Below are 121,896 nucleotides of genomic sequence, written 5' to 3'. Positions count from 1 at the left end.
GCCAGCAGCTGCGGCTGGGCCAGACTTCAGCGCCTCCCTCTCCCACTGCACACGCCTTCACTCGCTCTGTCTTTAGGAGGCCTGCCCTGTTCCCTCCTCCCCCGTAATTATCAGTTGCTCTTTTAGCTTTTTTGGTCCTAATTTTAACTCCTAGCACATCTGCCACCAACCCCCCCCCCCCCCGGTGTCGCACACGTGTAATTTACACGTCAGTGCTGTTATGGTTCCTGTTAGCAGCTTTCGGCAGAGGCATGTGCAAGTGCTTGTCAAAGCCGGAGCAGTCTTAGCATCTGGAGAAACTGAGGCACAGAGCCGTGACGTGACTGCCCCAAAGGCCAAATAAAGACTAGAAACCACGGTGGCTTGACTGCCAGGTCTGTTCTCCCTCCCCAACCAGTAGGCACCACTCCCCTCCCAGAGCTGGGACTCGAACCCAGGAATCCTGGCTTTGTCACCTGCTCTGACCACTAGCCCCAACCCTCCCAGAGTCAGGGGTAGACCCCTGATGCCCCTTCCCGCTCTAACCCACTAGAAACCTGCACCTCTCCTGAGCCTCAGGGATCTAAGAACCCAGGAGTCCTGCCTGCCAGGCCCCTGCTCTGACCCCTAGCGAGAGAGAGCGCGAGAGACCAATGCCTGACTCATAACACTGACACTACGAGTCGATGAAGCGGGCTGCCTTGTGTGAGCTAATGCTGTTCTCCTGGGCCTCCTAGGGTCCCACCCACCCACACAGCAGGGGAGGGGGCGGGCAAGCCGGTCTTATGAACCAGCTAAACCGCCCTAACCCCAGAGCCAGCTGCTCAGATGTTTATGGGCCAGGGCCGCGTGGGTGGAGCTGTGGGGTGGATGGCAGTGAGTGGGAATGTCTTTGCAAGGCCAGCCAGGTGCTGCGTGGCCCCAGCAGGGCCTGAGGCGCATGCAGGGTTGAAGTAAAAGTGCAGGGTGGGGGAGAATGGTGCAGGGATTTATGGGGCGGGAGGGGGGGGAGGGAGAGGAAGCCCTTACATCCCACCCCCAGCACTTACAAGAGCAAGCGGATCAATGTGTATGTTTAATGTAAACAGCTGTGGTGGGGGGGATTTACTGAGCCCAGAGCTGGGGCCGAGGGCGGGTGCCAACAGCAGTCACCTTCCTGACCTCGCTGCGTGGCCCGGCCTGGCTCTCCCGCCCACTCAGGCGGCCGGATGGAGGCGTGCGGCTTTGCCGGCATGCAGCCGGCAACGTGCAGAACCGTGTAGCGACATTCCCGCGCTCTGGAAAAGCTCCGAGCATCCTCGCCCGCCCACGCGCCTGGCTCGCTGGCTGGGAGCTACGGGGGCGGGGGCGTGGAATTCCTGAGTGCAGAGAGCAAGGGTGCCAAGGGGCGGGGGGAGCCCCCCCACCCTGAGTTTCATACAGGGGGTGCAAGCGCCCAGGTGAAGCTGTTAACTAGACCCCTGCATTAGTGTGACATGTAAGTTCTGCAGAGGAGCGGTGCCCCTGGGGCAGGGGGTCAGTATTTTATTTACAAACAGAGGCAGGATGATGACGCTAAGGACAGGCTGGTGATTAGATTCAGGATCTGGAAGTTTAGAGGAATCCCTCTGTGGAGGGGGGTGGGAGGGAGGAGGGGTTGTTTTAGAGCGAACACGGGGGCGGGCCTCAGAAAATATACAGCCAAGCACTGAGCCTAGGTTGCCCCTCGGTGAGGTCGAGCAGCGGTTTTATCCCCATTGTACAGATGGGGCATTGAGGCACACACAGACTAAAGGCCAGATTTTCAAAGGTATTTAGCCACCTCGTGAGATTTTTCAAATGCACTTAGAAGGTTCGGTGCTTTGTAAACCCCATTAGATGCCTCGCTGCAGCTTTGGGTGCCTAAAAACCTTTGAAAATCAGTCCTTAAAGCACTGGCCTGGGGTCAGCGAGGAAGTTCATGAGGGGAGGAGAACCCAGGTCTTGCTCCCGACCCAGTAGACCAGCCTCTGCATGCTGCAAAAAAAAAAAAAGGATTCTGATAGATGGGAGCAAAAACAAGGCAGCCAGTTCTCTGAGACGCCAGCGAACGGTCCCAGGATGGAGGCCATGGCTGACAGCATGAAAAGCAGTGCAGAGATCAGGAAGGCTGGAGAATGAGAGTCAGATGAGAAGAGACGACTTAACTCCCAAGGGGTGGCAGGTTCTGCCCCAGGCTGGGTTGTACAGCAATGGCTGCTGGGCAGTTTTACATTTTAACTGAAAACTATTTTGTTCCGTCATTTCCTGTTCTGAGTTGACAAAAGGAAGCAAGGCGAAAGTGCTGTGTGAGTATCCGGTGTGTGTACACCTGCCATTCTTAAGGCTTCAGCTGCATTCAGGCCAATTCCAGAACAAAGAACAGAAACTGCATCCACAGGGTCCATAAAGTCGACACTTATTGTCATGATTTGCATTATTCACTGGGCACCATCTGTGTGCTCAGCACTGTTCAGAATATGCCAGAAAAGCCAGTCCCTGAGCCAAGGCATAAAAACTGTGTAAGTCTGGAGAAGACGGCTCATATATTTAAGTATGAAGTGTATAGTTACCGACCACACATGTCAGCACATGGTCACTGTGATGTTTATAGCTATGACTGGAGGTACTGACGGCAATAGAAGGTTTAGTTGATTAAGGACTAGAAGATTTGACCCTCCAACTTTCTCTCTAAAGGAAGAGGCACAGGAGCTCTGGGCAGCTGTTTATTTTCCTTTCCTGCCTTCAGTGGCCCTGAGATACCTCAGACGTCTCTGTTTTTTTCTCAACTTTAAAATATAGAATTTTCTTGGTGTTTGATTTAAATATTCTCCTGTGAGAACTGCAACTCGCTCGCTGTCGTGTTGGGTTTAAGAGCCTTCTGGAAAGTAATTAGCCTTTCAACAGCAGTAAAAGCCATGTTGCCAACTCTCATAGTTTTGTCATGAGTCTCATGATTATTGTTTCCATAAAGCCCCAGCTCCTGGAGTCAGGTGGATCTGTGATGATTTCAGCCTTCGTTCTTAAAGAAAAATGAAGTTTCTAGTCCTCGTGGCTGTGGAGAAAGCTTCAGAATGTGACCCCGGTGCACTTAAAGGCTCAAAAAGCAGAAGGTAAATAAGAAGATCCCCAAATCCATCATTTTTAAAGCTAATCTCATGAGTTTTTGAACATTTGGGACTGGCAATATTGTGACAGTGACTTGAAAGTGTCAGTTTCACTCCTGTTGAAGGTCAGTTTCTAGTCTATTATTTGTAGTGAGGTAACACCCCTCAAGCCCCAGGCAGGTGCCCTATAAACTCACGGGGCCTTGCCCTGGTAGGATGTTTCCAAAGTTAAATGATCTATTCCAAGCTTGATGACCTGCAAAAAAGTGATAGAAAGTCATCTAGCTTTTTCTACAATTGTTTCAATTGTTGTATTCAAGCGTTAGTCACAACGAACGTACATTACAATTTTAAACCTAACCAGTGTTCCCTAAGTGACTTGACACAAGACGTGAGATCACGTTAGTATTAGAGTTGAGTGGGTCTAATAGGTATTAAATCCTCTATTTTTATATAGGAATTAGATACAGAGCTCCTGTTAGCTAATTTCTAACACGTGGCCAGATATGGAGCTGTTGGACAGACAGACGTGCAGGGGGATAGGCAAAGACGATGCAGACGCTCCCATAGCATGTGAGCGAAAAGCAATCCTGACGGGGCTATGCAGCCTCTCAAGCACTTAGCCCAGACCCTGGCTCTCGGGAGGCGGCGGGGGCATTGCACCGGCATACCCCCCGCATGCCACGTCAGGGGCCCCGCTACCAGCGGCTGAGAGCACATGTGCTACATGTGAACCAAGCCCTTCCCCGGGGCGCTGCTCAAACAGGGCCACCTTACCCATGGACTGGGCTCATTTGCAACAGCCGCCTTTGCACTCCTGTCCTGCAAGGAGCTGCCAGACAACCCCACCCAGATAGGACGTGCGCTCTGGGCTGGGAGGGGAGGCGCTGGTGGCGGGGGGGATTCACAGAGTTCTCAGGGGCTGGGGGGGGAGCCGGGTCTATTTTTATTATTATTAGCTATAGTTTTTTGGTCGCTAGAGGGGAGATTTTGCTCATTTGCTCCATCTGGCCCGTTGTTTATTTTTAACCCAGCTGACGGAGCCCTGCACCTGGCACATCACGGGAGCGGGGAGGGGAGCCTGGCGCTCAGTGCATTAGCAGCAGCAGATTGAGGCTTTATCCTTAGCAGTTTTTATACAGATTCCCAAAGCACTTTAGGAACACAGGCGCTGCCAGACTGAAGTCCATCTAGCCCTGTCTACTGTCTCCAACTGTGCCCCATGCCGGCGATCTCAGCGGACAAGTGGGTCAGTGTCATCGTTTCCGTTTTACCGATGGGGAAACTGAGGCACAGAGCAGGAACAACATAGTCAGAGGCAGAACCCAGGAGTCCTGCCTCCCAGTTCCCACTTCTAGCCCCCGACCACACTGCCTCCCTCTGCACCAAGATGGCTCCAGGGTTGCGGGTTCTCTGTTTTAGGTCCTGCTGTTCAGGTTGTGTCGGGTATTTGCAAAGGGGCACAGGGGCAGCTCGTCCAGCTTGAGAGGAATGGGGTCTGTAGTGCCTGGCTGCTACTGGACAGGGGTGGTGGGGTAGGAATGGCCACGAACCTCTGAGGGGTAGTGGCTGCTGGCAGTGCAAGACGCCTCATTGCTGTAGCCCTTCCCATGCTGTTTGAAGGGCCCCAGCTAGGAAATGGGGCTGGCCCAAGCCCTGTGATGCCAGGTGCTCAGCGCAGAGCGAGCCAGAAGCCCTGGGCAGAGCTGGTTAGGCTGCAGGGGGACAGAGCAGACAGGAGAGTGGCTGCCTCATGCTGCTGGCAAAGTGTAACCCCTTCTTTGCTGCCCTGTAATTCACAGAGGGCTGGAGGGGTGTGGAGGACACACATACGCCCCCACCCACCCACCCACCACTCCAGGGTCTCCCATGTTACAGTGTCTGGAAGAGGCAGGACTAGGCTGAAATGCCGATAAAAGGGGGATTTACCAGCAGGGCTGCTGGACACAGCCTGACCCTGTGGTTCTCCGGGGTTCTCTAGCTCTCAGCCAGGCGGCCTTATGTCATCACGTGGGACCTTCTTAAACCAGGGCCTGGATCCAGCAGTCGTGGAGGGACCAGCTTGCGGCACCGTGGGGATTTTGGCTTGTTTCTTGCCATGTTACCATGACAACTGCAGGGGAACTGTGGGCTGGAGCTTGGCTCCTGGCGTATTGTGTTTCGGGGGGGGGGGGGCGCTGGTGAAAAGGCAGCCTTAGCGTCCTCCCTCCGCGCAGACATTGATCGCTCGCGTGGGAGGACGTTTTGCTGCACTCAGCATCTATTGCCCAATCTCCGCCACCCCATGCAATGTCTCCGCAGGGAGTGGCGGCACTGAGTCCCATCTGGGCAAGCAGCAAGAGTCTACGGTCAGGAGTACCACCCGAATCCCCTTAGTGCAGGCATAGCCCTCCCCAGCAGGTGGCGATGGCACAAAAGCCCTCTGATTCCTTTACCACCGTTGCTCTCAGAGTGGGCTCAGGTGTAGTGATCCCACTGCTGCCACCAGTTCATGGATTCATAGATACTAAGGTCAGAAGGGACCATTATGATCATCTAGTCCGACCTCCTGCACAACGCAGGCCACGGAATCTCACCCACCCACTCCTGCGAAAAACCTCTCACCTATGTCTGAGATATCAGTGCAATTGGTGGCGGGGAGATCATCCCAATGCTGCCTCGTTAGTGGTAACTTTTTCCTGCCATCTGATGCAGGGTATGGCACCCAGATCCCTCAAATGGAACGTAACCAGAAGCTTAGCAGGATGCCTGTAGCAGGTCCAGGTCTCACACCCATACAACCAGTTTACAGGTTTTTAGCTTGGTTTGAAGCTTAACACCACCTCGCTGCCAGGGTCTGCCTGCTAGGCGGCCGGATGATGAAGTGACTTCGTTGATACGACTCGTCAGCCCCTTGTCTAGGGTGAGTTCCTTTGACAATATACCACAAAGGCAGCAGAAGAGTCTGCACCAGCATTGCGCTGGGTGTTGCTGATTGCGACGTTCGGTTTTGTTTCGGGTGTCCTGGGAGCTGGCTGATACACGACCCTCTGTCTTTCCCAGATTGTCAGCCCGTACGTTTCTGCAGACCCCGCAAATCCGTCCCTAATCAATTGTATCTCGTCGAGAGTCTGTGCCCAGGTATCGGCGAAGGGCAGCTCATGAGCGCCGGCTTCAAAGACCTTCGCGGAAGAGAGCAGCCTGCGCACTTCAAATCATTTTCCAGAGGATTGGAAACGTACCTTGACACCAGCATTCGGGCCTCTTGGAGCATCATGGAACGTTGCTGCTCAGGACTAGGTAGAAGAGATTATACGAGGGTGGACCAGTTACGCAGTCCTGCTTTAGACCGTTAGTGACAGGAAACGGGTCAGACAGGACACGCATAGCCCAAGGTCAGACAGGAAGTCTGTGGCCGAGCAGGGAAGTGAACCTGGATCCCTGGCTAGTGTCCTATCCACTGGACCAGTCTTCCTCTCTAATGTTAACAATGTTCACCTACTTCCCAAGGCCTGCTGCAATGCTTAATCCATGGATGTGGTCGCGGCTTCTATGGTAGGTACTATACAAGGGCAAGTGATGATTTCTCTGTCTCTCTCTCTCTCTCTCACACACACACACCCCATTCCATATGTTCACAAAAGGCATATATATCTGAAGTCCCTTCTGTTGTCTGACAGGCCAAAGTATTCTTCTCTATCTGTTTAAACTCTTGTGTAGCGCTGCTGGACACTGTTAAACAGCTGCTGTGTTTTACCCCAGAGGTGGCTGCATTTCAGCAGTGAGCCAAGACGCTCATAGCGCTAGGAGTTTGTAAAGCACCTGAGGATGAAAGAAATGCTGGAAATACAAGGTCACAGAGGGCAGCAAACTCCCCCAAGGTGATCTGACGCTGCGCTGTCTGGCAGTCTGCAGCCCCAGAGGCCGTGCTCCTCAAAGGCATTTTAGTTCCTAACTTCCATTTAAATCAATGAAAGTTAGGAGCCTACATACCTTTGTGGATCTGGGCCATAGAAACCATGGCAGTGGTTCTGAGAGAGGCGTGAAGTGTCTACTTTCGTGGGTGTTAACTCTGAAGCGTAATGATGACACAACAGCCACCCCTCCCCCCATCCTGCAGACACGTACACAGAAACAGCACGATAGCAGCACACTAGTAGGCATACAGTCCATACGGGAACAAACAGCTGCATGTGGCCTATATTTATTTGTATTATAGCAGACCCCAGCTGAGATGAGGGCCCCATTGTGCTAGGCACTGCACAAAGTGTAAGACGCAGCCCGTAGCCATCTAACAAGGCAACGGCAAGGAAGTATCAGCACCTCCAGTGTATGAATGAAGAACTGAGCAAGAGTCTAAGCGACTTGTCCACCCCACGCGGTGCGCAGGGCAGGGCAGGGCAGGGCAGATAATTGAGCTGCAAGCTGTTGAGTCAGACCAGTGCCTTAGCTACAAGACCAGCCTTTGGCACGGCAGAGCTGTGGCTGCATGCAGTGGTCAAGTCTGCCTTGCCAGCTGCTGCGGTTACTCTCTGCTGCTCCTTCTCCTGGGCCCGCAAGCCTCCACCCCAGCCATTTCCATTCAGTGTCCCACAGGCTGGGCTCAGCAGAAGAATTTCCCAGGGACGAATTTGAATTTCACTCAGGCTACCTCCATTTCCCCAAAGCGCCTCTCGAGACCGGGGCAGAAAAACTGAATCAGACCCCGGCCCCGACACACTGGAGCATCTGATCCCATTTGCCGCGGTTTGTAATTCCGCCCAGGGGGCACTGGCTCTTCCGTACAATATCCAGCGTCGTCCTTGGGGCTTTGCAAACAGGGAATGAGACAAGCCAGGAAATGAAGGGAGTGGAAAACCAGCCCATGACACTGGGGAGTAGAGCCAGGTTGCGATTTATTCTGGGTCCCTCCCAGGGTGTGAAGCCAGATCTGATCAGATCCCAATTCTGGGCCAGCATTAATGTAGCCATATGTCTAACCAGCCTAGCGCTTGGCTATCAGAGAGTGAGACAGGAGTGACAGCTGGATGGGTGTATATGGGGATGTATAGAGGGGGTGTGTGTGTATATATGGGGATAGAGAGACAGCTAGGGGGTGTATGGTAAGAGAGCGATAACACGCAGGATAGATTTTTGTCCTCAGCCAGTGTGGCCTGGATGGGTACCAAAATGAGATGACAAACCCGGAGATCAAAGGGAATTCCAATCGTTCCGGAGTTATTGGCACATGTGAATTTTTTTTAATGCCAGTCAATCCATGAGCACAGCAGCCGCCCCCTCTCTGGCATAGCTGCCCAAGTCCCTCGGTGCAGGCGGGAGAGGGGGAGTGGCGATAGAAATAAAACTAGCTTCAATTCTGTCTGGGGCGAGCTCCCCCGGGCTGCCCTTGGCCCAGTGTTCTCTCCACTTAGAACACGAGCCCTCTGGCCTCCAGTGCCGGCCACTCATGGGACAGGCCCCACTCTGCCAGTTTCCATCAAGTCCCCTATCCTGGGTGGGCGCCGATGACCCAGTCTGACTGTGGGACGCGAGTTTGCATTCGCGTCCCACCTAAGGTCAGCCCCCGAGCCGTGTGGTGGCTGAATGACGTGGGGTGAGCATGGGGGAAGATTATTACTGGGTATCGAGCCCCAACTATTGCTCAGCATTGTAGGAAGTGTGCAGGGCTTTAGTCTCAGTTATACTAAGCCCCTTTATGCCAGTCTGGCAGTGTAAAAGGACCTTACAGGGGTGGGAATGGTGCCCTGAGCATCCACACTGACTGTGGTAGAAGCGGGCTAAGGCCTCTCCTCCCAGGTCCTGGATCAGTGGGGATTGGATTGGAGGCACAGATAAAGTGCCCTACACCTGGTCTATTCTCTGCTTCCCAGGGCCCATAGCATAAGTCAGAGCAGCCCTGAGGCTGCTCTAATTTACACTAGGGTCTAGGCAGGCACCTACACAGCCCCAGAACATAGGAGCACAGAGGCAGCTCAAAGCCAGTTTCACACTCCAGCTGTTGCTGCCCCAAATGTAGGGATGATGCAACTGTGAATCGGGGCCAAAAACGCAGACGGGCCATGAGCCAAAATACATAAAACCTAGGAGATCGACTGGAGGCAATGAGAGACATTTCTCCTGAGAACGGACCCCAGCCTGGTAGGGACTAAACTAATATCATACTAAGCTGCTCTTGCCAATTGGCTTAGCAACAAATACCCCAAAGCTTCAGGCTTGCAAACATATGGATTAACCATCACAGCCCTGACTCTCTGCACTGGAGAAGCCGTGCAAGGACTGCGGGCGGTGCCTGATGGCGTGGGTGGGCACCAACTCGCGTGGCTTTGATCTTGCCTGCTGTATGAGCTGGCTGGCTGGTTGCTAGGTGAGTTTTTTGGCGAGGGAGTGGGGTGCATAGTTATGCGATGCTTCAGCTGGTGGCTGAATTGACTGGATGGCTGGGATAGCAGGTGCCTGTTTGGTGGACTTGTTTGATTAGGTGGCGGAGAGCAAGTTCTTGGCTTTATCACTTAATTGATGATGAGAAGAGGTGTAGCTAATACATCAGATATCAAGGTGGCCAGGAAGCTCTCTGGCCTATAGATATGTAGGTTGAACATTTCAAAAGCAGTCACTGAATCTGGGTGCCTAATTTGAGAGCCCCGAGGCTAGTAGATGCAAGAAGCTCACTCCCTGATTGTTAAGAGGTATTTAGGCATCGCTTTGGTCAGCATTGCAAGGCCTAAGTGATTTAGACACTGACTTTCAATAGGACTCAGTGCCTAAATCACTGCAGAAAATGGGGCTTAGCTTTGCAACACTGAGCGGAGCTACGTCTCACAGCCGGGCCCCAGCTCCCACGTGGGCACCCAAAGGTGCATCTACACCGGGTGCTGCCTCAGCCCGATTTTCAGCAGCGCAAGGCCCAGGGAAGCCAGCGGGAGCTCTGGGGGAGGGGCTCCGCGCTTCTGAAATATCAGGCCCCTGGTGTCTCCCACCATACAACAGCTCAGATCACCCGACTGCCAACCTGACCCCGATTCTACCACCCACCCACCACTCCGGGTACAACTCTGGACAAGAGGGGAGTAACCCGCCGCCCCCACGTCTTCATCTTTCACCTGGTCAAAGGTCAGGGCCAAGGCGATGGAAAAAGAAACATTTCCTAAGCGAACGGGCCAGGTCACGCAGCCGCCCGTGAACATCCTGGAACAGGGAGAGGGTCTGACTCCCGCACCGCAGCTGCCCCACGGCAGCGTGTGAAACTGACAATAGCGGCTGGGGATGGGGAGGCCCCCTGCTAGGCCTGGGAGGGGAAGTGGGGTGCTTTGGGGGGTACCACACAGGGCTGGGAGCTTCCAGCTACACAGAGCGTTAGTGGCACAATCCCCCAACCCCCCGGCTCCCTCCGGAGGGGGAGGGCGAGACACACACAGAGGCTACTTGTTTTGAATGGACTCCGGGTGTGGGGGGGAGGGGGAGGGGGAGGGGATGCTGCGTCCCTCCCCCTCCACAGAACGGTTCTCACCCCTGGTTAAACTGATTAATGGTTTCACACACTGCTTCATGCTTCTCCAACCTCGCAGTTTCCATAGCAACAGCCATCCCCTGCTTTAATTCCTCCCCCCTCCTCCTCAGCCTGCTGCATGTACCCTCCTGGCTCCCCCCCCCCCCCCGGGCTGCTCAGGGCGCCAGGGTCAGTGTCATGGCTTGGGGGCCAGGGTGACAGTAATCCCCCTTCTGCAGAGGCCTCTTAGCGAGGCGAGGCAACTCACCCACCACGGGGGCAGGTGCCTATTCTTCACATCCCCATTTTACAGATGGGGAAACTGAGACCCACGGAGGGGACGCGTAGAGCAAGGAGTCAAAGGGAGGAATCCGGACACCCAGCTCCTTGCTCTAGCTACAAATGCCACGCTGCCACCAGCCCTGGAAATAGACCCAGGAGTCCAGACATCCAGTCCCCTGCTCTGACCCCACTCTGCTCCCGGAGCTGGGAAGAGAACCAGGAGTCCCCTCCCTCCTGCTTTAACCATTAGACCCTACTCCCCTCCCAGCGCTGGGAACAGCACCTGGAGTCCTGATGCCCAGCCCCTGCTCCAACCACCAAATCACACCCACATAGCACTCCGAGCACACAACCCAAGCTGGGGAATCATACACAACATTCTCATTACCCTTTGTCCTCGGGGGACACGTAGCTTCTGCCTTCAGTCCCACCTAGAGCCGACTCCTTCCCTTGGCTGAGGGGAAGGGGCAGGTCATGCAATAAACCACCCGCTCTGCCCCTGGCCTGAGCTCCCTGCTGTTGCTGCTCCAGCCAGAGCTGTGGACCGGAGATTCTCCCCCCCCACCCCAGGAATTATTTTAAGGACATGCTTTGGCCTGCAGTCTACACGAGATCTCGGTGGGCAGTTCTGGCCTGGGGATGTAGGACACTCAGGGCACTACACTGCAAGCAAATATGTGATTGTAACCTGCCTAGGGTAGCTCTAATGTAGTGCTGCGAGACACACAGGGTCCCTTGCAAGGAGCTCCACCCTGCAAGGGGAGTGGATCGATCTCCATTTATTCAAAGTCGAGTTCACCTGTGAACGTGGATGCTTCCCCCTCTCTTTAGCCCCCTTTGGCTGAGGCAGGGAAGGTAATGAAGACAACCTCCTCGGGGCATTGATCAACCCGGACGTTCTTATTAACCCCGAGCGGAGGAGCGCTGCTCCGGCTGCCAAGGGGGTTGGAGCGGACAGGGCTGGAAAGAGCCGAGTGAAGGAGCTGGCACAAGGGACTTGCTCTGTGCTCAGTAAATGGTTTCAACTGAAATGCCAAGAGCCCTTTAAGAGCATCACAGAGCAAGAGCGAATTGAAGGAGACCACAATGAGGGTGTAAAAGGATGGAAGGGGCCAGATTCCTTTGGGCCTGGGCCCTGAGCCATGTCCAATGTTCCTGCTTATGTGGGTAGCGAAGTCTGAGCTGGGAGCATTTCATATCCACTTTCCCCAGGTAATTGCTAAGAGCAAAGGCGTAGGGAAGACAGCCCTCAGACTTCCCCATGTGTGACAGGAATCACACCTGAGCTTTGGCACCTGTGTAATCCACCGGCTTTCGACCCCATCAGCACCATAGACTGGATCAGGGCAAACATTTTAGAACAGCTGTTGCTGGCTGGACTGGGATGAGAGAGACCTCCGGGCTCAATTCCTAGCTACGGCCTGGGCCAAGTCCCTGTGTCTGCCCATTGTGCTTGTGTCCCCTCCCACCATTTAGCTGTCTTGCCCCCACAGATTCTACAGTCAACCCAACAAGGACCATCTCACTCTGTAGATACACACTGGGGCCCTCTTCTTGCCTTGTCTAAGTCTTATTTAGTTGGGGATTGGTCCTGCTTTGAACAGGGGGTAGGACTAGATGACCTGCTGAGGTCCCTTCCAACCCCGATATTCTATGATCGTACAAATAAATGATCAAAAAGTGCCCATAAACCCACCCGTAACCACATGCCACTGCTGATGTAATGACCTTTCCCCCAGCTCCATTTGCTGGCTAGGACACACCTGCAGTAAGACCGCAAACTCCTCACAGGAGGTCTCTCTTTGGGAAGCAACCAGTATATTTTAACAGCCCCCCCGCCAGTAGGATTCACGTCAAGAAACAAATTGGTTTGTTCTTGTAGACACAAAATTTTTGTGAACACTGCAGACAAATCACACCTGCCCTGTGGCTTCCTAAAGCATTTCAAAGGCTGTTGCAGCCTAACTGGGTTGCTCCATGTTGCACTAGTTTATTCTTATGGTTAGTGGCTACAGCCCCCGGAGCCAGACCCCTTTGTGACAGGCCCTGCCGGTGCAAGCGGAATAGAGCCCCTGCCCCCAGAGAGCTCAATCTAGACTCCGGCTGTACTTCAACACAGCAGGTGGAGAGTCAGCCAGGGCTGGGGTGGAGAACAGGAAACAGTAAAACAAAGGGCCCAGTTCTCCTTTAACCTGACCCTCATGCGCCCACTTACAGCAGGGCAAAGTGGGTAGAAAATGCAATCAGCCCAGGATGATAGCAGCATTTACACCCACTTAACCTTGGTGAGAAATGATTACAAGGTGTAGGACAATGGAAAATCCAGCTCTGTGTCAACAAACCATGTTATGACCGAAATGAAGCCCTTGGCAGCATAGAGCATGGATTATCCAGGCTACCTTCCAGGTAGGGGGTGGATCAACTAGCAACAGGGGATGGATCACTTGCTGATTCCCTGTTCTGTTCATTCCCTCTGGGGCACCTGGCACTGGCCACTGTCAGAAGACAGGACACGGGGCTAGACTGACCTTTGATCTGACCCAGTCTGGCCGCTCTTATGTAGGTAGTGGCTGGTCTATACCAGAAAAGTAACATGGCTGCAAACTCCCAATGCCGATGAGCTTCCATTGGTTTAAACCTCACTTCTGTTGATTTAGTTTAAAGCAAGAAGAGACATCTGAGGTCAGCAAAATTAACGAGGTATAAATTAGTTGAAGTCTGCTTGTGGCAGGGGTTTTTTTTCAGCCTGTTTTTAAAAAGAAAAAGGGCCTTGTCTGTACTGGAAAGGAAAACAGGTCTCCCCTGGGCTTCTATTGATAATATGGTAGCGTCCAGCAGAAATCAGGCCACTGCTGTGCTAGGAGTTGTCCAAAGGGTATGTCTACACTCCAATCAGAGGTGTGACTGAAGCACCATACATGTATACACACCCAAAATCGCTTTGATCTAGCTAGTACGAACAATAGCAGCAAAGTTCCAACTGTACAATCCTGTCCATGACCCTGGAGCAGCTAGCCTGGGCCATGGCTTTGGTCCTATTGTTAGTTGTTTGAAGTCACAAGATCAAAGCTGGCTTGCCTTTGTCCATAAATGCTGCATTCACCCCTCTGATTGCACGGCCGACATACCCATAGTGACAATCACAGCCGTGAAACGCTCATAATCGAAAGACAGATCAAGGATGGGTGGGGAAAGAGGCACAGAGCAAGGTGATTTCCCCCAGGTGACAGCAGGTCAGTGACAGAGCCAGGAACAGAACTGAGGTCCCTGCTCCCAGCGCAATACTCCAGATCCAGCTGGGTGCATTCTGCCCTATACACAATGGCTGCAGTTGCTCTGCTGTTGAGTCTGTTCAGAAGTTCACCAGGGAGGTTCCTGTCACCTGAATCCTACTGTCAGACCCTACTGTTGCCAGCTGCGATTTTCAAAGGAGCCCAAGGGATGAGGCCCATCCCCTCGCATGTCTCTCTCTCTCTCCAGTGCTTAAACTCAAAATCCAGACAGCTCATAGCTACATTACAGCATTCCACGGGAATGGGTGAAAGGAGATAGCTGTGGGAGATCCAGATGACTTCTCCAATCCCCTTCCTGTCCCCCTGCCTTTAAGATTCTACAGTAGAACGGCCCTATTAATTCCTTTCTCAAATCATGGCGACTGTTCCTGGAGAACTTGTGGCACCTTAGAGACTAAAATTTATTTGAGCATGAGCTTTCATGAGCTACAGCTCACTTCATCGGATGCATTCAGCCACTGAATGCATCCGATGAAGTGAGTTGTAGCTCACGAAAGCTTATTCTCAATAAATCTGTTAGTCTCTAAGGTGCCACAACTACTCCTGTTCTTCGTTCCTCGAGAGAACTTTTAAAGGGTTTTGTTTTCCCGCACAGAGTCAAGGCTATTGCACATACAGTCCAGTAATTCTCAAGCATCATTGGTCCACACCTTCTTTAAAAATTGACGTTTGAAGTCCCATTTGCAAATTTATTTTAGTACCCAATTATTTTGAGCCTTAATAGGCTTACCTTAAGCATTTCCAGATTGTAAAATAGATGCTGTCAAGGTTCCTTCCCCACTCTGAACTCTAGGGTGGAGATGTGGGGACCTGCAGGAAAAGCCCCCTAAGCTTATTTTTACCAGCTTAGGTTAAAACTTCCCCAAGGTACAAACTATTTTACCTTTTGCCCCCGGACTTTATTTGCTGCCACCACCAAGCAGATATATAACAAATATATAACAGGGAAAGAGCCTGCTTGGAAACGTCTTTCCCCCCCAAAAAAGTCCTCCTAAACCCTACACCCCCTTTCCTGGGGAAGGCTTGATAAAAATCCTCACCAATTTGCATAGGTGAATGCAGACCCAAACCCTTGGATCTTAAGAACAATGAAAAAGCAATCAGGTTCTTAAATGAAGAATTTTAATAGAAGAAAAAGTATCACCTCTGTAAAAATCAGGATGGTAAATACCTTACAGGGTATTCAGATTCAAAACAGAGAATCCCTCCAGGCAAAACCTTAAGTTACAAAAAGACACAAAAACAGGAATATACATTCCATTCAGCACAACTTATTTTATCAACCATTTAAACAAAACAGAATCTAATGCATACTTAACTAGGTTGCTTTACAGGAGTTCTGACCTGCATTCCTGCTCTGGTCCCGGCAAAGGCAACACACAGACAGAGAGAGAGACCCTTTGTTTCTCCCCCGCTCCAGCTTTGAAAGTATCTTGTCTCCTCATTGGTCATTTTGGTCAGATGCCAGCGAGGTTATCCTAGCTTTTTAAGCCTTTACAGGTGAAAGGGTTTTTCCTCTGGCCAGGAGGGATTTAAAGGTGTTTACCCTTCCCTTTATATTTATGACAGTTGCTTAAGGACGCCTAAAATGTTTGATTTTGAGCATCTCCGGTTTCTTGTAAAAGGAACAATGAAACAACCATTGCTACTACTCAGGTCTTTTGTTGTACACAATTGTTTCTTGTAATTTGACTGTGCCATAAATGACGTCAGTATATTTCAGTGGGTGCGGCTGAACTACGTCAATGGCTTGACTTTTTACCTTCAATTTAAATTCAGCATTGCTGCTAATTGTATCTCGCTTACTGCTGAACATGAGCCAGGATCTTGACTAGAAGGGTGGAGACTTTACCTGGGCAGCCAGCAGCTTCAGATCCATGAGCCCTCTTGCTCCTTCAGTAGCTCTGGACCCTTGGATACTGGCCCTCCAGTGCTGGGCAAGCCACATTGGGGCTGACCCAGCTGGAAAGGGGTTTAAATTCCAGCAAGTGAGATTTCCTTAGTTTGTAGGCAGGCTTTTATCCAGCATTGCCAACTGGCCACTCCAGCATTGCCAACTGTCATGAATCTTGTGACTTTTGGTATGTTTCTTAAAGGCCCAGCTCCTGGAATCAAGAAATTTGCAGGAGGATCTCAGCTTTCATTAAGGAAGTGTGTTTCTAGCTCTCAGGGTTACAGAAAAAGCTTGAAAACGTGAATTAGGGCACATGAAAGGCTCAGAAACCAAAGAAAAAAACAATTTTAACAATCTCATGATTAATAACCAATAATGATAATTAATCATGATTTTTGGGGGCCTGATTCCTGATTTTTGAATGCTCCAGGTTGGCAATACAGCAAACCTACTCCCCAACAGAGACAGGAGGGAGTTCCCTATGTCCCTCCTGGCTCCCAATCGTCCAAAGGCCAGGATTCAGCCTCTGCAGGAAAGGGAGCGGAGGGGGAGCTCCTGCTCTGCAACAACTTCCTACATGGATGTAGGTGTATGCTTCATTTCAGAGCTCCCTGCAGCTGCAGGTTTTACAGCCACTCTGAACTAGCCCTGAACACACGTGCCTTGGTGCTCAGGTGACGCGATATGGAACTTAGAAGCCAGCCTCAGTACTTGGAGTCACAAGGCGGCAGCAGCTCACCTTGAATGGGGTGACAGGTTCGGGGCTGGGAAAGTGCACTGAGGAGCCCACTTCTGTACAATGGGCAGCAGCCCCTGCTCTGTAAGGGAAACAGCCCTCCCTCCATCCCTGGTTACGTGGCTCCACCCAGCCCAGCTCCAGCCTCTACCTCCCGGCACCCCCACTCCTCCAGCTGAGGGGTCCCGTCTACCTCATGTCACACGCTCCCTAGGTACAGTGGACATACAGCAGGGGCAGACCCCACAATATTGCTACTGTGAGGCTGTCAGTCCCTATTGCTCCCCACCCAGTTTGCGTGGTGCAGCTCAGTACAAACACCTAGCAGAACACTACCCACCTGCGCAGCCCCCAGCACTAAACACATCACTACACAGAACGACTACACCGGCATGTTTGGACGTTCTGCACCACACACACACTTTCCTCTCCTCTATTTCTGATATTTGAAATCAACATGTGTTTTCGTTAACTCCCCTTCCTCAGGGGCCCAGCTTCACAGTTGTCAACCCAGGAATGTTCAATTGCTCCTGCCAAGCCAGGCAGGAGCAGGTCTTTTTTAAAAGCAGTTTCTTAAAGATCCCTGGTGTACTAAGACGTGGATTTTTTTTAGGTCTCAAAGAACAGTGGATTAAAAACAATCCAGCTGTTTAGAATCCTGCATCCTAAAATCATAGACATTGAGATGGAAGAGACTTACTGATCCAGTTCAACTCCCGGTATAGAATTAAATAAGACTGTTGGAAGGGTCATGGAGGAAAGTATCATTTTTGAACTAATCTGGCAAATACATTGGAATATAATCATTTTTAAAAAGTTCTCTGACCTCACTATCAGAAGATTTTTATAGCCTGCACAATAATAAGCCTGTACTGAAAGGTTAACACTGGAAATCTAGCCTATGCTATCAATTAGCATCCTTAGTTCTTTAAAACCAGCAGGAAAGGAGAGACTACAGGGCCAAAAGACAACCCAATCAAAGACTGAACCAAGAGATAAGGGGTTTGTGGCAGGAAAGGCAGAGGTGGAAGACTAACAGTAACAGATAATCCAGCGCCACTTCTACGCATTTAGAAATGGGGGGGGGTTTAAATCATTGACATCACCTTGTGGATCTCTTAGAAGGATGAAATGCTGTAAGATAGTCTAACCTCAGCACAGCACACTGCTCAGGCCTTTCCAAGTCCACCCGGGGCACTATGGCGGAAAGGAAAGGTTACACTTCCCCTCAAGCGCTTAGGTTTCTTCTCGCTGGTGCTGCGAAGAGTTTTGTGAACAGCAGAGAGCCTGCTGAGAAACGTGCTCATTCCTGGGTCAAGGGGCTTGTAAGCCATACAGCAGCGCTTTAGGCACATCTGCATTTAACCGCTTCTGAAGACAGAGCTCAGTGCCTCACAAAAGTTATTGATGCAGACAGGTTTATCCTTTTGTCGATATCGCAGTCTGCAATCGACGCTGGTGGGAAGAAATCTTGCTGTGAGAGGCTGCACTAGCAGCCGCCTAGGTGCCTCCATAGCTGTTACACTCCACACTGGTGTGTTAAGACAACGATACATACCACTTTTCCATCTTCAAAGAGTTTCACAAGCAAGGCCTTGGCAACAAGCTGACCGTGGGGCATTTTGTCTTTGCAAACATGGGTTCGACTGCACTGGCATTAGCAACATTGGAAGTGCTAATGTAGAATAGGTGCCAATGTTTCAAACATTGGATCAGATAGACCTGCTCGAAGGAGGCTGAGGACACCATTTACTGCCCTGTTGATTGGTTGAAGTTTGCAGTTTCCTTACTGTAGGCTAGACATACATAGACGCTTTGGGAAGCTGAGTTTCTCTCACTAGTGCTGGATTGTGAAGTTTATTCAGACTGCAGGGAGAGAGCTGCCCACCACAAGGAGGTCAGAGCAGATTGCACCTCTTGGCTTGCGCAACTGGTTACAGAAAAGCTTTAGCACAAACCACACGCGTATGACAACTCTTACACACTTTCCCTCATCTCTCACCGCCTTAGTCACACCTGGTCTTATACTTCACCTGGGCAGCATATTTGTGTTGGAGTCTCAACTGGCAGGTGCAGGGGTCTTAGCACTCTGACTCTGAGCAATCTAAAAGTCTCAAGAGACTAGTGGAACTTATTGCACATTGGTACAGAGGGAGTGACGGTCCAATTACGAGCATGTGAATAGGAAAAAGAGCTAATTCTAGTGCTTAGACAAACCTGGAATAGAAACTTCCATCATATATACACATGGGTTTATGCCCAGACCAGAATGCACATCTGTTCTCAAGCAAATGCATTGTCCCCTTGGCCTCTCCTACCCTCCAGCAGATCAGCATGCCTCAGCAAGCTAGTTTGAAGATAACACCCCTCAAGCTGGTGCCAGGTAACAGCTACAAGCTAGATAAACATCAGCCAAGGGCCCTTTAAAGAATCCTCCTCACCCAGCTCTCTGCATTGTGAAGCTGTGCATGCCCTGGGCCCCAGCCAAGGAGTTTCCATGGCAATGAGCCAGGCTGCTTAGCTGCACATGCAGGGAGAGACAGGAAGTGTGTGTGTGGGGATGGGATGGGATGGCTGAGGGGAGCTCAGGAGCCATGCGTTTGGACAGCCGCAGCCGTCTCCATGGAGATATGGTCCCAACTGCATGCTCCTGCCTGTCCCTTCAATCGATATTTGCTTTGCTCAGAGTGGCAGATCTGGGAAGGCATAATTACTGCACCAGACAGCTGATAATTAGCAATTCATTACTGTCCAATGCTGAGAGGGACAGGAATGCAGGACAAGCCCCGATTCCTCCCCTCCTAGGCGATCTCAGTCTGCTCTAGGAAGCTCGATATTTCCCTTTCAGGCACCTTTTCTGAAGGGGGGAGATCCCCGAACACCAGAGACCTCAGACCAACAAGCCATAGCAGAATGTGGCTGGTGGGATTACAGCGCAGCAGAAGGGCCCTCCAGGAATACTGACCAACTTCTTCCTTCCAGTTAGAGAGCTAAATGGGAAAGGAAACAACTTTTCAAGACACAGCAGGACCCCGTGGGGCTTATATGTACCTGCTGTGCCAGAGGTTGGTCCTGGCAGAAGTCACCAGGGTCTGAGACCTCTTGGATTATGACTGGGGAGACTGGCTGGATCCCCTGATGCTCGCTCAGCGCATGGGGATCTCCAGACCTCGTACTCCCCTGTGTGTACTTCAGGAGGTGAGAGCCACTTTGCCGCTCGGGTTTACCTCAACCAGGTCCTAAGAGGGCATGCTGCGCCCACCCCCCACCCAAGGCCCTCCGGACCTTTTCATCGTGCCCCTGCCCTGTGGAGCTGACCAACCCCCCAGCCTCTTCACTGTGAGCCAGCTACACGAGCTGCAGCCAGTTCATTTCTGGACCACGCCAAGAAAGCATCTATACACGCTCGTGCTTCACACCCTTCACATCCTCACCCTCGCGTCCTGCCCCAACACAAAGTGGCGGGACCTCCTGCCACCTCTAGAGGGTGAGGAGCCCTGGTGGGCCGGCCTATATTCCACCCTGGTCTTGAGGCCTGCCGGGGATATCAGTTGGTGGCTCTTTCACGGAGCCATGAGCACGGGCGTGTACTTAGCATGGTTCACCCTAATCCCGGACACCTGCCCCTTTTGCAGCATGAGGGAAACCCTGGCGCATGTATACCTGGAGTGTCCCAGGCTGCAGCCCCTATTCCAGATCCTCACAAATATTTTGTTAAGATTTTGGTTGCACTTTTCCCCTCACCTCCTTATCTATGCACTCCCTATCCATGGCTCCACTAAGTCACAGGACCTCCTGGCCCTGGCTAAAGTGGCCATCTATAAAACCAGGGTGAGGAAGTTGGCCAGTGGAGTCTCCTGTGACTGTGGGGCCTATTTCTGATCCTCCATCCGTTCATGCCTCCGGGCAGAGTTCCTCTGGGCAGTGTCCACTGACGCCTTCGAGGAGCAGTGGGCGCTGTCCGGGGTTCTCTGCTTGGTGTCCCTGTCCGGTTCCCTTCGTTTGACCCTTTGACTGCACTCCTGTCCCTGTTGTTCATTGGTTGTCCCCCGTAATTATTTGGTTTTCCAGGTCCTGTGGAGCCCCCTCTTAGGCTGGGGGGGGGGGATCCTTTAGCAGTGGGCAGGCTTTGCCCACCCACTTCCAGGATCCCAATAAGGCAGCACAAGTGTTGTCCAAGGGCCAAACGTATGTCTTTGTACCTAAAAAGCAATTTATTCAGCATGGGTCAGGATCATATGGGAATTACCTGGGCACAGTTACTGTGCTCCATTTGCTATTCAGGAGCACTTTCCTCTTCTACAGGGAGGGTCAGTTCATAACGGACTTCCTGACAGTAATTAAGGGCAAGGATAGAGGATCTACTCTGCCTAGAGTCAGACAAAACGATCCTTTTTAGTTAACTAAATCTTTTGACATTTGGCACTGGGCTACAGCCCTAGTAACCCCCTCATCAAAAGGAACTTCTCTTGCACACTACTTCCATGAATAATGATTAGCTCACTGGCTCTTGTGGGTGATGCTGCTTATGGCTTGCATTACATTTCCAATGCAGCATGAGCACAGGTGAGGGAAAAGAGGCTACTGCAAATCTCATGACACCTTAGGGGGGAAAAATCTTTTCCTTCTATTAGAAAAATGAAAAATTAGAAAAATATCAGCTTGGCAACACTGGAGGCTGGTCTTACTGATCTGTCTACAGAACAGACACAGGCAGAGTGATGTAAATGTGCATTAACCCTCCACTAAAAAAGGTTAAAAAATGCAGAGACCCAAATACATATTTTGAACCGAGCTCAATGAGCTTTTCTACCACCATGCTTCCTGCCCCTGGGGAACGACTAGTCAAACGCAACTGTGTTTTCAATCATCACTTACTAGGGTCCAGTGCACAACAATGCAACCCATTGGCCTGCACCAAGCCTGCCTTCCTGTTATGGACAAACTACTGCAGTGACAAGTCTCTGGCCATTTACAGCACAACCTATGAATAAAAATGACAGTGCGTGTTTTTCTCAAGCATTTCTCAGTCACTGTACTGAGAGTCCAGGGATGAAAGTTTATTGTCAAAGAACTTAGGTGAGATGTATTAACGGAGCAGTCATCCTTCACACCTTCATAGAAATGAGAATACCCATTTTGCCCATGATATATCAACACAGCTTTGTTGAGTAGTCTAGTTTTAAGTGTTTAGATTACCACAGCTTCCCTTGGGAAATTCACTAACAGATATTTTTAATGAGATGAAAAACATTTCTCTTTTGTTGGGTTTACACTTTACATCCTTAAACTTCCAGATGAACTGGTTAATGTTTACCTTTAGTAAGCCGGAACTGTTAATTCACTGAGTTGTTCAAGAAACAAATTCTTATCTGTCGTCATCATAATCACCAACTCAGAGACCCAGAATTGTGTCTGTCTGTGCAAGTGCACACTGAAATCACATGCAACGATCAAGAGCATCTCTCATATTACCTCTGAAATGTGCTATACTGGTGTGACTGGAACAGGAGTCTCGCTTGGTTAGGAGACAAGAACATAAGCAGTGAATCACTCACTGCTTTAATATCAAGCTAACCAAAAAGTTTACAGACATCTCTAGAGCAGAATACTGCAAAGGCTATTATGTTTAACTTGAAGGTTAGGTTATTCCATGGATATTAGCTAGAGTATATGGAAAGTTTAGGAACATGAAGTAAAAAGTGTTGGAATGTGACAAAGGCAGAGCATCAGTTAAGGACCCTGTAACCTCATACCTCTGAACTTCACCCATTCAAACATGGAAGGACTGGAGTGTGAAGAGTTTGGAGTGGATTACTTAAATGTGCTATATTTTCCCTTTCTGGCTCTTAATCTGACTCTCATCACCCTTGACTCAGTGTAGCCAAAGATGCGAATGTAAACACTCCACCAGCCCAGAGGTATGCGAAAGTCAAAGTTATATAAAATGAGGCAGCTGAAATTACATTAGAAGGAAAAATCAGAAGCAAAAACAAAAAAAGCACAATAAAAAGATAGGAAAATCAGAAGCAAAGAATACAGAAGAAATTTATTGAAAGCACAAGTACAGACTGGCCAATAACTGCTTTCTACAATCTGAACAGTAAATAATAGATCTACAGAAAGGTACAAAGTTTGTTATAAAATAGTTTTAATTTCAATTCTTTTTGCATTACAAACATTCTTTGAAAGAGGCAATGGAATTTTGATGTTGTGTGTGGTCACCCTCCCACAATACTGAACCTGTAATAGCTGTTATCAAAATATACAATACATCTGTTCACCATAAAAAACTGGGTTTTGCTGCCCCCTCATGTCTTACAACAGGTATAAAAAAATTATAAATATTTACACCCTTTTGTTACTCATTCTTTACATGCAAACATAGGGATGCAAAGGATAAACCCACAGTTGTCTGGGTTCTGGGGTCACCTCAATTCATTTGCTTGCATCTTACAAAATATATAGTCTGTTTGCTGACTGATCCATGTGAGCAGCCAGCAAATAGGTTTAATTCCAATAACCCTCTCCCCAGTTTCTTGGGTGAGGTTGATTGAATGCATTTAAAAATTAAACTGCAGCTGTTCCACTTGGGTTGCGCATGGATCTCTCTTCATGGCAGAATGCTGCTTGTGGCATGTTCAAGGGTGCACATTCAACAGCCAGTGTCCCCTAGCTACAAGGGAAATTGTTTTACTGTTTTTGATTTGAGGGAAGGGAGATTAAGCAAATTAACTCTGGTTGATAGCAATTACGAGAATGACAGTTAATTTGCTCTATTGAGTGCAAGATGCTGGCCAAGGAAATCTGGAGCTTTTCAGATAAGGAGATCATAAGACTTTTCTGTAACAAGCTTATAAGGATCTATGGTAATTGGAGCCGGCATCTACTTGTTAGCTGAGCCCTTTTTTCAGCTCAAAACTGTGGGCAACGCTATTGTTTCATTTAAGATGGCTTCTAACTCCTTTCAGCCACAAGCAAGGAGAAGATGAAGATAAGGCAGGCCAGTACTACCAAGCTCATGCCAGCAACCCAAGCTGAACTCTCATTCAGACATCACACACTTCTCCAGCATAGTTCACAACCACAAGAGCTCAGAGAGGAACTAAGAAAGGTTAAGACTTTGCCAACCCCTCAGTGACAGGCAAGTCAGGAGCTTCCATGCTAGGCAAGGAAAACAACTTGCAACACAAAGAGAGACAATTAAAAAACAAACTTTGGTCCACTATTTGCAGAAAAACCCTGAAAAAGTATAAGATTATTGTTATTTTTGCATCCAAACAGGTTGCATGTTAAAGGGAAATGTAAGGCAACATTGGATTATACAAAATAGAAGGCAGAACGGCACGGGAAAGAGTTGTAAGCCAGAGGAATGGTGTTTCAGTTTAACAGTGGTTTTATCATTGGGAAAAAACCAACTTGCCGCATTCTTCTACTTTTAACAAATTTCCTTCCTATAACTTAAAAAGATCTGGGCTTATAGGTTTAAAAAAAAAGTAAAAACTTTAGCCTGGTCCATTTACTCAATCGAAATCAGAAGTCTCTGGTGCTCACTACTTTGAACACCTTTTGCCTTTTAAAAAAGCTCTGCTTAGCTTAACATGTTTTATCGGTTTCATTACATTACTCATCCTCAGTCATGACCTCAGCCTGAAACTAAATTCCTGCCCTACAGTTTCAATTACAAAAAAAGAATAAAATAAGTACAGTATACAAGGGTAATACCAACAAAAGGAGTAAATTTAGATTACGTTTATATCATCTTATTGATCTATAAAAAAGTTAAACTATTTCTTTTGCATATAAAGAGATTAGAATATTTGGTCAACTGGAAATATTGCTAGGCACAGATGACAGCAACTGCATCAAAAAGTATAATACAAGGATTAAAACAAAAGCTCAAACGCTGAAGACATGCTACAAGAATGATGGCGGAGCTACACTGGTCTTGTTAATTGCCAAATTAGGGGCATGAAGGTGACTCAGATGAACACCTTTCTAACCATGGGATATCCAATAATTCTTCAAATCCTAGTCAAGTGTTTAGATATATGTACAATTCAGACAAGCTCATACTCATTTCTTTTCTTCACAAGTGTCCAACAGTGGTTAATTTTATAGCTTGATCAAGGCTCTTGTGAAGAGAGCCTGTCAGCTTGCTACCAACACTGGAATATAATGAGACCATAGGAATGTTTCCCCATGCAGACCTTTCTGCTTAGTTTGAATGAAATAAACCAAGCATTTTAATTAACTCCCACCTAGAAGAGTATACAGACGGAGATAAAACCACATGCGGACTAGAAAAGTAGCAAGAAGATACATGATACTATGCAGATTATTAGACAGTTCATGGACAGTGGGACAATCAATTGCCTAAGGAATTAAAGCCAAATATTTTCTTTATCCACTCTGCCAGCTTTACTTGTCCTTCATTACGAGTTGATCCAACAACCAGAACTCACTTGTTCTCCTCAACTCCCCCAATCTAATCCTTACAGTTCAGATGATGTTCTTTCCCAAATAAACAGAATTTAAGGCACAGGATAGCAGATGCGCAGCTTAGAAAATATTACCCTAAAACCCTTTGCACTGGGTGGGTTAGGATCTCCTGCACACCATGTACTTTGCAAGATCCTGAGTCAAAGGCGCTAATGTGAATTCACACAGTGGTTTCTGGGTCTTCCAAGGCTTGATTGGGTAAAGAAAATAAAAAAGGCATCAGTGTGAAACCTGATAAGCTTGTTAGGATCCATTTGTTTTTGTTTTTAATGGGGGGTGGGGGGAGAGACAGAGGGAGGAAGAGGAAAATTCCCAGAGCAGTTTCCAAAGTGTAAACTTTAACTTGTGATTTTTTTTGTTTGAACAGCCATCAAGATTGTTATCCCATCACCGCAAGGTTAGCAATATGAATTAGATTTAATTTTTTTAAAAACCGGTAAACTGATTTCTCTTTAAAAAAATAAAATCTCTGGTCTTTAAGGTCACTTCAGCTGCATTTTTAAAGTGGCTTTTTTTTTCTGGAATGATGGAAGTTGTCTCCTAGCATTCAGCCCTTTAAGGTCAGGGCTGAACCCATGAGGTTTTAGTCAGGTCCATTCTGTCTCATGCCTTCCAAAGCTTTAAATGGTAGACTTTGAGAAGGACACACGCAGGTGGTGATTCTCACCAAGGTCATGATTATGGAGCTCGATGAGTGACTGAATGGCTTCTTCCACAGAGCCCATCTGGATTAGAGCCATTTTACGGTCCTTCCTGCCAAGAAAAGTCAGTTAGTTATAGGACACGTTTGGTACTGTCTCTGTGTAGCCTCGCTCTTGCTGACTCAATAGAAGTTTTCTTGTCTGATGCTGAAGGCCAAACAGACATCTCAGCGGGCGAAACTGCTCATTAAAAGATTTATTCCTTTGCTCCCACAGGACTGAGTAGTCTCTACGATGAAAACATGCATCCAAGCCACCAATGCAGTCATCTTAGACTAAATTTCATCTCCAGCACTCTATGTGCACTTATTATCCTTGCCCCCATTCTCTAAACCAGATATATCATCAAGGAATGACCGTTCCATACAACCAATAATTCAGCCAAGCTAAATTTCTGCTCTGAGACCGTCACTACCCAGCGCCTTTAGCACCTTCAAAATTGTGGAGAACTCACTGGTAGATTTCATTTAGCTTTACCAGTTTTCTCCCAAGAGGACAGTTTTAAAATCTTAGACTTACTGGAAGAATTTGAATCCCTTCACCATCCCACCATTGCTTGAGAACAGCATCTTAAGGTCTTCTTCAGTTATCGAAGGTCTAAAAAAGTCAAGAAATTAGTCAGTTTTCTAGTCAGCTGGCATGAACTAGGAATTTATGCCTTAACTGTACATTTTACGGAGTTCCTTTTCTAAACTCTTTTCTACTGTTGTCCTTGCACTGGCATCCAAGATGTCAGACTGTAGAATGATGGATAAGCATTTCTTCTTGCTACACATGGAAGATCGCAATTCCCTTACTTCTCAGTGAGTGAGTTATTACTTTGTACTATGAGAAGCATTCTGGTAAGATTACTGGAATTTAGATTGGGGATAGGTTTCAGAGAGGTAGCCGTGTTAGTCTGTATCAGCAAAAAGAATGAGTACTTGTGGCACCTTAGAGACTAACAAATGTATTTGAGCATAAGCTTTTGTGGGCTAAAAACCACTTCCCTGGATGCATGCAGTGGAAGATACAGTAGGAAGTGTGACGGGGCAAGGCCAGATGGCTATAGAAAAGTGGTGGGAGATAGATATATGAGCTCCAGGCTCCACAAATCCCTGGTACCAGGATAAGTGAAATGGCAGCTGCTCCAGGTCAATTAAGACACCTGTGGCCAATTAAGAACTTTCCAGAAGGCAGGGAGAATGCTAGGTTGATTGGGACACCTGAAGCCAATCAGGGGCTGGCTGAAACTAGTTAAAAGCCTCCCAATCAGTCAGGTGGGTGTGCATGTCAGGAGCTGTGGGAGGAAGTTGCACTGTTGGAGAGACTGAGCGGTACACACCATATCAGGCACAAGGAAAGAGGCCCTGAGGTAAGGGTGAATTGGAGCTTGAGGAAGTGAGGGCTGCTGTGGGGGAAGTAGCCCAGGGAATTGTACATGTCATGTTTCTAAAAGGTCAGCTACCATAGCTGATACTATTAGGGTCCCTGGGCTGGAGCCCGGAGTAGAAGGTGGGCCCGGGCTCCCCCCCCCCCCACCCTCTGATTAATCAGACTAGGAGACAACAGAAACTGTGCAAGAAAGGATAACTTCTCCTCACCTCCCTCGCTGGCTTATGATGAAAATGGCTCAGCAGACTGTGACCCTTGTCTCTAGAGAGAAGGGTTACGTGGAGGGTCACAGTGAGCCTCTGTGGCTAGCGAAATCCACCAGGAAATGCGGGACTCACAGAGGCAAGGACAGAGCTTTGTCACAGAAGATACACACACACACCCCCCATGAAAACAATGGGTGTTGCCATACCCACTATAAGGAGAGTGATCAGTTAAGGTGGGCTATTAGCAGGAAAAAAGCCTTTTGTAGTGATAATCAGGATGGCCCATTTCCAACAGTTAACAAGGTGTGAGTAACTGCTGGAAACAACAGGTTTCAGAGCAACAGCCGTGTTAGTCTGTATTCACAAAAAGAAAAGGAGTACTTGTGGCACCTTAGAGACAAATACATTGGTTAGTCTCTAAGGTGCCACAAGTCCTCCTTTTCTTTTTGCTGGAAATGGGCCATCCTGATCATCACTACAAAAGGGTTTTTTCTCCTCCTGCTAATAGCTCACCTTAACTGATCACTATTTTCCACTGCATGCATCCAATGAAGAGGGTTTTAGCCCATGAAAGCTTATGCTCAAATAAATTTGTTAGTCTCTAAGGTGCCACAAGTCCTCCTCGGTCTTTTAGTTGGGGATATAATCAGTCCTGACTCTTCAAAAACCTTAGTGACATGGGTTCGGAGAAAAGTAAGACTACCAAGAGGTTATAAAGCAGAGCTAGCAGCAAGCTGCACCCTGATACCTCCACTCAGTCCTTTTAGCTGTAGGAGGCAGGGAACATGGCATTTGCTACTTGGGCACCTAAATAATATCATTTATGGAGAGTGCCACCTGAGAAGGCCCCATAGATCCAAAGACATGAACTAATCTGAGCCCTCCTGAACTACTTTCAACTGTACATCTAGGGAGGAAGTCACCCTCTAAGAGGTCCTGATGAGCCCCGTAACAGTGGGGGAGGGAAAAGGGGGGGGGGGGGAGAAGAGAGAAAATACTACCTGCTACTGCCTCCTCAGACGGATGAGGCAGAACCCAAGAATGGAAAAAGCAGACTGCCCATGTTTGGTACCGAGCTTGGGAGTGGACTTCCTGCAGCTCTTACTGCAGAGATTAGTGATATCTACTGGAGGATGTGCAGAGGATCTGGAGGCATGAGGAAACTCCCATGGGTTCCAATGTGGCCACTAATATGGTGTCAGAGCCCAATTTCTTCCCAACCATGGCTCTCTACAAGCTGACTAATGGAGAGGTTCTGCTGGATACCAGGGGTGAAAACCCTTGGGAGAGTGATGGCTTATGCAATGCAGCTGTGACACAAGATTCATCTTCCAACTTGAACTATGAACTGGAGTCATCTGAGCAAGGAGTTGTGCTGGCAGTCTGGAGAGGATGGCATTAAGGAAATCATAGGTTGCTTGCCATTCAACAGCACCGTACAAGATGTACCAGAGTGGCCAGAGGTGCTCATGGTACTTGGCACTGAACCCAAGGGGCTGGCAGATCTACGAGTGTCTGCTGGCACCATGCAAGAGGATTCTTGAACTGCTGGCAAAGCCAGCGCCAAGAGACTTAGACTGGGTGCCATAGTAGGTGTCTCAGACATTGATGGCACTGGGAGATTCTCTTGCTGCTGCAGCAGCAAAGAGACAGACTATAGCACCACTCAACTGGAAGGTGCTCCCTTAGAGATTGGTCTCCATGGCATCAGTACCCGTGCTGGAGTTGAAGACCCTGCCGGAGGTGCACTGATATATGCACCAGCGTCTCAGCACCAAGCACACACTACCCTCCTTTCCAGCTTGTTCACTGGACTCTGGTGCTGGGGACCTTCATTTCCTGGATGCCCAATACCAGGGTGCAATCTTCCAGTCCTCATTTTTCAGTACTGGAGAAGGAGACTGACACTGAGACCCTGCCATGACTGGAGTACTCCTAACTGAAACATAGGCATTCAATGCCCACCCCAAAAGGGAAAGGAAGTATAAGATGCAGATGTGGCACCTGCCCTGGTGTGTGCTTCTCCTAGACACTTCAGGCATCAGCCTCTTGCATCTTTCAAGATTTGAAGCCTGGGGACCAAAGCATACCATGGCATGTGTGTTGGTACCTTGAAAGGGCAAGAACCAGGAGTGTACACTAAGTACACTAGTACAAAAAGGAAACCTACTAGTATAGAACTACAGTATGACTATAAACTATCAACTATTAACGAGTATCAATAATATATAATAGAAATGCTAAAAAAGAGGGAAACAGAAGGTAGAATGCTCCAACAACTGTCACATGTGGTAAGAAGGAACTGAGAGGGGGTCAGGGGCAGTTCTGTCTTTTATATCACCAAGCAGCAATGCGAGGCAGAAGTGGGCACATGTGCCACTCCAAGGGTACTACTAGGGGAAAAATCTGACTCAAGTTCACTGGACACACACACACCTGAAGGAGAATGGACATGTGCAAATCACTCGAAGAAGTGCCACCAATATAAAATTATTTTCTAAGTGAACAACCATAGAAGCACAAACCTACTCAAGGACCGATGACTAATGGGACCAACTTAGACAGCTGGTGTCTTCAGGTTTCTGGAAGAAATGGACCTTAGAACTAGAACTGCTGTGGGGAAATCTAGATGAGTTGACATAATGCAAGTTAGCTCTTGCATGTGCACTGACAGCCCCCAGTTTAAGATGAATGCGGCCAAACTCAGCTATACCTAGAGAATGAAGATCTTAAATTAATGCTCCACAGAACCTGGTACCCAATATCCTCTCCACTTGCGAAGTGTGTCCCTTTTTCAGAGCATACATACATTCCTTACATGGGTACTTACGGGATATTGGAGAGGTGAAGGGTAGCAGAAGGCGGGAAGATATTTTGGAAGTTTTTGGAGCCTGGTTTCTTGAAACGATGTAGAGGAGAGTTTCCATAGTCTTTAGTCAATCCTTGGTCTTCCTGTCCCTCACGGGGAAGCTGTACTGTCTGATGCTTAGACAGGGTGATACGGATGGGTTTCCCATGAAGCTTCTGACCATTTAAGTGACTCATTGCTACAACAATTAAAATATAGCGTAAGGGAACAGAAGTTGAAAGGCTAGTTCAGGCGTATGTTTAACCCAAACCTAAAATTCCAATCAAATCCACTTCCCTATACAGACTGTCCAAACACCAAGACACCTATCACTATTACTGTTTATTCTGCTCCTTTTTATATTCTTTGCCCTCTCTCATTTTACAATTAGCATACTGTCTAGCATAAGAATATCTACTTGAGTGTAACACCAAACCCCAGCCTACTACAGAGGAAAGCAATTCAGCGAATGGACACTTATTCTGCACCTTTTGAAGAGTAACATTAGTACTGACTATCACTCTTCCACAGAGGAGGAATTTATTGCTAACTTGACTGCCATAACAATATGATCCTTAGTTGGATGTTAAACCTTTAAACAAGCAGCAGTGCTATGAAAGACTGCTATGCTACCACAGTGATGCAACAGAGCATGCTTACCAAGCTGGGCCTGGTTTCCATCAGCCATTTGAACTAAGGCATTCTCCTTCTTATTAAATAAGATCTTCACCCTTTGCACATCACCATAGACTCCTTCAGAAAGTGAGGAGACAAGGAAAAAAGTCTTTAGGCAGGAAAAGAAAAGTCTCATCCAACTTTATAACAAATCAATTCAACACCAAAATCATCCACAACCAGACGGATCTCATTCCAACCAAGTTTACTTATTCTGCTCTACTTAGGGGGAGAAACTTATATGCAGCAGAATAATAATGGAACAATACATTAAAGAAAACAGATACTGGGTTTCAGCAAAAAGAAAAAAATCTAACTGCCAAAGGATTGAACTGGACAATATAGCATGCTACCACAAATTTTAAACTCCTATAAAAAGACATGCAAAGCAATAAACCATGCATAACTGAACATAAAAATAAAGGCAAACTAAACTAAACAGCAAACTATGTAACAATGTAAAAAAATGAAATTATGCATTCAAAAATGGCAAACTGCAAACTGTACATTTTTGAAGTATCAAAAAAGTAATCTCAAATAAATGAAAAACAAAGTAATAAAAAGTGTGAATAATAACATACCGAAAAGAATAAAGAGGCATTGGGGTGTAACTCTCTTTAGAGAACAGCAGAGCAAGGCAGCGGAGGGACAGGGAAGAGGTAAGGAATCGAAGGGGAGAGCGAGGTTGCACAAATCGTCCACAACGAGGAAGGGCAGAGTCCCCGCAGGAAATGGCGAAATTGGTTGATGGATGATGAAGTTTTCAAGATGGTTAATATTGAAGGGCAGGTTGGTTTCCGAAGAGCAGGGTTTTTTGGAGGGGGGATTTTTTTTTATTTTATTTTTTGTTTCAAGCAACAACAGGAAGCAGAAGTACCGTGCAGTCAGTTGGCAAAGAAATTCCGGATCAGGGGAAGAAAAAAAATTCAGGGATGGGGAGAAAAGAAAAAGTAGCAAAAAACACAGGTCAGTAAATACATAAGGAATATGTAGTGTTCCATCAGTCAGATTTACAGATTTCTACATACAATACTTGTTTTACAAGAATAGTTAATAGGTTTTACCTAGTGGAACACAATGATAAAGAAAAGCATTTTTACTTAAGATATACATAGAAGGTAAGAGACAATATCACTGCGGAGTGACTTCTAGAGCGATAACATTAATATCCCAACTGTCCTTCTCAAAGCAATGGTCCAAGACTTTTTTGGCCTCTAGAAGACGCTGAAACCTGTACTAATGGTCAAACTAAAAACAGTGTGACGACACTCTGAAGTATCTGCTTAAACACAGGAATGTTTCGTGGAGAGGATTTGTGTTGCACACTTCACTGCAACTAAACTAAAGGAATGCAGTCTCGACATGAATCACTGCTTTCAAAGCCAAAGATTAACTAGAATAAACTTCTGAACCACTGCTAACTATATATCAGAATGAACTGCTAAAGGAGAAGTGTCTGCTGTAAGAGGACACTACCACAGGCACTGCAGGGGAACTGAGATTTCCACATACTCAACACATTAAGGAAGCAAGTATCTTACTGCAGAGGTCAGTGTGCCAATACTAATCAGCGAGGGTAGTAAGCAGGAAGAGCTTGTCCTCCCAAGGCACAATGATAATTCAACATGCAGGCAAACACCAGCACACACAGTCTACAATAAACATTGAAAAACAATGCAAATGGAAGAAATCTGGACCTCTCCCTACCAATCCCACATTAGCTCTTAGGATTTAGAAAGAAATTTCACATATTACTAGAGGGAGAGAGTCACTCCAGGGAAATACAGTCTCTTAACTGTCTAGTTGTTGCATAGGTAAGTTTCTAAAATACTGATTATACAAGCAGTGAAAAAAGTTTAAGTCTGTTAGTTCACTATAGGTATCAAAGTCTCTCTAACCCAAAGACAAGCTGGATGGATAGTGAAGAGGTCATCAAAAAATGCAAGGCATGATATAATTGCTTAATTCCTACATTCAGGCAAAAACATTTGTTCACGCTGTTCAGAAATGGTTCTTTAGAAGCCTAGTCAGTTTACAAAAAAATAAATCAGAATTCCAAATTTTAAAGGCCTACACAGAAAAATGGATTATGCTGTGCTTGTCATTGACACCTGGGCATAGCACATAACATCTGGAATCAAAGTGCACCTAATTTCACGATATTGATCTGAAAATGATAATGCCAGACCTTTGCCAGTTAAGGGGGCTCTCCATTTGTTTTGTTTAGGAAGTCACTGTTAACTCCTGAAGCATCGTAAGAATTTCCACTCTAGGGACAAGATCTAGCCTGTAACCAGAGCATCCTGACTGTGCCACTGGCATTATCTCATGCCCTGAAGAAAACAGTAATGATAGTCAGGTGAATAGAATAGTCTGAAATTTGATAGATTAACAAATTTAATGAATTAAATATTTTGATTATTCCTTATCTCATCCAGGCTTCCCTTTTGAAGCAAAAGAGGTTTTACGGGTACTTTGACACGTCTGATAAAAAAGTTTTATAATTACACGTAGTAGGAATTAAGTTTTATGGGCAGTCTTACCAGATATAGTAAAGCATTATTTTTCAGGCAGTATAGACTTATCTTTTAATGCACACAAACTGAAATACAGTCTACACTTTCAATCCAACAAGCAGCCAAAAGTTGACTTAATAGAAATAGATTTAATTCTTAGCAAATGATCTTTTATATTTCATCCTTTTCTATTAGGAAGGATTATTCCAATTTTACTTGCCTTCATTTAAAAAAACCAAATATTTTCAACTCTGAGAAAAGTTAAATGGAATTGAAAATGTAAATTTGAGAGTTAAAAGCATAAATAAATAAAAACTTCAAGGAATCTTGGAAAGGAAAAAAATGCATGTGCGAGCACATGGCAGAGGAAACACTGCACAGGTACAATGAAGCCAAGCTGGCGGGGGTCAAGACATTAAACAAAAAGAGTAGAGGGCAGAATGAACTCTCTCTGTAGTTCTGAATTAATGTATAAAATTAGAACATGCCAAGGAAGGAAGGGAGGAACTTTGCTATTCTGTGACCCAAATTACATGAGATCCATGGGAGTGAGTGGGAGATTGTAAAAATAAATAAATAAAACACAAGGGAGGGACACACTGTAGCTTTATGGGACAAGAGCAGACAGGCAACACCCTTGGCTATCAACCAAGGAAGAGCAAAGATTTCAATTTAAAAGATAGACCTTCCCATTTCCCTTTAGTGGCTAGAGTATTGATCTGCTTTGAGATTTAGGACTGGCACAGCACATTTCATCTGCTTTTCTAGTTTTGCCGTTTCCGTTAGGACACAGTAAGATTTCACTTTCAGTAAGTTCCACCACAATCTTAGTATTCAGAAAGTGAAAGTAGAGGTAACTGGAAGGAGAAAAAAGTGAAATTACAACTCCACTAACCTCAGGGTTCAGATTGCTAACCAGCAGAACGGAGTTCCCTGCCCCAGTGAGGCCGGGAATGCCCATCCGTCCTGCTGCAGCCGCTGCAGCTGCTGCTGATGGGATAGCCAAAGGAGCAAGTGCTCCGTGAACATTTGGAACTGACAAGCCTGGAAATTAAAGAATATTAGCCAGTAAAGAAACTAACAGCATGTACTCTAATGTGTCTGCTGCACTAGAATGGAGTGCTTCAAACCCCACCAATCACAGTCCAAAAGCATTTACTCTAATAATGACAAGTGCCTCCAATTCTGGTACTACTAAGAAGGAAATCGTCATCGGTTCTTCTAACAGTGTATTTCGCTCTCTTGTGGTGCCGGCTGCATGACAGATGTCTCTGGATGTGATCTGGCTGGTTTTAATGTTTCACACGTTCCACAGGCTACAAAACTGTATGAGCGCAAAGCCTCAAATCTGTGGGTTCAGGAAGGGTACTACAAGCAGTGCGTTTGTAACACTATTCCAAACAATGCATGCTACAAGTGCTTCATTCTGTTACCATGCATTTAATGAGAACAATTATACACTCCTACCAGTTATTCACTACTAAATCGGAGAAAGGATTAGTAGTATGTACAGGCATTTCTATGGGGCTCATTGTAGGTATGTGATGCTCACAGTATCAAACATTCATCACAAAGTCTCTAAAGGTACATCTATGCTGAAAAAACCTGTGTAGGAGCAAGTCTCAGTGTCTGGGTCAACTGACTTGGGCTTGTGCTAAAAGGCTAAAAATAGCAGAGATGTTCTCCCTCAGGCTGGAGCCTGAGCTCTGAGAGAGACCCCCCTCACCAGATTTTGGAGCCAAGGACAGCTGACCCAGGCTCTGAGACTGTCAAGGTGGGTTTTTTGTTTGTTTGTTTGTTTTTTGCAGCATAGACACCTTTCAATTTAGAGCTTTCAATCTTTAAGTACCGATAGAGCAACTGGTTAATTTCTTTCATAAATGATTCGCAACATTTAAGGGGCATATGTACAACCTCCTTAGAGGGATGGGAGGTTAAAGAGGAATTGATGGTCAGACAGACCACCTGGCTCATGACTAAATTATCCCATAGACATCTTAAATTCTACTTAGCTAAGCTGTTTCTACAGTTTATTGGTAACTTATTCCAAAGTTTACTATAGTAAAAAGGAGCCAACCTAGTACTTAGCCTACTATTTGAAGTTCAATACAAGTATTTACTACCCAAAAACTGAGAAGGGTTTGAGAATGACATTTATTAAAATTGGCACTTCAGTCATATATGCATCATTTTGATTTCTGCAATGAGCCCTGAAGTTCATAGGGCTGTCTATTTACCACACTTAAGTTTAATTAACTTTATTCAATTAAGTAGTATTAAAACAGAATGGAAAGTGGTTTCCAGTTTCAGAAGAAGCTTCCATAAGTGCCATAAAGTTAAAATTCCAGTGCCACTAACATACCAAATGTTCTATGCTTGGTCGAGAGTTCAGAAACAGATGCAATTCTTTATTTTCAAAATACTATTCAACTATTATTTGAGTCTTGCCTTCTTTCCCCTCCCACTATGTTGATTACTTCATTTAATGCAGTCACACTTGTCCGTGAAGATGGCTTCAAGGACTTCAGTATCTTCCATTTCCCCATTTTGTCTACTTATTACAAAACCATCTCATTCTATACCCTGTAGTCAGCACACAGACTTAACAGTTCAGAGGGAATAAATATTTATTTTTTTAACCTAATGATTTTAAGACAACTTGGGTTGAAGTGGCTGTCCAGTGATGGAACGTTTAAAAAGGCACTGCTCTAGTAATGGCCAGCAACTGGAAGGCAACCTAAGGAATTCAAGTTTAATGTTTGAAATACAGTACCTGCTTGAGGAATTGCAAAGGCAGGAGGGAAACCAGCTCCTGCATATGGAGAGGCAGAAATTATTCCTGGAGCTCCTGTGAAAGAAAAAGTAAGACAGTATGTCTATGAATCTAATTCCAATAGACAAGACAACCCCACTTCAGACAGCCAGTTTGTCTCCTCACATCTTGAAATGCATGTAACTGAGGACAGAAAGGATATAGACTACGCTCCTAGACACATCACAACATTAGAACAGTCTCAAACCCAACAAAGCTACTAAAAGTTTCTTTTGAAAGTGTCACCGCTGAATGCCAAGAACCAGTTTCCTATTCCAGGTTTAGCTTTGAAGACACTTTCCTGCTTTGAAGCAGCAATGAAAAACGGTTTTCTCTATCTACTTTGCACTTTTGAAAAGCCTGTTACTTTTTCCTAGGTCACGTCAGTTTCAGTATAACGCCATTCTCAAAGAGCCAGGGGTATAACTAGTAACTCCAGCCACTCCATATCATTGGTAGAACAGCAGGTGGCACTAATAGCACAGCGAATAGACAAGCATCTGCAAGTGTTCTTGGTAAAGGGAAGTGAGATGGCTTATCAAAGATGCACGTTAATTTTTTTTGGTACAACCATATTAGTGTTCCACATTATTAGCTTAAGCCTTATATGCCACCAAAGAGACTACAAGGAGATTAAACTGACAGATCCAATACAGCATAATCTGTTGGTTAAGCAGTAAATCCAACTTTGGACACAAGAGGTCTTGGTTACCGCGCAAATCAAACCGGCAGAAAAGAGACTCAAATACTATCTATGGGGGTAACTTCTGAATGGAGGTAAGGAGCTGTTGCTAAAAATACATTAATGGGTTAATGCCAACATTCCACTTTGCAAAATGTGATTTCAGAGCTAACAGTTAATTTCACTATAGAGGGGGTCATTATGAAATGAAAAGGAGGAACCAGATGTACTCCACTAAAAACGGATACTTAGTATTGTTCAGGGAACAACAAAACATCTCATTCTGTACAGAAAGTGGTCTGAATCAACAGTGCAATGAGCAACTATGGTCTGTGAGGTGTCAACACTCAGATTTCTTCACTACTCTACTCACGTTCTGAATGTTGAAGCCCACAATACACAGACTTTTAGGAAGAAGTCAATATATTCTTAGAGGGGCTTTCTTACCAAAAGCAGCTGCCATGGTTTGATCGAGAGAGGGCTGGCTATCTCCAGAAGGTAAATCTGGCCGTGTGTAATCTCTGCTCTTATCGTTGTTGTATTTAACATTGAGGCTTGTGAGTTTGGAGAAGTCGATGCGCAATGTGCAACAGGCATTGTAGATATTCTGCCCATCTAAAGACTGCAGAAAAACAAACCAGAGCTCTTTTACCTTGTCAAAGGTACCTTTATGCTAAAGAACAAATCTGACTAACCTGGAAAGTTATTCTGACATCTTAAAGCTGTGAGAATAAGTGCAAATAGCTTGCTTAGATAACACGCTATAAAATTATTTAACAATATCCTGACAGACTTAAAATTTCACTTTCAATGCACTTTTATTGGTGAAATTCTCTCCCAATTACACACAGAAACCTCAGTGAAACAGTCGCACATGTGAAACTGAGGGCAGGATTTGACCCTGTACTATTAAACATTTCCAGCGTGACAGAAGCAAGACACCCAGCTATTCCTAGATCTGTTGAAACCCTTTCTTTTCAAGTCATCCCTTAACAAGTTCAGGTGTGTGGAGCTGCCAGTGTACTCACCAGTTTGGCATGCTGAGCACTCATAGGGTCAGCATATTGTAACAGGGCCTGGAACTGGTTGTTCTTGGTGAATGTAATTATTTTCAGCACTGTGCCAAACTTGGAAAAAATCTGCAAGATGAAGTTTGCATATCATGTCATCTCATGTTTCTAATAGTTTTTTTTCTCTTTGTATCTCCACTTTTCACAGTAAGAAACTGCAAATAAAGCCACTTTCATCTTATTTTTATACAATGGAATTATAAGGACTAAATTTCAATAGTTTTCCTTTTCTAACTTTAAACTTAACTGAGTTTATAAACAGTATTAGAGGCACTCCTTTTTTATAGTGCTCACACAATATCTAAAATTAAAGATCAGAATGGAAAAGTAACATAGGAAATAGGGTGTTATAACATATTTCTCAACTATGTTCTGATTGTGTTTAATGAATGGCTTGTGGATCTCTGTAAAGGCTTACTGAATTTGAATTTCCAAAGCTGTATTATGCATGATTTTAGCTTTCCTGTGTAAAAAAACTTTAGTACGACAATGCTGAAACCCTGCTAAGAGAAATACTTTAGTAGTTTCCCTGAAGAGTTACTTACTTCCACTGGAGTTGAAGATGTTTAAGCAAAGGCACTTCCCTGTTTTGTCAGATTAAAAAAACTGGTAACTTTTTAATTTGCATCTTTGTCTTGCAGTCAAATACCATGTATGACAAACAGTTTAATATGGATTCTTCACAAAAAAGAGACCTGAATGTTTCCTCCAATGAATAGAATCATCAATGGCAGTTTTAATAATGAGGAGTTCTTGTGGCACCTTAGAGACTAACAAATTTATTTGTGCATAAGCTTTCATGGGTGCCACTGCACACATGCTTACCAGCATGAGAAAAATATAATGCATGCATAACTAGCTACCTGTTAAAAGATACAATTAGGTCCTTTCCCTTTCTGTCTGAAACATGACCCGCTACTATTTTGAAGTGTGCACATCTGATGGCGCTTCTCAAAATTACTTTAAACTCAACTTCTAGCTGGATAAACTTGTACTGTTAAAGCATGTGTTGTAGTATTTGCACTTAGTGCATTTTGAAATGAGGGTTTGAAGGAAGAGGATGCTTCACGTACAAAAATCAAACTTTGCATTTTAAACTGAAAAGACACTGAACATAGCAGAATTATAGTCCCTGGTGCCCTTTGCAATTAAAGAAATTAGCCTGGTTTAGTTGTACAAGAGTAAAAATTAAAGTTTCTATTTTAAATGTATGCTTTTGTTGCACTTGTGCTAAACTAGTTTTTTTGTAATGGTTGACAGCACCTATAAGAATTTAAATGTGGCATATTTTACTAGCATTATATGTAATGCCCATCAACTAAAGTTTCCCGGTTTAAGCCATGACACTATTTCATTGACAAACTCCCTAACTTCACCAGTAGTCTCACTGAGACAGTTTTGCCCAGTGTAGTCTGCCTTACCGCTGCCTACACTTCAAAGTTTTCCTAGACAGAATTTTCGACCTATTCTGTAGTCATTTTTTGCTTCACTGCCACACATCTTGAACGCCTATCACTGCAATAGGCTTCACAGAACTAGATTTCAGGTGGGGAGTGAACACTAGCAAACGAATGCAATGCAGTCCGATATTGTGAATGTGACTTGGCAATTAAAAATGAGGAGATACTACAAGAAGTGTTAGTAACTGAAATGCCTCTATTTAATACCTGTCAAATACTTCTTCATTGCCAGCTGTTTTTAAAGCTGAATAGTCAATGTGAAAATTTTGATGTGCCAGCCAATAGTTTATATGGATTCTCTGAGATGCTTCTGTGTTTTACATTGCTAAAACACATTTATGTATCACTGTAAAGCACCATGTACATTTACAGTCGTAAACATTCCTGGATGCAAGGACTTAACCTAAGACAAAGGAGAAAAACACTGAAGGGATGATCACATGAAGGTGGTTTTGGATAAAGCAACACTGCTCCATGCAAACTGCTGTTGCCATTTCTTCCATATTGATCTGCACGAGGGAATTTGAGTATGATCTCACCTGATGCAGGACATCCAGAGTGACAGGATAGAAGAGATTTTCCACAATGATCCTCAAGACAGGGCTCTGACCAGCCATTGCCATTCCTGCATCCACTGCAGCAGCAGAGGCTGACAGTGCCAGGTTTCCAGACTGAACAGAGTTCACTGCTTGCAGAGCTGCCTGGGCCCGCTGTGGAAACAAACATCCTCTCAGGTTAATAATACTGCAGGTAGAAGTACTCAAGTTTAATTTTGTTGTTGTTGCAAGTTTCACACTTGGAAACTACCACAGAACACAACACTGATCACCACCATTGGAGATTAGGAGTCTGTATAAGAAAATTTACAACTAAGAGCCTGTTCACATAACAGTACATTTCAAAGTTTCTGGCAGTGGTTGCACACTTCAGAGCCAACAAGAGCATTGCAACATGAAAATGCGAACTGGAAGTTCACACGCATTAATTGCTTACAGGAAAAGACAGCTAGAGTTCATACGTGCTATGATCCAGTTACTAGTGATAGCTTCCCCTCCACCCACCCTCCCAAAAGCCTAAATTGAGTGATCTTGTTCAACATTTGTTGATGCAAGGTCTGTGTTATTCCATAATAAAAAACTTCAAGCAGAGCACGCCCACACCCTAGATGGAGTCTGGATTACTAGTCTCATTACTTGGATCCATGCCAAACAGGCAGCACTAGTAACATTACACATTTCATTTTATAACTTATTAGGGTCATGCTAGAAACATATGGAACAGGAGTGAGGAAAACAAACGGCATGGAGACAGAACTATCCTAAAAGTAACACCACGACATACTGGGGCTTCACCCTTCTAAATGTGCAAAGAATACTCCCTCATCCCCAGGACTGAGAATTAAACTAGAATTAAGGCTCTTTAGTTATGGTGCTTGCAGGTGTCTTCTGCTGTAAAGTAATGCTACAACTGGCAAATCAGAGCTGAACTTTTGACAAGCCACAGAAACTGACAAAACAAAGATTAATGAGCAACTTTTTTAAAAAAACTATTTAGGAATTTTAAACAAGTTTACAAATCCTTGATGTTTTAAGGACAGTGAAGTTAAAACAAACTTGAAAAAAATATTTTCATAAAATGGAGAGTCTCCCTTTGTGAGGTTCCTGTTCTGAGCCTGTTTATAGAACACACTGGAAACTGGAAAATGCACCAACATTACTATTTATCAGACACCTGGGCTCTCAGAATCATATCTATGTTCACTTTACTTAAGAACATAAGAACGGCCATACTGAGTCAGACCAATGGTGCATCTAGCCCAATATCCTGGCTTCTGACAGTAGTCCATGCCAGATGCTTCAGAGGGAATGACCAGAACAGGGCAATTTCAAATGATCCATTCCCTGTCATCCAGTCCCAGCTTCTGGCAGTCAGAGATTTAGGGACACCTAGAAATTGGATTACATCTCTGACCATTTTGGCTAATAACCATTGATGGATTTATCCTCCAGGAATTTATCTAATTTTTTTAATTAAGTGATCATTTTGGCCTTCACAACATCCTCTGGCAACGAGATTCACATTGTGCAAAGGAATATTTCCTTATGTTTGTTTTAAACCTGCAGTCTATTACTGTCATTGGGTGACCTCTGGTTCTTGCATTACATGAAGGGGTAAATAGCACTTCCTTATTCACTTTCTCCACCCCAGTCACAATTTTATAGACCACTCTCATATCCCCACCAATAATGTCTTTCCCATGCTGAACAGTCCTACTCTCTTAATTTCTCCTCAAATGGAAGCTGTTCCTCACCCTAAATCATTTTTGTTGCGCTTCTCTGCTTTTTCCAGTTCTAATATATCTTTTTTTTTGAAATGGGCAACTAGAACTGCATGCAGTATTCAGGGTGCGGACATACCGTGGATTTAGAGAGTAATATTATGATGCTTATTGCATTATCTATCCCTTTCCTAACCATTCTAACATTGTTTGTTATTTTGACAGCAGCTGCAGCCTGAACAGATGGGTTGAGAACTATCCACAACGACTCCAAGATCCTTCTTGAGTGATAACAGCTAACAGACTCCATCCTTTAGTATGTATAATTGGGATTATGTTTTCCAGTGTGCATTACTCTGCATTTATCAATGCGGAATTTCATCTGCCATTCTGTTACCAGGCATCCAGTTTTGTGAGATCCCTTTGTAACTCTTCATAATCAGCTTTGGATTTAATTATCTTGAGACATTTTGTATCTGTAAGCTTTGCCACCCCAGTTTACCCCTTTTTCCAGATCATGTTGAACAGCCAAATGAATTATTTGCATTGAGCTTCACTGCCATAATTCATCTGGCTTCTCCTCAAGAGCCTTGTCTTCCTCGAGTGCTCCTTTAGACCTCAATCACTCAGTGGCCCCACTGATTGTTTGGCAGGCTTCCTACTTCTGATGTTCTTAAAAAAATTTCCTGTTAGTTTGTGTGTCTTTTGCTAAATGCTCTTCAAATTCTTTTTTGGCCGACCTAATTATAGGTTTACACTTGATTTGCCGGAGTTTATGTTCCTTTCTATATTCCTCAGTAGGATCTGACTTCCAATTTTTTAAAGGAAGACTGTCTCTCTAACCTCCTCTTACTCTATTGCTTAGCCATGGTGGCATTTGTTTGGTCCTCTTGCTTTTTTTTACTTGTGGGGGTCGGGGGGAGGTAATACATTTAGTTTAAGCTTCTATTATGGTGCTTAAAAAGTTTCCATGCAGCTTGCAGGCATTTCGTTTGTGACTGTTCCTTTTAACTTCCATTTAACTAACTTTTCCTCATTTTTGTGTAGTTCTCCTTTTTTGAGGTTAAAAGCTTCTTTGATGTTTTCCACTCTACCAGGAAGTTTAAATTTAATTACATTATGGTTGGAATTACTGAGCAGTTCAGCTATATTCATATCTTGGGCCAGATCCTGTGCGCCACTTAGGACTAAACCAAGAATTACCTCCCCGCTTGTGGGTTCCAGGATTAGCTGCTCCAAGAAGTAGACGTTAATGTGGTCTAGAAATTGCGTGTCTGCAGCCCATCCTGATGTGACATGTACCCAGTCAATATGGGGATAGCTGAACCCCCCATTATTGTTTTTTCTCTTTTTGTAGCCTCTAACACCCCTGAGCATTTCACAATCACTATCACCATCCTGGTTAGGTGGTTGGTCCTCTACTCCTATTGCTATACTCTTAAATTAAATCAAGGATAGAATTTCTATCCAGAGAATCTATGGTACAATTTGATTCATTTACGATTTTTACTATATTTCCACTCCCCCACCAGCATGACCTACTCTGTCATTCCTATATATTTTTTACCCTGATATTACCAGGTCATGTTGATTATCATTGTTCCGAGTTTTTGTGATGTCTATTAGATCAATATCCCCATTTAATATCAGGTACTCAAGTTCACCCATCTTAGTATTTAGACTTCTGGCATTTGTATACAAGCACTTAAATTTGTCAATATTTAGGTATCCGTCTTTATGTGATATAACTGAATAGGACTCATTTGACTTACTCTTCAGTTCCTACCTGTACTCTATCAACTTCTATCATCTTCTCTTTACTAGGACAGAGACTGTCCCCTTTAATAAATCCTCACCTAAGGAATGTCTGCCTGAACTGTGTGCACCTCCACACCTGTTTCCCTGAGCCCTTAGTTTAAAGTCTCCTCTATGATTGGTGGCACATAAAATTAGAACAATCTGGTTCTGTTTTGGTTTAGCCTTGCTGTAAAGGCACCTCCTTTCCCCAAAGTTCCCCAGTTGCTAATAAACCTAAATCTCTCCTTTTAGCATCATCTCATCTATGCATTGAGGCCCTGAAGTTCTGCTTGTCTAACTGGCCCAGAATGTGGAATGGGAAACATTTCAGAAAATGCTACCACGTTCTTCACCCCCTATCATTTCAACTGATAATTTTAGCAGTTCATCTCCCAGAGAATGCAGAAATGAACAACAAACAGCATTAACTATCTGAGAGTTGCACCCCCAAGCTTTCTAGATTGCAAAAGTTGTTAATTTCTAGCTCTATCGGTTTAAGTTAGCCACTTAAAATCATCAGAAAGTGGAGGAAAAAACAAGAGGGCAATCAAAAACATGTGATTCTAAGGTCCAATTTCTTGCAAAATCTACCAGGACTAGAAGTGATTATGTAAGACTACTGGAGACCCGTCCTGTTTATTCAAGTTATCATGCCTTGGAGGCTGTCATGTCAGCCTCAGTCTAGGGTCTTGTCCACAGCAGAATATAAAGGTGGGATAGCATGTTAGTAGAGAAGGACTGGCAGTGCTTTAGCATTAATCCAGGACTAAACTTATCCAGCCTGAGCCTCAGACCAGCATAATTTTCAAACCCTATCCCATATAATAGTGCTTAAATAATACACAGTATAAAATTCATAAATTTAGCCCTTGCAGATCCTTGAGCCACAGCATTAGCGGCGCATCAGGACCAACAATGAAACCAAATGGATAGTTAAGAATGGCCATAGTGGGTCACACTAATGGTCCATCTAGCTTTCTACCCTGTCTCTGACAGCGGCCAATGCCTGATGATTTAGAACAGTGGTCTCCCACCCTTTTTAGGCCCAAGATCACTTTGAATTTAAGGGCAACCCAGCATCTACCCTGCCCCTTCCCCAAAACCCCACTCACTCCATCCTCCCTTTCTCCATTGGTCGCTCTCCCCCACCCTCACTCACTTTCACTGGGCTGGGGTGTTGGCAGACGTTCTGGGCAGAGCCTGGGGCAAGGTGTTGGGGTGCACTTTGGGGCTCTGGGCTGGGGCTTGGGGTGCTGGCTCCAGGCAGGGGTGTGGCCCCCCACCAGGTGGTGCTTACCGTGGGCAGGCTAATGCAGGCTTCCTGCCTGCCCCATGCTGCTCCCAGAAGGGGCCAATGTGCCCTTGTGGCCTGGGGGAAGGGGAGGACAGCATGTGGCTCTGCACAGTGGCCCTCTCTGCAGGCACTGCCCCTGCAGCTCCCATTGGCCACATATATAATACGCCCTGAATTCCTTTTTGCTACCCTCTGGATAGAAATAACAGAGCCTTTTAATCTGTCTGCAAACAAAACAAAGCCTATGGGATTTACTAAATGGTTTAGTCCTATATATATATAAAGATAATGGCCTTCTGATATCTAGAGTATGGAGCACTGTCTTCATGTTGGATTTGTGAAGTTTTTGGAAAGAAAACGGACAGGTAAATGATCTGATTCAGATGAAACTCAAGACACTTTAGGAAGGTCCCCAGGATGCAGGTAAGGACACTAGCCATGTAGAAAATTGTGAAAGGAGGGTCTGCCATGAAGGCCCCAATCTTTCTGAATCTACGGAGTGAAGGTAATAGCCACTAGGAAAGCTAGTTTAAGAAAAGGAACCTCTGCCCCTACACTGCGAAGAACCATCCACCAGTCTAGGGAACGCTTCACCAGCTGGGAAACTGACTCCTGTTTCTCTAGGCTGTGTTTGTTTGGCAAATAAATTGATCCAAGCTACCCCTGGAAACAGCAAAAGGTGTAACCTCACCTGTTCTGTCTCAGTGGTATAAACTACCACAACTGAAGTCTGGGGACTCCCTTGAATAATTCTGACAAGGTCAGATAATATCACAAGCCTGTCCATGGGAAGGAAGGCCCTGTCTGCTAAAGAATTCACGAATATCCCTATAAATTGTATGTTCTGAAGGGGTGTCAGTGTGGATTTTTCCACATTCAACTGCAGACCCAAGTCTAAGAACAAGAAAAGTGTTTTTGCTATGGCAATGACACCTCTTGGTATGACCAACCCCTTGCACAGCCAGTCATCAAGGCACAAATACTATGATCACCTGATGATGCAGGTAGGCAGCCACCATGAAAAGAACCTTTTGAAACACTAATGGAGCTAAGGAGAGATTGAGCGGGAGCACCTGATATCGAATATGAACCTGGCCTACGACAAGGTGAAGGAACCTTCTGTGAGACAGGTATATCACAATATGGAATTATGCATCTTGAAGATCAATGGCTGAAAATCAAACCCCTGAATTTAAAGAAGGAATTATAGCTCCCCGAGTCACCATCCTGAACTTTTTAGGTTTCACAAATTTGTTTGAGCCTTAGATTTAAGATGGGTCTCCACCCTCTGTTTTTCTTTGGTTCAAGGAAATGCCATCAATAGAAGCCTTTCCCCCTGTGCTGAGCAGGGCCCTGACTATCGCTCCTAAACAAAGGAGAGAGTTTATTTCCTGTCCTAATAGGGATTTGTGAGAGGGGTCCATGAAGGACAGGAAAGGGGAATGAGGCGGCGGGAGGGAGGTAAAATGCGTGGTGCTGCCAGGTATTACGTCCATCATCCATTTGTCCGAGGTGATTCCCATTTCCAACAAGCCTAGGAGTGTGAGTGTCTCCAAAGGGGGGAAATGGGGAAAACACTGAAGTTGACAAGTGAATGTAAGTCTGAGGTTTGAACCCTTAACCACCCGGTCAAAATGGATATTTTGATGAAAAAGACTGCTGCACAGATGCATCAGATAGGTTCCAGAGAAAAAGCTCTAACCTGTGTCTTTCAAGAGGTTCCCTCAGCCTCTGAAATGGAAAGAATTGCATCACAAGAACTTTGAGCCATTTGTGATCTAAACTTCCCTTTGTTTGTAGGAGTGTAGATACCTAACAAGTGTAATGTGGCCCTGGAATCCGTAAGGGTATGCAAAAACTCATCAGTATTTTCCGCAAACAGCTGCAGTCCATCAAATGGAAAGTCCACCACCATATTTTAGACTTCTCTGGGGAAGCTGTAAGCATGAAGCCTTGCGCATCACCACTGCCACAGAGTGGAAGTGGGCTACAGTATCTGCAGCACCCAGAGCTGCTTGAAGAGACGTCCTGGCCAGTAATGGTCTGTCAGCAACAGTAGCCTGCAATTGTTCCCTTTGGTTTGAAGGAAGGTGTTCAATAAACTATACATGTATTTGTATTTTGCCATCAGTACCCAGTAATTTGCAATATGGATCTGTAGGGTTGCTGATCAATAGGATTCTCTGCCCAGCAGGGCCAGGCACTTCTGGTCTCCATCATATGTGGAGGACTTATAATGTTGCTTGCCCCGTTCATTAACTGTATCAACACCAAGTGTTAGGTGGAGGGTGGGAGAATAAGACCTCCAAGTCCTCTGACATGTGAGCATTACTGTAGCTGGGGTTTGCCAAATGGTTTTAGAAGGTTCCAGGAGAGCCTTGTTGAGAGGAAGGGCAACTCTGGATTGCGTTGCAAAGCACAGAATATCCAGCAGCTTGTGTTTGGGTTCTCTGACCTCCTCAACGAGGTATCTAAGGATCCTAACAAGATCCTGGAACTGCCAAAAGCTATCCAGCATAGATGGAGGAGGCATTACAGATTCATCTGGTGAGGATGGTACAAAACTACAACGAGGCAGCTTAAGGATTGGCTTCATCTGCCCTAGTTTCTTGGGATTCATATGTTTCTTCCTCTTGCTGGAGAGGAGAAGCTTGAGTCTCCCTTTCATTCCGATGGAGAGGGCTGGGGGCCTGGAAACTGTGATAAAGTGCCCAAGGATTCCATCACCACCACTGAGAGGAAGAGGTGGCACCCAGGGATGCTCCCACCAGCAGTTGTGAGGTCCTTGAGTTCCGCTCCTACCCCTCTGAGAAAGGAGGTCCATATACGGGTACCATAAGGGAACCCTGTACAGCAATCGATGCTGAAGGGAAATAATCATCCTCTTCTTTTATTGTTAGATATTCAGTTGAAAAGGGGGTGAAAGTACTGGAAATGTCTGGAGCTCTGAAGACTGAGTGACTCGCAGTACCAAAAGGCACTCTAACCACCAGCAATGAGGACTCTGGTTCAGCAGTCACTGATAAGTCCTTTGTGTATCTAAAAATCTTGCAGTTCTGAATGTTGCTACAGCATAAATAGATCAGTATGCTTGTCCATGCTAGTCAGTACCGATTGTTTAGAATGCTGATGTGGCTGGAGGCTTACAAGGTAATGAATAACTCCATAGGGGAATGGGGAAAGGAGTTAAGTCCACCAGTTCTGTTCCTCTGTGTTTGGTCTGTGCATCTCCAGTAGATAGTACTGGGGCCTTCAGAGAACCATGACTGGACTTAAACTGGATTTCTTGCTTACCAGCACTGGAAGTTATTTTTGCCTCCACGGTACTGAGCCTCAAAGACATTGTCTCTGAGATCATCGACCTGGTGAGGAAATGAGATCTCTGAGGAGGGTTCTTTGGGAGGGAATTAGCGCTCCTCCTCTTAGGATGTTTAGAAGAGGACTCTGAGGATCTCCCCTTTCTGGAAGAGTGCTGTGGTGAAGGGGCGCCAGAGGCCCCCAGGGAGTGATGTACATGGAGTTCTCCTGACCTGGCTCCAAATCAGGGTGAAGGGAACGCTCCACCATCAGTAGTCACAGCCTCCTTTCTGAGTTCTTCCAAACCCTACATTAGAGGGCCAACCAGAAGGGACACTTCTGAGGAACACGCGACTCTCCCAGGCAGCAAATGCACTTTGATCTCCAGCACTGATCGGGATAGGTTCCCTCTACATGAGGTGTAACATTTAAATCCCAGTAAACCGGTCATGCCCCACACAGGTAGGAATTCCCAAGAGGAAAAGAAAAAAACTCCTCCCCTCCCAGCAAGAAACTACAAGCTGTGATTACAAATTAAGAACTAACTAGGCGAGCTAAGTTGGGATAAACAAGCACTGCAAAAGCAAAGGCAAACACGCCAAGCTCCACCTCAGGTGAAGGTGGCTAAAAGGAATTGAGGGCAGTTCACTCACACAGCCTGACATACCCTCAGTGCAAGACATGAGGCTATTAACGGCACATGTGCAGGCTGGACAAACAATACTAATGAAAGTCTCCAATCAAAAGCACATGGGGCACATGTGCACATGAGGTGGAGCACTCATAGGGACACTACTCAAAGATCAAGGCAATTTTGAATGATTTGTCTTGTCATCCAGACCCAGCTTCTGGCAATTGGCGGTTTAAGGGTACTCAGTGAAGTGCTAGGCAATTGTTATTGAAGGATAATGTAAAGAATTACTACTCACTGCTTGGTTTGGAGAGTTGTCTGTTTTGAGTTCCTTGTGGTTGGAGAACTGAATGTAGATGGGCTGGCTTCGAAGGACTGGAGTGACTGTGGTGTAGTAACTTACCATGGTGTTTGCTGCTTCCTCAGTGTTCATTTCTATGAAAGCCTGCATAAGATCACAAATGCAACATGTTCCAGTCATTACCAGAGCCGCTTACATTAAGGTGGCAATTTGAATGTTGGATGGTACCGTGATGTGAACGATGGAAGGTCTTCTGTACAGGATATTAAGTGAGATTCAGCAAGATGTACACCAGTAGTGTGTTCTGAGTCTCTGTTTACATGCAAAAACAAAAGGAGTACTTGTGGCACCTTAGAGACCAACAAATTTGAGCATAAGCTTTTGTGAGATACAGCTCGCTTCATCGGATGCATCCGACGAAGCGAGCTGTAGCTCACTGAATGCATCCGACGAAGCGAGCTGTAGCTCACTAAAGCTTATGCTCAAATAAATTTGTTAGTCTAAGGTGCCACAAATCCTCCTTTTCTTTTTGCGAATACAGACTAACACGGCTGCTACTCTGAAACATGTTTACATGCAAGCTTTCAAGGCCACTTGCTTGTATAACAGAATTGCAAGAAGTTTTCAACTAAGTCTTGTTTTTAGAAGAGACTAACCATATTGAAAACAAGTGAGTTTTCACTGTGCAGTTATAAATACCAGGTTTATTTGCTTGGGTCTCATTTTTAGGACTTCAGATTGCAATTTTTGGCAACAGAACAGTTTGCAAAAGAATTTCAATAATCAGACTGAAGAGACCATCAATTCTGACAGTGCCAAAGTGACAGTGACACTAGCGCAGACTGAAGTGTTACCCCAGATTTCAGCCTACTTTCACCTTTTGCAGATATAAATCAGGCCTTAATCTTGAATATTTTAAATTTATTAGCTAAAATCTCCCACTTTTTTACAATAGCATTTTAAAAAACTGCAAATAATTGAGTGAATGAAACCACATGAACTATATATTAACACGTGTAACGTAGAACCTCACTAATTCTCTGCTAATCTTCAAATCTGCTTATTCTTATGATCTCATACTACTTCTTACAAAAATGCAAATGTGCTGCAGTGAGTCATTAATTTTAGGATACACTGCATAAATACAATTTATGTACTATGAAATATCAAATCAAAAGAGCTACTACACACTTTCATACTTGCAAAAATCAGAGAATAAAGTATTTTATGTGATTCAGTAACTGTAAAACTGTTTGCTTCTTTGCTTTCCAATTTATAATCCACAATGGATTTCCTGGTCACCATGAATTTGTGCTAACCTACTATATTGTCCAACTGGGTTTTGGCTTTGACTACTTGTTAAATTTTTAGGCATCCTTTAACTCAAAAGTTAGAAGACCAAAGAGGCTACTAGGCCAGCATGACTAAGAGCTGGCTCATCAGTCTTTGTAAACTACAAAGCAGGAGAGTAGTTTACACATCAATTATAACAGAAAAGTGACTGCATGCAAGCAGTGTTTGAAGCCCCTGAAGTCAGAAGAGAGGACGTTTTTGAATAGCTCTTAAAATCATCTTGAACAACAGAAAATGTATCTGGAAGTTATTAACTACTATATGGCAGTTGTGAAAGTTATGTAAGCAACATACATCTTATTTGCTGATGCCATGATAATGGTTTCAATCAAGTCTCCCATAAAATCCTCACTTTCAATTGTTGGGACAGTACCTGATTTTTCCCTTTCAGCATTAGAAGGTTGGTGACTTTGCCAAAAGGTAATCCCAAAGAAATGACTTCTGCCTCCGTGACGTCACTGGGGAGTTTGCGGACGTGGATTACTCGCGAAGGGACCCCTGCACTTCTACTGTCACCTTTGAATTTTTTGCTGTCATTTCCATTAGCTGAAAAGAATGAACAAGCATTGTTGGTTGTTACAGTTCCAATTGATCTGAGAGAGGGCATCAGGTTACCACTTTGTCTTGCACTTTGCCTCCCACATTCAGTTTCCAACTCCCCAAATTATAAAGAAATTCCATGCTCTAAGGCAACCCAAATAAGACACCTGGTTCTACTCATTTTTTCTAATTATATAAGTGAGCCAAGTGACATAGTAGCAATGGAATCACAAGTTAACTCTCAAGTGGCCATTTTACCATTTATGTTTACAGTATGTCACAGCCCATATTTCTACTCTGAGGTTTGAGACATTTTTAGTCTGCTTTTTCCTTTTCACTTTGACTAGTATTATTGGTGGGGTGAAGCTGCTTTTTGAGGGGGCTCACACCTTAAATAGGCAATATCAAACAGAAAACATGGCAACTCTAGACTTCATCTTAGCTCAGCTGGATTCTGCATCATCCGATTGCTAGCCATACATTGTTGGCAGTATACTAACATACACTAGATGATATAGCTTGGCAGAAAGGCCAGAAGTTAAGGAGAACATAAGATAACTGGAGGATTGTGTTAGCTCAAAGCTGCAGAATTTGAGGCAAATAAAGCAAACCATGAAATGCAGCATTCTGCACTCAAATTACTAATGAGTTTATCTAGAGCAGGATTATGAACTCACCTCCATACTGCGTAAGACTGTTTCAATAATACCCATCATGGTGACTACATATGTCCGAAATCAACCTAAGGATCAATTTATGCTTAACTGCAGAGGTTTATAGTATGAACTGTGGGATCTAATCTCTTAAAGGGCCATTTTAGTAGTTGTCCTGTGATACCAATTTTGTTCAAGCTCCTAGGCCTTTTTAGGATGTAGGACAGCAGCTAGTCAGATATTTTGTATGGTCTTACACAAACCCTAACGAGAACAAGCAGTGAGAATGAAAGCAGAGATTTTAAACCAAGAGCAAGTGGAATAAAGTAGCCCTGCTAATTGTACCTTCAACACATCATGGGTTGCTATACTTTTTTGCTAGCAATTTTACCTGCAGAAGCAGAGTTGCTGCTCATGATAAAGGGTCCGTTAGTAACACAAGTAGAGAAAAGCTCGTCAGATCCCCGCTGGAAGAGAAAAAGATGGAAAAGGGTAAGTTGACAGCATTTTTCTAAATTCTGCTCAGGTACTTTGAGAACAGGAGGACAATTCAGAAATTAAGATGGTAGAGAAACTGAGCAGAAGTGTGTAAGGAAAAATACTTTGACAGTAGATCTACTTGGCCTTTCATTCACCTGTATGTAATTTTAAATCAGGCAAATGTGTAGAGCTACATAAATTTGGTGGGGGGGTGGAGAGTAAAGTGTGAAGATCATCAGGAACAAAAACTTCTGGACTGCATACCTTCCTGAACTATTAGGATAACAGGCACTGAAAATCTAGTGGCAGAATTACCTATACCAGACAAGATTTTCATCCACTCTTTAGTTTAAAAAAAAGAACAAAAAAACAATACTCCAGTCACACTGGCAGCAACATTAAACTAACCCACCCTTCCAAATATTTGCCCTAGGTTATAAAGAACAAGTCAAAAAGCTCTAAATGCTACTGCTAGTTAAACCCTTGCTTATAAGGTCTAAAACCACACCATCTAAAAACATTATTGTATGACATTAAGTCACATTACGTGAGGTGCTGCTAAACAAGACATATGATGCATGTTTTTCGGTGGCAAGGAGAAGACGCAGGTTACAAAGACAGATCAGGAACTGAAAATGCAAAGCTACAAGTCTTTCCCCAGATAGTTTTTGTCAATTATTTGATATTGTCCTATTATAAACCTAAGGGATGTTCCACATTATTTTATTAAAGTATCTCCACATATCTGAGTCCAAGTATACACTTCCAGCAAAAAGTATTGTGGCCCTTTGTCTGCCATCTTACAAATTAAAGGACTTAAAAGTATCTTAGGAGCTAGAGTCTAGAGAGTAACAAAGAACACCCTAATTTCCATATAAAATAAGTGCCCTGGAGAACTAGACTCGAAACACTTGGATAATGTACAAGTTTATTCTAATAAAAATGCTGAACAGACTCAACTATTCTGAAATACAGACTATGTATTACCAAAGCACTGGGCCAGACTGTGACACTATCACTTTGCATAGTACCTTGTGCCATGAGTAGTCCCACTGAAATCAGCAGGGCTACTTGTTGAGCAAGTAACTATCCAATGAACACAAAGGTAGCACAACCTGCAGCCTCTGAGTAACTCATTGTAAAGTTACATTTCTATATGGGACAACATATAAATTTATTTCTATAGCAGATTTTTAAAATCAGTTTGGATACAAACTATTGTTGCTTTCATTAACAGAAATTGTGTTTCTACCAGAGAGACTACATAGACAAACTTCTGATTGCTACTATAAATTTAATAGAGACAGTTAAAAATGCCACACTTTTCACGTATCACAACTATGACAATTCTGACCCTTGACTCTAATGCATTTATAATACTGAACAGTCTGGTACTTCATCTCCCAATACCCTGCAATCCACAGTCAAAAGAACATCGCAAGAGAAACCAGACAGATCTAGTTTAGTTCTCTTGATCAAGGCCAATCTTACTTAAACGGCATTAGCTGCTCACATTTTTTAGTAAGAAAAAAGCAAAACTGCATATAACCTCAAACTCATTAACTATCAGCATGGCTTATATTCATATTGGTGTATGAAGTTTTAGAACAAGCTAATCATCTCCCTAATTTTAATTTAAGTTAGTGCTACACAGCAAAACAGTCTCAACGCTGAAGTCTAAAATAATTATGGAGAGGATTTGAAAACTCAGAATAAGTAAGTTGGGTATTATCAAAAAGGGCATTTTTTAAAGCTGTAGGTCAATTATAGTTTTATCTTGATCCGCACATGAAATTACTGCACAACAAAGACTTCCCCGGTAACTGAGAACTTGGTTTATCTACTTCTATAGCCTCTGACTCAATCAAATGGGAAGTTGTTCCGTTTTCCAACATCTTGATGAAACCATACCCTTTATCATCACACTCCAATTACTGGAAACATTATCTCTTAACATGGCAGCTATCTAGTGACAACTGAAGCAGTAACAGTATCTGTGTAAAGACAAAAGCACTCTGCTCACTGCATCTATGAGCAGGTTAAAAAAAGTAGGTCATACAAGCAGCTCAAAATGAACTGGAGTTATATTCTAAACATATTTTATCTATTTGCATCTTGAATATCCTGTTGGGCAACTTGCTAACTACTTTCCAAAGCCAAATGCAACACTTTGGTGCACACCACAAGATAACTTGGGAACCTGATCTAGTTTGTGGTCTGTGGGTCACTGGTCATCTGCAAAGCATTTGCTGTGGTCTGCAGAGAGTGGACTGGGCACACAACATTGTCTCTCCTTGTTTCCAACCAACAAACTGCATTAAGAGAACGTCACTATTAAGATGCAGTCCATCTTGCAAAAGTTTGTGAACCCTGGCAATACAGCAATTGGAACTGAAGTATTACACCATTTTAAATTTAGAGGTTTCTTTTTAAAAAAAATGAAAATAAGCCTTTGTAAAACTTAAGACAAAGTTGTTCCATGAAATTTAATAATTCCAATAAATCTGTTCTCAGGAACATTCCTCTGCTGTACCTAAAAACTGCAACATTGCTAGTGTATAAGAAACTAGGAGTCAAATTGCAACTGGTTATTAAGAAGTACACCTAATTAGTCTCTTTTCATTGTTCAAACAGTGAAATACAAGCTAAAGCAGCATAATCTTGGTTCACATTTCACTGTTCAAGTGTCCATCTACTATGGCATTCATAAGTTTTATTTATTTAAAAAGAAAAGAATTTTGGTTGGGATTTTCAAAATCTAAGGGAGGTTGATTTTCTCTCACTCCCTGAGACGCTCTTGCAAATCCCAGCTTTTAACCAAAGTATCTTTAAATAGAAAATTTAGCAATCATGGTGATTTTTTTAAACACCAGGCAAGGTTTTATGGAGTCAGAAGTCTCCAGTATCAATCTGATAGCATGCAGAGACTGGTTCAGTTCACGCAGTAAGTCCTCATGATATCTCTACAGAAAAACTAGAAGAATAAGCCACTTATTTGCCCTCTGTGGGAGGTAAGGTTAGGAAACTATCAACTGGAAAAACAAACATTCGTTCTATGTCAGAAAGAATTTGGCTCCTCCAAATCTGCCAGATTGAATGATGCTTTTGTAGTACTCTGAAGAGTTACACCATTTTCTTCTTACACTTAAAAATATGTCAAGTGTATAGAAGCAAGAAATGCTTACTGCTGCTAGTTTTCTACACTTCAGGGTTTCTTTAATCAACATGTAACTTCACAAATCCACACCCCTCTTATCTTCAAGACATTCTAAATGCCTGTTGTGACAAGAGCCAGAAGGTAGAGGGGGAAGACTGTTTTACACGGAAAGAAGCAGCAGTCTATTTGTAAGCTTCCCAGTTGGAAATGTGAGCTAATGAAGAGGGAGAACCGAAGAGACTGGAAAACCACAATTACACTGTCTTGCCTACATGGGGAATTTACAGAATTACTGTACAAGTATAACTCTGTGTATACACTTGTTCGGAATAATAGTGGCCTTTTTCAATTTAGCGTAAGCTATACCAGCATAAACTTCACGTTGTACTAGTAATTTTATTCCACAAAAAGCAACTTCAGGAAGCCGGACAACCAATTTGGTGCTCTTTATAGTCTCCTGCCATCAAAAGACACAAGGAAAGGTTCACCCATTTCTTAAGTTTTGGGACCAAGGAATGCAGTTTATATTTAAAGAGCAATTATTAAGGATCACTCAATGCTGGATGTCTGAAGACTCAGAAGTCTATGTGTTTTAAAAAACTAAAAAGCTTAGTAAACGGATTCCCCTTTTACTTCCTGTTAGGGGTGTCGAGATTTAAAAAAATTGCAATTAATCGTGCAATTAATTTTCACGCTTTTAAACAATAGAATACCATTTAAATATTTTTGGATCTTTTCTACATTTTCAAATATATTGATTTCAATCATTTTCAAATATATTGATACCAAGTGTACAGTGCTCACTTTATATTTATTACAAATATTTGCACTGTAAAAAACAAGAATTTTTTTTCAATTCACCTCATACAAGTATTGCAGTGCAATCTCTATCATGGAAGGTGAACTTACAAATGTAGAATTATGTACAAAAAACTGCAATCAAAAATAAAACCATGTAAAACTTTAGAGCCTAAAAGGCCAATCAGTCCTACTTGTTCAGTCAATTGCTTGGACAAACAAGTTTGTTTACACTTGCAGAAGGTAATGCTGACTGCTTCTTGTTTACATCACCTGAAAGTGAGAAAAGGTGTTTGCATGGCACTGTTGTAGCCGCATCGCAAGATATTAAGATGTGCTAAAGATTTAGATGTCCCTTCATGCTCCAGCCACCATTCCAGAGCACATGCATCCATGCTGATGACTGGTTCTGCTCGATAACAATCCAAAGCAGTGTGAACCGGCTCATGTTCATTTTCGTCATCTGAGTCAGATGCCACCAGCAGAAGGCTGATTTTCTTTTTTGGTGGTTTGGGTTCTCTAGTTTCCACATCAAAAAGTGTTACTCTTTTAAGACTTCTGAAAGCATGTGTCACACCTCACCCCTCAGATTTCAGAAGGCACTCAAGATTCTTAAATCTTGGGTTGAGTGCTGTAGCTATCTCTAGAAATCTGACATTGGTACCTTCTGTGTGTTTTGTCAAATCTGCAGTGAAAGTGTTCTTAAAACGAACAACATGCTGGGTCATCCGAGACGGCTATAACATTAAATATATGGCAGAATACAGGTAAAACACAGAACAGGAGACCTACAATTCTCCCCCAAGGAGTCCTGTCACAAATTTAATTAACACATTTTTTTAAAGGAGCGTCATCAGCATGGAAGCCTGTCCTCTGGAACGATGGCCGAAGCATGAAGAGGCATATGAATCTTTAGCGCATCTGGTAGGTAAATATCTTGCAATACCAGCTACAACAGTGTCATAGGAAAGCCTGTTCTCACTTTCAGGTGACACTGTAATTAAGAAGTGGGCAGCATTATCTCCTGTAAATGTAAACAAACTTGTATCTCTTAGCAACTGGCTGAACAAGAAGGAGGACTGAGTGGACTTGCAGTTTTACATTTTGTTTTTTATTGCAGTTATATAGCAAAAATAAACTTGTAAGTTGCACTTTCATGATAAAGATTGCACTACAGTACTTGTAGGTGAACTGAAAAATACAAATATTTGCACTGTAAAAATGAGTAATAAAAATATAAAGTGAGCATAGTACAGAAAAACATCCAAAAATATTTAATAAATTTCAATTGGTATTCTATTGTTTAACAGTGCGATTAATCATGATTAATTTGTTTTCAGTTAATTGCGTAAGTTAACTGTGATTAAGCAACAACCCTACTTCCTGTAGATCTTATACCATAGTGCGTTCTTCCCCTTCTAATTGCTGCATCATCACTTTTTACAAGAATATAGAACCATAGAATATCAGGGTTGGAAGGAACCTCAGGAGGTCATCTAGTCCAACCCCCTGCTCAAAGCAGGACAAATCCCCAATTTTTGCCCCCAGCCCTAAATGGCCCCCTCAAGGATTGAACTCACAACCCTGGGTTTAGCAGGCCAATGCTCAAACCACTGAGAATATTGCAATTTTGTTCCCAGACTACTGTCCCAAAGGCCCAGGATTATACTCTATCTCTGCACAAATAGCTCTTCAGATACTGAAGTTAACATTTATGATGACAGATAACACCACATTATCTTGCAGTGCAATTTCTGAAAGCCATCTCCCTTACCCACCTGCTATTTCAGAAAAGAGTAACCAAACTGCCAATATGAGGAATGGTGTTAGTGTTCGTGTAAGAACCCTATTAATTTGTATTTTTTATTATAGCTACTGAAATATTACTTTTCTTGTTGTTTGCAGAAAACAAAGCATAGCAAGTGCATTCAAATATGACTACAAGTCTTGTCCAGGGTAGCTATATACCTTGTCTTTGTAGTCCAAAAAAAATCACCGATTAGCTACATCATAAAATATTAACAGGTTAAATACTGACTGTGGGTGTTTCTATGGCAGCAGCCTGCTTTTTGTCTACCACACACAGCACTACCGGTTTGTTGCTCTAGCAGCATAAATCTAATAAAATGCACCTATACACCATGTAGTCTAGCTGTACAATATTAACTTCAAATAACTCCTTCCTCAAAATATTCCGAAAGGAAGGTTTATACTCCCAAAAGTGGAAGTTGCTGTGGGATTATATAAATATTCACATGTTTTCTAAATTAAATTATAGTTTTGAATTCTCAAATGCCAGCTCCCATTTCCCCTTCTTGTAAAATAAAGACAGCCTTGTCTTCACTAAGAAAAAAGTGTGTGTTAACTCAAGGTAAAAGACAAGGCAGTTGGTATTTTTCACATAAGTTAGTGGGTCAAGTTAAACATTATGGTGGAAACCCAATCTAATTCAACCTGCTAACTCATGTGAAAATTACAAACTGCCTTGTCTTCATTAGAATTTTACTTCCAATTAGCTAGCTTGAGTTTCTGAGCAAAGAGTGCTTGCATGAATACAAACATCTTAGGGCAGGGCCTTGCCATGTGTCTCAAAGCACACCTATGGAACTCCATACATTTTCAGTTGATCTGTATAATCCTTCATCTACTTAAAACTAGTCACCCATAAAAATAAATTAGTTGTATTCTGTCTGAGCAAAGGGCTAGAAAGCAATCCAAGCTAGATAGACTGTTTAGTCATGAATAATTTAAAGACTAAACCTAGTGATGTTACATGGTGGCAGCTAATTGAAAACCTGAATTCCAGTGTGCTCTGCATCAAAGCTACTAATGAGAGAAAACTAATAAAGCTTTAGCAAGCATTTAGACAGGACATGAAATTGTGGGACTCCTCCACATTTTCAAGTTATTACACAGAATTAAACCCATACTTCCAGAATACTGCATTACATGGCCTGTCAGTGGGGGCAGAGGTATCATTTAAGCTATGAAAAGAATTCGAAAAAAGACTACTCTGCCGGTTTACTGGCAGTATAAAATACAGATATACAAACTCAATTTAACTCTGGGTCAAACAGTGGTAAATACTGTAAAGCAGCCGTACACCCAGCCCTTGGATACAAAGTGCCTCACACTGTTCCATCAACTCCATGTGAAGATGGAAGGAACAGCATCTGTTAACCTGCCTCTCTTTAGGATCCCAGGGGGAAAATGTTCAAAGGCACAAAAAAGCAGGTAATTGCTGAATTCCTATTGACTTTCAATGGGAGTTGGGCACCTAACTCATTTGCACCTCTGAACACCCCTCCCCCCAGACGAAACTGTCAGCTGGTAAAGTCAACATGTTTGACCCGATAAAATTTAACAATCAGACAAGAAAATCCCTGATTAAGGCTTTTGTCCTTTACCACTGTGACCAACCACAACTTGGATATTTTCATACTCCATTTCCCTTCATAAATGTCTGAAGTCAAAGTTGTACACAATATGAAGAATGTGTCCTTTTATACAAGTATGCCGCTCTCAACCCCTATGTTGTTTATGCCAATGAGACAGTACTGACACCAATTTAAAAGGGCACAGTAAGGTGGTTAGCTACTGCACCACAATGCTCTACCTTCCTATGAAACTTACCCCAAAACTCCTGAATTGATAGAGACATCAAGGTCAGGTCTACACTATCAATTTATATCAGCATAACTATATCGCTCAGCAGTGTGAAAACTCCTCACCCCGAGTGAATAGTTATACTGACCTACTCCCTTCTCCCCCCCACCCTCAAAGGGTGGACAGCACTATGTCAACGGGAGGGCATTGACATAGCTACCACTTCACACAAAGGTGGATTAACGACACCAACAGGAAACACTATCCCATTGGCATAGTAGCATCTTTGCACAGCTGCACCAGCTTTTTAAGTGCAGACCTGCTGCAAGGCTTGCACTGAAACTGCCATCCAACTGTGGTACTGAGATCCAGAATTACTGTTGTGAGAACGAGGGAGACAGACTAAGTCAATGCCTCTCCAACAGCTTCCTCATATGTCACATACACTAAAATGAATCATACTTAGATTGTAAGTTTTCTGGGGCCATCCTTTTGTTCTCTCTCTACAGCACTTAGCACAATGGAGTTCTGGTCCATGACTAGGGCTCCTGTGCACTAAGGTAGTACAAACAAAAATAGTTAAAAAAATCAGATGCCCTCTGCCCAATGTAAAAAGTTTGAGCTGATAGTGCAGGTTGAAACAATGTTACAAAAACCACAACAGAGACCATGCTCCACCATCTACCACATTCTGTAACACACTGGATATCTATGCTAGCTAAACAGCTTTCAACACTAATTGACGGGGTCCCTGGGGAGACTAGCAGACAGCCATTGTCAACAGGTCATTTTCCTTGCACAGATAGGAATTTTGTCTATAGGCCCTGGGAATTGACTGATTTCTGGTTTTTGAAGGGTTAAGTTAGACTTTCAAGGTAAGAGGGATCCATGTCAATAAAATGAGACACTAAATTTAAATTGTAATAGCTCCCATAACTTCAGGTGATCTAGTACATAGCACACAAAACAGTGAGCTCTTCAAAACTGTTGATCACTGTGGGAACTTTTGAAGCAATCTACCAAGAATAAATGTTGAAACACTTGCTGGATATACATGCTGTTTAATGAGTATTTTTAGAAGCTTCTTTATGAGGTAGGAAGGACAATTCAAGGGTTGTCTCAGCTAGCTAAACATTTTTCTTCCAACAGGGACGATTCACCCCCTGCTCTTTCCCCCTAAAAAAAACACACCCCACCCTCAAAAAAGATCACTGCTAGAGTTTTTTCATTAGACAATTCAAGGGAATGTGCATCTGAGACTTGATTTCACATATCAAATATATTAAAATGGAAGTTGATAGGACAAATGAATTCTTAATGCCATGAACATGAATTATGATGCTGTTATATGCCAATACTCTTTTTGTGGAGTTAGATTCAAGAGTGAGTTCACCCAGAAAAAAGAAGTGTCTGAATTATTAGGGTAAATCTCATGTCTATTTTCCTCATTTCATACAGGAGATTGCCTCTAGTAAGGGACTGGCTCCTATTCCCATAGTCTTTCCCTCCTACCTCCCACTAATCTACAGGCAGGTAGATCAATGTCCCAGGAAATTAGAACAGTCTGGGTCACATTGAAGCAGCAATGTTAACTGATATATGTGAAAATGCACCAAAAGAACAACTGGAATATAGAATTACTTCCTCCCTGAGTTCAAAATTGAAAGAGAGAAGCAGACCTTAACATTAAGAACATCAGAATGGCCACACTGGGTCAGACTAACAGTCCACCCAGCCCAGTATCCAATCTTCCAACAGTGGCCAGATGCTTCAGAGAGAATGGGCAAAACAGGGCCACTACTGAGTGATTAACCCTGTTGGACAGTCCCAGCTTCTGACAAAGTGGTGCAAGAAGATCTTGCGCCAAGTCTAAAGATTGGAATCTCAGCGTTGGATGAGTTCACCTAACAGTGTGGCATCAGATTTTACAAATGAACTGTGATGATAGTACAGGTTGAACACCTCTAACCCAGCACACCCTGATCCAGCATAGGTGCTGACTCTGTGGATGCTCTCCCCACATAGACTCAGACTATCACAGTTGGAAGGGACCTCAGGAGATCATCTTGTCCAACCCCCTGCTCAAAGCAGGCACAATCCCCAATTTTTTTTGCCCCAGATCCCTAAACGGCCCCCTCAAGGATTGAACTCACAACCCTGGGTTTAGCAGGCCAATGCTCAAACCACTGAGCTATCCCTCCCCCCAAAATATGGAACACTTCACAAATTTGCATGTCATCCTTGCGCAGGGGCCATGCTAATCTTCTCTGTATCATTCCAATTTTAGTATATGTGCTGCCAAAGCAAGCACTACAAGAGTATCTTGTGTATCAGCAGCCTCGCTGCTTACCAACTCCTCCTCCTCCCTCCCAGTGCTTCCGGAGCACCGCAAACACAGCACTCAAGCTCCAAAAGGGAGGAGGAACTGGGGCATGGCATTCAAGCTCCAAGACGGAGGAGGAGGAACGGGAGCCAGCAGTTGGGACCCTGGGCGAGGGGCCGGCGGCCAGGATCCCGGTTGACAGCGGGGCCCCTGGATAGCACGCCATGCTGGGCACAAAGGCTGGGGCAGCTGCAGCACCCCCTGCATCCCTACTCCCCATGCCTTTGGAGACCTGCTGGCACTCTGCATTGACCTCCTGTGGTTTGGCACAATCTCTGGTTCGGCACTGGTCAGGTCCTGGGGGTGCAGGACTAGAGAGGTTCAACCTGTACATGAGAGTGGTCTATTTAAAACTTTAGACCAGTAGTTTTAAAACTGGTTTGCTGACATGATTGCAAAGCATGTGTCAGTCTTCAAACAGTCAAACATCTAAACTTCAGCTCAGATGTTTCTGGAGGCTTTTCTGACCAACTGAACTCAAGAAAAGTGCTTGGCACTCTCTGTAGCTGCTCCGGTGATCTTCAAATTCATCCATAATCAAGTGTGTATCATAACTCAAAGCAAGTCTAAACCAATGGTGGTTGTAATGCCTCTTCACTGTTGGCTGCTCTCATGACAGATGTTATTGCCATACAAGTGGTACCACATGGACCTTATTCTTTTAGGCAAAAAAGTCCTAGTCCTATTTGAAACACTACTTAATACTAACCTAAGGCATATGTAGATTAGGATAAAAGGTTGGGTTTGTTTGTTTTTTTAAAAAATTGTAGCTAAAACATTAACACATTTTTAAGACTTGTACCTTTGTCTAGAGAAACCCTTACTGTAGATATAGTTTAACATTAAAAATGGAATCTAACTCTAGGCTACCTCTAGGGTCCTCTCTGATCAGGCTAGCCCAATTTTGAAGAGATTAAACCACCTATATTAGGTTTTAAGATATATAAATATTTATAAATTATTTAGCTAGCAATTTTAAAAATACCCTTTTCCTAGTTTAGGCACTGCTATGGTGGTTAGAGCATCAAATTTCTCTAGTGAAGGTCTTAGAGTTCCTTGAGTTTCTACTTTAGTCACTTTTAAAAAATTACTTCAGATGACATCTTGCAATTGCTCAAACAAGCTGACCTGAGGTCCTGAATGCAAAACAGTATATAGTTAACAAGTAAACCAAAGCTTTAAAGGGTTTCTGCTTAAAATCTGTTACAAGATTAAGTACACACAGCAACTTGTACAGCTATTAGGGTTTTTTTGTTGGTAGTATCAAAGTATACCTTGTGTCATGCTCTTTACAGTGGTACCACAGCTACTTGCTGCTTCTGCCCCCTTTTAAAATTTAAGCCCCTATTCTATTCCTGTCTCAGTGCAGAAAGTCTTTAGCTTATTACTGAGCTAACAGGAAGTCCCTGCTCCTCAACCCTCTCATCTAGTCTGCCTCTCCCTAACCTTCATTCTCACAAAAAATAGTCTTGACACCTACTATGGAGACACCCTGTAAAACAAACCTGTCCTTTGAGCAAATAAAAGGTGTGGCCATTTTAACTGGCCCAAAATTCCTGTGCTAAAAGTAGCTATGTAAGGTAGTCGTTTCTTGCTCTATAGGGTAGTACACACCCCAGCTAACAGCCTTCAGCATTTATATCATGTTCCAGACCACCTACCTAATTTAACCACTTTGTGACCAACAAGATGTTTAAAGACTATTTGAGTGTGTTTAAAACCAAAAGGTTATGTTTTATATAGCATTAATAGTAAACGCTTAGTACAATTAGTGCTTTTCTACGTGCCAGAAAATAATTGTTAACTGAATGATTCACCTTGCTTAGCAAAAATAAGGGATAACTTGGGAGAGCTTTAACATCTTGTGACGACATGAATTACTCTATAAAATGTCACCGTGTACATGCAGTTTAAGGAATGCCTACACAGTTTAAATCAAAGACTAACTTAAAAAGTGCAATTACAAAATAGTGAGGTGATGTGTCAAAAACGTGCTTTGGTAAATACTAGGCAACCGTTAGGTCAGAATTTCTATAAACAAAACATTGTTATGTTAGAGATGAAGATAAACTTCAAATCAGATTGTGATTATGAAGCTGGAAAACAAGCTGATCACTTTGGGTATCTGTTAACTTAAAATTAGATAAAGCCCCTTTATCCTGGTCTAAGTACACTGATCACAGAACTAGGAGCCAGGAAAACTCATTACTTCTCATTCTACCACAGACACTGAGTCCTTTTGTAGCCTTTGGTGAGTCACTGAATATCTCCTCTTCTGTTTCCCTACCTATTAGTGAAAATGATAAATCACAGGAGTGAGCAGAATTACTCAATGTCTGTGAAATACTGTCTCAAGTATTTCTAACTATAATCGCTAGTCTACAAAATAAAATTCAAGTTTCAGATCTGGAGAGAAAGGTTTTCATTTCACCATTTCATCACACGGGGTTTTCTTAAGAATCCCCTTATGGAAAAATAAAGTTAAAGTAGGAACAAGAGCAGGAGCTTAAGCAAGCTATGGATCAAGTCATTCTAATTAATTTCTACATAAGAATGAATGAGTAATTGAGTGTAAACTAAGGTTTAGATGGGATTCTAGGCACTTCACAATGATTCACTGGCAGATGAATATGTGCTACCTGTAATCTCTTGCTTACAACCCATAATGCAGGTTGAAGGAATATGTGCAATTGATTGTTGCAAATAAAGCAACAATGTTTGAGTTCCTATACTCCATTAGAGGGAGTTTTCAATTTGCTCATAAAGATGAATAATCTATCCATAAATTGAAGTAGCTGTACATAAAAATCGTATCAGATGACATTTGATTCCTTATGTTCCTTCCACAAAACATGTTACCATTCCTGTTACATACAGCTATTTCCCCTCAATTTCTGATCACCATGCCATTGGGATACTGCTTTTCCTGTGTCCATATTAAACACATGTGGCTTACATGTGTGATCACGCCTGTAACAGCAAGTCCACAAGAGCCAGCTTGTTGCAGCCTTTGAACTAGAGTCATAAGAGGGGACTGGAATTTCCTCACAACATTCTTGGCCTACTGCCTGAATCCATAATTACTTGTTCCCATGGCAAAGAGCCTGGCTTGACCACAAAACCACTTCTAGGCAGTCAGCCTGTACCATACTCTAACAAAAGCTGTTCTAAAATATTTTAAGAGTTAACTTTGCAGATGCCACTTTTCTGTTTTCAAACTGCATATTTATTTCTAAGGCCATGTGTCTACACTAGGGAACTTACAGTGACAGCTGTACACTGCACCACTAAGATCACTCGTGTAGCCAGCCACTCTATGCCAACAGGACCCAGAGACATAATAAAACCACCTCAACGACTGGCAGCAGGTATGTCAGCAGGAGCAGCTCTCCTGCTGACACAGCACTATGCACATAAGCACTTATGCCAGCGAAACTTACGCTGCTGAGAGAGATGTTTTTTCACACCCCTGAGCGATAAAGGGTAGTGAGGACATGGCCTCAGGGTCTGGTGCTATGGAGTTTTGTGTTTAGGCCTATCCACTATGGAGCTTTACATTTAGGATTATCCAATAGGTAGATATTTTTAAAGCAATTCATTGTTATGAAATACAATACCATTTGTTCTCTTCCCAAAGAATGGTGCATTGGCACAAAATATTAAATTGCCATCATTAATTTGTATTACTGTAAGGTCTAGAAATGCCAATTGAGATCGAAGTCCCACTGCACACACTTAATAAAACAATCTAAACAGACAAAACAGAGAGAAATTACTCCCATTTCACAGATAGAGAACTGAAGCATGAAGAGATTAAGTGATTCACCCAACATCAAACAGGGAGACTTTGACGTGGCCAGAAAAATAATCCAGCTTGCAGTCCAAATCTAATGTTTCAACCACAATGCCATCCCCTTCCTTTCTTTCCAGATAGCGAGTCAGTTAGGTGAAAGAGGAAGTCTTAAGTAGATCACATGTTTATGGCTGCAGCACTATTTCCAGCAGGGTCTCCAATAATTGCAGGGCTTTGTGAGCAACAGAACAGTAATACATTTCCTAAACTAGCTGTATCTGTATATTAAGATGTGAAGAAACCCAGAGTTAGGACACGTGATATGCATATTTTAAACCTCTGGACTGGCTAACTTGGACTATGATCCAGAAAATACTCAAGATTATCCAGCACCGCACTAAATCACAATAAAATTAGATTATAGGACTTATTCTCAAGACTGAAATACTGCTTAGTGTTCTCAACAGCAAAATTACTGAAGGACAATATTTCAAAGACTTCAGAATAATGAAAAAAGAGCCCACACAAGTACCTAAAACAGATTAATTTAGGGTGGAGATGCTTATTCAATTACTGATTTCAGAGTAGCAGCCGTGTTAGTCTGTATTCGCAAAAAGAAAAGGAGTACTAGTGGCACCTTAGTCTCTAAGGTGCCACTAGTACTCCTTTTATTCAATTACTGTGTGCCTGCTGGGCTGGATGAAGTACAGCACATCACTCTAATCAAAGCACCTGATTTAAAGAACATGAAGTGTGAACACTACAGAAGAGCTGTGTGTAAATTTCTAAAACTTTAGGACTGACAGACAACCTAAAAGGAGTCCTTGTGGCACCTTAGAGTCTAACAAATTTATTTGGGCATAAGCTTTCACGCCCAAATAAATTTGTTAGTTTCTAAGGTGTCACAAGAACTCTTTTTGCTGCTACAGAGCTTATGCTCAAATAAATTGGTTAGTCTCTAAGGTACCACAAGTCCTCCTTTTCTTTTTGCGAATACAGACTAACATGGCTGCTACTCTGACAGCTACCACTGAAACCTGAAAGGAGGCATCAGGAAAATAACTTGTAACATTTAATTCCCCTATTGTTTTTCCCTCCTTCCACATTAGTCTGCTGGGTTTGTCTTCACTTTTTTCCAGTATACTGACTAACAGTATAGTTCAAGAGATGTTTACCATTCTCTTTACCATGCTGCTTAACAAAAGGACCAAGACTGTCTGGAAAAAAAGTCACTACAAATCTATGATCTTTCAAGCTTATAATGAACTGAAAGGAATACGGTTTCTGCCATCTCTGCTCATGCATATCCTTAACATAATTTGGGATGATGGGGAGGGAAATCATTTAACACTTTTGATTTAAAAGAAACATATGTATCTAACTCTAATACCCATGCCGATTTAAGAGCACAGCCAGCAAACAATCTCTCAGAACAGTTTTCAGGAATGGATGCTAGTGGTGTAGCTTTTTCATTCCCAGGTAAATCTTATTCCTATTTTAATCTTTTACAGATTCAATAGTGGTAAATGTCTCAACTGCTGTTCAATTTTATAATTATCCAGTAACTTACAGTAATAAAGAACATCTGTTTTTGAAAGGAGGAAAAAAATAATGTTAATAAAGTGATTGCTAACAATGGATGCCCTAAGAAATCACACTTAACAGCTGCAGCAAAGAACAGAGCTTAAACGTTCAAAAAGTATTTCGACAGAAATCCTGCTGAAATGCTTCCAGACTGTATAGAAAGTTTCCTCTGCACAATACTCAGTAGCCCAATTACTCAAAAAAAAACTCACAGGAAGCTAGAATGAAGTGAGGACACTAGTAAGAGCAATTGCAAATGCTGTTGTCAGTTCTTTTAAAGGTAAGTGTGAACTTATTTTCAACTTAAACTATTCTCATACAAGGTTATATGGTTTTTGAGATCTAATGAAATGACTCCTATTCCTTTGGACATGCTAGTGTGGAATTAGAAGATTACCTATAATAAAGCTGGGGCAAGAGTGGCATTAGCCACAGAAGAAAAGCATTCCATTGCTCTAAAAATAAGACTTTAGAAATTAAATTTAACAGTAAATAACCAAGCACTTATTCTAAAGTCAAAGGCATATTTTGGTGTAATACTACAGAATGTATTGCATTATTTGCTGTGGAAGGTACCCTTCAGACACAACTTTAGGCATGACACTAAACTTATCCACATAGAGGGGAATTTCCAAAGATTTATGAGCAGACAACTTCTTACCCTAGTTCATGTGATTCAATCCTCTCCTCCTGTCATCTTCTAAAATCTGAACTGGCTTTCTAAAAGTGGGGTGCCTGACTGACAAGAGGTACTATTTCTGGTGTATACATTTTCCTCTTGTTCTCATCCACCTCTCATGCCCCCTGGCACTTGCAGTATAGAAGCGACAGTAGTTCTGTCTTGTGCTAGAAGTGGAAGTGCTGACGTGTGACTTCTTCCAATCCCCATTTAGATGACAAACCATACCCCCCCCCTTGAGGAATTAAAATCATGCAACAGATAAGAACTGCATGCCCAAAATGTAACACATCCTGAAGTTCTTGCCATCACTGGAGCTTGAAGATCAAAAATTAACATTTCACAACCCTTCTGGGCAAACGCTTTCCCTTGCATAACTAGAGAGCTTCCTTTGGCTAGAGCATCTTAAATACATTTTAGCACTACAGTAGAATTACGGTGACATCACTAAAAGTTCTACTACATGGAAAGATCCTCCAGGGGTAAGGTAATTGACTGATTCCAGGAAGTCTAACCTATATGATTCTATTCATCTAATTATAAACCTATCTTGTTAATGTCAAAACTCAGTTTTTTCTCCCTTGCCCATAAAGCAGCATGGCAACCTATTCAAAATGTGAACTCCTCCCTGTAGCAGATAGACTGAAAGCCAGGATAAATTTGGTCACAGCAGAAACTAGACACTGCCATTTTCATACTTTTTAATAATAAAGTTTTAAATACTGTAGCACAAGTAGTAACCTCTCCCTTATAGATGTTAAGCCAATCTCTTCTCCACCTGTCTGCTGCTCACTGGAACCACACAGAAGTTTAACAGACTTGCCCACAGTTATGGCATTACTAGTGTTTAGTTCTGTTCTTTGAATATGAAAGACACTACGCTTTAATAGCTTCCCTGTAGTGCTTTTAGATTTTATGTAGCAAAAATGGCCCTGTGCTTAAGGCAATATATAAAATAGAAAATGAAGTAACATAAGCTACCTGTCTCACCATGAATCTTTAGCTCAGTTTAAATTCTTAGTCCTGTCCCAAACTGAATCATTTCACCAACAGTTCAACTTTTCACATTTGCCACACCTGATGAATCCTTCCAATTTAACTCTTTAAACAATTAAGATTCTGGCAATGAACTAAGATGAGGAGTTCTAGTTTATCCTGAACATTCCAGTTTAGCAGTTCTCAGGAACAAAGTTTCCTCCTTGAGCAGCAGCCTATTACCATACTCCATTGATAAGGAGGCTCCTCCTGTCAGCACTTTGAGTCTCGGGGTTAGGGCTGCACTTTCAAAACCAGACACTAGGTAGGGTAAAGGTCATATTTACTGTACTCCCAAGAGATAAGAATCAATGGGTAACATGCTTTTTATTTTAGCAGTAAAAAGATTATTGCAACATCCAACTGAACAGGAGAGCCACAAAAACGAAGTTGAGCATTCTCAATCCAATGAACTGCCAGTTTCTCTTTCAAGATGTATTACCCATTATATGGATACAACACAAGTTTGTCTGAACACCAACATTATTTGTGTTTTCTGTTTTTAAACATCTCATCTGACAATTACAAGTGTCTTTCTGCCCTCCAACAGCAGAGTAAAAACAAGGCCTTGACTTGAGTATTAAATACACATGAAAATTAAATAAGCCTTCTGGTTAAAAACAATTGAGATGTAGTATAAGAAACAGACCCTTTAAAATCGAAGAGTTAACTTAGATAAGTTTACAACACTAAACTAGGTCAAATACTGAGCAAGTGCAAAAAGAAAAAGCAAGAAGTGCCTACCTTTGTACCAACTGTTATATCTTGGACAATGCTGTGGAAAAAAGAAAGAAGAGGATTAAGTTACATAGGTTTGCCACAAATATCCAGCAGTAAGAAAAAAGCTAGTCAGAATGCACCCATCTTCACAAGTGAGCCAAAGACAGTTCATACAAGAAAAAAAAACTGAAGTTGCAGTGAAGACCCAACACCCCGAAGTATTTAGTTCTAACAGTGGAACTTTCACCTTTTTGCCAGAGAACCACAGAAAGGAGTATGCAGGTACCAAAGCCAGTATTCTTCACAGGAACGTAAGACAAACAGCGTACGACCAAGAGCCAAGTCACAGCAAGAGTGAAGTGTCAAAATTAATCTCCTACAGTCACTAGTATTCACCTATATAGTCCATACAATCCATATCTAGAGCATTCTTAAAACAAAACTTTATACTTAGACTATCAAGCTGGCACAAATATTCAGCAGAATAATTCAAGGGAGCTGACCCTCAGGGGGCTACCTCTACAAAGATGGGTTAGTAATGCTTCCGGAATTCACCCAAAAATGGTGCAATACCAATGATGTAAGCAACAGTGGAACTGCTTGCATAGACTAGACAGGCTTTTATACCACTGCCTCATCTAAACCTGAATAAAACAGCCTGTGCATGGTTTATAGTCGCACTTCCACGATAGTGACAGCAATTATTAGACTAATAGCAGGACGACGGTTAAAAGTGCTTAGTGAAAACAAAACCTTGGTGACCCCCACATACACCCAAAACAGTATACATTTCCTACAATAACTTCCACCCAGCAAACAAAAACCAACAAAGGTGATTTCCCAGGGTTATATGGATATCAAGAATATTGAGTGTGATAATTGAGGGTATGTCTACACTGCCCACATTACAGCATGACAGCACGACTAAAGTTTTAGCACTGAAAGTGGCAGTGTAGACAGCTTAAATTTTGTAAGGAACATTAAACTTCATGCATCAGGGCATAAATTCTTTCAGTATGTTTGAGGTTCTCTAGCACAGGGGTTTTCAAACTTCATTGCTCCGCGACCCCCTTCTGACAACAAAAATTACTACACGACCCCCGGAAAGGGGACCAAAGCCCAAGCTCTGCACTGCAGGGCCTGTAACCTGAGCCCCGCCATACAGGGCTGAAACCCTGGGGCTTGGACCCCAGCAAATCTAACACCAGCCTTGGCGACCCCATTAAAACGGGGTAGTGACGCACTTTGGGATCCCGACACAGTTTGAGAACCGCCGCTGTAGAGTAACTAAGGTACTGAGCTGTAGGAAGTCCAAAATATGGTAAAGTAGTGATGTAAAGGTGGGTGGCACACATCCACTGACTCTGTAGCCCCATGGTTCCCAAACTAGGGTTGCCGCTTGTTCAGTGAAAGCCCCTGGTGGGCTGGGCTGGTTTGTTTAGCTGCTGTATCCGCAGGTTCAGCCGATTGCAGCTCCCAGTGGTCGCGGTTTGCCATTCTTGGCCACTGGGAGCTGCAGGAAGCAGCCCAGGCCGAGGGACGTACTGGCCAACGCTTCCTGCGGTCCCCATTGGCCTGGAGCAGTAAACCGCGGCCATTGGGAGCTGCCATCCGCGGAACCTTCAGACACAGCAGGTAAACAAACCAGCCTGGCCCTCTAGGGGCTTTCCCTGAACAAGCAGCTACCCTAGTTTGGGAACCACTGCTGCAGCCCTTCAGGGTACACACCATGCCATGAACCTTGAATTCTTGTGTCAGCCTTCCCCAGTACAGGATACATTGTACAAATACTTGGAATGATAGAGGATCCTGCAGACACAAGCCAATAGGTCTGCAATAACCTACTACTGAATCACAGAAAACAGCTAAAAGTTGGGTTCTACTAAGTCCTACACAGCAATATGAAAAAAGTAACCATAATTGCATTAAGAAACATTTTACCACTCAAAGGGATTTAATTCTACCACAACCTACATTTGCTACATTTTCCCTTGCATGTTAGTAATTTTTCAGGTAATTAACACTGTTCACACTTATTACAAAATCATTCAGGTTTCACCAATTTAAACAATCCCCGGTACTAGCATAAGCCAGCTCAACTTCTCATACTTCTTCCTCAGAACCAGCCTGCCATGTCACCATAACCCAGCAATTTAAAGCTGGAGTCACAATCTACTCCAGTGGCTGATGCCAGAAAACTACACTATGGTTTCTCTAGCTCAGACTGCTATTAAAAAAAAGCTCTGTATGAGACTGCAGCATTTTACAATCCCACTGGTGTTCAGAGTCACCACTGAAGACAGATAGGTTTTGTTTTATCTTGAGGGGGAGAGCTTTAAAGTGGAGTAATTAAACCCATCTGTACATCAGTGGAAAATCCAACTGAATGCTGTGCACGTAACCACTCCGAAGTTATTTAACATACTGGTATTTCTTCAGTTTAAAAAAATACCATTTCTGCCATTCATTCAGAGTTCTTCTTGCACACCTGAATCAAAGAAAAACCATCCAGAGAGGCAGAAAAATAGTGAGGAGCACCTAAAGTTTCCAAACCTCTCAAAGTTATCCTTGAGCAATTTCTTTTGCTTCCTGTTCCTCTTGAGGGCCTCACACACAGGAAATGTTTTACATAAAGTAGCCTTTACAGAGAATGGTATTTAAAATTATCCAGCAAGAACAGCTTTTTTAGTTGCCAAAAACTGTTCCGTTCAGGAACATTTTTGTAAATCTGATAACTAAGGTCACATGATACACACAACATAACAGCTTTTAGACAATTTTTTTTAAAAGAAGTCAGTTTTCAGTTTGAATATACTCTTAAACAGCCATTTCTGAAGCAAGTTTCACTGATCCTGGCAACCAAGCCTAAGTTACCAAGTTTTCTCCTAGTTTTTAACAGTACAGGCCACCAATTCCAGCAAAATTTAATTTCACATAGAAAGATTAACATTTGCTTTGGAATGATGGACAGAAAACTGAAAGTAGTGATCTGGGATGACATTCTTTTGGGCATTTTCTAATATGCAATCTTTGCCATATCAATCTCCCTTGCATATTTAACAAGACAATTTATACCAAAAACAATTTAAGAAAAAGAATGCAACTAAGCAGGATTGTAAGCATTAGAAAAATACTGATGAAAGGTCATGGACAGTTAGCTATGCAGAAGTGGAACAATTTCCAGAAGAAACAAACTCCCCACATCTCATCACGAACCCAGCAAACAGCAGCTAGGCTCTGAAAGGAAAGTGAACCATGTCCTGGGATCTTTAACCAACATGGAATAATTAAAATTTTAGGCTTCAGCTCATACTGCCACTTCCACTGCAATTCCACTACAGGATGAAAAGCTACAACTGTCTACATAAATATTTTAATTTAGATAACCAAGCTAGTTTTGCTACAATGTACCCTGATTAGTAGAAAGAATACTCACAAAAACAATAGCTTTTTTTCAAATTAGTTACAGCTGTAAATTATTAAAGTTATAGAAAAAGTTTTAACCCAACTCAACATGTTGAGCAGTTATCTGTTAAAAGTGTAACAAGCTGAACTGAAGTTCCTGAGCAAACTAAGGTAGTCTTCATATAAGGAACCAGACTGTGATGCCTTTCAGATACATTGTTGTGAATGAAACTTTTTACGAAGCCAGTCATTAATTTAGGCTCTCTAATTTAGGGTTTTGGAATACATAAATACTGTCTCTTTGGAAGTGCCAAATATTTTGGGTTGACTGACAACATTCTTCTCTTTAAAAGTCAGCACACTGCTGTAGTTACTCTTCCAGACAAGGTAAATAAGAAGGTCTCATTTCTGTTAAGTCATGTCTTCAATGAGCACCACATTTTGAAGTGCCTCTAAAATAGATGGGGTGGTCACTAGAGAGAAGCAGCATTACCTGGCATTCAAAAGTTGAATCCAGCAAAACTACAGGAGCCACATCATTAGCAAGGCAAGTTTTATGTGGGAAAAGGTTGATAGTTAAACAACAGAAGGGCAAGGAAACACTACCACAAGACTTCTTGTGTTGTTACAGCTTAACCTGACAGGTTTCAGAGCAGCAGCCGTTAGTCTGTATTCGCAAAAAGAACAGGAGTACTTGTGGCACCTTAGAGACTAACCAATTTCTTTGAGCATAAGCTTTCGTGAGTACAGCTCACTTCATCGGATGCATTCAGTGGAAAATACAGTGAGGAGATTTACACACACACAGAACATGAAAAAATGGGTGTTTATCATGCACACTGTAAGGAGAGTGATTACTTAAGATAAGCTATTACCAGCGGGGGTGGGGGGGTGGAGGGCGGGAGAGAGAAAACCTTTTGTAGTGATAATCAAGGTGGGCCATTTCCAGCAGTTAACAAGAACGTCTGGGGGGGGGGGGAGATAAACAAGGGAAAATAGTTTTACTTTGTGTAATGACTCAACCACTCCCAGTCTCTATTCAAGCCTAAGTTAACTGTATCCAATTTGCAAATTAATTCCAATTCAGCAGTCTCTCCTTGGAGTCTGTTTTTGAAGTTTTTTTGTTGAATAGCCACTTTTAGGTCAGAAATCGAGTGACCAGAGAGACTGAAGTGTTCTCCGACTGGTTTATGAACGTTAAAATTCTTGACTGAGATGCCCAGGTAGCAGGGCAAGGGGAACCATACTTCCACTAAATTCCCTAACTATGACCGAAGGCATTCAAGCTCCTCAAAGCCTAGCGTGAGCGTGTATACGCCAAATTACACTTCAAAACGCGTTTGTGAAAGGCCAGGACAATGGCAGCGTAACCCATTACTGAGGCAGCTCTGGGTGCGCCCAAAGCCACAATCTTGCCGCCTGCGAGAGTCCCCGCCCGGTACAATCTTGAGCGATTGCTACTCCTAAGGTGAGTGGGTGCATGTTGCAGCGCTTCCCAGGCACCTCCCCAAGCAGACGCTACGGCCCACACCCAGGCAATTTACAGGAAACATGGCAACCCTCCTCCCACTCCGCGACCGCACGGGGGAGTCTGGATTCTTTTGGGGAAGGGAAAAGGGGAGGGGGGGGGGAGAAGAGCCTTCCCGAGGGGCACGGAAAGGGGGTTCCACGAGGGGTGAGCGCGCGTGCCCGCCCCCAGGTGCGCGGACCAGGGCAGGGCCCAGCCACGCGCAGACGGGGAAGCGAGTATCATGCGCCTGTGTCTTCGGACGCACTGGGGGGGGGGGGTTTAACGCCCGGGCAGCTGAGCACGAGGCGGCTGGAAACACCCGGGGGCGGGGGGGGGGGGGGAGGAAGAGAGCAGGGAAGTTCCGAGCGCGCGCGGCTCCGAACGCCGGAGTGGCCGCACGAGGCCCCGCGCGCTCGCCCCGGCCTCGCCTCACTTTCGGAGCGGAGGCAGCGGGGGGACCGCCCCACCCCCTTACTGCGGCCCCCACACGGCGACACAGGGGCCCGGGGCGGAAGTAGGAGGCTGCGGCGACGGAGGGGAGCCAGCCGGGCACTCCCCCCGGGCCACAACGGACCCCTCTCAGGTAACCCTCCCCCCAACCGCTCGCCGCCGCCCCCGCAGGTAACGCCCGAGCCCCCTTAGGAGGTCCCGAGTTCTCCCACGGCCCAGTGAGGGCTCAAACAACTCCCCTCCTGTCTCCGCCCGTAGCAGGGCCCGGCCCGGCCCAGCGGGGACTCACCCGTCCATTGCACAGAGAGGAGACCCGCAGGGAACGGAGTGGAGGCGCCGGAATAGCAGGAACGAACCCAACGGCTCCGTGTTATAGACTCACAAAATGGCGGCGCCGTCCGGCCCGCCTCACCCGCGCCAACACCCCATTGGCTGCCGCCGTTGTCGGCCTGACGACACAGGCGGGGATCACTCGCCTCAGGGGGCGGGGCCGGGGGCGGCTGCTGCGAAGTCTATTGGCTGCAAGGGAGGCAGGGGGCGGGATGAAGAGTGGGTGCGCGGCGAGATTGGAGGAACGGCCGGCATTGTGAAAGGAAGCCATTTTGAGAGCGGGTAGGAAGCCCAATGACCACACTGAGTAGCCATCTTTAATAGGGGCAAAGAACGGCATAATCACGCTGGGCAGCCATCTTGAATAGGGGCAAGATCTCCAACGCGCCCGTTGGGTTGTCATATTAAATATGGGTACGCATGCAGTGGGTGGCCATCTTAAATATGGTAAAACAGTCCAAAGACCGCGCTAAGCAGCCATAGTGAATGTGGGCAAGGAAGCCCCAAAAGGCCTCACTCCCTAGACAGCCAGCCTGAGTGTGGACAGGAAGCTAGAAGGAACATGTGCTTCTTATAAAAGTACTTAAATATTTAGCACATTTTGTCATTTGGGGATTTTTTTTTAAATGCAGTTCATTAACATTTATGAATACATCAAATTGTTTTACTTTTTAAAAATGATATAATAAAATCAACCTTATTTTAACTGGAGTTGGTGGTTTGGGGAGAAAATTATTCTGTGTGTCTGTGAGATTACAATAATATTTAATGAAAGAGATAAAGAACTCTATCTGCTCTGTCCAGACATTAGGATTCTCTTCATAAGAGTCAGGATCGCACCAGCTTTCTTGACCAAAATCTTCCCTATTGTTACCCCCACCCACCCATCCATCCATCCATCCATCCATCCATCCATCCATCCATCATGGGTTACATGGATTAGTTCAGGTTTCAGTGATTCTCAGACTGTGGGTCAGGACCCCAAAGTGGGTCACAACCCTGTTTTAGTGGGGTCACCCGGGCTGGTGTTAGACTTGCTGGGAGCTGGGGCTAAAGCTGAATCCCAAACCTCACCGTGCAGGGCTGAAGGCCAAAGGCTTCAGTCCTGGGTGGTGGGGCTCAGATTACAGGTCCCACATCTGGGGCTGAAACCTTTGGGCCTCGCCTTTGGTGCCCCCGCTTCGATCGGTAGGGATCAGGCTCTGGCTTAGGCCCCCCTTCCCGGGCAGCGGGGCTCGGATGGGCTAAGGCTCGGTTCCCCTCCTGGGGTCGTTTAGTAATTTATTTTTTTGTCAGAAGGGGGTTGCAGTGCAATGAAGTTTGCGAACCCCTGAATTAGTTGATGCTTTCCGCTCCAGAGATAGCTGTCTTTCAGTCATGCTGTGTGTATTTATGCCCCACTCCTTCAGAGAGATTCATGAAGATACCTGCTTGTTCCCAAATGGAGTCCCACTGTAAGATTTCTAGGACAGGCATTGTATTTTTACTTTGCCCCTATGCAGCTCAAAGGGGACTCTAATCAGGTCCTCTAGTGCTTACTGTAATTCAAATAATAATAACTCCTTTTCCCCCTTACTAACCTGTTTATGATGCACCATAGTTATTTGGTTTCCTTTCTCTAGCTTGTTTTGCTGTACAGCCATACGCTTCCTTAGACACAATGATAATTTTCTGCTTAAAATGGATAAGGTCTGTTCATCTGGAATTCTAGCAGCAATTCACTTTCATTGTTCTTATTTGTAATAATCCCATCTCTTAACCACTGCCACATCCTTCAGTAAAGACTCAGACCTCACTGAAAACCCCTTTTGCAGCACTGAATGAAATGCTCCATCCACCCTGGGATCAGAGCTGCACTGGTTACAACTGTGTTTGAAAGGTTGTTGTAACTTACATGTTTCTGATCGCCCTGTAGACAGGACCTTTAGTATGACATGTTTCCTTCTCTTCCTGGGCCCACCATAGAAATTTTTCTTTAAAACTTCCCACCTTTGCACTTCCACCAGCATAGCTCCACTGGTGGTAGCAAAATGGAAGCTCCTCCGTAAAAGAGTGCTGGTGACACAGTGGTAGAAACACCTAAACCCTGTCTACAGTAGCCATCCCGTCATTGTTACCACTGGTGGAGCTGTAATGACAGAAGATATATAGATATAGATATATAAAATAATAGACTAGCATAGATTTGGAGGCAAATCCTTCAGGCTGCTGATTCCATGTAGCTTCAGGCAACTTGATCAGGTATACCATAAGTGCATTTCTTAGGCTAAGGCTTTACTGCTGCCAGATTGAAAGAAAGGTAAAAAAAAGTTGTGAAAGTGTTGGAACATACCATCACTTTTCCTCACACATGGATCACCGTGTTGATTGCTGCTCTTGAGGTGGGGAAAAGGTAAGTTCTTACCTTTTCATACTTATTTGTATTAAATAGTGCCTAATGGCCTCAACCAAAATCAAATCCTGTTATGCTAGGTGCTAAAAATAAGAAGCACAGACTGTGCTCCAGAGAGTTTGCAATCTAACATGACAAAGGCCTGATCTACATCTAAAATGTAGGTCAATCTAGGTTACTTCACTCAGAGCTGTGAAAAATTTCACGCCCTATGCAATGTAGTTAGGTCAACCTGACCCCCACAGTAGATACAGCTACGTTGATGGAAGAATCCTTCCAACTTTCACCTCTCTAGGGTGGTGGATTTATTACAGTGACAGAAAAACCCCTTCTATCTCTGTAGTGTCTAGACTCCAACACTGCAGCTGTGCCACTGTAGTGCCTGTAGCATAGACATATCCAAAGGATGGGGGGAAAGAAAGGATTATCATCCCCATTTCACAATATGGAAAGATGTGGAAGCAACAAATTAGCAAGTGAAATTTAATTAGCACTAAATCCACTGATTAATTATAAAAAATAAACCCAATTTACTGACAACTATTAAAATTACAAATCAATTTATAGCATATGCAGATATCCCACTTATTTTGAACAAACACAGGCACTCAACATCAAGGAACTATTGCTTGTGCAAGCCATCTTTCGTATGGTCATGATGTGGTTTACAAAAGACAGAAAGAATGAATGAAATGTAACTGAAACTTATTATTTAATGTCATGCACGCCTCTTCAGATTTCCCGTAAATATATCAGATAAACAGATTTTCAGATTGAGCAATATTTTACCAGATTTCTTCCTACAGCATTTGATTGTGGACAACATAAAAAGAAGTCTGATTTTGAAGTGTCCTAGGTTACTCAGCTACTCATTTGTTCAGTCCTGTGTGCACTGGTAAGGGTGTTGCTCAGGTAATAAAGTTACTCAGTTAATTTTTAAAAGTTCTTTTTTTATCATGTCTTTTCCTTTTGACAGAGAAAATTAGTGCATTTAGTAAATATACCATCTGGTAATATGCAATTTTTCTTTGGAGTGAACATGATGCATTTAAAAACAAATCCATTCCCTTGGAAACAATGGAAAAAGGACTTGCCTCACCTTCCTTCCACCAAAAACAAAAAACAGCCACCCAACTGAAAATGGGCTAAATTCCAGCATGATTCAGCCTCTTTTGTACAAGCCAGCAGGGAGCCCTGCCTGATTTACAGAGCCTCTCCCTGACCCCCAGCCCTGCGGTTGAAGGTTCTTTGGGAGACACACCCAGGTTTTTTTCCCCTTTTAAAACCTTTACTGTATGTGTTATCTTCTGTTGAGCTTAACACATTCTGCACAGGTTTCAGAGTAGCAGCAGTGTTAGTCTGTATCCGCAAAAAGAAAAGGAGGACTTGTGGCACCTTAGAGACTAACAAACTTATTTGAGCATAAGCTTTTGTGAGCTACAGCTCACTTCATCAGAGAAACTTTCCCTGCTTCTCTCTCTCTGTATTTTTTAAAATGGTTTTCAAGCTGAAAATGCTTTGTGCAGGTAATTTTTCCATGCAATTATTTTCTGTGAAAACCAGCAGCCCTCATGACCTTGCTTTCCTGACAGCTGCTCTGCTTTTCAAGATAAATGAAAACAAACAATTCTTCTCTCTCCAAGAAGGTCGTCTGTGTTCAAATATACTGTATGCAATAATAATATGCTAAATAATTTTTATTGAAAAAAACAGTCACTTTCTATTTTTCCTTGTTTATAATAGTTTCTTGGGTCCTGATCCTGCAAACATGTATTTGTATAACTTCACTGCTGTGACTAGTCTCATTGAAATCAATGGAACTAGTCACAGTAGTAAATGGGGGTGGGAGAGTGTGCACCAGTGCAGATGCGTGTTTGCAAGTATTTGAAGGAATGAGGCCTTCGACTTTTTTAAAATCATCCCCAAGGCACTTCTGTCCTTCTGCCAAATGGCGAAACATAGTCCCCTTATTTTTTAAAAGTGACCTGCAATTAACATGGCTGTTTTGTTTTAAACAAAATTTGCAACTTTTACAGCAACTTAAGATGCCAGAACATTCTCTTGTGCATTGTTCATGATATCACAGCGCAGCTCTGGGAATCCTTAGGCTTGATAGACCTAGTGGAGAGAGCACTCCCTATTGTATAAGTATCTTTGTATTGCTGTCAGTCCTGCTAAAATTCCCGTTGTGTTTGATATTTTTTTTTTAACATATTTCTCAGATACGGATTCAGAAGCAACCTAGGTAGTTAGAAACTGGGGGATTTTCCCCTTTGGTTCAAACAGTTTGGGGATACAGAAGCATTAAGAATGAAAATAAATTCAATTAGTGGGCTTGCATTCTGTAACTGCATCTTACAAGTAGCAACAGTGTATTACTAAATAAATTGGGTTTGGAATTGAGACCTTTAAATTGATATTAAGTTTCAATGAGGAGTGAATTTTTTATAACTAGGTTAAGAACTCCCTAAAATAGACTTTTATAATGGAATTGCTTTGTTGCCACAGCCAAATGCTGGTACTTCCTGCTACTTGTCTTTCAGGGATCAGTTAATAATAGCATTGCCAAAGCCCAACTTAACTTGCAATATTGTGGAAATTGTGGATTCCGCAATATTAGGCTTCCACCGCAATTTTGACAGCAGGAGCCCCTGCCAGCTGACAGTGGGAGCCCTGGCCACCCGGAGTCTGAAAGCGGGAGCCCCTGTTGTCAACCCCAAGCCCCCACTCTTAGGCCCAGGCCCCACTCTCAGCCCCAGGTGGCTGACAGCAGAAGTCCCCACTCAGCCCTGGCCGCCCAATCTGAGCCCTGGGTAGCCAACAGCGGGATCCCTGGCTCTCAGCCCCAAGTGGCCTACAGTAGAAAATCATAGAAAAGTAATAATAGACTTTATTACCCCAATAATAAGGTCCATTATTACTTTTCTCCAATTTTCCAAGGTTTGTCCAAAACTCAGCTGTAATTTTTTGACAATCATCTCACAATTCAAGTAGGGCCTTAAGTATTGTACTACCCAAGCACTATTCATGAAATGTCTGTCAGTGTTTCCATTATAAATTTTGGTTTTTGGATTTTAATGTGATAACTGTGTCAAATCAAACCTAAATATAATTTGTATGCATAAAACTGAACGAATGAAAATTCCATGTTTAATTACAGAATCTAGTGATTATTTCTCTTTCCCTCTTTTTAATCTATTACAAACTGAGAGAGTGCTATTTGTCTAAGCCAGTAGTTTTTAACCTGTAGTCTGCAGACCCCTGGGGGTCTGCAGACCACGTCTAAGCGGGCTATGAAAGGCTATCATTACCACAGAACAGTGGTTTTCAACCTGTGGTGTTCGCAGACTTTGTCTATGATTTCCAAAGGGGTCCGTACATCGATAGAAAATATTTTAGGGATCCGCAAATGAAAAAAAGGTTGAAAACCACTGGTCTATGCTATTCCAGTCTTTATCAGTTCATGTTATTTCAGCTCTTTCCTGTCTTCATTGCTCCTCTTGGATGCGTTTGGGTGACTCATTTCCTTTGCAGAATGAACCAGCCATTTCCTGGTTATTGAATTCAGGAACTTCTTCTACCACTCAGCTCTAAGTTTCTGAGTGGGTTGATCTAATGTTTGGTCAGACCCCCTCCAAGTTAGGTTGGAACTGTGAATGTTGATTTCAATGTTATGAAAGGGTAATATTGCCAGACTGTCACAATGTTGCTTTGGGATCATTAGTATGCCCTCTTCAGGCTGGGTTTCAGTATCCTTTTTTGTGTGTTGAAATTAAAATAATTCCATAGATCCAAATTTAATGGTACTATTCTTTAGTGCACTAGAACCAAAACCTTTTCTTAATTTCATCCAATAATTTTCAATGCATGCAAATAGGACATTTAAAAAGATATGATGTGCCAAATTCATCCACAGGATAATGGCATTGAAGAAAATGAAATTACAGGAGGTATCTGGCCCAATGACTTTTTGATTATTTTAATAAATGGCAGCAAGGTTATGTGCACAGGAATTAATTTTATTATTGACTAGTCCAGATCATAGAGATATTGGTTTTCATATTAGATATGGACCAGTATAACTCTTCTGTTTGACATTGTTCTTTTTTTTTTAATTTTGTTTTCATAATTTTAACTCATCTCCATCCCCACACTCTTAATTTCCTGCAAAACTATTTCCCAGTTTTTCATCATAGTGGAATCCTGTAACTGTGTTGTGGAAAGCTACCTTGGGCAAAAAAAATGTCTTATTCTAGAGGCTGGCCTTGCAATGGTGACCCAATTTACAGTAGTGTTCTCTCCAGCCTGCAGCGTCTCAACTCTTTCAAAAAATGCCTTGTTGCTACAAAGCAATTTGCTCCTATGTATGCTTCTCCCATGATTTTGTTTGAATAGTCCTGTTTACTTGCCTGTCATACATCTGTTATGTGCTGAAGGAAATTAAACAATAGGATTGTTGGGTTAGGGATATGGCCCCTTTTGAGTTTGCATATAGCACATGCTGTGTGGATTATCACTGAATAATTCATACCCTTAATGACTGATTCTTGCACAAGAGCTGGATACCTCCTCTGTGACTTTCCATTAACTGTAATAGAATATATTGTACAAGTACCCACAGCAGTCCTTGTCTTCTATTCATTAGCACTCAAAATGTGGTATATATCAAACATACTTCAGCTACTTAGAGCAGGTGTGTGTGCGCAAAACCGCTCCTTTACTATTTAGTAATATTTGTACTCGGTCATGAATGGGAGCGCATTCTGCTCCAGTGCCAGACCTAACCAAAGTCAGGCCAAATAGAAGGAACTATAATATTTTTATATTATATACACTATATTCTAATTCCCGGTCTTTCTTCAGTAAGGAAGGTGGGTGGATATTTCATCACGCCCTTGTCAATGGTATAACTATGAAAGGTGCGCCAGCAAGGTTAGTAGAAAATCATGAACATAAAAAAAACCTGTGGCTTCTGTGATTTTTAAATTGTGGAAATGCCTTTCAGCAGAATTAAGTATTTTGTCTAAAAAAAAAAAAAAAAAATTTAGTTTCTGCCTTTTTCCATTCCAGAGTAACAGGTCCTAACTTGGCCAATATAAACACAGCAATGTGTTGCTTCCCAGCCTTGCAGGAAATTCTCTGATCAAATAGCAACAGCATGAACTCATCCATTCCTTGCCTTGTTCAATGCAATTGGACTACTTTTAGTAGTAGTTACTATCCCAGTAGAAAGTGTTTGCAGGATTGGGCCCTAGCTCCCTAGGAATCCACTATCCCTTGCACATGATTTAGATAACTCATCTGAAGTCCATTTGTCCACGAAGCATGAGCTATGAAGTTGTGCTGAAGCTAGGTTTCCCATCCCACAACCAGTAAAACCACGGTTAGGTTGATCTGCATTAAGTTTCTTAATTGTTTACCCTTTAGTCCCCTGAAAAAGCATGACTTTTGTTCTTGGAATAGACCCCCACAGCATAATTTAAAATGTCAAAAATGCTTGAGAAACTGTTCTAAGTTGCTAAAAATGAATGTGAATGTCTCCCCTGCAATCCCTGTGTCTTTCCCTTACCCTGGCCTCAGCTTTACAAAGTGGTTTGTTTCCAACCCCGCAGCATAGTTTGCATTCCACAGTCAAGAATGAACATTTATTTATACAAACATCCATCCTTGCAAGCACATCTCAGTGTACTATCCTAAGGCAGAGCAATAAACATCATTTTTCTTTCTGTTCTCCTTTGCATAGCTGCATTGCTAGACATTTTATCAGGAGGCAATTCTTCAATTAAAGATTAGCACAGTTCAGTCACTTACACATGGCTGCAAATCTGTTAAAAATGAAAGAGCATTCTGGTCCATTTCCCTACACCCATTATAGTTTTAGTACCCTCTAATGATGGTGCCAGTTTTTGGGTTTTTTTAAATAAAGGAAAGTCTTGGTGCAGGTTAGGATCCCAGTGTCTCTGTGTATCTTGCAGAAACTCAAGCCCCAGAACCCTAGGCTTGTTTGTTCTCAATCATTCTGAGAACCCAGTTTTCCCCAAACCTCTTAGCAGGCCATGGAGGTGTATTAATTATTTCAACACTTGAATGCACAAGCTGACAGCGTGAAAGTGATCAGAGTGGTAGATGAAACAGCATCTGGCCACCACTGAGAAGGCTAACACAACTCAGAGTTAAAGCTCATACATTGTTTCTTCGGGTTCTCCATCTCTCACCTGTCAGATGGCAGTATCATTCACTGAAATGCTAGCTCATCACCTGTGTGCTTGTGACAGCAGGTCAGCACCCATTGCATCTGCTGTTTAACTGGGGATTACACAGACGCTAGATGACTACAACAGGCGAATTTCAAGATCTGAATGCAGCAAATGTAAATGAAACTGGGGCCCTGTACAGAGAATTTCTTTATTTTGTGCCTTTATAGACAAACATATCTGCAAGCTACGCACTATCTTGTATAAAGATGTCAAAATTTGCCCTGAGAATGAGCCAAATTCTGCTCTTAGTTGAACTAATTAGGAGAAGAACTTGGTTCCATCTCTTTTAAATTTAAATCCTCCAACGAATTTGATCAATCATGGCTTGATTGGGAACTTTCTTATCAGCATTTCTGAAGCAGCCTTTGAAAACATTATGTATTTAGGATTTTTTAAAATGATGCCTCAAGTATGTAGGCGGAATATTGTTAAAACGCAAGAGGTAAGTGAAATTTATTTTTAAAAATACACGCTTGATACTGTCCTTTCAGAAGGAGAGTACTGGCACCTTTCTTAATATGTTTCACAACCAGAGACTGATGAACTGTTCTAATGAATGAACTCTGAGGATAAGTTTTCTCTGACTGTATTCACTGAATCATTATTGGTCTTTTTATGGATGTGATTTATTAGATTTTCAATAACTACACTGTTGCAAGGTTTGCAAATGCACATTCCATTGCTGTGGCATTAGGGCTAAATCCTGCCCTTCCTTATCCTAATTACATTTTTATCATAACTCACCCATAACACGCAAGGCTGCGTACTGTGGTCTGCAGGGGTGTGGTATGCAGGAAAAGGGGTAGGCTAGGTTCTGACTGAGTAGATCATATGCTGCCATCAGCAACAACATGTGTTCGGAGACATCCTGCCCTGGTGGGGCAGAACAACTTCATGCTGAACGTGTAGCTGGCAATTCACCACTACCCCCCCTCCACCAGATTCATTCTGGGTAGGATTTAGTTCTAAGATTGCAAGTTATAATGCACGTCCTGGAGCACACACTACATAGTTACACAGCTGTGTGAGGAGTTCTCATATGGCTATTTAATATTTGCCATGAAATTATATCAACAAAGTTACGATCAGACACTTTAGTTCCATCAGAGGAGGTCTTCCATTTATTTAATGTACTTATATGCTCTCTCATCACATAGTATCTAAGCATCTCATAAGTTACTGAATTATCTAATGCAACACACTGAATCATCCTTATGTTGTGTGAAAAAACTACACTCCATCAAAATGAAGTCGGATCGCCTTTCTCTTAGGGATAAATACTGACAGCATCTTTTGCAAGAGTAAATGGCAGGGGTGCTCTGTACCCTGCACACTGGGGCTCTGTACTGCCCTGAGTAATCCTGAGGATGGCTAGGCAGGCATAGAAAGGGCATGGAGTAGACCCATAAATTCCTGGATGGGGTGGTGAGCTCATGCCAGTGATCTCCCATGCCCACCTGATGACTGGGATCCTGGTGCCCTCTCTCTTCCTTGTACAAGTCCTATGGAGGCTGCTGTAAGCCTGAGGCTGTAAGCCCTGTGGAGCTGCCATGGGAGATAAAAGGAGAAATTAAGTGGTCCCCACAGGGAGTTGTGGGTGGGGTGGTCTATGCCAGCCCCCTTCATTCTATTGTCCAGGCTACAGAGAGGTCTTTGCCCTGTTTGGAAGCAGTCAGCTGGCACTGTTGTGAGAGTTGTATAGCTCCTTTAAGCTTCCCTGCAGAGTCAGGGATGCTCAGTGCATGTGCTAACGAAACACAAAGTATTATTGTAATCATCTCTGTATCGACATAGTAACATAGATACTCAAGTATGTCCAAAAGAGTAATAGAGTTCAGACACCAAACCCTTGTGTATACCATGCCTGCCATGAGTCCTGCATTGTCACACAGGCTAATCAAGACATCATTTTCCCAGATCTTAAACTCTATTAAACATCAAGCTCCAAGTGATTTCCTACTTGGATCAAAGATGTGTTTGTTCTAGTGCCACTTAAGTTTAAAAGGCAAGAATACCAGGAATGAATTAAACCTCCCCAGTGGCAGCTGCTGAGGTTCAATTGGTTTGTCAGTGCCATAATTATGCAGCTGGAGTCTTCTGTTTGCCGGCCCATATGTTCCTGAAGGATGTAATGTCATGGAAAAACACAGTGGTGCTTCGTTCCCAAAGCTACGCGATGTTTCTGTTGTACCGTGAGGATTTGCTTATGTTTCAGCTGAAAAATGTTGAGAACAAATGTTCCAGTCTTGGTCTGATAATTAAACTATCATTACTCTTACTTGAACTATCTACATGGAAGTGCATTAAGAGAAATGGCTTGTGTCATAAATAAATTAAACAATGGATCTAATGCAAGAGAGGCTGACCATATATTCACATTAAATTATTTTCACATTTCCAGCTTGTCTCTGAAAGTGAATGCTGCTGCTTGCCTCATGCCAGGAATAATTGCTGTTATTTAGTTTATGTTGAATTTTCAACTCATCCGAAGTTAGTGTAGTGCATATTTCCAATTCTGCTGCCTATTAAAAGCATTTAGAGCATTAAAAGAATATTGAGGACAAAAGGACTGATCCTGCAAGATGTTAAAGTCAGTGAGAACTGGGGGCACTCAGACTTCAAACAGCTAAAGGAATGACAAACAACATAATATCCTTTCAAATGTTTAAGATGCTTAGATACTATGGCAGTGAGTATACTGCAAACATAAAGACAGATAGCACCATGCAGGAGGTACTTAATACCTTACAGAATTGGGCCTGAAATGTCAGTCATAAGGGCTTAATCCATGTTCGCAAAACTAGGTAATTGCATCATTAAGTCTGGGTATGTGTATGCACAATTGTCATTTGTAAGATCAGCTTCCTAGTTTGCATACACCATTACATGCTTGTGCATGTTCTGCAGGCACAGCATAGATCAGTGAGATTAAACTTTGAAACCATAACTAACAATTTAAACCAAAAAAACAAAATGGTATCTTTAATACAGTGTATATCTGTCTTTGACTTCATAGTACCCATGTATTGCAGGTTTCTCAGAAAATGATGCCCTTGCCAATGCTACAATATTGCTACAATATTTCTCCAGGAGGATGATTTAATTTTAGTTTATTTTAAATGTAGTTTAATTGAATTCTTTAATGACTTTAAAATCAGACCGTAAGAGTTATATTTAAATAGTGCTACATTTTATAATAGTACTACATTTACTTCTGTATTTGTAAGCTGGTCAGATACTTCAGCAACAATAAAAAGTCAGTCAGCAAGATTCTCTCTAGGCTTCATACCTGACGACTTAAGTTCACAAGTGGTCATAAAAGAAACAAAAAGGTTTAGAAGAGCATCCCTCTGATTACAATCCAGCCCCTCTAACAAATAAGGCCTGTGTTTCTAAAAGCAAATAGCCTTTTGAGCAGAGTGCCCGGGTGATTTTTGAAATTGGTTTTTAGTTGTGCCATTGTTATCAGTGAGCCTGTTGGCTGAAGCAGTCCAAATGGAGGGTTGGGTGGGTTTGTGGGCAGAAGAATGAATGGCCAAACTGTATTTTCAGAAGGGCCTGGGACACTGAAGGGCTGGTGCAGGTGCTCAAAGGCAGTCACGTCAGAGACACAACTAGGCCTTGTCTACATTGGAAGATTATACCTGTTTAGCTTAAATTAGAGTTTCAAAAAGTGATTTAATTAAAGTGGTGCAAATCCTTGTATGGACATTAATTTAAGTCCATAATTACAATTTAAGTGTTTTCAAGTTTATTTAAACCTGCTCCCAATCATCTTAAGCTAAACTGAAAAAAACCAAAACCCTCCCAAAACATTAAAACCAAAATAAGAGTGCCCACACATGAGTTTGCACTGATATAACTCCATTAGTTTAAATTCATCTCATGATTAAACTAGTTCAACTCTCTTCTGCAGACAAGTTCTAAATCAGGAAATGCAGGTTAAGGTTCTTGAGCAATAGTCGCTCATTGGCTACTCTGCAGTCTGTGCAAAGCTGAAAACAGACATCACAGTGAGAGGACCCTCTCCTTCGCCACCCCACCCACACAAGAGAGGGACAGACGTGAATGGACAAAGAAAGACAGACTGGATTTACTGAGGAAGTTGTAGATTAGCTCAGGGAACGAGAGGCAGAGCTGAGATTCAGATAGAGCTAGAAGAGGCAAGGGGTAGGCGGGACAGTGTCTAACCACACTGGGGCTGAATATCATGAGACATCTCAGGGAAAGTAGATGGCAAGCAAAGGATCAGAGATAGAAGAGTTTGTACCCTCCTAAGAGGGTCTTTCAGTTTCATAGGACATTCTTCACCCTCACTGAGGCATGGGTCATACAGATGCATAGGCTCACAATGAAGCCATCGTGTGAGCTGAAGGGGGAAGATAGAAAGGCAGATCTTCAGGAGCCTTGCTTACCACTTCAGAGTAACAGCCGTGTTAGTCTGTATTCGCAAAAAGAAAAGGAGTACTTGTGGCACCTTAGAGACTAACCAATTTATTTGAGCATGAGCTTTCGTGAGCTACAGCTCACTTCATCGGAACAAATAAATTGGTTAGTCTCTAAGGTGCCACAAGTACTCCTTTTCTTTTTGCTCACCACTGAAGATCTAGGCCTAATTCGCATATGTAAGGTGATTAGTTACATAAGTGAATACGCACCTTTGGTTTGAATAGAAATGCCCCCAAACATGGAATTTCTCAGGGTACTGTTGAAAACCGCATCCAGCATTATGTACTCAGGCAATTTTGACACTAAAAAGTCTAACTAAAATTTTAATAACTAAAAATTCCTGTTAGGGCAACTCCCCTCACACTTTTGAGAATGTTGGCCAGAGTTTGGAGAAGCTGCCTTCTTTTCTGCTTCCCATTTCACTCCTGCATCATGCCAGCAGCACATAGGAAAGCTGTTGTGTCATTTTTAAAGGACAGTGAGCAAACCCCCCCCCCCTTCTTCCCTATTTATTCCAAGACTTTCCTATCACTCCATGTGTTATGAGGCCATTGTACTGTTGTCCAAAGGCTATGGTTGCCCTGTGAGAGGGTTGCTGAAGCGTCTTGGTGACCTGATCTCCTTCTTTGAGAGAGTAACAGATTTTTTAGATAAAGGAAACGCAGTGGATCTAATTTACTTAGATTTTAGTAAGGCGTTTGATACTGTGCCACATGGGGAATTATTAGTTAAATTGGATAAGATGGGCATCAATAGGAAAATTGAAAGGTGGATAGGGAATTGGTTAAAGGGGAGACTACAACGGGTCCTACTGAAAGGTGAACTGTCAAGTTGGAGGGAGGTTACCAGTGGAGTTCCTCAAGGATCAGTTTTGGGACCAATCTTATTTAATCTTTTTATTACTGACCTGGGCACAAAAAGTGGGAGTGTGCTAATAAAGTTTGCAGATGATACAAAGCTGGGAGGTATTGCTAATTTAGAGAAGGACAGGGATACCCTACAGGAGGATCTGGATGACCTTGTAAACTGGAGTAATAGGAATAGGATGAAATTTAATAGTGAGAAGTGTAAGGTCATGCATTTAGGGATTAATAACAAGAATTTTAGTTATAAGCTAGGGACGCATCAACTAGAAGTAATGGAGGAGGAAAAGGACCTTGGAGTATTGGTTGATCATAGGATGACTATGAGCTGCCAATGTGATATGGCTGTGAAAAAAGCTAATGTCGTCTTGGGATGCATCAGGAGAGGTATTTCCAGTAGGGATAAGGAGGTTTTAGTACCGTTATATAAGGCACTGGTGAGACCTCACCTGGAATACTGTGTGCAGTTCTGGTCTCCCATGTTTAAGAAGGATGAATTCAAACTGGAACAGGTACAGAGAAGGGCTACTAGGATGATCCGAGGAATGGAAAACTTGTCTTATGAAAGGAGACTCAGGGAGCTTGGCTTGTTTAGCCTAACTAAAAGAAGGTTGAGGGGAGATATGATTGCTCTCTATAAATATATCAGAGGGATAAATACCAGAGAGGGAGAGGAATTATTTAAACTCAGTACCAATGTGGACACAAGAACAAATGGATATAAACTGGCCACTAGGAAATTTAGATTAGAAATTAGACGAAGGTTTCTAACCATCAGAGGAGTGAAGTTTTGGAATAGCCTTCCGAGGGAAGTAGTGGGGGCAAAAGATCTATCTTGCTTTAAGATTAAACTCGATAAGCTTATGGAGGAGATGGTATGATGGGATAACATGGTTTTGGTAATTAAATATTCATGGTAAATAGGCCCAATGGACTGTGATGGGTTTTTAGATGGGGTAAGATCCAAGTTACCCGGGAAAGAATTTTCTGTAGTATCTGGCTGATGAATCTTGCCCATATGCTCAGGGTTTAGCTGATCGCCATATTTGGGGTCGGAAAGGAATTTTCCTCCAGGGCAGATTGGAAGGCCCTGGAGGTTTTTCGCCTTCCTCTGTAGCATGGGGCACGGGTCACTTGCTGGAGGATTCTCTGCTCCTTGAGGTCTTCAAACTACAATTTGAGGACTTCAATAGCACAGATATAGGTGTGAGGTCTTTTTTAGGAGTGGTGGGTGAAATTCTGTGGCCTGCATTGTGCAGGAGGTCAGACTAGATGATCATAATGGTCCCTTCTGACCTAAATATCTATGAATCTATGAATCTTGGAGCAATGCCCCTCGGCCATGTACATTGGCCAAACTGGACAGTCTCTATGCAAAAGAATAAATGGACACAAATCTGACATCAGGAATCATAACAGTCAAAAACCAGTAGGAGAACAAAAAGAAAAGGAGTACTTGTGGCACCTTAGAGACTAACAAATATATCTGAGCATAAGCTTTCGTGAGCTACAGCTCACTTCATCAGATGCATTCAGTAGAACACTTCAACCTCTCTAGTCACTCAGAACCAATTTAAAGGTGGCAATTTTGCAACAGAAAAGCTTCAAAAACAGACTCCAACCAGAAACTGCTGAACTGGAATTAATTTTCAAACTAGATACCATTAACTTGGGCTTGAATAGAGACTGGGAGTGGCTGGGTCATTACACAAATTGAATCTATTTCCCCATGTTAAGTATCCTCACACCTTCTTGTCAACTGTCTGAAATGGGCCATCTTGATTATCACTACAAAAGTGTTGTTTTCCCCCCCTCCTGCTGATAATAGCTCATCTTAATTAATTAGCCTCTTAGAGTTGGTATAGCAACTTCCACCTTTTCATGTTCTCTGTATGTGTATATATCTTCTTACTATCTGTTCCATTCTGTGCATCTGATGAAGTGGGCTGTAGCCCATGAAAGCTTACAATCAAATACATTTGATAATCTAAGGTTCCACAAGTACTCCTGTTCTTTTTGCGGATACAGACTAACACGGCTGCTACTCTGAAAGATGTGTTTTGTATTTTACAATTTAGGTGGCAAAGTCTCACTGAAAAAACAGAGGTTTGTTACAAGGCACATCTTCCCCACTAAATAACTAACAGAACACTCTTTATTCAAAGCATCTTAAAATGGTAGGGTATCACCCACAAATTACATATAGGGAAAGTGAAGCACAGAGTGGGGTGGAGAAAAGTAAATTTGCCCAATTGCTCCCACTCTAATCCCCTAACCACTGGAATGTGTTCTCTCCAATATAAAGCACTGTTTAATTTTTTTAATAGATTACTAGGGAAGTGGCCTGTGTTACTTCACTATTTTTAGATGAATTTTTGAAAAAAAAAATTTGCTTAGCAATACCTGGAATTCTATATAGAATAGAGAGAGAAAGACAGAATTATATATACACACACATACTATCCCAATTCAGAAGGGATTTTTTTAAGGGACAAAATCTGCAGCCTTAGACTGAGGAAGTTTTATGCCAAGTTTCAGCCAGATTCAAAAGAACTAAGATACAAACCCATCACATACAAGGATTATAAATGGAGATGTTTCTGTATTCATCTAAAATAACACTATTAGTCAACCTAGAATTGCACTGTAGTTTTAGCATTAAGATTGCAAGAAGCTTGCAATCTTAATGCTAAAAGTCAGCATTGCTGAGCAGCCAGGAAAGCTAAGTCTAGGACTTTATATTAATCTAATGCTATTTTTGGTGTGTTTGGTACTTCATGTGTGTAGTTGGGTGGTTTTTTGCAGCTATGGAGAACAGTATTTTAGGAGGGTATTTTCACCCTTGCAAAGTTTACGTTTAGCGGAAGAGTGGACCACAGATTAGTAGTAAGATTTTCTCTGAATCAGAATCAGGACATTGCTTTCCTTGTTAGGCCTACGCCAAAGGGAGATGTGTAAACACTCTTTTAAGTCTTTGCGGATGATACTAAACTGGGAGGAGTGGTAGATACGCTGGAGGGGAGGGATAGGATACAGAAGGACCTAGACCAATTGGAAGATTGGGCCAAAAGGAATCTGATGAGGTTCAATAAGGATAAGTGCAGGGTCCTGCACTTAGGACGGAAGAACCCAATGCACAGCTACAGACTAGGGACCGAATGGCTAGGCAGCAGTTCTGCGGAAAAGGACCTAGGGGTGACAGTGGACGAGAAGCTGGATATGAGTCAGCAGTGTGCCCTTGTTGCCAAGAAGGCCAATGGCATTTTGGGATGTATAAGTAGGGGCATAGCGAGCAGATCGAGGGACGTGATCGTTCCCCTCTATTCGACATTGGTGAGGCCTCATCTGGAGTACTGTGTCCAGTTTTGGGCCCCACACTTCAAGAAGGATGTGGATAAATTGGAGAGAGTCCAGCGAAGGGCAACAAAAATGATTAGGGGACTGGAACACATGAGTTATGAGGAGAGGCTGAGGGAGCTGGGATTGTTTAGCCTGCAGAAGAGAAGAATGAGGGGGGATTTGATAGCTGCTTTCAACTACCTGAAAGGGGGTTCCAAAGAGGATGGCTCTAGACTGTTCTCAATGGTAGCAGATGACAGAACGAGGAGTAATGGTCTCAAGTTGCAGTGGGGGAGGTTTAGATTGGATATTAGGAAAAACTTTTTCACTAAGAGGGTGGTGAAACACTGGAATGCGTTACCTAGGGAGGTGGTAGAATCTCCTTCCTTAGAGGTTTTTAAGGTCAGGCTTGACAAAGCCCTGGCTGGGATGATTTAACTGGGAATTGGTCCTGCTTTGAGCAGGGAGTTGGACTAGATGACCTTCTGGGGTCCCTTCCAACCCTGATATTCTATGATTCTATGATTCTAAGTCAGCCTACCCTGCACAAAGGGAATGCTTTCTGTCTGGATTGAGTGAGAGACTAAAATAGGACTGAAATCAATTGGCTCTTCCTAGCCAGGTTTCACTATTATTATTAACAATGTAGCAGCCTCTGGTGGAGATCTGTTAATTTACAGGTTTCTTCAGCTGTAAATTTCAGCAAGACTTTGCCACCTAAATTGTTAAATACAAAACACACCTTTAAGTTAAATTTAAGTCAGAAAACAATTACTACTGCAGGAGTGCCAACCCCAGCATTTAAGAATAATGAGTCAAGCCCCCAAAATGCATCATTTTTTTTAAATCGTGATTTTGGGGTTTGTTTGTTTTTTGCCTTTTGAGCTCAAGCGTTTTTCTGCAACCATAAGGACTGAAATTTATTTAAATAAATTAAAGCTGAGGACACGACTCCAGAAGCTGGTGCTTTAAGGAAGATCAAAAATATCATGAGATTTTTGAAAATTTTGAGAGTTAGAATCATAGAATCATAGAATCATAGAATATCAGGGTTGGAAGGGACCCCAGAAGGTCATCTAGTCCAACCCCCTGCTCAAAGCAGGACCAATTCCCAGTTAAATCATCCCAGCCAGGGCTTTGTCAAGCCTGACCTTAAAAACCTCTAAGGAAGGAGATTCTACCACCTCCCTAGGTAACGCATTCCAGTGTTTCACCACCCTCTTAGTGAAAAAGTTTTTCCTAATATCCAATCTAAACCTCCCCCACTGCAACTTGAGACCATTACTCCTCGTTCTGTCATCTGCTACCATTGAGAACAGTCTAGAGCCATCCTCTTTGGAACCCCCTTTCAGGTAGTTGAAAGCAGCTATCAAATCCCCCCTCATTCTTCTCTTCTGCAGGCTAAACAATCCCAGCTCCCTCAGCCTCTCCTCATAACTCATGTGTTCCAGTTCCCTAATCATTTTTGTTGACAATACTGCTTTAATATCTTTGAGAAATGCACTTTGACATCCTGCATCCCTCTTCCAGTTCTTCAGTAATGGAAGATGGATTATTGCAAGTACATAAAAGGTTGTTAAAAGGCTGTTACAAGTAGGAGGGAGAAAAACTGTTCTTCTTAACCTCTGAGGATAGGACAAGAAGCAGTGGGCTTATATTGCAGCCAGGGTGGTTTAGGTTGGACATTAGGAAAAGCTTCCTAACTGTCAGAGTGGTTAAGCACTGGAATAAATTGCCTAGGGCGGTTGTGGAATCTTCACCATTTGGAATTTTTAAGAACAGGTTGGACAAACACCTGTCAGGGATGGTCTAGACCAGTGGTTCTCAAAGGCGGTCCGCAGCTTGTTCAGGGAAAGCCCCTGGTGGGCCGGACCGGTTGTTTACCTGCCGCATCCGCAGGTTCGGCCAATCTTGGCTCCCACTGGCTGCGGTTCGCCGCTCCAGGCCAATGGGGGCTGCGGGAAGGGCGGCCAGCACATCCCTTCTGTCGTGGCAGAACCAAAACTGGATGCAATACTCCAGGTGTGGCCTCACCAGTGCCGAACAGAGGGGAATATTCACTTCCCTCGATCAGCTGGCAATGCTCCTAATACAGCCCAATATGCTGTTGGCCTTCTTGGCAACAAGGACACACTGCTGACTCATATCCAGCTTCTCATCCACTGTAATCCCCCGGTCTTTTTCTGCAGAACTGCTTTTAGGCCCTTTGAAAATGCCAAGCCTAAATTATCTTACATAAGAACAGTCATACTGGGTCAGACCAATGCCAGGTGCTTCAGATGGAATCATCAAGTGATCCATCCCATGTCATCCACTCCCAGCTGCTGGTAAACAGAGGCTAGGGACACTCAGCCATAATTGCAAAAAGAAAAGGAGTACTTGTGGCACCTTAGAGACTAACCAATTTATTTGAGCATAAGCTGAAGTGAGCTGTAGCTCATGAAAGCTTGTGCTCAAATAAATTGGTTAGTCTCTAAGGTGCCACAAGTACTCCTTTTCTTTTTGCGAATACAGACTAACACAGCTGTTACTCTGAAACCTGTCAGCCATATTTAATACCGAGTGGAAAAAGTTATCAGATAAGAAACTGACATCTTGACTGTTCAATTATTCAGAGCAGGACTGTAAGAAAGCAGACTCTTATAGCCGTAAGAAGGTTCATTCTTTTTCTTTATGTAAATTCATTTCTTGGTGAGGGTGGGGTTTATTTAATTGTAGTTTTAACCCTTGCTCATTTCATCTGAAGAGAGCATTTACCTTAAAACTTTGGAATATCCTGTTCAGACTCAAGTCCATCATCAGATGGAAGTGCTTGCTGGAATATCATTAAAGTGCCCCAGTATTCACACTGACAGAGATACTGAAGCAGCAACTGCTATTTATAAAGATTTAAAAAAAAAAAAAAGGCATTGGGCCAGATCTGAGGTGCATTGGGGTGACTCTATTGGCTTTGATGAAGCTATGCTGATTAATAACAGGTGAGGATCTGACTCATTTAGTAAATATTTCACTGTAAAGGCAGAGCTCTCTTCTCAGTTACACTGGTGTAAATCCAGAGTAACCCCATTGATTTCTATGGAGTTACTCCAGATTGACACCAACATCAGAGCAGAACTGGACTCTGAAGATACTATAGCTGGTCACTGGAGTTTCATTAGGAGCGAAGTATCAAAATAAAAGGACTTTTTAGGAGAGATCAGGAAAGGGAAGACATGCTTACAGACAGAGGGAGATCAAAAGGGCCAATTTCGAGAAGGACATGATAGCAATCAAGAAGTTCAGCTGCCAAGTTATAATTCCATGCTTTATGACTAGGCAAAGCTTCTGTTTCTATTACCCTTGCTCCACAGCAATTGTAAATGCCAAAGTATTGACGTGGAAGTTCTTTTTGCTCTGTCCAGATAGTGCAGCCCTTTAGGGGGGAAACTACTCACTAAAGTCAGTGTCATAACTCCCACTGACATCCATGGGAACAGGAACAGACCCATAGGCAAGAATGGGACAAGAATCATGGTTGGCTCAGTGTAATGCCTGCCATAAATTAAGACAAGCCCTGGGTTCAAAGTACATTGGCTGAAGTGGTATAAGACTCAGTTGAAACATGGTTTCAGCTAAAATGTTTTAGGCAGTACTTTTCAAAGGAGCCAATGAATTTTCGTGGGAATGGGCACCTAAACTCCCTCAAGCACCTTTGAAAATCTTAGCCTTACATGTGGTTCAAATGCCCAGCATAGTTAGAAACATTATTCCAGGCTAAAGCTATCCCGGTCATCATTGGAAAGCCATAAACAGGAAAAGCTGGAGAGACACACTAGTGAGATACATTTGTGCAAAAGAGCTTTACAAGGGGACCCAGTGGGGCAATGATATAGCATTGCTAACATAATGGACTTTTCCCGCCTAAGCAGGAAAAGTTCTCCTGATTATTACCTATTCCCTGTTAGGCGGTAAAATAAATTTGGCAAGAGAGAATTTGATCTGGCACTGTCTCTTTAAATGGGACACCCTTTTATGTGACCGAGTGCTGGGGAGCTGCAGACAGGCACCCGTGGCACTTTTGTTTCCCTTCCTGTGAGAGCTGTCCTTAACTTGCTGAGCTGCTGCAGATTCATTCAATGTTCCTCTCAGGTATTTGTCATTTGGTTATTAACCCTAGTCCCCATCATCTGGAACAAGATCTCCCTCATTATTTTTGATTAATTGTTTTAGGCCATTTTTAAAGCCGCCTTCCCCCTTATGACGATGGGCTTTCGGCACAGTATATTTAAAATTTCTCTCACTGTTTTTGATCTGTCCCTCATTTAGGCCCTGAATTCAGCAAAGCACATGCTTAATTTTTGAGTCACTGGGACTTAAGCACATGCTTAACTTTAATGTGCACTTCAGTGCCTTGCTAGTTCAGAGCCTTAGACTGCGAGAGCATCAAAACTGAGTTATTTGGAAGTTGTACATTGGTAAAGTGTGTCTCTATTACTCACTTTTTGAGGTGCTTGGCCCCATAGGATTTGGGCAGCAATTTAAAAAAAAAAAATTGGTTAGAAGTTTGGTAGATCTCAGTCCAGTTCCCTGCGGGCAGGTGCCCATATATCACAGAACGCTCATCCTCGCCAGCACTAAAGCCCCTCGCTGGGCAGTCCCAAGGGACAGGCCAACGACTGAATAAGATGGAGCTACCCCCTCATCTTCCATGGGCTCCCTTCAGGTCATGCTTGAGGCACATTTGCAGGGTATTGTGGGGAAGCCTGCACTGCTGTCCCTCGTGCTGGACCGGTTCCCACGCTGCGCCAAATCTCAGGCCGACAGCATGGCATCCATCCCATGTGGCGGCTCCAATGGCTCCTCCCCAGAGCTTGGTTTCAGGCTCGGCGCGCTCCCCCGCAGTTCCTCCTCCCGCCTGCCAGGGGCTGCTGTGACAGAGGAATCGCAAGCACCTGAGCTGGCCTGCTCGCCCCCGCTTCCCCGGGCTGGGGCCAGCCAAGCCAACGTGGAGGTGCAGGAGGCTGGCAGGGCAGCGTGTGCCCCTGTGAGGGAGGTGAGGGGCAGAGGGGAGGAGGCCGGGGCCAGGCAGCGGGGAGGGAACAGGGTGACAAGGGGGAGCAGGATCTGCCCCCGCATCCAGGGTCACTCTCCCAGTAACCCTCTCGCCTCCCCCAGATGCCCCAGACTCCCTCCAGTTGTCCCTCTGTCCCCAGCTCCTCTGTCTGTCTCTGCCAACCCCTCCCCAGGCTCTCCCAGCCCCCTCCCACTACCTGCTTTTTGTGGGTACAGGATGTCACAACTACAGGGCTAGCTGCACCTCTGAACCCTCTCTGAGGGCACACCCACAGCTGTCAGGCCTCACGCCTTTCGCTTGCGCGCGGTGGAATCATGCAATTCTGCCACTCTCAGAGCAGGCCCTGGGCTACTGTACTCTGCACCTCAACCATGCTTACCCAGCAAGTCCGACTGGGTTCGGTACCCCTTCAGGAGTCTGTGAGCACTGGGGAATATAGTGACCCCGCCGCATTCTTACCCCAAAGTGTATTGTTTAATCTTCACAGGAGGAACCAAGCATCAGAGAAAGAGGCTTTGTAAAATAGTCTATACACACACCTGACTTACCATCTCCATCCTCCAAGGTGAACGTAGGACAGCTTACCCTCTTCAGCCCCCCAGCGGGTGTGTGTCTGTGCCGGTGTGTTCCCCTGAACAGCCCCCAAAACCTTTATCCAGCCAACACTCCTTGGTGTCGGTTTTCCAGCTCTGTTTGCCCTGCTGCCCAAAATCAGGCCAGTGAGTTCAGCAAGGGGCCAGAGGTAGAACATCAAAGCAAATGGCTCGTTTCCCCCGCAAGCGTTGGTAGATGGGTGGCTGTCTGAAGCCATTGTAGAGACAAGGTGGGTAAGGTAATACTGTTTATTGAACCAACTTCTGTTGGTGAGAGAGACAAGTTTACATAGAGCTCTTCGTCAGGTCTGGGAGAGCCATTGTAGGCAAGACAGAGTACATGAAGACAGGCTCTTCCTGAATAAACCCTCTTGACCAGGGGTTCTCAAACTTCATTGCACCGCAACCCCCTTCTGACAACAAAAATTACTACATGACTCCAGGAGCCCGCCCGAGCTTTACAACCATGGGCGGGAGGGAGGGGCCGAAGCCCAACGACTTCAGCCCCAAGTGGGGGGCCTATAGCCTGAGCCCCGCTGCCCAGGGCTGAAACCCTTGGGCTTCCGCCCTCAGTGGTAGGGCTCGGGTTTCAGCTTTGGCTCCGAGCAGTGAGGCCAGGACTTTGGCTTTAGCCCCAGGCCCAGGCAAGTCTAACACCTGCCCCGGCGACCCCTTTATAACAGGGTCGCGACCTACTTTGGGGTCCTGACCCAGAGTTTGAGAACCACTGCTCTTGACTCTACAACCACATACATACTAACAGTAACTTTGACTGATTCTCTTCTCCATCCCCCCACACAGGTGTTAATTAATTAAGGCTAGGATTTTCAAAAGAGCCTATGTATAGACAGAAGAATCTTTTAAAATTTGCACCTAAGTCTATTGAGATAAATAGGAATTACACAGAAAATTGCTCACTTGTGTAGCTAGCAACTTTAAATGTTAATTATTTAACTTTTAATAATTTGCTTTTCACTGTTTATATTTCTTTTTCTGCTTTTTCCTCAGCTTGAAGAATTAAACAAGACCCATCACAGTGCTATTATGTTCAGGTTTCCAGTAGTACAGAGGAACATTTACATTTTAAAAATTCTGTTTTCATAATTAATATTTTGTTTCCCTTTAAACTGGCATGAAAAACTCCTCCTGTGTGTAGTCCCATTAAGCTCAATGGTACTGCTCACATAAGTGAAGTATTTGCAGCCTGGGACCATTTAGTTTGTGCTCAGTGAATATTGAAAAGTTTAGTGGAATGGAACTTGCCTCCAAAAATAAAAAAGTAAAAATCTATATGATACTTATTTTAGGTTCTGTGAAAGAAAGGACTACTTAAATAAAAGGAGACATTTTACCTTGAATGGTCAATATCCCTTGAACCCCCATTGAAAGCATATTCCAAATAAAAACAGCAGCATGGTGAGTACACTTTAAATTACATCATAGATAACTGGGCATTCAACTGTGTTTGCTTAAATATATATTTATGTGAATGCAAAATGAACTCAAAACCACTCACAAGGATAAACAGCAGGGAATTTTTATGTAAGAAAACGGGCAAAGGATTTTTGTTTATTAGATACATATTATATAAAACAATTATGAAGTTATGGTACAGGGCCACTGAACACCTTGGTGCATGGGGGATGATTTATAAATTAAGTTATTTTTTAGTTTTGAATGGGTATAATTATTTTCAGAATGGCAAATTGGCTGAATGCTATCCTGAATGGTTTCACCCAATACATGCATGTTCAGAAACAGAGTCTTCCATTCATAAGATAGCAAGCTTACAGCTGAGGGTCAGATCATAGGATACACGTGCAAGCTGTATGTTGTGTCTATTGTGAAATTCATCAAATAGGTTAATAAATACATCCACAAATTCCCTCCCATCTCTTATAGCTGAGCAAAGAAACTGTTCAAACAAATCATTTGAAAAGTTTCACAAGTTTTATCAAGCTAATTATTCTAATATTTAAAAATTTAAATAGATGGGATTGAGAACAGCTCCCGCTAACTGTTGCTAAAATCATCCTGTTTTTCTTACGTGTCTTAAGATAATTCTAACCCTTTTGCAGAACGAGAACATTTGTGATGACATGTACAACAATGTCAGCTCAGTTGCCATGGATCTATCTAATTTAGTGACTTGGGCACATACTCATGGAACTATATGCAGTCAAATCCCAAGCTTGGAAATTATACAGAATATGGGACATCCCACCAGGGACAATTCTGTTTTATGGATATGTGAATCTGGACATGCATATCACTGGCCCTGTGGGGCATTATACTTCAGAAGCCAGGAGGAAAGGGAGGAAGCTGCAGAACAGAAAAAGAGGTCCAGAAGCTATGACTCCTGGTCAGTGGAACATAATTTAAGTGAAAAGAGATACAGGGTAGCCTCACCTTTTGAAAAAAAGAAAGCTGACTCAGTTAACATGGGATCATGTAGCAGATCCCCTGAAATAATGCAAAAGAAAGAGGACACATTTTGTGTAATGTCTGATATAACAATGACAAAAGAAAAGCAGAGTGGAGTAGTTCCTCAGAAAGACAGCTACTCCATGAGGTCATGCTTTGCTGCAGAGCTGAGTCTTCCATCAACTGACTATCATGCCAAAACTGACCATGGTAATGAAGAGCCAGAAAGCAGGGAGGACCTGCAAGACATCTCTGATGAAGAAGAATTTGAAACAGATACAGGAGACCAAATATGCAGAAGTAATTGTGATTCTGAAAGAGTATTCCAGAATAAAGAAGGATCTGCTGAGGAAGAACTGCAAATGCACAGAGATAGTAAGGTCATTAGTAAACGAGCAGCCAACCAGACATCAGTTTCTGTCTTTAAAGAAAAGGCTGCAGTAATTCCCTGTTTACAGGAGACTTTAGAAGACAGCCATCATAGGAGCCTGGAAAGCAACTGCTTGAAGTTAGCAGCTCTTCATCCTACAAAGTCCAAAAGCAAAACCTCTAAAGCAGGGAATTCCTGTGAATCAACAGCATCCAAAGAACAGTTAAAGCCCTTTCCTGCTTCCAACAGGGAAACAAAGGCCCAGTTGGAGCCACCCTCATTCCTGGCTTTCTATGACACTGCATTCCCTGGAGCTGTCCATCAGCAGCTCCAGCTGTGCCCATCTGTGTGTGCCACATCAGAAATGGGACTAGCTGGGAACCATGCTGAAGTACCTACTGAGGAGAGCAAACAGCCAGGACCACCGAATGCTGCAATTTCTTTAGCTCTGCCTACTCTGGAGAATGAAAACTCTGAGGACAATCTGCCTGTGTCTTCAAACAAAAGTAAGGATTTCTGGAGTTTTATTCCTGGGTGGTTTTTTTTTTAGTATGTGTCTCTTTTAGCCAGAATATTACAATTTGTGTGGCTCCATTTAGCCACCTAAATCCATATCTGAGCACCTAAATAAAAGCACCAGATTGCCAGAGATCCTGAACACCCTAATCTCCCACTGACATAATAGGAGCCTTAAGCAATCAGCGCTTCCGAAGATCAAGCCACTTATTTAGGTGCCCTATAATATACATTTGGGTGGCTAAAGCCAACTACCTAAATTGGAACATTTTAGACTGATTTTACCACAATAGCACCACACACTGTACCTCTTAATATGTGGTCCCTGCAATAAACTGTAACCAGGATTATGAACTCAGGTCTCCCCAGGAAAGAGAAAGAGGAACTGATCTTTAAAACAATTTAGTGCAGTAACTGCAGGGAAATTCTGGTTCCATTGAAGTAAGTAGCAAAATTCCCATTGACTTCAATGATCCCAGAATTTCACCCCTTTTCTTAAAAGCACTAAAGATATTAAAGCAATTTGTTAAAAAAGTTTATGTCTTGTGTATCCTGTTATGATTTGGGATCTTAAAATTTTTTGGTAACTAAAAATAGACAGACTTTTTTATTTGTAAAATAAATTCACTTCTTGCCATTCATGCCATGTGTCAGCATAGAGCACATTTTTACATGAGAATGTCATAAGATTCCTCATTAGAATATGCTCTTTGATGAATAACTAAAATGTGGCATGTGATTATAGTAGCTTTTAAAACAGTTCCTGCCTTGTGCACTGTACATCATCCATTTTCTTCTTGTATGTACTAACTGTTAAACTATCCTTCTTGCCAAATATTGGGAACCATTAGTGACTGGATCTGCTTCATTTTAGAAGTGATCTGGAGCACAATTATGATTTTAGCATAGGTGTGGCTAATGAATTTTTAGTGCCAGTTATCTACATACTGATTTAATTTAGTGATTAAAACCATCAAGTAAGCAGCAAAGGGCCAAGTTTTTAAAGAGGATTCAGTAGAGCAAATACATTTGCATCTGATTTTCCTTTGCTTGCAACGGTGCTTCATATAAATATCAGGCAGCTGGATGTCTACCTGATCTGTATGCAAAAGATTTTTATGCATGCAAAAATGCAGGTGCAAATATAGAGCCATCTTTTGAAAGTTCAGGCAAACAGTCCCAAAATTTGGGATTGTAGGTTTAATTAATTTTCCACAATTATTTGGTGCAATGACTCCTTCTATCTGACTGATGGCTCTCCAGAGACATGTGAAAATTCAGGGTGATGCTTACTAAATGTATATCTAGATTTTGTGGCAGATCCAGAGCCCCTTAGGATTTCATGGTTGGCAGTAAACTACACATTGTGACTGTTGAGATATCACAGTGACAGCAAGCCACGATAGAACATGGATAGTTCTTGAGTTACAGATCCCCAGCCACCTGAGCTAAAAGAAATATAGTCTTTATCTCTGCCATTGTTAGGGCTTATGACATGACTGAATGATTCTCAGTTCATCCAGTAGAGGGTAGATGTCCATACTGCTAAATTAGCTAGTACATCAAAGACAGAAAAAACCTGCTGTTAGATTCTGTGATGCAGAAGATTGGATACAATTCTTCCTTGACTGAACAGAGTACTGGAATAGTGTTTTAAGGCTTGTCTACTCCTGAGCGTGAATTTGGATTAAGGTTGGGTGTTTGTTCAGACAAGCCTTTACACAACTAAAAATCTGCAGCATGACTACACTTGGTGAATACATTGTTAGAGTACTTTTGAAATTGACTTGATAGTGTATCTCATCAAGAGCCACTGTGAATTCACCTGGGGACATTTATGCAAGAATTGTTTTTGCTGAACAATGAGTCATAAGCCATTTTATCTTAATCTCAGCCTTCGCTTGCAGTCTCAGTGTTTTTTTGATTTACAAACCATTTCTTTTTTCAAGTAGACCACACAATCGTTTTCATAAAAAAGGAGCAGCCACATTTAGGTTTGTAGATCCATACTCTCTGTGCAGAAACAATAGTAATTAAACCAAAAATCATGTACCAAATGACTCGGTGCCAACAAGAGACATTCACAGCCATCAGCTCCAGAACCCCACTCACCACCCACATCTTCACACCTGGAAAAAACCCACAGGAGAGCACATGGACCTTTGCAGCATACCCTGAAGGCAATCAAACATGGCCTGTGGGAAGTGAAGTCATAGGAGGAGAGAGAAAGGTGGGTGGGAGCACAAATCATTTAAGGGCTGCCCAGGTTTGAAAACCCACCTTAAGCTTCACCTGGAAACCACTGTGGCCAGTGTACTCAATGGGGCTGAGGTGTAGTGTGCTACTTATGAGAAATCCCACTCAGTAGGTGGGCAGCTACATTCTGCACTAGCTGCTGTTCCCAAATGGTCTTAAACAAGGGGTCATCCTCAGAGCACATTACAGTAATCCAGCTTGAAGGTAGCAAAGGTGAGGATGACTGTGATGAGGTCCACACCTAAAGAAAAGACCTCCTTGCCAAGTGCTACCTAAGGATCCAGTAGCAGCGGAATTCCAATAAGCCCCTAGGATGTATGCCTGTGTAACTGATGGCAGGCATTCTCTCTCCCTACTCTTCAAGCCATTTACATCCCACCTTGAGGGGTTAGGCCAGTGGTTCTCAAACTTTTGTACTGGTGACCCCTTTCACATAGCAAGACTGAGTGTGACCCCCCCTTAAATATATAAAAAAGTGTTATTAATTTATAACACCATTATAAATGCTGGAGGCAAAGTCAGGGTTTGGGGTTGAGGGTGACAGCTTGTAACCCCCCCTTGTAATAACCTCACAACCCCCTGTTCGAGAACCCCTTGGTTAGGCAATGTATAGACCTTGGGATGGCCCTCTGCATAGGGGTGAATTTCACCATAAGTGATTCTCTTCCTAGGCTACATGGAACTATATAGATGTGACAACTCTATAACAATCTGAGAAATAAAGCCCGCTGGAATCCTGGCACTCCTTTTTAAGAGATATTTTTACTTGTTCCATTTTAAACAGAGTGGGCTTTTCCTGATTCTCAGCCCCTAGAACAAACTTTCAGCTGACAGTTGTGTTCCATGACTAGAATGCTCCTTTTTAATAAAGAAGCGTCAGTGCTGGAGACCACTTTGAAGTATCTGTTTAATGGCTTGTGCAGCACATCAAACATGTAAAATAAATGCAGCTTAATACTGGGCCACATCCTGAGATCTGCACACAGGCCAGCTCCTGTTGATTTCCCGGGGACTGCCTAAGCATAACAGAACAAAATTTGACTCACTACTGTGCCTTATTTAACTATAAAATATACGCATGACCATAGTTGCAATCTGAGGAATTTTTATATGCACTATCCCTTTTTGGATTGCTCAAGTTTCAGAGTCCACATTTCAGGTCCAATCATGCAATCCTTAGTGACGTGACTAGTTCCATAAGGAAGAGCTGCAGATTGTGGCCTTAGATCTAAATTTTTAGATCATACAGGGTGAAATTCACCCCCTTCCCAACACACAAGTTAAAGTCCCACCTTAAGCCCTATTTTGAGGTCTTAAGTGTGGCATATAACTTAAGATGTCTCTCTGTATAGGGATGAATTTCATAATTTCAGTGAGTGGTATAAAATTTCATTAACGCCTAAGCCTGCTCCCCTTGAATTATGAGCTTTTAAATATTTGATATGTTATCACCTAGGAATGCCAGTTAAGATCAGGACCCCACTGTGCTAGGCACTGCACAGAAAAATAACAAAGATGACAGTTCCCTGCACCAGAGAACTTATAGCGGAGGCGTCAGACAGGATGCAACAGGTGGAAAAACAGTGGGATGGGTGGGAGAATGCAATCACAAAAGCAAAACAAAAAACAAAGGGAGCAGGATTATAGTAGTCCCAGAATGTTTGAATGCTTTAAAAAGGAAGGTGAACATGGTTCTGCATCACCTTACATGCCTTTGATAGCCTCTGTAGTTCTTTCTATCCACAGAGTTGTCTCTTATCTTTTAGAGACATTGAAGAAGTCGGAGAGTAAGAGAATTCGTAATATTGGTGATATAAAAATGTTCAGAGACTGGTTGGCTTCACATTATCCTTCTGAAACGCGTGAGATCTTCACACTGCCACCTGCAGACCTTGATAATTACCTAGCCTCCTTCTATACTAGAGTGAGGAAGCAGAATGGCACAGAGTTTTCCGCCAACTCTTTATTCTTCTTTCAGAGCAGTATAGACAGATACCTCAAGGAACACAAGTATGAGTATAGTGTGATTAAAGGGTCTGAGTTCACAGCATCTCAGGAAGCTTTAAAAGTAAAATGCCAGCATCTAGCACTGAAGGAGAGGGAGAGAGATTGGAATATTTTGGAAAACCTGACAGATAAAGATGTAGAGGATCTTCGTAAAAAGGGCATACTGAGTCGAATGCATCCCGAAGGATTTCTGCACCTAATGCTTGTAAACATCATCCGAGGCTTTGGGACAAACACACACAGTCAGACTACAAATCTGTGGTGGGGGCAGATTGTGTTAAAAGAGAATGAGGAGGGATTAGAGTACTTGGAGTGGAAAGATGATCTGAACACACAGGCAAGCACAGAAGAGTCAGTTCTATGTATTTATGCCAAACCTGATAATCCAGGCAACTGTCCAGTCAGGGACTATAAGGAGTATGCTAAGAGAAGGCCATTGGATATGCATCATGACCGTGATCCATTTTACTTATCTCCTAAACCTTTGTGCTGCATATGGGACCAAATATGGTACTGTAGAAAATCACTGACAAAAACCAAAATGGAGAAAATGATGAAAGTCATTGTCCAGCAAGTTAAAGGATCTGAAAAAAGGTCCATGAAATAAGAGTTACCAGTTTGATTTCTGCTGTGCCTATTTTGGTATAAGTATGATTTAAATCAGTTTTGGAGTTGTTTAAAATGACAGCAGTTAGAATAGGTAGCGAGGGAACCCCTCTTCTCAGCAGATTGCCCGAAGTACTTACAAAGTTTTGTTGTTAAATTGACTACCACCTTCATTTTCAACATGGAGGACAAGAAAAAGACCACGGATAGAATTCATTCTTGCATTCTATTTACTGAATTAAATCTAAATCCTGGATTTAAAACATTGTTGATGTTCTATTGAATTAGCTCAGTAATGTTAATGTTGAAAGGACCTGTGTTTGAATACCCTGGCTGAGAATTACAGGTACGTTCAGTGGAGGTGGGGAGGGGAGAAATTGATCTGGTTGTAAACCAAGCTTGTGGTCTAATGTGTAATTTATCTGTATCTTTTTATTGTAAAGAGAGAAACAGGTGGAGCTGGCTTTGGGAATAAAGAAGAATGATGAAAGATCACCCGTAGTTGCCAGCTACTAATCCATAGCTAATCAGAATGTTTTATACATAAGTGTTTAGATCAATTCTTATTTTTCTAAATGAGGAAGAAATTCTTACATTTGAGACGTTCTGAATGTGTTTTAGTAAGTTACCAACTCCCCAAATGCAGTTAATAGCATTGAAAAGTTTTATAGCAGCTCTTTTCCTCTGTGTGATAACCATAGTCTCTAGAGGATTAGAGTCAGTAGTCAAATTCTGTAATTCAGTTCAAAAGTTGTTTAACAGATGTATTTTCTTAATGTCCAGTCGTAATTGTTGACATTTCATAATAAACAAAATTTTACTTCATTACTGTCAGTCTGTTCCAAGGTGAAACCAGTAACCCAGAACTGGTATCATTTCATTTCTATTGTTCAAATCGCTATGATATACTATGATTATACTATTATCAATATATAATAGTATAATCAGATATTGACTTTTCTTCAAGCGACTAACAATTATTTGTACTCTGGAGCTGATGCTGCTAACGTATCTAGCCACATGAAGTTCATCTGACTGCAGTGGGATTCCATACAAGCATGAGGATCTGTGTGGGTGAATCCCATTGTAGGACCCAGTCCTGTACATAGCAGTTTTTAATCCATAGATCTCAAAGTAGTTTACAAAGCGGAGTAAGAATTTTTCTTCCCTTTCTACAGGGGTTGAAAGAGAGGACTAAACTAACTTGCCCAAAGGTACATAACTAACCAGTGGCAGAGCTTGGGGGTATATCCCATATTTCCTGACTTTCCTACGCTATAGAGCTTAGCCTGCAGTATTGATGGGAGAGTCATTATGGCAGAATCTCCACCCCTTTAGTTTTGAAAAAAAGAGTGTGGAGCATTTTTAGTATCATTGACATAAGTGTTTATATATAGATTCTGTAGAAGTGACAGCATGACCAGAGACCTTTGCCAAACTCCTCTGCAATCACAGTGTGAAAGCCAAACTCCCCCGTTTTTCAGGGGAATTTGGCTTTATTAATAAAGTAAAGCCAACAACAAGATAAAGAGCATCTCAAAACTTTTCCCCAGGCTCCGTAGCCACGCCCTAGAGAGTGGAGCCACTCCTACCTCCATTATATCTAGTTGGGGCAATCAGTCATGAGAACCCACTTAACCCTTTCTCAGCCAAATCAATACTTAACAGTGTAGGCTGTTACAAGTCAAAACACTGCCAGCCTGTACAGATAACTTAGAGTAAGGCTCTAGAAAGTAAAGATCATTCATTTTTTTTGGAGGACAATCACAAACTTCTGCTCCAAGAGCAAGATGCACTTTGACCTTTCCTTCTCCAGTATAAACACAGAGCAGGAAGTTCATATACAAAACCTCAAAACACTGCACACACAAACCTCCCCTTGGGGACGGGATGAGAGAAAGAACAAACCATATATGGCAGATGTCCATCATGTCACTTAATGCATGGCTGGACGGCACTCAGATACAGCAGTGATGGGGGCGGTATAGGAACCTCTATGGAAATTTCATAATGTATACTTTATCTGCAAGAAAATTTGTGCAGGAAACAGCCTAAAGAGAGCCCTAGAAGTAGCAAAAAGGAGCTAGGGTTGTGAAACAGGCACTGGTTCATTTAACAAACCTTATTTCTTCTAATTCCATATGCTAGCAGTTGTATATAGGTTGTCACAGATCACATCTATTCCTGCCTCATGATGCTCTTAAACTAAAGATCTAGTTGAGTGCACTTCACATAGAAAGTTAGGGTTGGAATGGACCTCAGGAGGTCATCTAGTCCAACCCCCTGCTTGAAGCAGGGCCAATCCCCAATTTTTGCCCTAGATCCCTAAATGGCCCCCTCAAGGATTGAACTCATAACCCTGGGTTTAGCAGGCCAATGCTCAAACCACTGAGCTATCCCTCTCCCCATGCCATAGTAGTATTCTGTATGGATTTGCTGAAGTAGATAGCCTGAGTTTAATTGCTACTTGTAGAAGAGAAAATAAGCATATCCAGTTAAGCCACTTAGCACCTCTGCAGTCTCAGTGCTGTCAGTGAATTTACTGATTGGTACTGAGTAAGCAAGGAAGTCTGGTGGCACCTTAAAGACTAACAGATTTATTTGGGCATAAGCTTTCGTGGGTAAAAAACCGACTCCTTCAGATGCATGGAGTCATCTGAAGTGGGTTTTTTACCCACAAAAGCTTATACCCAAATAAATCTGTTAGTCTTTAAGGTGCCACCAGACTCCTCTTTGTTTTTGTGGATACAGACTATCACGGCTACCCCTCTGATAATGAATTCCAAGTCACTCTTCTAGCTGTTTTGGCTCTGCAGGCTAAAGGGAGTAAGAAGTTAAGCAAAAGGAATGCATTTGTCTATGTAAATACATCCCATTCTGAATACACAGAGGGATCAAAATAACATCATTCCCCTGTAGATTGTTGCACAGATGTTCTCAATTACTCTATCCAGAGTAAATCAAGTCAGATACTGTATCTCATACCTAAGAAACCATTATGCTGTTCAAACCATCTCTTACCTCCAGACTTTCCACCACACTACTCTTTAGGGCATGATATTCTACCCTTAGTCCATTGACATCAAGGGGATTTCTGTGCACACAAGATAGAATGTTTACAAATGCTTACCTGCATTGGAAAGTAACATCAGTTTTCCCCATATTGGTTTCCTAAAGCTTTTGAGGGAAGGGGGGAAATATCAGACACCAGGCAGTCAGGGGAGGTAGCCTCTGAGGTATACACAATATGTGGGAAGAGCTGTCCTCATTGCAAGAATCAGAATACTTGGATAACAGGTGATTTGGGTATCCTTGTGATCCACTAACAGGATTGCTAGAGGAATTCCAGGAGGAAATTTAATTTATTACAGGGGATTTTTTTTCCTGTTTCATTGGCGGATGAAAGTTCATCTTTTTGAGGGGAACAATGAGGATGCAGGTTTTTAAAGGGACTCACAGGGGGTTATGAGGCCCAGAATCAAATTTACCTTCCTTATTTTCATTTAAAAAGTCTGTGTAATTGCTTCTAGTTCACGTGTGTTTAAAGAAACAAAACACAAGTCACTGAAATGCTCTCATCTAAATGACAAGAGGCAATACTGCTTGCGTGCCAAGTTGTACCCAGTTGCCAATTAAAGTGGCTGAATTACAAATGTCTCAAAAAATATTTTTAGGGCACTGACTCCCTAAATACGAATAGTGGGCCGTCCTACTAATAGTGCCAAAGAAAACCTTTGTTGTGTTGCCGCTTTCTAGTATTTCCACCTCTGATCTGCAAATGAGCCAGTCATCCACATACTGGAAGGCTGTGATCTAGTCATTTCTCTCTCAGGATACACTGTGATCCCACAAGCTGCACCTGTTAGCTGCCCACCTACTAAACAGAGAAGATTAGAGATTTGTAGTGATACACTGTTCTGAGTAATTGTCAGTACTTCCGGTCTGTATAATCACATACCCAAAAAGGAAACAAGTGCTATAATATTGGACTGTAAAGGAAATTGGGAATGTTTACAGTAAATTAGCTTTTATATGGTGCTTTGTCATTCAGAGATCTCAAAGCACAGTCAGTGTCATTCTCTCCATTTTACGAATGTGGAAACTGAGGCACAGAGAGGGGAAGTGACTTGCCCAAGGTGACAGCATGTCAGTAGTAGACCTAGAACGAGAACCCAAGTCTTGTGATTCCCCAGCTAGTTCCCCAGCCACTGGACTGTGCTCTCTCCCAATCACATGGCTCAAGAATGTGATGGAGAAAAGATCTGTGTCACAGAGCGTCCTGCACACATGGCAGAACAGGACTCACACAGTGCTTTTCTAGCTGCTGCGTGGAGAACAGTAGGTGGTGGCGCAAGATATAAACAAGGCTCGACACCCCCTGCTGGTCACGTATTCCTGGCTCAGAGGAGAGGCGAGCCCTGCTGAGTTTAACATTGGCAGAATGGAGACAGCAGTTTCACTCTTTGCAGCAGAACACCCAGAAGTTCAGGCAAAACTCAGCTTCCCTTCCTCTTTTTGTGTCTGCAGCTTTTAATAAAACAATGCCTCCGTGGCACCACTTTTAAGACTTGCAAAAAGAAAAGGAGGACTTGCAGCATCTTAGAGACTAACTAACTTATTTGAGCATAAGCTTTCGTGAGCTACAGCTCACTTCATCGGATGTAGCTCATGAAAGCTTATGCTCAAATAAATTGGTTAGTCTCTAAGGTGCCACAAGTACTCCTTTTCTTTTTGCAAATACAGACTAACACGGCTGTTACTCTGAAACCTGTCATTTTAAGACTTGAGAAGCAGAAGAGGAAGTGAAAGAAGGGAATGTTTGCCCTCAGTGGTCACCAAAGTAACCCAGCTACATGAGTCTGTTCTTCCCTGTCACATTTCTGCTTGACTTTAGAGCTGAGGTTGATAGCGCTGGCTTAGACCAGGGCTCGTCCAAGCAGATGGTGTGCTGGCGTCCCCCCCCCCCATTCGTTTCTACTGTTGACTTCCAAGGAGCTCCATCCAGAGCCTGGGCTTTTCTTAAATAGAGACAGCGTCGTGCTGCATGGTGGGTTTGAGAGAATGGAGCAACATTGATTTGAACGAGAACTTCACGCTCATTTCACTTATGATGTACGGTAAGATGAGCCGAAGTCCTATGTTCAATAGCTGCATAGGCTCTTAGAGGGTATGAGGCAGCGATGTCCCATTGACTTCAGTGGGAGTTGTCGCCACAAATACCTTTGAGGATCTGGGCCCTAGGAGCCTAAATCTCATTGAAAACCAATGGGATTTAGGCTCCTAAATCACACAGGTGCTTTTGAAACTGTTACCGCGAGTCAGAATTTGGATGTAGATCTCTAGCGGCGACAAGCCGGTGCTTCAGTGGGAGTTCTCTTGAATTCTCCTGCCTGTTCCACCCTCTCCCTTCCCTGGTGAGACAATTTGGTGGAAGCTCCACAGGCCCCATTTTCCATTACTCTCAGCCTTGTGTCGTCATTTACATCAGCTCCAAGTGAGAGATTGAGTCTGTCACTGGGCCCTCTCCACCGAGGTGAATTTCAGCCTAAGGAAGGGTACTTTTGACTACTGCCCTTCAGTTCCCTATTGTGGCTGCTTCAAGAAATGTATCCACCTTCCTGAAAATCCTGCTTTTGCTGCTGCTCTGGAGCCCCCTAGTGGTCTGTTCATAACATGGACTGGGCCAGCAGACTCGGATCCTTCTTCTGGAAGATGGATGTGCCGGGCGGTTATGTTAGTATTAGGGCTGTCCATTAATCACGGTTTACTCATGCAACGAACGCAAAAAAATTAATCACTATTCATCGCACTGTTAAACAATAGAATACTACTTGAAATGTATTAAATATTTATGGATGTTTTTCTGCATTTTCAAATATATCGATTTCTAATACTACACAGAATACAAAGTGTATAATATTATTTTTGAGTACAAATATTTGCACTGTAAAAATGAGCAACAAAAGAAACCATATTTTTCAATTAATCTCATACAAGTACTGTAGTGCAATCTCTTTAACATAGTCAAAAATAAATAGAAAGTGAGCACTTACACTTTGTATTCTGTGTTGTAATTGAAATCAATACATTTGACAATGTAGAAAATGCCCACAAATATTATTGTTTAGTCGTGCGATTAATTGCGCAATTAATTTTTTTAATCACTTGACAGCCCTAGTTAGTACCCTTGAAATTTGCTTATATTTTCCCGCTCCTGTGAGCGGGGTAGCACCTCTGCTTTTTGAATGCCTGGGGCCAGACATAAAAAGACCTCCTGGGAATTCCGACTTTCCCCTTCCTCCAGGAAAGCTTGTCTCTGCAGTTCAAGGGTTCTTTCCCCTACTTTTCCCTCCCCTCCCCCCATTCTCCCTAAACACGCACACTTTCAAATCCCCAACACAACCTCACCTGAACATCTCTACTGACAAGACAGGCTGGAACGAATGAGGGGAGGAGGTATGACTCTTTAATAAATTATTAGCAAAATAAACAACAGCATTAATATATATATTTTATATACCACTGCATCTCTGCAGATCATATCAACTTCTTCTGCATCCAATGAAGTGAGCTGTAGCTCACGAAAACTTATATTCAAATAAATTGGTTAGTCTCTAAGGTGCCACAAGTCCTTTTTGCGAATACAGACTAACACGGCTGCTACTCTGAAACCTGACTTCTTCTCTGTTTCCCATTTCAATGCTTGTGAAGATCCAAAGACATCTGTATATCAAGGGAAGTTCTAATGGTGTGGCAGGTAAGCACCTAAAACAGCTTCAGAAATAACTCCTTTTGCCAGCTACAGGGACACAGCTCGGAGTTAAATTACAGTCCGTGTTTCATTTTATCTAGCCATCTACTTGCAGAGAAGATTAAAATAAAGTGATCCATTTTTCCACCTTAAAAATATTCCTTTGGCGGGTGGGGGTACAAGCACAAGCTAAAATTTTTAAACAGTCGCCTTTTGAGATTTAAACATATACAATTTGCAAAAGTCCGTGATTCTTACAATCATCACGTGGAGAAACAATTGGATGGTTTGTACTTAGCGTAGATTGAATCCAAAGCGGAGTAAATGTAAATACAAAGCAAAGTCTGCTCTTTCCTTGGCTGCTAGAGCTTCATCAGGCATTATCTTTGTTGAAGAACTGTCCTGATTCCCAGCGTTCGGCCATGGCATTCTTGTGGCGAGTCACTCGGGTGCTTTCTAAAATCTAAAATTAAACACAAAATTATAGACAGATTCCTATGCACTGGCTTTTTATTTTTACAAGATTGTGGTTTGTTCCTTGACCTTGCCTTCCTCCCACTGTCCCCACGCTCCCCCTAAATCTTAGGCGTAAAATTTTCAGCAGCAGCCACTGATCTGAATTGTCTTAAGTTCTGAGTGCCCAATTTGACACGTTTCTGTCTTGATTTCAGAAAAATTGACCACCCGCAGCTCATGGAAAATTTGAGTCGTGGTGACTCAAGTTGGGCACCTGAGAATTAAGTTGGAGGCCACTTTTTAAAAATCAGGCCTTTACAGAGGGAGGTGGTGATAAGGTACCAGGCCTGCTCCCATTGAAATCAGTGGGAGTTTTTCTTTTGAACCAGGCACATCTGCCAGACTGACCCGCTAGTTACACATTTCTACATGCACAGGGTTAATCCCAATAATTTTCCACCCTGCACAGGACAGATGGACTGACAGCAAGCAAGTGAAATCAGAATCACTGTGACCGTATCTATAAACCTCTGGACACAGGAAGTTCCACTGATCAGAGACAGATGTTGCAGGGAAAGTGCCTTAAACAAGCACTGAGTAGGGCCGGGCTGCTGATACATCTGTTCAGCTAAATTCTGCCCCCCTGTGCAGAAGGAGAAAGCAGGATCTATCTATTATACTTACATGGCTCCCATTACTGTAATGTCTAAGCTTTTCACACTCTTTAATGTATTTATCATCCCAACACCCCCTATGAGACAGGGCAGTGCTATTATCCCTATTTTACAGATGTGGAACTGAGGAAAAGAAAGACTAAGTGATTTGCCCAAGGTCATGCAGGAAGGCTGTGGCAGAGAAGGAAATTGAACCTGAGTCTCACTTAATTATTTCCCTGCCATTGTGAGGGTCTCAGGCTCCTCCTTCTCTGCCTGTGGCACATAACATCTAATCTCCTGTAAGCTCTAATAGTTTGTTCTCATTTCGATTGTTGGGTTAGTGAGCAAGTGCTGGGTGGTGTTGCCCTGTGATATACAGCAGTTCAGACCAGTTGATTTAGTGGTCCCCTCTGGCTTTAAACTCCATGACTCCCAGGTTGCAGGCTACTAACCACCAGACTGTCCTTCCTCTTCTTTTCCAGGAGCGTTCACTCTTGGAGGTGTCTCTGGCAGCCCACTCCTCTCTCTCATGAGGCCCCGCTCTCATGCTTGGAGACATCTTTGTTGCCTAAGTGCTGTGTTTAGTCAGCCCAATTCAGCTGTTTGGCACTGAAGATGCTCTTTATTAATACGTGAAGTTTGGAGAAGAATTTTCTATCCCCAGCAGAGACCAGCTCTCTGCAACGTTCCAGCGTATGCCAGGCCTAAGCCACTGTGTGGACGGGCATTGAACACTACAGGCCTGGTTCACTGCTGCCCATCACCTTATGCCATCTGTGCCAGATGGGTGTAATCTGCTACCATTCCGGCTGAGTATCCCTTTGGCACTAGGGTGACCAGACAGCAAGTGTGAAAAATCGGGATGGGGGTGGGGGGCAATAGGTGCTTGTATAAGACAAAGTCCCAAATATCAGGACTGCCCCTATAAAATCGGGACATCTGGTCACCCCTATTTGGCACAGATGTCAACGACAACACAAGGTGCAGAGTAGCAGAGAGTTAAGGCCCTGTCCATTTCAGGTATATTTTAGTAACGTTCCTTTTCCATCGGATGACTTCAAACTTTAGGAATTTAACATGGTGCATTTGGGATGTGTGCCCAAGAGGATGAATAAATGAAGGCTCCCCACAGCCTGAGCTCACAAAACTAAACATAGAGTTGGCTTGAGACTCAAATCAGGACTTCCCAAAATTGTTCCGAGACCCAGGCTCAGCCAAGAAGTGTCTCAGCCTCCGGGAGCTGGATTCCCATCTGATCTTCCCCAGTGCTGGAGGGTGTTTGGATCAGGCCCATTCCTAATGAACTCACTACTAGTATTAACCTCCTGGAGTGTCCCTTCACCCTGCTGAGGCTGGCTCCTAGCACAGTCTGACCTTGGAGTGAGAGACTGTTTAGAAAAAAAACTTCTATTCCTCTCACAATGGAATAACTTCCTCCATGCAAAGCCAGACAAAGCAGCTTCACTGTGCAAGGATAGGCTTGTTATCCCTCTCCCTGCCAACCACCACGCCCTGTGCATTCCACAGCCACACACGCAGGTGCCCTCACAGTTCTCTTTCATGAAGTGCCTGTTGGAATGGGACTTGACATTCGGAGCCCTGCTCAGTGATTGAAATCTTCCTGGCTAGAAGGGGCCATGGAAATGGGTGCCAGAGAAATGCAGACGTGGTCTGAACCCTGTGGGTATTTGCAGGGAGGGAGGTGGGTCAGAGAAGACAGAGGAAGTCCAGAGGCAGCGCTGAAGAGTCTGATGTACTTTACCTCTGTGTTGACGTCATCACTTGCTTCAATGCTTGCATACTGCAAGAGGGGGAAACAAAAGGTCAGATGAAAGGAACCTGGCAGAGAAACAGGGTGGGTGATCAAGAGAAACCAGGCACGAGGGGCAAACCCCCTACAGAGATGGATTGTGCTGGGTCTGCATAAAGTGTGTGTGGAGGGGAAGGTTCAAGGAGGCGAGGCACGATGGGGCTGTGGAGCACAGACCCCACACACTGCCAGCCGTCCCAGAGTGGGTGGGGAGGAATAGGGCACAGGCATAGCTCCCACTGCAGAGCTCGCTGGGTGGGGAGGGGAACCCACACCTCCGCAGTGGCGAAGGGCACGTCAACGCTGCCGTCGGAGGCGTGACGGCAGCATGCGTGGCCGTGGCCAAGCTAGCACTGATCTACCTAGCTCCCAGAACAATAGCAGTGAGGTGGCAGCATGGGTCCAAGCCCACCCAGCCCCTTGGGGACGTATTCAAGCGGCTAGCCCATGCTGCCACAGCTTCACTGCTATTGCTAGCGGAATCCAGGCTTGCGTGGGGAGAGCGACACGTGCAGTCGCCCTCTGATTGCGGCACTGACAGCCCCTCAGTCAGTGCAGCTGCTGCACCATCCGGCCAGCCTCCCTCCCTGCAGGATCTGGGCACCCACTGATGCATGTATCCTCCCCACAGGCCCAGGAAATAGGCAGGTTTCACAGGCGGGGAGCTGAGCTGAGTCACACCCGGGGAATCTGCAGCAGAGCCCGGAATAGACCCCAGGTTGCCTAAGCCCTGGCCTGGTGCCTTAACCTACAGCTTTGCCAACCATCCAAGTGGCAGGGTTCCAAATGACACAGGGCAGCCTGGGAGGCTCAGCCTCTCCTCTCACAGCCAGCACCACCCACAACATCGACAACATTTTATTGCCTTTTATACCTGAGCAACTGCACGGCCATGCTTCCCACACCCCAGCCTGCTGCTAGAAAGTGACTGTGATCCAGGCCGGCCCCGAGGCTGCCAGACTGGAGCACTCACCTTCCTGTCTTCCTTCAGCTTCCTCTTCTTCTTCTCATCCCACGGGGGCCCCGTGGGACCGTCAGAGGCTGTTTCAGAGGCATGTCTGCCTGTGTAGCCCTGATAGGGACTGGGCACATTAGGTGAAAGGGCTGACCCCAGCGTCCCTGACTGGTGCGAGGCAGGAGCGAATACGGGTGATTCGGTCACCCAGTAGCTGTCAGCGGTGCCCGAGGCGGCTTAAAGAGAAAGATACACGTGCAAAGGGATCCGGTACCAGGGATGTGTTTTCACAGGTCATTGGGCCCATAGGATATAAAAACAGGTGCAAGGTCTCAGGAGTTTTGCTTTGGCCTGGGCCCAGAGTTCCGACCCGCAGCGGAGCACCCCCATAATCCAGAGGTGTCTTGGGTCTGCTGTCCCTGTTCTGACCCATCCCTAATTCTATTAAGACCGTCCTCTATGCTTTCTCCACCCCATCACTGCCTCCGCCCAGGCAATCTGGGCTGGATCCAAAGCCCAGGGAAATCGACGGAAAGACTCCCAGGGATGTCAGTGGGCTCTGGATCGAGCCGCTCTGTGCTCCAGTAATGGAATCCCTGCCTAAGGAGGATTAAGTGTCGTAGAGACACCAGGCATTGTTTGCTAACAGGATACAGGCATCCTATTGGAGAGCTGAGCAAGTCCTTGCAGGGAGGAGTTTCTTTGCCCCCGCACCCAGTCCTGCCTTCAGGGATGTTTGCCCCAGAGGTGTGGAGGGGATGTGGCATTTTTAACCTTTACTCTGTTTGTTTGGTTGCAGCTGGGCAGCTTGCAAGACGAGACTGGATTCCAAGGGGTGTGGGAGGCTGACACGGGAGAGGAATGAGCAAACAGGGGAAGGTGCCCTGGCGCGGCATCGGCCTGAGTCAGACCGGGAGGCGCTCCTTGGGGAGATGCTTGTTCGCTGGAGATGGGGCTTGAGCCATGAACTCTGGATCTGGATTTCAATTCAAACGTGGGAAGCGGCGGGGTGGGGTAGGGGAGCATGGATTTGGGGTCCCAGTTTGGGCCCAGCGCTTAACCCCTTGTGAGCCCTTCTCTTAGGCTGCAGGCTCCTTGGATATCCATTAAAGGCAAAACTCCTCTCTGCTCAGAGGGCCAGCACCAACTTTGTGCACCATCTAGAGCCTAAAGACCTGGTTCTCAATTACTCCATTCCTGGGCTTAGGACAAGCATGGGGGGAAGGTGAGGTAGGCTGATTGTGTTCCCCCAATTCTGGGCCTGTGCAGGAACCTGCCCAATGGTTCCCATGGTCCCCTAGGGACCTTTGGAAGCACAGAATAGCTCTTGGCCATGGCTCCAACCCACCTGCTATACTGGGAACTGGGCCAGACGGGGAGGCTGCCTGAGTGTGTTCGGGGGAAAGGGGGGCAAACATTGTCCCCGGGGCTGTTTCCACTCACTCTAAGGTCCCCCTTTATGCAGCCAGGGCAGATAAAAGGGGCCCTACTGTCACCAAGAATCCCGGGGCATAAGGACATTGGTGATGCATAGGACTCACGCTGGCCCTCTGCAGGGGGCTGAATGTCACCCCAAGGGAGTGAAGCCCCATAGTTCTGTCTCTCTCTCCTCACCTGAACTCTGAGATGAAAGCTGAGACCGGAAGCCCTTCTCCCGGGCAGAGCTGTCATTGCTGGCTGGAGAGGAGCTGTCAGTCAGCAGCCTATGCCTCCACTGCTCCTGCAGCTCCTGTTCCCTCTGCAGAGCCCTTCGGATCTCCTCCTCGATCAGCCAAGACGTCTGGGGCTTGCCCTTCCTTAGGGTGTACTGGTCCTCCTGGGTGCCCGCTGGCTCCAGCATCTTTTCCTTTCCGAGCAGGCCCTGCGTCCCCTGGTCACTCACAAAGGAGATCTTGGGTTTCCAGAACGGAGTGGCGAAGTATTCCTTGTGCACCCTGACCCTCCCCTCCGGACTTGCTGTGGAATCTGTCCTTTCTGTAGGGCTGGGGCGCCTTGCCCCAAAGGAATCCTCATCCACCAATTTGCTGCAGCTGCCGGAGGGCTGACTGCATGACAGCAGCCCATCCACCGTGCTTCTCTTACTAGTGTTTAGCGTGGAATGTGGCTGATAAGCCTGGAAGCTTATTAGATTCACGTTGTGGTTAGGGACTGTCTTTCCATCTGTGGTGCTCTCCGTGGGACCAAAGCTGCCATCCACAGCTTGCTGTAGTGGAAATTTGCTGTTCAGGGTTCCCCTTAGGTCGTCTGATTTCTTTGCAAACTCTGGTTTGTGTGGGGCCGGGAAGGCATCCTCCTGCTCAAATACTTTCTTGCGCTCACCCAGTTCCTGCTGCGCCCCCTTGTCGTACATCCCCAGTAGCCTCCCTTCCTTCTTCAGATCTTCTTCCCGCTTGGTTTCCTGCTCGATCTCCCTCTGGACGTAAAAGGAAACACGGCCTTTGTCTTTCGCTTTCCTGGAGGAAGATAAAGAGAGAGAAGTGGAAAGGAGGGGCTTGGTCTGGATTTCCACCAGCTCATTGCTGCTCCTCAGTCTCTGGATCCCTCTCTCTTTCCGTAGGCTTTCCTCCCTCTCCATTGCCAAGCGGATTTCCCGTTCAATGGGCGTCTCATCCCTGGCCTTCAGCTGTTTGGCAGGATCCTGGTTGCCGGCCTTCAAATCCATCTGAGTGTCGAAGATCTCATTGGACATGCTTCCATCGCTAATGTAACCCACGCTGGACTCATTGGACATTTCACCCAAGCCGGAGTCCAGGTCATCTCTGAAAGATGCTTTGGTCAAGCTGGCTGTTCTCCCATTGGGATCTTCCCTTTCTATACCAGTCTTTTTGGGAGCATACAGCTCCTCCGCCATGGGTGTCTCGTATGCCACATCATACCCGTTGATCTCTCTCTGGCTGGGTGCGTCAGCATCGTCATAGTCCATAAACATCTTCAACACGCCCTCAGCGCAGTGCCACTCTCCCTCAGAGGTGTTCTGAGCTGGTTCTGGCTTTGGAGACATAACTTTTTGCCTCGGGCTGAAGACCGTGCTTGGGTTAGTCTTTTCCAGCATGAGGAACTGTTGCCGGGCAGCAGCAAAGTTGATCTGCTCCCTGTCTATGTTTTCAGGGTCGACGGGTGTCCTCACTTGCTCTGGGGAACGGCTATAAAAGCAAAGGGCAAAGCTGGTGGCATAGCCTCCTCCCTGCTTCGCCTCACCTTTACCGGCTGAGCCCGTGCTTAGAGAATCCAGCTCCTCTATGGAGTTCCACTTCTCAGCCATGGTGGAGCTTCTCCTCACCACCTGGCTTTGGATTACCTCTTTCCTCTCCTCTTCAAGCTCTTTTGCTTTCTCGGGCGAGATGTCCAAATGGGTGAGGGGGTAATTCAGCTCTTCCTCATCACCCGAGTACAGCTTGGATGGCTTCCTCTCCTCTTTATAAGCCCTGATATCATACAACATCCCTGATGTCACGACCTCTAGCTTGGACTCTCTGTCTGGAGGTGGAGTCCAGAGATCCCTTCCAGCATCCAGGGAGTTTGTTGCAAATTCAGATCTGTCTTCTGGCAGATAACTGGGTCTCCAGTCGTGGCCATTTTCAGCCTTCCAGTTGCCCTGGCTGTAGGGAGCAAACACATCATCGCTGCTCTCGGCTCTCAGTTCTGCAGACAAGCTGCCTTGGTGAGTGTTGTATTCAGGAGTCTTGTGAGGGAGATGGAAGATCAGGTTTCTGGTGACTCTGTCCATTTCCTGGGGCGATTCCTCAGGCAGCTCTTCAGAAGCGTCTTCCTGGCCTCTGAGCTGCTGTTCAGCTGTGGGGTTAATCGCAGGTTCCTCGTACACCTGAAGGCCTTCTGCATGAAAGATGTTTTGCTGTCCCTAAAGGGGGAGAGAAGTCACATGTTAGAGAGAAACACAAGAAGCAGAAGTCACAAATGAGTCTGAGAATGCTGCTCATTCTCCTGACCCTAGTGTTTCATTCTGACCCTCTGCTGATCAGTAGCTGATGTCCAGGGCCCTGCAGGTCAGCTTCCTAGTGAAGGAAAAATCAGCGACGCAGAATATGGATATATTCTAAGTGTAACTTGTTTTATTTACACATATATACCAGTTCTGGAGCAGAGGTGGTCAAAGAGCATGCAGGGCAATCCTCCAGGAATCTCAGCCCAACACTAATGTCTGCTTCCCCGGGAGAAACTCTGCATCAAGAATTGCCTGAAATCAGAGTCCATGGCAGGCAGTAAATTCTCGTGCTGATCTCACAGCTCCTTCTCGCCTGAAGCGGCCCCTACACAAAAGCCTTGCATAAGCCACAACTAACAACAACACTGCACGTCTTCTTAAGAATCAAAACTTGCTCACACGCTCAGAACTTGGAACAGCGCCACCTGGTGACAGCTGCCATAACCCACATAATGCTGTGGAAGCTGTGGGTGGCACCACACCTGGGTACTGTACACATTTTGGGGCAGCATATGATGAAAACATAT

General features: G+C 43.8%; 4 protein-coding genes and 1 non-coding gene across 8 annotated transcripts in view; 2 read left to right on the top strand and 3 right to left on the bottom strand.

Moving 5' to 3' along the window:
* Positions 1–22,783: 22,783 nt before the first annotated feature.
* PTBP1 (polypyrimidine tract binding protein 1) lies at positions 22,784–75,795 on the bottom strand. Of its 2 annotated transcripts, XM_073323928.1 has the most exons (15): positions 75,633–75,795; positions 70,003–70,033; positions 52,135–52,210; positions 50,924–51,096; positions 49,195–49,341; positions 40,139–40,309; positions 38,098–38,208; positions 37,517–37,691; positions 36,349–36,423; positions 34,471–34,619; positions 31,641–31,674; positions 31,045–31,137; positions 30,367–30,583; positions 26,476–26,553; positions 22,784–26,008 (listed from the first exon to the last, which is right to left on the bottom strand). In XM_073323928.1, exons 1-15 carry the CDS (start codon positions 75,638–75,640, stop codon positions 25,876–25,878), a joined length of 1,671 nt encoding a protein of 556 aa, XP_073180029.1. In that variant the 5' UTR covers positions 75,641–75,795; the 3' UTR covers positions 22,784–25,875. The 2 variants fall into 2 exon arrangements, with proteins under 2 accessions (XP_073180029.1, XP_073180030.1); XM_073323929.1 differs by lacking the exon at positions 52,135–52,210 and having other exon boundaries at positions 75,633–75,712.
* On the bottom strand, positions 61,989–62,095 carry LOC140903431 (U6 spliceosomal RNA). Its single transcript, XR_012156248.1, has one exon. It is a non-coding gene; the product is annotated as a U6 spliceosomal RNA (small nuclear RNA).
* On the top strand, positions 75,221–107,597 carry LOC140903126 (uncharacterized). Of its 3 annotated transcripts, XM_073323932.1 has the most exons (4): positions 75,221–75,476; positions 99,927–100,035; positions 100,698–101,919; positions 107,242–107,597. In XM_073323932.1, exons 2-4 carry the CDS (start codon positions 100,033–100,035, stop codon positions 107,271–107,273), a joined length of 1,257 nt encoding a protein of 418 aa, XP_073180033.1. In that variant the 5' UTR covers positions 75,221–75,476; positions 99,927–100,032; the 3' UTR covers positions 107,274–107,597. The 3 variants fall into 3 exon arrangements, with proteins under 3 accessions (XP_073180033.1, XP_073180031.1, XP_073180032.1); XM_073323930.2 differs by lacking the exon at positions 107,242–107,597 and having other exon boundaries at positions 100,698–102,461; XM_073323931.2 differs by lacking the exon at positions 107,242–107,597 and having other exon boundaries at positions 99,628–100,035; positions 100,698–102,461.
* On the top strand, positions 102,630–106,874 carry LOC140903127 (uncharacterized protein KIAA1958-like). Its single transcript, XM_073323934.2, has one exon. The coding sequence runs from the start codon at positions 105,774–105,776 to the stop codon at positions 106,797–106,799; it is 1,026 nt and encodes a 341-aa protein (XP_073180035.1). The 5' UTR covers positions 102,630–105,773; the 3' UTR covers positions 106,800–106,874.
* Positions 107,598–113,246: 5,649 nt separating the features above from the next.
* Positions 113,247–121,896, bottom strand: part of MISP (mitotic spindle positioning) — a 14,377-nt gene continuing 5,727 nt past the window's right edge. The window contains exons 2-5 of the mRNA XM_073324693.1: positions 119,041–121,285; positions 117,445–117,662; positions 116,424–116,462; positions 113,247–114,012 (exon numbers count right to left, since the gene is read on the bottom strand). Coding sequence (XP_073180794.1) covers positions 113,923–114,012; positions 116,424–116,462; positions 117,445–117,662; positions 119,041–121,285 — 2,592 coding nt within the window. The 3' untranslated portion in view covers positions 113,247–113,922. The remainder of the gene's footprint in view (positions 114,013–116,423; positions 116,463–117,444; positions 117,663–119,040; positions 121,286–121,896) is intronic.

Source organism: Lepidochelys kempii, chromosome 25 (genome assembly GCF_965140285.1).
Source record: "Lepidochelys kempii isolate rLepKem1 chromosome 25, rLepKem1.hap1, whole genome shotgun sequence".
Taxonomy (NCBI): Eukaryota; Metazoa; Chordata; order Testudines; family Cheloniidae; genus Lepidochelys; species Lepidochelys kempii.
Note: the sequence above shows the minus strand (reverse complement) of the source record. Positions and strands in the feature narration are given on the sequence as shown.

What these genes read in the sequence shown, in the direction of transcription:
- LOC140903127 (XM_073323934.2), top strand. Translation starts at nt 105,774, where the DNA reads ATGGGTGGGAGAATGCAATCACAAAAGCAAAACAAAAAACAAAGGGAG.
- PTBP1 (XM_073323928.1), bottom strand. An exon ending in ACAACTCTCCAAACCAAGCA is followed by an intron (nt 40,310 to 49,194) that starts GTGAGTAGTAAT and finishes TTGTTTCCACAG; the next exon opens with CGGGCCCAGGCAGCTCTGCA. An exon ending in GTGCTCAGCATGCCAAACTG is followed by an intron (nt 37,692 to 38,097) that starts GTGAGTACACTG and finishes GTTTTTCTGCAG; the next exon opens with TCTTTAGATGGGCAGAATAT.